Source organism: Xiphophorus hellerii, chromosome 7 (assembly GCF_003331165.1).
Source record: "Xiphophorus hellerii strain 12219 chromosome 7, Xiphophorus_hellerii-4.1, whole genome shotgun sequence".
Classification (NCBI taxonomy): domain Eukaryota; kingdom Metazoa; phylum Chordata; class Actinopteri; order Cyprinodontiformes; family Poeciliidae; genus Xiphophorus; species Xiphophorus hellerii.
The window spans coordinates 17,004,152-17,145,141 of record NC_045678.1 but is presented as its reverse complement, the minus strand read 5'-3'; the positions used below and the strand labels follow the sequence as shown (position 1 = coordinate 17,145,141).

The following is a 140,990-nucleotide window of genomic DNA, read 5'->3' as shown; positions in this document are numbered from 1 at the left end:
ATATATATTTTTAAAGACATTAAATAAACAAAACATCTGTTCATGTTAAATTCAATTTGACCTATTTTTGAATTATATTTCCAGGGCAGTTCAAAGTGCTGCATATCGTAAAGACATAATATAATAACCAAATATGAAACAGCTATAAACATTAAATTTTGTCAAAAAAAATATGCCGGACTCGTAGGGACTGTTCTCAAATGTGTGAATAGTTTATATAATTTATGTGTGTACAACTGTGTTATTATATATGATGTACATAAATTTAGCATTCAGTAATGCACCTGTGGCTTTCAGTCCATTTTATACCTGGTTTTGTTTGCTACTGGGTCAACTGTATTTTGTTAAAAAATACAGTTGACCCAGTTAAAATTTTAATGCAATATTTAATGCATTAAAATTTAAAATATTTATAGTACTTTCAAAGATTTGAAGTCTATTTAAGACTCTGAGATTTAGCGCTTGTGTACTTGCAACTATAGTTTATAGAATGTCCTTGAATGCATCACTATGATGGCGGAATATGAGAGGAAACAGAGTATTTTCTGCTAATCATCTCTCGCTACGGATAAAATGAGCTGAGGGCTAATTGTATTTGCTCAAGTTGCGTTGTAGCACCTTTTATGTTTCTTGTTGTAACCATTTTTAATGCTTTTATACGGTATTTTTCAGCTCTTTGGTCAATTGTGCTGTTTTTAAAATGCTTATACAATACAATAAGCAATACAGTTGGCTTGGTATCTAAATATATTCAACGAGGTGGTTGAAAGTGTTTGTCGACTCCACAGCATTATCGATCCTCACAGTGATCATGAGAATTTTCTACCCATTTATCTTGTGTTTCTTGCCAAAATCTGGTAAACTCAATTTCAGTTAATCTCCCCAAGGAACAAGAATATTTTTTACTCACAATTTAAAGCTTCTCTTGTTATTTCACATGCACCAGGCTAGAGTGCCCACCAGGTGGCATCCTTTTCTAACTCAACGGAAGTGACTTGACTGCCATGGCAGCAGTAACAAGTTGATCAAAATATAGCATAGAAATGTTAGGAACTACTGTCGGCCTTATGCATAAACAGATGTATTTGAATAAATAAAAATGACTGAAAATGAATTAACAATGTTGTATAAATGTTAAAAATAATTTGCAAGCATTACCTAAAGTCTTGAACAAAACGCAGGGTTTCATTCTGCTTTTCTTAGCATTTCTGTTTGATTGTGGGTCTTTCTTTCTGAAGTTTAGTCTTCAGTAAGAAAACCATGTTCTTTATTTGGCAGGGTGACTGACGGAACATGACTGAATCTGAGCTGACAAATGGACCAACACTTTTCTCTCCTCTGTGTAATGTCCTCCATTATAATCGACAGAATTTGTGGATTATGTCCGTGTTCCAAATGCTCTATTGACACACATCATTATCACGTAAATATAATTTCTACAACTGCAGTCTGAATATGTTTCAGTGAACAACAAAGCTTGCTGCTGTATCCAAGTACAAGATGAGCTAACTGTGTGTGTTTCCTGTGTAACCACCATGGTGTGTTTTCCCTGCCAAAGCTCCAGTTGGTGGCACTCTGACTCTGTGATGTTGCCTAACTATGGCAGACGTGATTAGCTGCTGATCACAGAGCAGAGAATCATTAATGGTGCTATGTAGGTCACAACATTGGCCAATAACAGCACGTTTTACTTCATGGATATTTAGAAAGCCTGACATCACGTGATGTCATGGTTAAAAAAAATAATCAGTACCTTTGATGCTGAATCAAAACACTAGACAAAGATTTACTGACTTCATTCCTGTGACATGCAAACTATTAATTCTGATTGTTTGATTAATTAAATCCCCCTGGCAAACAGCTCCTTGGTGTTAATTATTCATTCCATAATGATTTTAATGTAAATTTCATGATGGTTTTCATTAATGGATGCAAAGTGTTTAAACTTAACCCCATTTTCTTGTTGCAACTGCACCGTGAAACCCATCTTTGAGACAGATCTGTTGTCTTTGTTAAAGAGAAACTTGGTTTTGGGAATAAAAAAATGCTAGTATATTTTTACAAAGCTATAGAGAAGTCTGAGCGGTCACCAGAAGGGATTTAGAGTAGACGTATTCAACTGTATTTGGTGGTTTTGCAGTTATGGTCCTTGATAAATAAGCTGGATAATAATGTGGAGCTGATCTGCTGACAGCCGGGCTGTTCCAGCTGTTCCCATAAATCGACAGGTAGTGGAGTCCAGCCCTTAGCATTCCATGGAGGCAGACCGGCACTTAATTAGGCAAGGATTAGGGGCCAAACGGCCTCATTTACGTGAATTGTATCCTAAAGACAAACTGACTGCTCCGTCTCCTTCAGGGAGCATCTGGGGTAAATTTGAAAAACGCAGAGGTTGCTAAAATGAAGCCGCTCCAGGCCTACGAGTCCAGATTTCTCGACAATGAAGAGCCCCTTTCCCCCTGCTGGGGGGGTGCTGTTTTTGAGCGCTCGCTTTAACCCCTCAAATCTGGGGAGAGCCGAGATGAAACAGCTTGATTTACATTTAATTCAGATTATGTAAATACTCTGGTTGTGTCCCAAATCAAACAGGGGACACAATGCAAGCTGCCTGCGGAAGATGGCCTCCATTGTCATTGAAATTAGGGGCATCAAATATATATCTTTTATACATGGGGAGGATATTTAATTGAGCTCTTTGTGAGATATAGTATGTTCCATGTACAAATACTGATAACTTGTCATTATTCTCGGTCTGCAGCCTCCACACACACTACCAGGCAAACTGAGTCTGTTTGCTCTTGTTCTTGGATGAAGGGCAGCAGGGCATCTGCCTCTGCCACCGGGGATGTGCATTTATTTAATAGCATCAAGGTGGTGTATCAGCTCAGCTATCGCTCAGTACCCGAGTGGATGCAAATCCTCAGTGGTTATGCGCACGTGCATGCAGTGATTTGGACTGTGCCAATCCCTCCCCTGGGCATCAGCTCTCCACAGTGTGTTTGGAGACAGTAAGGCGCCTCTGCTGACATTAGTATGCTCTGAAGGTCTTTTCACACTGAAGGGGCTGTTACACTACCGGCAGGTCCTACTCCCCCTCTTAGCCTTGTTTCCCATGTGATTTAGCTTATTTTGTTATCAATATTTAATGTCGGTCCAGTGCACTCTGAATGATGATGATACAAGGCTGCACAGTCTGCTGGAACTAAGAGGTTGTAGTTGTTTAGTCAGCACTTCATTGTTTGCCACAAGAAATATTCAGAGCAACAAAGTAAGCATTGCTTTATGGGTTCCCTCAAATTAGTTCTGTGTTTCAGAGAGGTGCCCGTCATTGTGCACCCAGTTTAGGTATCTCTGTCTTGCAGTCATTTTCATTCGCTACTCTTTATCAGAAGTATATTTCCCTTTAAAAGTAACTTTGATAAAATACCTCACCAGTGCATTTGTCATATATGTTGATTGTCCGATTTCTTTCTGGACTCTTTTCTTCCTGTCACTCTGACTGAGACTTCTCAGGTCTTTCCACAATTCAGATTCATCCGAGCCTCAAGAACTTCTTTTGGATTTGCAATTTATCACAAACATACCAACAGAAATCATGTTAGCCTCTTTCTACCATCCTAACCACAGCCTTTGGCAGGATAACTCGATTTAGGAATGATGGATGACTTCCTGAGCATAACATCTCCAGACCCTTGCAGACATTTCAGAGCTGTTAATGTCTCCTTCATATCAGATCCATGTCTGCAGCTGCCCTGTAATTCCTCTGAGGTTGGTGTTTGGAGAAAATGGGTTTTTTTTTGTTAGTTTTTTTTTGGCATTTATTGAAATACATAAATGGATAATTTTAGGAATGATTATCTTGTCATGGCTTGAAAAAAATTTAGTTGCATAGCAAATAGCCCAAGAAAGTATTAGAAATTTGTCAGAGGGGATATACAGTACAGACCAAAAGTTTGGACACACAGTTGTGTCCAAACTTTTGGTCTGTACTGTATGTAAAGTAGAAGATTTATGTAGAAATGTTTTGGGTTTAATGCTTTTCACAGCTTTAATTGACTCTGCACAAGAAAGACCCCAATAAGAAACAATTATCTTATTGATTTCTGCTGTGATTATTTTCAATCGGTTGTTCTGTTTGCCTGTTTTTGCATCCAGTCAGAATATCAGTGAATCTGATGTTTTCAAAGTTTTCATGCACTCAACTTTGTTGTGAATGTTAAATTTAGTTTTAATTTAATTTTGATTAATTAAATGTTTGTTTGAATTGCACTGATTATGCAATGTACAACATAAACAATAAAAAAAACAAGAATTTAGTTCACAATGTGGAATCACAAACTGGAACCGTTCAACAATGTGACTACTCTAACCACTAGAGCTGTTAGTCAGCTGTAATGGAAAATCACCTAAACTGGTGCCTTGGTGGTTCCTGGATTGTTCTTGAACATCCTAAGCAGTTCCCTTCACATCACAGATGTGCTCCAACAGGATGTAAATCCTTAAGAAACTATGCAAGAACAACCTCCAACCTCAACCCCGAAGAAAAATGTATGTTTTGATTAATAGCCAGGTTTATTGTGCATAAAAATGTTACCAATTCCTGATAGGAGAGTGGTCAAGGATATAACCAAAGTTATGCCTAAAGCTTATTGATTGATTATAAAATGTTCAGACCATTCTCTCCCCAGAGAGAAGCCAACCAAAGTCTCCTTAACCCTCCCTGGCCAGATGTAGTCTTTAGTCATTGAGTAACATTTCTGCACTGAGCTAATGCTACAGATTCAGACAGGACGATGAGGTAGAAAAATGCCAGACCAACATGAATTATCTGTATATTGTCTGTTTCACTTCTTCTTATATTGAACTGAATAATTATGTCTTTTATCTGTTTTTTTTTTTCTTTTTTGTGTCATCTGTATAAGTGTCATCTGTTTGGTATGCCCATGTAATTAACCTGCGAGCTTTAGCAGAGGTCAGCCTGTTTTCTGATGACGACCGATGTTGGCTGGTACCTGGAAGATGTGTTTGAACCGGAGTGTTGTTTGACCTTTGGCTCCACAAAGCTTACGCGGGAGAATCCTCCCCAGGACATGCTGATCAGTGCAAAGTCTCATCGACCCTCAGAAAGGATTGATTGTACCTGCAGGGTGGTTTCAATAGAAGTCCCTATTAACAGATACTGTCGTCATTAAATTATATTCAACTTTTACCACAAAAGCTCAGATTTTCCAATGACATTGCTGTTTTAAAACCAGAAAAAGCATGATTGGTCTGACATTGACTTTCATTACAGAATCAACCCCTTTCCCTCGTCTCCTCTGTCCCCGGTTACCCTCCCCCTCCTCTGCTCCCTGAACACTGACCAGCATTACTGATTGCTCCTGTATCACTTTAGGCACCGTTGTGTTGATTTATTGGCCCTGCAGCAATCTTGATCCCCCTCATTAGCTCCTTCATTACACCGTCGATCATTTTGTGGCGGCCATATTGTACTCCCACTTTTATTCAGCTTCATTGCCTGTGGTTATTGTGCTAGACTTCGTAGAATCTTCCTTTTTGTTAAACCTGTAGCCCAAATGCCTCAAAGCCATATTCCAGTTCTGTAAAGAACCACCAGACTGGAAGGCAAACATAATGTTCAGCTACTAACTATATTGTGACCCAGGTATGCACACCATTTGTTCTTGCTCATCCTGCATCAAAAATCATAAACATTAAAGAAGCCCAAATTGAGCTTAATGTGTTTTATCACAGCATCTCAAATACAAACAAAAGAAAAGTTTCTAAAGAAAGTAAATGTGTTAGTTATATTGGGTAAAAAAGTTCATAAATAGTTTGTATTTCAGGAATATAATGTTTTGTTTCTCATTTAGCTGTTTCTTTAAGCACCTCATGCAGTCATGTGAAATTTTGAGATGCCCTACAACAGCCTGTCTGTTTTTTTTTGTTTGTTTTTTTTCCTCCAGGGTTTTTTTTTGTGGGCTCTAGTGTTCTTTATATGAAAGTAGGCTGACAGGAAAGGGGGAAGGAGAAGGTGGAAGACATGCGATAAATGTCGCCGGGTCCTGGAATCGAACCCGTGACAGCCGCGTCGAGGACTCAAGGCCTCTAAACGCGGGTTGCGCTATCCCCTACGCCACCACAGCACGCCCAGCCTGTCTGTTTTTCTAATATATTTGGAGATAGTTATTGTCATTTGAGCAAAACTGATAAATTTAAATAATATCAAACAATAATGTCCAAAGAAAATACTTAACTTTTCTTTAAAATACTTTTTTTTAAAGAAAATACACAATTTCTGATGAGGCACAAATTATGCTATACACACAGTTATTATTACTTAAAATGGCAAATGGGATTTGAAAAACAGGTACACATTATGAGAACATTGGTACTCAGCATCTTGAAGGATGTTTGCCAGACATATAATTTTCTACTCTTCTGATTGGTAAAATGTGAATGAACATCATACTGAGATTGAAAGAGCTGTCTGAGTCCTTGAGAGAGTTGATTGTTGCAGCTTATGAGTCTCATAAAAGACTCATAGAGGTTTCAAAACAAGTTGAAATGAGCCATTCCTCTGCATGAACAATAGCCTTCAGGTGGAGGATTTTTGAAACAACAACATGTGCTAATCTGGCCGTGCAAGCAAGTTTACCTTAAGGACAGACCGCAACATGCTAAAGCAAATCTCCAAAAACCGTAAAGTGCGTTAGAATAGGATGTACAGCAGACTACTGATTTAATAGTAACATTCTCACCCTGATGATCAGCTGATGTGGTAAAGTGAAGCCCTTTAAGAGTCACATTCCTAGTATTAATAAGATCTTTTCGAGTGAACTCAAGTTTAACTTATTGTTATTTTGAGTTTGTGCTGGAGTTGCTTATACCTCGTACATTGTGCTATGTAATCAGTGTTATAGAAACAGTCATTATTATTAACATTAAATTGTAAATTTTTATTTTTTATATTGTAGACATTAATTCTAGATTATTTTCTATGTACTTTTTTTAACAGTAATAAGGATGTGAAATTCTTCTCTGTGGTAAAAATAAATATTCTACAGTAACAGATTTTCAATACCTTTTAATTATCTTCTGTTTTACATCAAGGGGTATCATCATATTGATATAATTTTAAAGAAGGTTTTAAAGTATCTAAATTAACTTTTAATGACTACTATTCACTAAGCAAGTATTGCTAAAGGATAACTATAACTTTATGCAATCAGCTTCTAAAAATAATAATAGTAGATTTTATACACAGGGAGATGCTAACAATTTCTGTTGACTTTAAAATGTATTATTCAAAAAGACAGGGCGTTTAAATATAGAAAACTTTGAAAAACATTATAGCATTTGGTCATAATGACTCTTGACATTTTGCCATTTAATGAAAAGCGCAGCTCTAATGGAAATGCTTAAACTGTAAGATCCACCAAAATGATTTTTAAGAACTAATAAACCAAATAAATTCATGGTGTTTCATCTGTATACCACAGCGATCTATGTTTTCTTTGCCCTCTCTTCCATCATCTTTATAGTCGTCAAAATCCATAAAAAATCGTCCATCTTTGTCGGTTGTGTCTTCTTGCATCAGCTGCACCAACTCAGTCAGTCACCCTTTAATGGGATTTCCATAAATCTTCTGAATGGTGTTAAAAACAGATTTGCCTTCACATGAATTCCCAAAAACCTCATGTGGACTTTGGAGATATTTTCCAGATGCACATGATTTGATAGAATTAGCTTTCTTTCAGTAAGCTCCTCCATCGTCTCAGCCCCATTTTTTCCAGCCACTAAGTCTGGGCTGAGCTTGATGAAGTTAATGGGATTACAGTCGAGGCTGCTAACCTAGGATCTGACTGTCTCAAATGTTTAAAAGCAGCACTGAGCTAATGAGGATCCTTCTCATTACACACGAGAGGGAGCGTGATTATTTTTGTTCAGCATTTCACCTCAGGGACTGCGGGGTTGCTGCTTTCATTGTCCGTATTTAAAAAATCAGCAATTTTTCATTCTCATCAATACAACTTGAGGCAAAACACCAATTTAGTCGGTCTCAGAAAAAACAAAGGCAACAATACGATGCTGTCCCAGGTGGTGGCAAAAAAGTGAATCCTAAAGCAACTTAATACCTACACTGAACAATCTACATTTATTAAAAAGTAATTTTAAAGGGTACATATGATTGTTCAATAAAATCTCTGCAACCTAAAAAACAAAACATAAAAAATGCAACTTAAGCCAAATTAACATCATTAAGCAGTACTTCTTCAAGTACTGTTATATAAAACTGTTGGGTGACACTGAAGTCATGGTGTTTCTAATTTATTTAATTGCACATGTTGAACAGATTTACAACTAAATAAACTGTTGAAATATTTATTGCTATAATGTACTTCATTGGATTTATCAAAAGAATATTGTTTGATCTGGGTATTAGTAATTTGCCATTTTTCTAACACCGATTTGTGTTTAGTGGTTCATTTGATTGTTCATGACATGTTTCATTGATATCCTGTTACCTTGAATGTACATATAATGATGAGGAATGTGAAACATGTTCAGGTTTATTTATTCAAGAAAGCTCGGTTTCACTTCACAAACAATTTCCACATCAAACATGTTTTATACCCATATCTAGGTCATGTTGCGTGAGTGTTTGCTTTTATTTACATGCCTCCATATTCTACAGAGATATCTGCTAGTATAAAAGCTTAAGAAATACATTTTACCGAAGCTTACCACATGTAAGAGAGCAGATAGGCTGAACACCAAGATCAATCCACAGATGAATTAATAACACATTTATAAATATGGCTGTGAAAAACTATTAGTCTTCTTACTGATTTGTGTTTAATTTTTTTCTTTTTGTCATTTTTACATGTTTCAAATGATCAAAAATAATTTTAATGTTGGACAAAGAAAACTTGTGTGAAATCAGGTTTTCAAAATGATTTAATCCAATGGGAAAAAAGTATACAAACATATGATATGAAGCACAATGAGAAAATCTTATTGAAAAAGTAGGAAAAACTAAAGGTCAAATTTTAATCATGTAATCTGAAATTCAACACAATTTTGTTAAAAATAGCTAAACTAGAGTTTCAGTTTGAATGAAGATTTACTTCAGTTATTACACTTTTTTATTATGAATTTTACAACTGTTATCTGAATTTCAGTTTTTGCTTTTTCAGTTTTAGATTTTATCATGTCATGTATTGTTTGGTTGTTTTTATCTTTGTGCTTTTAGTTTCAGACTTTGTCACTTTCTGATATGGTTTTTTACACATTCAAGTAATATAGTTTCAAATTTTTGACTCTGATCTGGTTAAAGGGTGGGACATCAACTAAGAGGTTGTGGGAATAACAGCCAGCATGTCTGGGTCATACAGATATCACAGTAATCTGACACTGAAATAAATAAATATATGCCAGACACACAGCCCAGGGCTGGGGTCTCAAATGCTTATCTTACACTCAGTAAAGGGACTGATGGATGCTCCTGTAACTGCCAGAGAATGAGGGACTCATGCAGCACTACTGCCTCACAGTGAGAAGGTTCTGTTTCTGTTTAGAGTATGGATGTTCAACTTACTGTCTTAATATTGCATGCAAAATATTTAAAAATATGTTTTAATCTATTAATTGTAGTATAACAGAAAACAAAGTAAACAATAATCATGAACCTTTTTTTTAAATAGGTATGAAGTTACAGAAACCCATCTTTTTAATGACTTTTTTATTCTCTGTGACAATTTTATTAAATGAATAAGAAAATGAGAAAGAATTAATATTATGAAGTTTCTCAATATGTAATGGTTTCATGAAAATTTGAGATATTTGATAATATTTTTTATTGTTTTCAATCAATATCTTTTGATTCATTTTTCTTCAGTCATTTATAGTTTGTATGAGATATCTATTTGTAGCACTAGACTGTTATAATCTATTTATGTGGCGTCTGAAGTGGATACGGACAGGGAGGTGTATTCCTGACAGAAGCGTGACAATTACAAACACAAAAAACAAAGACATTATATTTTACTTTCAGAAAAATCTCCAGGACTGTAAGGGGTTTGAATTTATTCATGTCCTTAAAATCATGATCGATCTCTGTGCGCTCAATATCACTCACTCACTCCAGATGGTGGCAAAGATTGCAGGGTTTTTCCTGATTGCTGCTGCTGATTACAAAACATGTGCAGCTGGTTGCTTTCATGCCAGCAAATGAATTAATCAAGGCAACAAAGAAAAGCTAATCAGTGTTTTAACATTTGCCTATTAAAATAAAGTGATGTCTAATTATTACTTGCGCTTTCAGGAGGCTTAAATCTCATTTCAAGTCATGTTGAATTTTTTTTTTTTAAAGAATCTCTCATCCTGACTAGACACTGATATTAATCCATTTTTCTGTTTATGTAGAAAGACATACAGAAATCATCTGACTTTACTGGATTCACGAAAGTGTGCATGTTTATGTTCATCTTAAAGAGTTACCTTAATCTCAGTGAATCAAGCTGTTTAATTATTATGACAGTAAAGTTTCTTGTCTTTGTTTTTTAATCTACCTCTTTTTAAAGTTTTAAATTAATGAGGGAGAACTGCATCTTTCTAGGACATCAGCACTATGTAATCACTTACTTATTTCACTAAGAAATAAAAACTGCATTGCTTGGTTTACTGTTAGAGTAAAACCACTTCCAATGTATAACTATAACTGAAATGTAGCAATTTCCTCAGCTGACATTGTAGATTGGAAAATGTTTTAACATTGCTAGCAATAGGACTCATTTAAGATATGGCATTGAAAGACACTGAATACTAATCCTATACTTCAATAAAGTTAATAAAATCAGTATAATTTCTATGGTATATTTAAATTGACAGCCAAAACATTCTGTTGAAATCATTGTTTTTGCAAGAAATTCCCATGAACATTGGTTAACTCAGTAAAGAAAGTTGATATAATCTTCTGAAAACCCATCACCAACAGTTGCATAGATATATAATATATATCAACACGTATGCTTGAAACGCACAACTGCAGCCTTCAGTAAACCCACATCCTCCTTCTACTACTGCTGCTGCTGCTGCTGTCTTCATGCTGAGCAGTTGGCTGAGATGCTACACAAAAATTTGCATGTTTACATTGTTTGGGTATGACTTTTTGATAATTAAGGTTATAACTAAATTAAATGCAGTTTTTCTTAACTGACCATTGTTAGAGAAAAAGTGTCATAAAATGCTTTGTCTAGTGCTTTGTTTTTCCACACTAAGACAGGTATTTGTGGGTATCTGAGCACAGAGCACTGCAGGTCACATAAAATCACAGAGAAGGAAGAAAGAAGCAATCAATACTGTCTTGACACTGTATAAATGCTTATACAACATGATACCTGTGATCATACTGGTGAGGTCTATGCGGTTAAAAGATGGTACTTTGACATTTGTCTCATTAAACGCTATTGATTTACTGCAGCTACTGAAGAATATTGACTAAAGCAAAATAGCAACTCAATATAGTTATGACTCGGAGGGAAGTCAGAAATCCAAATTTTGCACCAATTTTTACAACTAAATCCTGTTTAGAATGACAAAACTGTAAACTGAAAAGTGTAACTTTAAAATAAAAACTGATTTTCATGCAGCAGATAAAATTTAAGTCTTTCTATTTGATAAGAATGGACAGTATTATTTTTTGGCTTTTTTATATTTATGCTGCATGGTAACTGTGTCGTGATTTTTATGATTATTCCTCTAGATGTTCATGTTTGACATGAATCCATAATCTTTAATAGTGTTTCAGGCTCCTGTCTCTGTAATCCTGACAAAGCAATGCAAACATGCAGCTCTGGTAAACAGAAGCCTGACATTCATCGATCAGTCCAGACACGGTGATATTTTCATGCTTTTATTACATTTATATCCCACAGCAAACAAACCTGGTGCCTCCTTCTGCTGGGTTAAATCTGAAATTACTCTCCTTCGCAATCCCCGAGTCTGAAAAGTAATAAATGGGCATTATGACGATTTAAGGTAAAATCAGTTTATCCACCTAATAAGACAGCCCTTCAGCAGACTGTCAGAAGCGTCTGCCACAGCTGACCGCACAGTCACGTAAGGTTCATACAAAAGCATAGATTTTTTTCCCCTTCCTAACACAATTGTTTGGCGTCTCCGACATGTCTGCATTTTTCATGTGATGCGGCTATAATCAGTTCAGAGCATCCTGGCAGAGCAGGTTGGTAAATAACCTGAGTGGGACTGGCATCAATTGCCTTTACTGAGATGAGAGGCTCGGAATGAGCAGAAAGAGATAGGCCTGATCATCAAAATGAAAAATGCTTTCCACATCAACGCCTCTGTGTTCTTCACCAGAGTGAGCAGAGTCATTTATATTTCAGTTCATATAATACAAAAAAGCTTTTATATTTGGTTTGTGATGCTATGATTCCACAAGAGGTGGACTTGCTGCATCTGAAACCCTCAATGCACCAATTCTCAGAACAAAGTCATTATGTAGAAAAAAGAAACATTAATATTTAAAACATTTTAATATTTCAAATGGATTGCAGAAACATATTTTGTCTTAATAAGTAAACTGAAACCTGCTTTAGTTATATATATAGTTATATTTATGTCATTTAAAGATCATTTTTCTTTAATTTTGTCTGCTTATTTCAGCTTGTAAACAAATGTACGATTTTATTTCATGTTGTAATACAAACAATTTGATTCATAGACAGGTCTGACCAGTTTTAGACATTTGTAATCATACTCAGGAAGTTAAAGACGAGCTGTCTAATACCACGTTTCTAAATTGTGTATCTTTTTGCTTCAAGGGTTAGATCAGATTTTTTTAAGTAGGATTCTTTTAAGAGGTTATGAACTACCAATATCTTATCTGATATAAATAACACTCCAGGGACTTTTATGCTTTGAAACAGATTAGTTTCACAAACATTTTTCTCATTAAAGAAATATAAAAACAAATTTATGAAAATGCTTAATTTCAGTTACTGTTAAGTTTGGAAATGAGATCTTGCACAAATGTCACATATGGTGATGTCAATTATGGCGTCAGTATTATGATCAGGAAACATTTTACCTAACATATAGCCTATAACATTTGTTTCTGAAGATTTCTGATTCAAACTGTAGAGCTACAGCCTTAAATATTCTCAAATCTTGCTGAGCCACATTGAAATTGGAAATTCAATTTTCCAAGTATCTGCTATGGTGATGTCAACATGATTTTATAAAGCAACGCTTAAAAAAAAAATGGCTCCTTCCCTGTCAGTCTGGGGTGGGGTCTGTCATTACAGCTTTTTGTGAACACATTGAAGAGTATTCACACAAAGTGTGAGTGGCACTCATTAAGCCAGAGCGCTTGTATGGCAGGGTACAAAATGAAAATCAATACGGAAGATTTATTTATTTATATGCAGGTTTAAAAAAAAGGGTTTGAAATTAATGCTCACAAGGGAAAATTGTGTAGTTTGTGTTGAATTTGAAAAATGTGGATGTCTAGAATAGGGATACTTAAGTCCAGTCCTCAAGGCCAACTGTCCTACAAGTTTTGGATCCATCTCTTCTCCAAAACTCCTGAATCAAAGGAACGGTTCTATGCCAGATCTCTGCAGAGGATTATCACAGCTTCATCGTAGACATTTACTTCTATGACCTTTAGGCCATTCAGAAAATTGATGATTCTAAAACTATGGGATGTACTCATTAAATTTGCAATCTTTTTGTTTTTTTTTGATAATGATGGCCTTTTTGAGACATAATTCTATTGTATAAAAATGGTAAGAGATAATCTTCTGTTTCAACTGAAAGAGCCAGTGATAAGTTTACAACTGGGTCAAAGTTGTTCCCATGAAAGAAACTGCAGCGCTGCGTAAGCAGACATCATACCAAAGCCAGCATGTCAGCAATAAACACCACTGTCCCTCCTCAGCACCACTGAATGAGATTAACCACACCGAGTTTTTATAGTTTGGGGCAAGCTTTGCAAATAAACAACCTCCCTAGCAAATATCTTACTTGTGTTTTGTATTGCCAACGTAGAGGGAATTCACTAAGTGTTGAATAACATGGTGCTGGTAGCTCGGGGGCAGGGGCCGCTTCAATGGAGAAAACAAAGAGGAACTCTGTCTGAAAATCTTGGCAGATTACACCCATTACCTCACTGCTTGTGTAATGTCCTCTACTATGTTATGTAAAGAGGAAGTGGATGTTTTGTATACTATATTTTAAGTATTCAAAAAATAAAAAACAAAATCCATCCCCAAAAATATTTTTTTTCCTTTGGTAAAGGGTAATTTTCTCTTTCTGCCTGTAAAAAAACACATTCCTGTCTTTGATATGCTAACAAGCAGGCAGCGCAGCAAAGACAGCAGTCGAGCAGATGTCCACCAGTCACTCCGTTCTGTGTAATTTGGAGGGATTTTTTTTTTTTTATTCATGGCCTGCTGATTTGGAAACTGCCTCCAGCCAAATGCCTTGTTTGCAACAGAAATAAATTCATATGCTTTCATTTTTATCATCTGGCTTGTTTGTGTAGCAATCACTGTCAATCACTTTGCCTTTGCTAGCTGCAATAATATCACAACAATGTAGTACAAGAACCAAAATTGCTGGTTTAGCTTTGGCACTATTGTTTCTATTATGTGCTTATTTCTAAGCTTCTTCTTATACATTTAGGGAATTAGAATAATATTGTTTTTCAAGAGTTGACCCAACATAATTAGGCAGACATGATATCTGCAGATGATCGTCATAAATACATGCGCATGCACTGGTATTAATACTAGCGTCTTACACTGGTAAGATAATAAACAACATAAAAGGAAGAGTTTTACAATTCTTCTCATGAAATGAAAATGATACAATTAGGTAAAATAAAACAAAAATACTAAATGTTAATATAAATATCTACAGGGAAACTCCCTGACAAAAATATGATACATGCTGGTGTAGCCAAATTTTTATAACTACAGCTTATTTTTATGCTCACAAGTTGCAAAACTATATCGAATATAAAAATTTACTTTTTTAAAGGGAATTTTTGCTACATTTTCCAGTCTGCACCCACTCATATAAAAGGTTAAGATGATGATGTTGTTAATCACACATTCTGGATTCAATTTACAAGAAACAATTGGTGTTTGTCATCTGGTGTGTGATTATGCCATTGCTGGCCTGGTGAAAAAACAATCCCTTCCTCTACGCTGTCTGGGCTCTTGACTGTTGAGAAACGATTTCTTCCTGGAGGCTTGGACTCTGTTGAAGTTTTAAATTTGTTTTGTCTCCAACAAAATATTAAGTCATTACTGAGAATACTTGTGTCCTTATTATGTTGACATTTCTTTTATAATTTTTTTCAGTATTAATGTTATCACAGTTAAATTAACACATAACATTAGCTTAAAGTATCTTTGAGGGCTGAACAGCATATCACTGCTAGGAAAAAGTAATTGGACTTACAGAGTTTGACTTTCTGACCAGTGGAAGTGGTACATTCACAGATGCCTTACTACTGTGCTGTAAAACCTTCAGGAATGAAACTAATAATGTGGAGAAAGGTGAGACTTTAAGCTGCTTCCATTCACTCATGATATGTTTTACCCAACTAGTGCATGCCTTATAATGTAAGGTATTCTGATAACATTTGTATTGAGAAATTAGAATTGTAACAGAAATGATCAAATTTGACCTAATGCTGAAATAATTTTAGTTTCTTGAATTGCAGTTTTTGTCTGAGGTTGTAATTTGTTGCTGTGGAGAAATACTGGCAGAGTGGAAAAAGCCAGAGAGCATTTTTAAATCCAAGCTGCTGCTGCTCTCAGGCAACATTTTCCATGGCCCCATTCATCATCATCATTATCATCATCATCATCGTCATCATCATCATCATCATCATCATCATCATAAAAATCCCCATACAAATCTTCACTTTACTATCTTTTCTTTGCCATACCTCCTACAAATTATTATATATTTCCTTCGACCTAAATGAAGTACCATAATCAAGCTAACATCAAATTGTTTCGATGACCTTTAAATGCTATTGTGTTAGTGCACAAACATCCAAACAATTGTTTTATGGGTTGCCCAATCTGTTGCACTGAAAACCGTTTTCCGTGTTCAGAGCACTAATCAAGTTATTCATACACAAGCACCTATGAAATATCAATTACCACTGTCTGCTCAAGGGACTGGTCTTTGAAATTCAGATGGTGAGAAAACCAGTGGTGGGTGAAAGGTATTGTTCTCTTGGGAACATGACACTCAAAACAGATGTTGTTTCTACACAGGAAGTGAAATCCGGTAAGACACAATATGGTCCCCTCACCACAGGTTTGTGTCCTCCAGTCAGAGCAGGCAGGGAGCAGGCTACTGATCAGCGAGTCAAAGCCTGCTGCCAAAATGTTAGTCAGGGCCACCTGGCTCCGAACACTAGAAAACAAGATTTTTTTTTTCTTTATTATTCAGTGTAAGAAGAACATGAACTGCCCTCAGAGTGTTCAGGTATGTTAGCACAAACAGCAGGTGAGAAGCAGGTAAGGATTCATGTTTTTGTCTGCTTCAGAGAGGCGACAATGGACCCTTTCTGTAAAAAACAGTGTAAGATGGGGGTAACAAGAACAACAAAAAGCTTCTGTTTCCTGTCATGATTCTGTCTTCACTTAAACAGTTGCTTATTCTTATTTTTCTGTTTTTATCATTTACCTTTGTGTGACTGCATTCTATGGTTTGTCATTCAATTTTCTGCTCATTCACCTGAATTTCCTCACTGAGGGACAATAAAGGATATTTCTTTTCCATTATATTTTAATGTTGTGGTTATCCCTACACTAGCCTGGTTAAAACCAGCTCTTGTCCTACATTATTTGCTTCGTACAGACTGTCTGGGCTATGAAGAAATCATTTCTTCCTGGAGGAGATTTCAGCAACAAAGCAGTTCAAAATACTTTACATGTTTAAAACAAGCAACATACCTTACCTTTGATCCATCATCAAATGTACAACAAGTATATTAATCAATGTTTCAGTTCTTCTTAATCAAAGGAAACTCTAAACATATGGGTTTGATTTAAAGAAACTCAGCATTTCAGATGTTTTGCAGGTTTTCAATATGTAAAATGGCTACATAGCTTCACTACCTGTTCTTTTGGTAAAGTGTGAATATTGAACAGTGTTATCTCCAGCGTTAGCTAACTACTTAACAGGTAGAAGCTAGTGTTATCAAAAATGGTAAAATAGTAAAAACAACAAAAAAAAAGAACTCATTCTTTAGTATGAACTAAATTAACCAACAGACCTGCATATAACATTGATAAAGTTACAATTTTGTGTCATCCTGTTCAGAAAGTTGAGTGAAATCTGGGTTGTAGATCAATATGGAGGCAATGAGACTCCTTCTGATCTCCTATCTAACCCAACAAATTAGCTCGCAACTTCTCGTCCAATGTTTGATTAAAAACTAGGGATTTCTGTCCAACAGCAGAAACACATTTGGTTAACTCAAGCTATTCTAGTGTTAAAGAATACAAATCCAGCATATTTTCTGTGAGCTTGTGTTGCCCTGTTTTCCGTTCACAGTTATCTTTATGTTCACACAATATGTTGGCACCTTAAAATATTGTCTGTATGATTGACAGAATTGAGGTTGGTGTGTGTGTAGTAACTTTTATTTTAGATCTCTTGTTAACTTACATCTTATTCTTTGGAGAACTGTCTTTAAACTAGTGCAATAAAGGTTTTGCTTTACACTTGTACATTTAGAAGGAATTTTGATTCTTAAAATTGTTTGTGTAATCTTACTGTAATGAAACGCGTTACTAATAGGATCAAAACTGACTGAGCTGATTAAAAAACCTCTTCTTGCAGGAAGCTGCAGGGCCTGTCAGGCTTTGTGTCTTCAACTATGTGGAGGAGTAAAGTATGGTTATGTAAGAGTGAAATATTTAGCCATTCTTTTCATCAGTGGTTATGAGAACACTCTGTGCGCTCAAATGTTCACCAGTGGACATTCATAAAAGTACATTTTCATGCTGACGTTCAACCCATTCAGAGACAACTGAATGAAAAACTGCTCCAAACTCCCATTGTTTTAAAATGATTGTTCTCTGAAGAGCGCAAGCAACTAGCTGTAAAATTATAAAAAGATCAAGCAGAGCTCATGGCTACAAGTCTGCCGGTTTTAATTTGAAAAATATGTATCTACTCTGCACAGGTATAAAATCTTTAAATACAATGTAATATTCAATAATACAAAATGTGCTGTCCTGTGCAGCTTTTGTGGTGCAACAGTATCTCTTTATTTTCCACAAATTGGACTTTTTTTCTGCTCAAGGCTCAGTAAATATTTAAAGGTGCCAACTAACTCTTTTGGCCCTCATATCACTTCTACGCCGCACAGTCACCTTCAGCACACTGAGCCATTTATCTTGCTCTGAAAAGAAATTTGCATTGTTATTCAGGGAACAAGTCCTGTGCAGAGCCACACACTGAGTAAAAAAAATTATTGAGCATTTCAATTATTCTTCGCAGTTATTTGTCATTCCATCTAATCCACAGTCATCCTTCATAAATGTAGGTGATTACCTTTAATAATCTCTTGTGGTTAATGAACTGTTTCGCAGCACAGGATTAATTAAAGCATTTGCACTTTATTGATTGTAAATGTGAGGTTGCTTCTAGATATTAGACCCCAGAAAAAACAAAAGCCAAATTAATTCAACCTTATAATTTTGCAACAAACTGGATTGTTTCTGATTAAATTGTAAATTGAGTGAACCCATCACAATTGTCTTGGCAATACAACAAACTCTTATGATCTCTCTCTTGTGATGCTTCAATTAAAAATACAGCCAAAGCTTTTGTCACTCTTTATAATGCACATGCATTGTGTTGACTGTGGCCTATGCCTAGATTGACCTTGGAGTGTGAATAGCGAAGTGTGATAGCAGCCTACCATAAATCACTGTCAATGCACAGACGGATCCCATCTCAGGTAATCTATTTGTTCGGGTAAAATGTGGTGTAATTTGTTCTGCGTTTTATGCAGGCTCAGCAGAAAAAGGGAGAATTTGTGCAGAATCTTATGCATATGTGGTATTTCCTGGCAGTTACGCTTTAAGAAAGCAGACTCTGTTTCACACTGTAAAGGCTTCTTTAGCTTTGATACACATTGTACGCTATTTGCTTCCCAAACGTGCACATATTTGACTATATTTATGGCATATCAATCCTCATGCTGGAAGGCAATAAAACATTGCATCACCACTCTAAAGTCCTCAAAATCTTCTTAGAGATTGTATTTGCATGCTTGGTTATCTCAAAGGTAGTTCTTTCAAAATGTTGCTCTCTTACACATTAGCCCAAGAACCCCCTAGTCACTGTTTTGCTAGCTACAAGACACAATAACATGACATAGTAACACATATTCTGGATATGCTTAATGTTGCTACATTTAACTGTGGAAATAATTGGTCTCATAATTTTTCAGATTAAATTTGTCTCATGAATTAATTCTTCAAAAATCTTTCAAAAAAATTGGTGAATTGAACTATTCACCAACCAGGGTTTCAAAGACATAGGGATGTTCAAAATGCTTATCCAAACTGAAGTTTGTTTAGTCAGTTAAATAAACTACTTATCATCACAGCTTATATTAATAATCACAATAAGGTCTGATTTACAGTGACTTAATTGGGTAAAGGCAACACAAAACAAACAAGGTACAACAAACCTACTAGCACTAATTCTGCAATCTACTTTTAAAGAGAACGGGTGGCTAAGACATGAATGTTGATGATGTTATCTAAGCTGATTGAAGGTTCGACTTTTTTCAGAGATTACATGAATTCACAGGAGGTTAGAGGGGGTCATGTAGCTTCATGGCCTAGAGCTCCAATATGTTACACAGTTCATGAGAGAAAGATTGGGGAAGAAAAAAAGGAATCAAAAACTTTGGAGCCACCTACTGTAGACAAATAAACCCAATAAACTACAACATCCATAGTACACAAAGAAGAGACAGTTGCTGCTACTGTGGGTAGAAGGTTACCTTCTCTGAATTGTTTGCATTTCTGCGTCAGGTTTCTGCCGCATTAGTGTTTTCACTCTTGATACTAAAAAACACGTATTTGCAAATGAGCTAATGAGTGCTCAAACTACAATCTATGTTATTGAATATTGAATATGATGCATTTAAAAGTTGCAAAGGACAGAATTAGCATCAGTCTTTGTTAACATTCAGGTTTTGCTGAATGATTTTGTCTCGCATTATAACTATTAAACTACAGTTTGCAGAATTATGTAACTGAATTTCCAGCCACTTTCTGCAGCCACTTTACATTGATTTAAAGCTTTTCGTTGGCTTTACTTCATCATTTACTCTGGAAGTGAATTAGAATGGATTAGTTTGGCTGTCCTTCTTTAATCACAAACACTGTTATATGAATGTCTGCACTGGAAATACCACTCATTGATTCCATGAGAATGAATGGGTCTTTGTGGCATTTTGGGTCAGCATTGCAATCACACCAACACTTCCTTATGTAACAGTTCCTGAACCCAGCAGAAATTGCCACAGCTTAATGGATTAGAAAAGATTGGAAGAAAAAAAAAAAGGAAATAAAGTTTTTCAGGTTGTATTTTTGGGTTAAGTCAGAATTAAACTAGATTGTCAGGACTGGATTATTGTGTAAACCCTGAATGCAGAGGAGTCTGTCCAGGCCGGACACAGATGGAAAAATCCCACATCCTGTGCATCTTTCCTCAAGGGTCCCATCTCTGGGCATGTTTGGGAAAACAAGAAAATCAATCAGTGTCAATTAGAGCTGCACTCAAAGTGAGCCACATACTGGGACAGAAGCAGTCAACAGCAGGAAACACAATTACTCTCCAAAACCTGCAGAAACTGCTCCAGGTGTGAGGAGGACGGACCGATGCATATAAAAGGCCCTCACTGTGTTTTATCTTTCGCTCTCAGGTCACCCGCATGAGCGGAGACTTCAGCTGAGAGAGCTGCTCTGGAAGGAATCTGTATTTCAACTTTCATGTTTCAAACCTGTCCCTGTCAGAAAGCCCAGTTTGGGATGCCATTCTACATAATCACTCTGATCTTCAAAGCCTCTTTTCTCCTCCTCTCTGCTGCTCATACCCTCGTGCTGAAATCTCTCCAATGAAATAGGAGCAGCGTGAACTCAAACCATCGACCTCTTGTTCTCCAGTCTGCAGGCAGTCCCTTCCTCAGCTGCTGTAAAAAAAAAAGGTGAGAACTTCAGCAGCCGAGGCTGAATTAACCCTCAAACGTGGGAGTGTAATCACATTTGACTTGAAGTGTGAACAACACAGGCAGGCTGATGTTTCTTTTCTTCCACATTGCAATCACAGTGTTATATTTGAGACTTCATCTGCATGCGGTGAACACAAAGACTTGCGTCAGCATATACCTCAAGGAAATGAACATTCAGACAAAGCCTGCAAAGAAAGAGGACGGCTCAGAGCAAGCAGATTGCACTGCTGGCACAGACAAATGCCGTTTAATTCTTTATTGTATATTTTACCATAATTTAAGGGCTGGAAGGAGATTCTTAAGCTGAATATTTATGTGCAATAAAAACATTTTGGTGTGTTCTTGCAGTGATTTGAGAATACATTGACTCGTTCTGGGTTTCCATTGTTATGGTTTACATAACTAGCATTCAGGCAGATAGTCATTGAATAGAAAAGAGATTTAATTTAGGTGCCTAAATTAAATTAATGTTTATAAATCAATTGGCATCAAAAATCCTGTTACTTAGAACTATTTAGGATATTTCTATATCTCAGATTTAAAAATTTATTCAGAATAAATAAAAAATGAAGCAACTGAAGCCTATAAGAATCATTAACAAGAGCTACAGAATTAAACTGAATCAATAATTTAATTTACAATTAACCTATTTCATTTTCTATTTAAGCAACAAAAAAAAGCACAAACAAAGACAAAAATCACCACTTCTACTCTCCAACTACAGGTTAAATCTGGGTTTTTAAATTCCTGCCCTCAAGAGCCGAGGTCCTTCAACTTTTGCATGTATCTCTGCTTTAGTGCACTTGAATCAAATAATTAGATCATTAGCAGGTCTCTATAGAAGCTGATTGTATTCTGAAGAGCTATTCCAGCCATTTTATTCAGGTATGCAGTACCAGGGTAACGTCTAAAAGCTGCAGGACATTGGTGCTCAAAGACTGCAGCCAGAGACCACTGGATTAAAAAATGTTATGACTAGAGAATGAACACTTAAAATAATAAGTGAACTGGATAATAAGAGTTATCAGGATCTGATGAATTTCCCCTGAAGAAAGCAGTTTTACATCATTATTTTGTTTCTAATTTCCACTTTAACCTGAACCAGATTTTAGGAGTTTTTATCACCAGAACTTCTAAATGGAACAGAAAATAAGAACCTTACTGAGTCAAATGTGGGCTGTGTGACTTTCACAGGACTAATTTTTGCTAAGGCGGTTCCCCTGCAGTTGTTTCTCTTCTGTGCCAACAGCTGCTCTGTCTGCCAAAGGTCATTCTGAAACTGGCTTGCTGTCCATTCTGGCACAGCCTTTGGATGTCTGGAGGATCCTCACTTTGGTTCACCTACTGAACTAGACATTCAAAGACTGTTACTGGAGGGACACTGAGCATACATTGAATTTGTGGAGGAAAAGCAAAACAAAAAATAAAGCAAGAACTTTGCACAAAAATAGATGGATGCTACATCCAGTACGATGCAAATAAAACAATTATCACAGCTGTGACTCAAAAGGTTGATGGATCCTTTCTGACCCTAGAAAAACCTATTCTCATGTTTTACTTCTATTTTTTCAAACACAGCACAGTGCTTCTGGGTGAGGAGGCAGCACAAGGGACTGATCAACCAATCAGAACGCACTTGGACTAATATAAGAGATTGAACTACATACCTGTCCTACGTACCTATAAAGTATTAATTTTACTTCTTTTTTTTTCAAACAAGTTTTGAAGTATCATTACAGTAAAAAAATTACAGGTACCCCATTACAGAAGCTGTTTTACATCACTGTCTTTCTAAAACTTGTCACTCCTTTTACTGAGTGACAGGTTCACATTCAAGGTTTTATACATCAGCAAGAAAAAGAAAAAGAAAAGTGAATTGTTCAATTAACTGAGGATTGTTTCAAAGCTTTTTAAAAATGTTAAAGTAGCAAATAAAGACCAGTCATTTGTAGATGACTTGGAGATGTATCCATAGGAAATTGGACAAAACATTTATATCGTAACAACAAAGCAATCTGCCTCTCATATTTTAAAGACCTTGAAGAGTCACCTGCATGGATGAGTTCCTGAATGTGGACATTAAAATCTGGCAGGCCTTGCTACAAATGATTTCAAAAGTAATGATTGTGTAATTTAAAGAAGTTACTTTATGTGGACATATACATGTGATGGTAAATTTTAATCTGTATTGTTTGAAATGCGAACTTTTGTTGCATCACTCGGCATGATGGCGCGCATCCATGTATTTCCTGTTTCTGTCTGATGCTTTGGGCTTGTGCGTCTTTGCCCTTGAAGGCTCCAGTCGTCACTGGTTTCTGTGGCAACCCGGTTTTGAAAATAGCTTCTCCTCTAACGGCCCACATGCTGTCGCAAGTTCTCCGGGCTGGAGCCCACTCTGGATGCATGACTCATTCATTGCTCATTATCATCCCACTCTCATTTCATGTCATCCTGCTCGAACGGCGTGCGTGGTGGGGGGGTAGGCGGAATAGCGGCTACTACAAAGCTGGTGTAGCCACGCTGCGATTGGCTGGTAGGATCCATTTAATCTTCTGCCACTACTAGAGGGTCCACCTCCATCCTCCTCCCCCTCTCTTCCTTTCAGCCCGCCCCTGTCAGCATCCACACACAACAGTGTGCTGTCTCTGTTCCAGGGGAGAATATCAGCTCTGCGCAGGGAAGAGAGGATTAGCTCAGCCACTCATCTCATCTGCATTTACGTTCCTAGGGAAGCACATGAGCATCCAAGGCTGCACCCCTTTTGTATAAAACCTGGCACTCCAATCATAGAGGCTGCACTTGATCTGCTGTCTTGACTGTGTGAAGATTCAAAGACTACAGTTTTTGTTTTCTTATTTATAGGTGTTTTGTATACTTTTTCGTCATACTCTAAAAGGACATTTATATTGGAGATGCTCTTATTTAACTGGGAAAATGCAAGTCATATTGTTTGACAGTCACTTCTTTTGAAAAAAATCAAGGAGACTATCCTCATTTTTTGGGACTTTTTTACACTTTTATCTTTTTTCCCTTTAGGGGACTGAAGCTTCAGAATGCCATCTCGAGAGGCCTACGATGTACAAAAGAAAGACAAGCCTCTGGTGCAAAAGGCCAAGAGAGAGGCCAATCAGGAGGACATTCTGGCGGCGGCTCTGGGAATGAGGATGGGGCCACAGAAACCTTCAGCCACTTTTTGGCAACCACTTAAACTGTTAGCCTACTCACAGCTCACCTCACTGGTTCGCAGAGCCTCGCTGAAGGAGGTTGTCCAGTTGCCCAGGTCTGAAAAAGTCCACAACTTTAAGGTAAGATGCCTCCGCAAAACTCTGTCTTCATGTCATCTTGTGTGGCCGGAGGGCTGCTGCTTGTGGGGGATGAGGGGGGTTTGGGGGTAGGGGGTGAAAAACAGAGCTGTTTTGGTCTGTCCAGAGAGATTTTATCAAAAGAAAATCTGTTGGTAGGGCTGTAGAGCGCTGTTGTCAGTTAAAACACCAGATGGGGAGATTATGATGCTGGACGAGGGCAAAACAGTGGAGGACAGCATCCCTGTTTGCCTTCAGTTTGGTTTTTAGTGGGACAGAGAGCAGCAGCAGAATTTGACAATGTTATTTTGTGCTGGTCTCTTCCTTCTGCTTTGCCCTTTCAGTTTGCTGATTGCTGCATTTTATCCTTTTGCATGTGTGAAGTTTGTAATTATGCACAGTATTGATGGTGTTTCGCTGCCATAATGGACAAAACATAAAATTGTGAAACAAAGCTGAGTTTTTTTTTTTTTATTTAAACCTAATTAGGCATCTTGACAGTTAATTAAACTAATAGAAAAAAACAATGTGTTGCTGTTAGAAAAATAAAGTAAAATCCTTTTGATTTCATGATTTCTAACACCAACAGTTACATGTAAAACAACAATCATTGCTTAAAGTTCTTATCTTAATTCATTCTTTGTGATTATGATTTCTGCTTGAATTTTATAGGGTATTCACACATTAGTCTGCAGTTAAATCTGGTACAATGCATCTTTAATTCATCAATTAAATCTCTGTTTGTGGAGTGGGTTTCATGCACATCGAGGGAAACACAAAGTCCTTTGCATCAGCTAGAAAAAGGAAGAAATAGTAAAGAAACAGACAATGGCAAAAAAACCAAATAAACAAACAAAGGTAAAGAATAAGTAGAAACATAATATTAACAATGGAAGAAACACATTGTTGTTGATGCAGTTGTAATGATGAGCAAACACAAGAAGCACAAGATTGCAAGAAACATAGAGAGAAAAGAAAACAACAAATCTCCATAAAAGCATGAAATTATTATGTGTTTATGAACGGTATTATTACTTTTTTTTCTCAAAGCCTCTGACAAAAACAAAAACACATTTCCGCCTGTGTCTTTTATTAACTTGCTGCCAGAAAACTGGCAGAGCACTGTTTTTTTCTTGTTTGGTTCAGGGACCTCTCTGATTGGCTGGACTGTTGTTACCCACTGGAGTGTGGGAGCAATCTTTGCTCCGTCTCCACTGAAAAGTCTCCCAGCAACTTATTATACGGCCATTGTGTGAACATCTCACAAAGATGCAAGATTGCTCATCACTTGTCCACAAACGCCTTCACCTTCTTCTTTAAGACATTTACAATCATACTCATTGTTGCAATGGAACTGAAATACTTTTACTAAATGCTGCCCTGGGAAATGCTGGGTATGCAAAAACATTTTTTTTAGCATTATCATTATTAAGGCCAATTCGTGATTTTTGTGCTGGTGACAATAAAAAATGTTCCTGATTCATTGAAAAACATCTTTAAAAAAGTTCTAGTTTAGTCAAGTGAAAGAAAAACGCTTAAATAAAGTATGCTTAAAATAATTTCTTTTATTTTTGAATAATCCAGTTTAGGTTTGCTGTATTTACATTTTTTGAACTACAAATGATCAAATTTTATCCAAATTCCTTAAAAAAATAATAAAATAGCTTTTAAATCTACGACTTTAGCATCATTATGAAGCTATGTAATTGCCTCATTCTCTTACAATTTCCTGTCCCCAATGACTTGAAATCACAAAAGCAACTGAAAACCCATTTGGACCCAAATGATAGATATAGATTTCCCCCCCAAATTCACTCCTTCATAGATTGTCGCTCTGGGTGGTGGGCAATGTAAAAAAAAACAAAAAAAAAACAACCCTGGTTCAGCGATGAGAAGAAGGGGAAGGAGGGGAAATAAGTCAAATGTTTTTTTGTGTAAATAAGATAGATTAAATGGCTGGACTCGTCTGACTGTCCTCCTTCCTGCTGCAGGTCCACACCTTCCGGGGGCCTCACTGGTGCGAACACTGTGCCAGATTTATGTGGGGGCTGATGGCTCAGGGGGTCAAATGTGCAGGTATGTTCAATTCATCACAATAAAGCAACATTATATAAACTGCTATGTCTCTTTACCACACTTCTTTGTTACACTGGTGTTGTTCAAAATGAGCATTACGCTATATAGGTTACTTGGTTTATAGTACATCTGGAGCAGGATTATTGAATTTTAATCCCAAACTCTCAACTCTTGATTGGGGATTATTGATTGTACAACAAAGCTGTGATGCAACATATATGCAATGGGATCTAAAACCTTATTTTTGACCTACTTTGGTTTGCGCTAAGTAGTATGAGGATCAGTCATGTGGAAAATTTACTTTCTGGGATAAGAATTCACAGCTTTCTGGGGCTGAAGATACAAAAAAAGTCAAATGGAATTGATGCATTTTACAGCTCTCCTCATCATCTCCGTTAATGGATTATGCTACCCAGGCTGAGCACATTTGAAGAACATTCACTAGAGAGGCACAGATCCGTGACCAGCCAGTTGGAAACTCAAAAATCCCATATTTTTCCAATCAGTGGAGGCACCATACTGAACACTACCAGGTCATGCTGACAACTACCTTTGGTGTGGAAGTTGTTGCTGAGAAATAAATATGATAAACTATTTAATAATTTGATCTTACTTTAAAAACAATTTACAGTCAAATTTGGTTGCTCCAAATGTAAAATTATGAACTTTCAAGCTACAAAAAAATCTTTAAACAGCCTTTCTTGAGCGCTGCAATCCATATGAGCAAGTCAAAGCTTTAAAAGAAAAAAACGTGAATCAGAAAATGGCCACAAAATTCTGAACAACTCGTTTTGCATACTCACCCACTTTGTGCAGTCATTTTCTGTCTTTCTGAATTTGCTCAGTCCTTTAGTTGCGAGTAAAATTCCTTGAGTGCGTTTCATCTCCAACATGTCAAATACTCCAGGTGAGATTTCTATCTCAGCACTACAACCCAGTCTGGTGTGTGTCTTTGATGTTTTATTGATGCAACAAAGTGTGTCACATAAGTCTGCAAGAGATCTGATATTAATTATTAACAACTTGATGCTGAGTGCTGACAACAATCTATATAAAGCCTCATATGGTGGAAGCTAATCTTTATCAGCCACTCACATACAGACACATCATTCCTTCAGACTCACCCCCAGCTTGCTGAATCTGGGGCAGCAATGTCTCCCATGATTCTCACATTTGCATACCAAAAAAAACCCTCACTGTTCTTCCAGCCCCCCTTTTTTCTTTTTTGTATGTGTGAACTGTTTTTGGCCCAGTGCCAGAGAGCAAGGCTCTGCTTGTGCTTGTTGTGGTACATTTCCTCATCAGAATAAAACCCCCCACCCGCCGACCCACCCAGCCTCATCCCATCATGCCTGTGAAGGAAAACAAAGCTGGCATATCTCTTTAATGAGGTGCAGAGTTGGGACTGTGTGGAAAGGAGTTTTTTTTCCACTCTCTCTCTCACACACACACATTAAAATGCAGCCCCTTTCAATCATAGAGCTGGGTCAAGCCCTATTTAACCTAAACACTTGAAATAATATATATAAAAACGAGGCCTGCCTTAAAAATCTTTCCAGACAGAAAGGCGTCCCATACATTTTCTAGACTGGGATGATAATGTGCTGATAAGAAAATTAACAACCCTTTCTCAAATGGGAGAATAGCAAGAGTCAGCGTCTGGACTCCCTTGGGATCAGCCTCCCCCACCTGAGACCCCGGACCACCACCGTCCTCACACGGACAAGGGTAGCTCAGCAGGCTTGCAGCCGATGACACGCACATCCCTGTTATACGGCCTGTCTCATGTCTTTAAGAGAATCATCTCTTAGGGTAATTACATTTCTGCATCAATGCATATAAAAGCAGGCGGTGCGAATTTCTCCAGGGACCCATATTAATCAAAATATCCTCAAATGCTAAAAGCTTCCGAAGCTTTCACAGCTTTTTTTCTTTACAACACAAAAAATGCAACATTTCTCTCCTGGTTCTTGAATGTATATTTCTTAATAGCTTTTTGTTTAAAGCGGCGTGAAACATACCCCCCATTACAACTTGAAGACACAAGCTCATCTAAGATCTAAAGAGCTGAAGAGGTGGCCCATTTTAATCTGGGAAAGTAGGTCTTCTGTAGCCCGCAGCGCCTCGATCGCTGCTTCCACTGACAATGAGCGCAAGCTTAGATTTGGAAAAGAATAGAGCCCTGCACTGACTGGCCTTCCTCTGGGCACCAGCATTTTCACTGAGCCTCTAACTCCCTACATGTGTCCCTGTTAAAGAGCAGAGCTGCAGCCTGTCTCTCTCCCTGCTGATGCTCTGTTCTTAACACAATGAAAGGAGCTGCGCCTCAAGGCCTCGTATGCTGTGACTGAGAGAAAGACACAATATGTTCTGCTTTTCCTGATATTCTCCTCAAACACTAGTCAAAGAGTGTATTGTGTCTTGTAGATATTTTTGGGCAACCAGAACATTGCACTGCACATTCCCGTCTTGTTTTTTTTCAGCTTATCTTTCTTTAATTGGTTCATCTGAATTCATCTAAGGCCATCTGGAAGGGAATGGATCTGTTCGGTACTCAAGGTTACTCCAATGCTGTGAGGAGATGAAACAAATTCTCCAGAGGTGCTGTGACATTTTAGAAGCTAATATGAAAAAATGAACAGTCACAAATCATCCAGTGAGATTTGGATTATATTTGTTGCCAAGTGCATTCAAGCAAACAAGAACGTCATGTCAAAGCAACTGCTTATTAATGATTCGATTCCTCTTCTTTTCATAGACTGTGGTATGAATGTTCACAAAGAGTGCTCGGCTCAGGTGCCCAACGACTGCAAGCCTGACCTGAGACACGTCCGTAAGGTTTACAGCTGCGACCTCACAACCCTGGTGAAGGCCTACAACACAGCCCGACCCATGGTGGTGGACATGTGCATACGGGAAATCGAGTCCAGAGGTTAGTTTTTATGCATTTTATACACACGCAAAAACTAGAATGACATTTCACCTTGAAGTTTCTCACAGTTCGTCACATTACATCCATAAGTCATTATTGGGATTTTATGTAATGCACCAACACAAAGTGTTGATTTAATCATAAGACTAATCAATTAAATGGCTAAAATGATGCGACAGTTTCAACAAAAATACAATAATTGTGACTCAACATGTTTGTCTTGGAGTATCTTTACAAATAATGCTGCTGGAACAAAACAATTAAAAAGGGGTTACTCAAAGGGGCCACCAAACACATTAGGTCTTCTGGTCCTATTTAACCAGAAGATCTTTGTCCTTGTGTTTGGAGTGTCCGCTACATGGGCTCTGGCCAATTTTAAACATGATATGGCTTTCTTTTTAAAACCAGGTTTAAATGCATATCTAATAACTGTTAATATTTGGTGTTTTTGTACTTAGTTTAAATAATTATAGACTCTAAAGGTTGGATTAGATTTTATTTGATGGTGTCAGAGTAACGGTGGCTACAAATGCAAATCAAACTTGTCAGATTTCTATTTAAAAAAAATGAAAATAATGCTTCTTTTCCTTCTGCTGAAAGAGTGAGCACAATTTTTTGTGTTTCATAAAATCACAACAAAATCCTTTGAGCCTGTGGTTGCAACATGGCAAAATGTGAAAAAAAGTTCAAGTGATATGAATATCTTTGGAAAGCAGTATAAATGCGTAAAAAAATATACAGTAGTAAAAGGTGAAATAAATAGAAACGTTTAAAATTCTTTGAAACTCTGTTGTTATTACATAAAACCTAATTTGGAAACTTGATATTTTAATTTGATGAGATTCTTTGTTTCCGTCAAACATTATTGCAAGACAATAAAAACAATTTCATGTTTGACTTGTATAAATTGATCACTGTACTTGAATACCAACTCTCCTTTTTTGCTCATTTCTTAACAGATACAAGTCTTTGAGTGGCTTCAAGACTTTTGTTTCTTGTATTTTTAAAACAGTTTTCCTTCAAATCATCTTCAATGTGTACCCTTTTGGTTGTAGTGCTTAAAGTCTGATTCAATTACAGACTAATTTAATGTTTTTGTTTGCCAGCGGAGGCTGAGTGGAGTGATGATATTGCTGGTAATTGTAAATGTGTAATGAGGAAAACATTACTCTGTTTCCTGCTGTCTTAGCTGATTGCATTTCAGTTAAATCATTCAGAGATCTCTCATTGTCTCCCCTCTAATGTCTGTCTGTACCTAAGTTTGATTAATGGCTTTATTATTTTGCCCAGTGATGCAGAAAACCGTTTCCACAGACCCATGTTTCCTTTATTGCATGATACTGAGGATGTTTTGACTTTAATTTCCTCTGAATATTTCAGATTTAATCCTAAATTAGACGTTGCTAAATGCAGGTGAAAATGGTCTAAATCTCTCCTAAGAACTCGTTTGATATTTGAAAGTTTGCATGTTTTTTATTAAAGGACTGAAGTCAGAGGGCCTCTACAGAATATCCGGATTCAGCGATTCGGTGGAAGAAGTCAAGTCGGGATTTGATAAAGGTTTGTCTTCTTTGTTTTATAGATTGTTATCAAGTCAAGGATGACACTTGAAGCCTGTTTGCATATGTCCACAAGACATTCAGATCTCTTCAGATTAATGGAAAATTGAGAGGATTAGAGTCCATCTGAGAGTGCAGATTCTGATCTCTGACTCCTGCTGAATTTCACTATGTGGACAGATAAGAAGGGCCCTCTGAGGGGTCACACTGTCTTAAACGTGGCTGTGTTGGGATTCAGTAGTCAACTTAGTGAGAATAAACCTGTCGTGGCCGAGTGCTGTATGAATTTTAACCGTAAGAAAAACCCCACAGCAGCGGACTGAATCCTGAGCCAGATCCGCATGCAGGAGATCATCCATGACAGAGTGTCATTCCAGCTCACAGCGCTGTGATGTTCAGTCTGCCAGCACAAGTAGGCCACGCTCTCCTCTGGAAAGCATGCATAAATGAGCCAAAGTCAGAATTAAACAGGCCAAAGGCATGATAGCTGATACTCCGGGAAAAAAATAAGAGAGAGATCGGAAATTGATTTTTTTTTTCCCCCAACACCATAACGCACTGTCTTTACTCCTCAGTTCACACTGTGATGTGAAAGTGCTGATGTGAGCCATTTTCAGTACAAGCACTCTCATTTTCCCACTATTGTCTCCCTTATCCTGCCACATATCTCTGCAGATGGCGAGAAGACAGACATCTCAGTGAACGCCTATGAAGACATCAATATCATCACGAGCGCACTGAAGCTGTACCTCAGGGATTTGCCAGTTCCTGTAATCTCCTACGATTCTTACCCCAGGTTCATCGAGGCCACAAGTAGGTTTAAGAAGTCATTTAAAGCGCGCAAATATTATTGATGAAGAACGTTGCTTTTCATTTCACATTTATTTTGCACAAGATCTCTAGATGGAGCAATTGTTTCAGATCACATCTTTGACGAGTAAAGAAAAAAATACACCATAGACGTAAACTGTAAACAAAGGAAAACCACCTGCAGACAGTGGTAATGTGGACCTCAGATTTACATAAATTTATGACATCGGATCGCTTTGCTGAAATACTTGCTGAAGTTATTTAAAATAAAATAGAATAGAATAAACATTTATAATGCACAAAATGCAGCTGATGTGCTGTACAGAATTTTTATGGCTTTTGCTAATTTTCAGCACTGAAGCCCTGATTATACAAAAGCCCCATTTTGATTTGTACATAATCAGCACAGATGACCAACTAGTTAAAATTACTTTAAGCTACACAATAAAACTCATATGCATGCAGTCCAATAAGTTTTAAATAACAAGCCAACTGCAAAACCCTCAAATACGTAAAAATAAGCTTATGCCAAATGTGATCTGCATCCAGACACAAGGAAACCCATCTGAAGCACATCATAAAGTTCTACTTTTTCCTAAATTTGTCCAATAATTTACCTATCATAACTGTATCTGTTGTTGGTGCAGAGTGTGCATTTTACTTAATTATGTTTTCCCAAAAAAAACAGTCTTGCCTTGCTTTAAACCACTAATCTCCAACAATATTGTCCATTGCTCTTTGATAAAAATGGCTTTTAGCCAACAACAGGAAGTACTTTTATCCCTCACTGCTTCCTCTGAGGCTAGAGTGATGCCTGACCACTTCTGAAGGGATAAATAATTTAAAATGCCAGATACCTCTGTAGACAGCTTTATCTAGCTTTAGCTTATTTATTCATTCCAAAAGATTTAAACATTTGGAAAACAGTAAGGTATGCTGTTTGTTTTGACAATAACTACTATTATTAGCAAAATAAGCCAGTGACATGATGTTTTTTTGCACAAGACGAATATGACCATTAAATGCATATATTCGCTTTTTTTAAAAATATATATTTTCTAGATTTGTTCTATATACTACCATTAAATGTAAAATGTTTCTGTAGTACGAATATTTTCCTTCTTTACTTTTTTGGACAGGATTTGCTTTTCCCTGTGGTTGTCTTTCTCTGGGTATTTCCTAGACTTTCCAACAAGATATCTCTTAAATAGAAACTCTTTCATGTAGATGTTTTGAGCCACTTTACCCCTCGGGCCCCCGAGCCTGTGCCCCTCTGTCCCTTTCAGTGATCTTTTCATGCTGATCACGTCATCCTCTCTGTTTGGCAGAGCTAACAGATCCTGAGAAGAAGCTGGAAGCTTTCCGGGAGGCTCTCGCTCTGCTGCCGCCATCACACAAGGAAACTCTCAAGTACCTCATGGCCCATTTAAAAAGGTAAGTAATGCAAACAAGCCCTGTAACGGCTAATGGATAGAATGACATTTAAAACAACTTCAGAGAATGGAAGAGGAATGAACACAACACCAATGTTATTTTTCATTCCTCTCACACTGGCAGGGAGTTGTGTGCATGTCTAATTGTAATAAATATTTCAGGGTAACACAGAACGAGAAATTCAATCTGATGAGTGCGGAGAACCTCGGCATTGTATTTGGGCCCACCCTCATGCGTGCGCCCAACCAGGACGCCATGACAGCACTGAACGACATCCGCTACCAGAGGCAGGTGGTGGAGGTGCTCATCAAAAACGAAGATGTGCTCTTTTAAGCTCTGATCAAGACTGTTTTTCTGTTTTCCAGCTGTTCCCTTATGTGGATACTTTTTTGCATTATAATGATGGATACTTTTTTTAATGCCTTCCATATGGACTAACATCTGTTCTCGGTGCACATGATGCACCTTACACCTATTTACTGACTCCCCATTTTTGTCGGGGGGTTTTTAGAAGCTGATAGGCCTGCATGCATGGTGCAAGGCCTCTTTTGATTTGTTGTTGTACCTTAGCTCGTGTTAAGATTGTGATTTTGCGTTAGTCTGTCCTGTAGGTAGTAGTTGTCATCCACATTCCTTTCTGCTGGCTCTGCAGTTACTTCTGTGAAACTTTGTACATCAAGATGGAAATAAGCTACTAAATTTTCTTAGGTGATTTTTATGACGCTGTATTTTTTTACCTCTTTGATCATTTGTAAGTGACCCACAGTTTTTGGTTGAATCGACTTTCTGTATGTAAACGCTGGTGCATTTGCCTGATGGTAACATTTTTATTGTGCTATAAAACGGCATTATTTGTGAAATTAATTTTGTACTGTATTGTTTTTTTCTATACAACCTGTGCATGATCACTTTAATTTATTAAACCCTACTTTGACAAACTCTTTATGAATTATTGCCTTAATAAAAAATCAACATCATATTGGTGATTAAAAAAGCATTTCTTGTTTATGCATTTCTGTCTTGTTAGTCCTTTGACTGGGAAACGACAGAAAAAACTGCAAGCTCAGTATTGTGTATTTGGCTTATGTTCATGCGACGACAAAGACACACTGCTTCCAGTAAATAATACTTGATTATTGTTCATACATCTGATGCTGCAGCATACATGACACCAAACACATTATTTGTATTCTACATAAATGGTACCCAAATGTGGGGGCATATACCGAGGGATAATGTTACTGAATCTCATTCTCCATCAAAGAGATGCTCTGTCTGCACTGATGAAGATTTGTTTATTGTAGCAAACTAAGTAATTTAATTGGCTGACATGGCTAGAGGGTGGGTTCTGTTTTTCAAGCCAGTTAAGTGGATAACTCTTTGACCTCTTGGGGGCACTCATAGGCAGTGTTGAAGACACTAACACTTTCGGCACAGAATGATCTGAAGTATGAGAAATACAAAAAACGAGTGTGGTGTCCAGGAAAATGTTGCTTGTCCTGACATGATGAAGTTGCAGACTGAACTTTACGCCTGTCTAACCAACAGGATATGTGTAAAACATGCAAGGAAGGAGCATCATAAAATAAATACCTACTCCAATCACGTGATGGCACACATAACTGAAATATGCACCCTCCCCCCTTGCTTTCTGCTGCTGTGCTACAGCTCCTCCCCCATAGCAGAGTCTGCTTTGAATCCACAACTTTATGTTGATCCTTCGCCATTTGCACAGCAACAATCTTGAGTTTGTATGCTCAAGATTTCCCATCCCATATTATACCTTGAGGTCATAGTGACAGTTTTAACAAATATGTTAAAAACATATTTTTATAAAAGTTATCTACTGCAGCTTTAATGGTGGTATTTCAAACATGCATCCACACAGTGTAACTATAAACTAACCCACAAATCAATAAAGATTTGGCCTCTTTTTCCCTGACTCTATACTGAATCAAATTCTGCTTAGGGCCTTACACATGAATAAATCATTCAGGTGGAAAGCTACCAGTGGATTGTTAGTCAAATATAATAAGAAAATAATATTCCAAGTCTTTTGTTCTGTATCCCCCATTTGGGAAGAAATTTCTATAAAGATGTGCCCCCAGTGTTGCCATGTTTCAAAGCAGAAAGGCTGAAAGAAGATAAGGCTGCAGTCACCTGGAAAATGAGATAAGATGCATGAAAAAGTTCCTGTATAAGACTAAGACAATAAATGATAAAAAATGTTTAAATTTGTGAAAAAAGTGCATCTAAAACCCCCCACACATCAGATGACTTTCCCAAAAGACACCCTCAAAACATCAGTCGTATAGATTCCCTGTGTGATTAAAACCTGATCCTTGTTACCTGAAGCTACACTCCTGTGCTCCGCAGAGGGCTTTAATTACTGGATAAATATGTAAACACTGTCACACAGAATTAATAATGTCTATCCAAACAGTTTACAAAAACTTGTCGTGTTCATAATCTGGGCGTCATTGTACAATTTCTATTCTTACTATTGAGATTCAGAACACATATGAAAACTGGTAGAGAGTAATGTTTCTAGTTTATTTGGACATGTGGATATTTAATGTAAATTTAATAACACTGTAAAATTCAAGTAATGTGTAATATGACAAAAATGTGTATGCATTTGAATCAAATCTTATAAACAGTTTGGAAGTCAGCTACACAAATATCAATTTGATACTAATTATAAAACGATGCACTCAGATGGAGTTTATTTAAACAAATGGGCAAAATCTGTTCTTTGAGGTAACCAGATGATTGCGTAAAGTCACAAACGCTGCAGCAATCTCTCTCTCCTAAGGAGCTGTCTGAAGCCTTTAGGAAGAAGATTATAGCAGCTAATGAACCTGGAAATTGGTTTGCATTGGTCTTACAAGAGTTTGAAAAAAATAACTTTGACTGTTTGGGAAATGATCTATAAGTGAAGGACATTCAAAATAAATACCCCCGTGCTCTAGCAGTCCAGAGCATGGGACTAAAAACAAATGAAAAGTCCAGGGGGAGAGTAAAAGCAAAATCTTTTAATATGAAGATGCCTGTGTCCATTCACTGGTTAATCAGTATTCCTGGTAACCACTGGAGCATGGAGACAAAAGAACACAAATTAGAGAAGAATTTACTGAAAAGGATAACTCAGGAGATGAATACAAGAAAATCTCAAAATCAGTGAATCTGGAGTTCAGTTAAATCCATCATCAAGGAATAGAAGGAATATGTCACATGTGTAAATCTGTCTGGATCGGATCGTCCTCACAAACTGAATGACCGTTTCCCAAGGAGACCCATGAGCGAAACCATCAGAACATCAGAACTATGCTGAAGAAATCGGGGAGGCTGCAGACAAAAACTGTTTCATCGATTCTTCACCAGTCAAACTTTATGGGAGTGTGTTAATTTGAAAGCCACCTTTGAACAAAACTTAAATTAAGACTTGACTAGAGTTTGTGGGAAACTGGTGACATGGAAAAAAGTTCTTTGATAACAAGAACTTTCTTCAACTATCTTTCTTCCTCCATTTTGATGAGACCAAAATGAAGGTTTTTGGTCAACAAATAAGATTCCTTGTTTGGCAGACATCAAACTCTGCTCATCAACAAAATACGCCACCCCACTGTGAAGCATGGTGGTGTCAGCATCATGCTGCGGGGCGCTTCTTGGTAGCTGACCCTGGAAGACCTGTGAAGGTAGAAGATAAAATGAAAAGTGAATGAAAATCCAGCTAAAGCTACACAGAAATGGTCTTAAGACAGCAAGGTGGATGTTATAGATGTTATAGTCAAAGTCACTTTGACATGAAAGAGGTTTCGTTGTTGTTGGTTTTGATAAAAAATAATATGTTGATCATGACTGATTTGTGAAAACATGCATGTGAATAAATGTATGTATATATCTCTAGATAGACAGACAGACAGACAGACAGACAGACAGACAGACAGACAGACAGACAGACAGACAGACAGACAGACAGACAGACAGATAGATAGATAGATAGATAGATAGATAGATAGATAGATAGATAGATAGATAGATAGATAGATAGATAGATAGATAGATAGATAGATAGATAGATAGATAGATAGATAGATAGATAGATAGATAGATAGATAGATAGATAGATAGATAGATAGATAGATAGATAGATAGATAGATAGAATACACACACAAATATCATATAATATATGCAGTATATAAATATAGAAGGAATATATTCATTAATGTGTACTTTTACACAGGAAATTTGTACTGTTATATATATATATATATATATATATATATATATATATATATATATATATATATATATATATATATATATATATAACAGTATATACAGTATATATATATATATATATATATATATATATATATATATATATATAAAGAGAAAGAGAAAGAGAGAGAGACGATTAATATATGATGAATATATGATCTGTCATGTCAAATTTTCCTTTTGGCAGCTGTTTCTTTAATTTAATTTAATTTTTTTCTTCTTTTTTTTTTACTTCTTTTTGCAGCATTTCAGCAGCAATCAAGACTTGACATTTAATCACTTGGCTGTTGGGACCACATCACATTGAGTTAACATAAGCCAAGCCCAGGCGTGTCTCGATTGTGTGGTAAAATTGGATTTCCATCCAACCGTTTAGCCTGCCCTTTCTATTTTGAATATATCCTACCTTCATCCATGATCTGCACTGACTGCAAAAAGAAGCAAATCGCAGCAATAAAGCTATCAGGGTCTTTATCTCCCAGGCAGATAATGCCATGCAAGAGTGGTGTCTCTTCAATGTACTGTTCATTGGATGTGCATCATTCAAGGCAACATGTCAATGAAAGTACATTTAAAAGGCTGTGATCCATGAGAAAACTGCCCTTTCTCTTCGAACTTGATGTTAATTTCTCCTCCCTGTAAAATCCTGATTTGAAATATGCAAATGTTTTTAATTTTACAGATTGCTTTCTTATTCTGTTAAATTATTTTGCCATCATATTAAAATTATCCATACTTATAAACGAAGCACATTGGAAATGCATGCAGCGTCGCCTTTATGGTCTGGCAGCTGATTCCACTAGAGCCGTCATATTTTTGTCATAAGTTGTCTTATGTCCCCATCTCATCAGTCTTGAGTCAATCCATCTCTTAAAGCCAAAATTCATTTTATTTATTTATTTTTTAAATTTTTGTAGTGGGTTAGTAAAAATCCAGTTTCTTTACAAAATTACTTTTAAGAATGTCATTCGCTTTCATTAAAGGACCAGATGGTAACATATACTGTAAGTGCTCACTATTTTTTTGTGTTAATACAATAAAACAACCATCAAAACACCTATTTGGCATATTCCCTGTACAAAGTTTATTTCTGTTTACGACAATAGAAACGAACTACAGGTCTAAAGGAGCCTTTAGACACATCCTCATTCTGACCCATGGCAGTGTTTTCTGTTTTAAGGAGGTGTGGCTCCAAACATGCTGTTTTTGTCAAAGTAGAACATTTCAAATGATCTATCTGGTTTGAAAAACAATGGAAAGCCCAAGTGTATATTATTTCTCTTTTCTACGTTGGAGATTTTTAGATTTTCTGGCTCTAAAGCACATAGTCAGTCCTCGGAGGCCGAGGTTCTGCATGTTTCAGATTTTACCCTTTTTTCACACATCTGAATTAAATGAATGGTTCATTCGTTGGACTCTTTAGAATTAAGGTAAATGTTGGTGAGGTAATTCAGTCATCTGAATGAGCTGAATGCATCTAAACATGCAATGTGTTGACCATTGAGGGCTGGAGTTGGACACCCCTTGCTAAAATATCTATGACATAAGTAATAAAGATGTTGTTTCTTTATTTCTATAAGAACACTGTGTTCTTTACATTGTTTAACGAACATTATTATCTCTCCAACAAAAGCTCTTTAATCCTCTTAATCTCCATCCAGGCCTAAGACTCTAATGTGTGTAGTTTTCATCAACCCCCTTCAGATTGATGCTTCTATTGAGATTCAGTGAACATTTAATCACTTACAGAGCAGATGTAAACACATGAGGTACAGTCCTCCAGAGGGCGGAAACAGAGAGGGAGCTATAATCAGAGCACCAAGCATGTCAAACATCTGAACACAATAAAACGTGAGACATGAGGCGAGCTTGGATAACTGGAGCTTAAATGCTGTGAATTCAGGTGACCCGAGTGGTTGGATGGAGAGGAGGAGGGGGGACGGTTAAGCCAAGTCTTTCTAATTCAAATGTTGCCAAAATGGTCATTTGTCACTAAGTGAGATGAATGAGGCCTGTGGATGAGTGACTGGCTGATTGAACAGATCGAGGATGTGAGGAAATTGAGTTGCTTGACCCATCACAGGCCTGACGGAGCGGGCGGGGCAAAGCAGAGAAGAGACACACAAGCAAACCTCCTGGTCTCTTGGAGACGGGGAAAATTGATAACTAAATGTATTATATTGTTTATTATACTTATGTATAAATATTTTTAGGTGCTGTAGGAATACTTATAGAAATAAAAGAAGGTAAACCTTCATCTGTAATTAATAGTTGCAACTTGTAGACCATCTGTAGAGATTTTACCCAATATTTGATGTATTTAAAAGTAAAACCCTGCCTATATATTATTCTAGAAGACACATAGATGAACTTGTGCTGATGTAAAGGTAAATCCTCATGTAGATGCAACGGTCGAGCTTGTCAGATAGTTAATGAAAACATGAACACTACCATGTTTGTTTAAACTACTCATGTTCTGAATGCCTATTAATCATTGACTACTGTACATACATTACCATGCAAAAAAAAAAAAAAAAAAGAAATCAAATTTTAAATCTGTATTTTGTTTGACCACTTTTCCATTAAAACTTCATCAGTTCTTCTGGTAACACTCAGATATTTTTTAAAACAATTAGATTTAAGTTGTTTCTACATATATTTGGAAACTAAAGTCTGATTTTCTGCAAATCAGATTTTGCAGAAAAGATTGTAATTTCCTTACAATCTTCTGTCTTTTCTTACAATCTGAGACATGAACAGTGATGCTGGTCATCGTGAGGCTGGGCAGAGGTTCATTACTGGGTATCTGCAGGCAACATCAAACTATGGAGGAGGTTCCTTGTGAATTTCAGAGTGGTTTTCTGTAAACTAAGCTCAAAATTTGGAAGAAAATTGTGTTTTTTCCTCAATCGTGAAAATTACAAGGAGTTTGATTGGTCTGAATATATTCTGCAGCAGGTCAACAACCCAAAACATTTCTGTATTTTGTTTTTTGGGGGGAGTAGGAGGGTTCGATGTCATATTTAAATATTAGATGTCATGTTTTCATTGACTCTAAGTGAAAATGTAACGCTTTATACAGAAATGTCCACTTAAAAACATCAGTCTGTGTGTAATTAATCTACATAATGTGTTTCTCTCAGTGAATTGAGTAGCAGAAATATATTATATTTTCAATAATATTCTAATATATTTAATATGACTGTTCCCTATACATATTTTTTCACATCAGCCTAAAATCTTTGCACAGTGCTGTATCTCCACATGCTAAATAGTCATCTTTTCTCAAAAAGTTTTCACCAGAAAGCAGCTTTCTATGTTGAAGTGTTGAACCAACTACTTCCAAAACTGTGTCCAGCAGAATTCACCTCAAGTCCTTTATTGGAACAATAATAACAAACCTGCAGTGGAGGGAAGAGGATTATGAAGGCATCAGAAGGATCTCAGTCCTATCATTTGACATTTGATGACCAGACCTGGTTCTCCACAAGAAGCATGCTGTCAGGCTACATTTAATCCAGATCATGTCAACTTTTCTCTCAAAGCTTATTGTTTTCATTTTCATCAGCTTCATGTGGCCTGCAGATCGTAACCTTTATAAACAACAAGTATGTATGTGTATATGTATGTAGCTCAGATTGCTAAATTCGTCCTGTCTGTGTTGAAAACCCCCATCGTCACCAGCAACCCGCCATATGCTGCCTCTGACGATTTACTGCTTTGCATCAACAACTTGTACTCTCCCTCTGGTCCTCAGGCACTGATGTCTCTTTGCATTAACATTTAGGTTATCGTTGCTCTTGTTGATGAGTTTCTGCCTGGAGTGCCAAATGTGGCTTCAAAATTGTTCTTGAGACCAAATTACTGCTTAATTGCAACACACCTGTACTTCTGAGGACCTATTAGGAAATAATTGAGATGCTTTTCCTACGCAACTCTAGACTTTTTTTTTGGTCTGGACTATATAATCTCACCAGTCCTACAAAACAACTTAATCCATATATAATCACTTTCTTGCTGTCAGTCTGAGCCATGCATGTTTGTAAACATTATGCTTAATCCAGCTTTTGATAAATAGGTTAAAACAGAAGAGTGAAAATCCAGTGGCGGTGAAGCTCTTTGGTGTAATAATTACATCTCATTTCATCAACATGAAACTTTGTTTTTACTCAGCTGTGGTCTTTTATTGTCTTTGTTGCTTCATATGAAGAGGAACACTGAACAGGTTCACAGCTCCTGCTGAAAGGAGAACTACTGCCTTGATTTGTATGTCTAATAAATCTGTGCAATATGCAGGTCTCACTCATATGTTATATATATTTATAACATGCACGGTGATGTATTTTAAGGATTTATTTTTGTGAATTTTGATGATTGTAGTTTGAAGTTGATGAAAACCCAAACTTTAGTCTGACTGAAATTTATAATCATAAGCTATAAACTGAACAAGTTAAAAGTGGGGTATGCTTATGAAAAATAAAGCTTAAAATGATTTTTGTAAGGTGCTGTAGCCACCTGTGTATATCTGTGCACATCCCTGCTGGTAGTGCTGTAAGTTTTCTGCCAGATGGCAATGACTTAAACAGTGAGTGAAGAGGATGAGAAAAGTCTTTTCAGACCTGAGCAGCTTTCCTCTGCATGATCCGTCATATAATTACTGAAATGAGAGCTGTTTTAACTGATTGAAAATATAGAAAACATGAGCCACTTTAAGTGTTTTTATTTATAATCCAAATCTGTCTTTTAGTGTTTTCTCTCGACTTTTGTCAGTAATCATGAAAATGTTCTCCAATGTTGAATACTGCTAGATACAATGAGAACTTACCCTTATTTTCTAGGTTTTGTTTTAATTACCAACTGTACATTTGGCTGATCCTTGTATTTAATCCTGTTTATCAGACTAACTGCCCCTGCATCTGCTGCTGCAGTAACTTCCCAGCTTATGTGCACATCTGGCAGTGTTCCCATTGTATAAGGCCTGCCTCATTACCCAGTGTCCCTCCGCGCTGTCATGTCTGAAAGCAGGCCTTAGCTTTAATGTATAATACATCACTCGATCCCAGTCTCTGATATGGCTGCTGACAGGAACGTGTGGAGGAGAAACCAGCTCAAGAAGATGATCTCAATGGGATAACAGCAAAACAAAAAACAACATGAACAAAACACTTCTGTGTAATTTGCCAAAATAAGTCAGTCATTTATTATTTTAGAGCTTATAAATTAAAATGGACTATTTACCTTCTAATTATAATTTGCCTATGTGATAAGCAAAGCACTGATTTTGGTGTGTTAATTGTAGAGGGTTTATCTATTTATTTATGATTGGATGCGAGAAAAAGAAACAGCTCCCCCTTTTTGGCAATTCAGAGACATCTCCTGCAATATCCTCAGATCTCCACATTTTCTTAGAAAAAGAAATATGATTTAAAATATTTACAATATTTTTTTACTTTTTAATGTAAATCTGCTATGATCTCCCCATGTGTATTTAATATATAAACATCGGAACCTTCTAAAAATTAGATAATAGTATGTCTACTATCTTTGTTTAAACATATCACAAAACGACAATAAATTACTGATAAAGACCGTTGTCAGCTAAAAGGAGGACTTTGAAATCAGCTTAGCAATTCCTTTCTGCTTCCTCTTTAATATGAACCTTTCGCTTGGAAACAACCATTTATCTCCTGTTGTGTAACTGCATACAAGTGGAGCTTAATATTCTGAACGTCATTATTATTTTTATTTATTTCAATAATTCAATTCAGAAAATGGAATCTGTTTATTATATCCATTTATTACACATTTCAATATATACTTTTAAAAAGTTATTTTATGATCATGTAGTAGCCTTACACAATCATGAAATACTGCTGACATGTATACTTTCCATTTCAATACCAGAAAAAAAAAAACTCGGTCAAATTTTCTATGTTCTGAACCACATGTTCAGTTTGTGACAGAAAAGATTAATGTTAGACGAAAGCAACAAGGAGATAGAAGGAAAGAAGAGGCAAAGGTACAATTTAATGCAATTTTGATTTCTTGAAGCTTTGCAGTCATATTTTCTGTATTATTCTGCCATCTAGTGGCAGCCTACAGAACAGATGCGTTGCTTTGTTCTGTTTTTCTCTTCTATTTGTTCTATAACTTTTGTTATGCTACTCTCGTCACTTGAAAAACAATTGAATAAACAAATAAAATATCTGCGGTTCCTGTCAATTGCCCCTGCCTTGTTTTTTTTTTTTTTCTTGACATTTTGGTTCTTCTTAGATATTGTTGATATTTAATAAGTTGTATTTTTTTTTAAAGAAAGGGTATATACAGGTATATATTCAAAGATTATAGGGAAGATCTACACATAGCTATATGCAGCTTTGGAGTCACAAGTTGCAGGCCCCCATCTACACTATGCATATTGACTGACTCAGCTACACAGCTTTGTAGAAGTCCAAAGAAGTTCTTCATTGCTTACATGTTTCTACATATTGCTTACAAGACAGATTTTTTTTCAATCTTTAAAACAGACCTCAATATTGATTGTACTTTTTTTGTTCCGTTTTTGCATGACTTCATTTTTTTGTTGGTTTGTTTGCTTCTGGGTTAAACCCTTATATTTGACCTAGAGTCATGTAGCAGAAAAATGTTATAAACTCAATGTTGCAAGACAGTGCAGCATATAATAGACAGTTTAGCAAGTAAATAACCAGCTTTTTAAATCTCTTGCCACTTTATTAGTCGAAACCTGTCATAAAAACATTAATTAAGCCAATTATCTATTAATTTATATTTGGCTTGATCAAAGACCATAAATATGTGATAAGATACTTTGACAGACTTCAAATAGTATTTTAGCATCAACAAGATGGTTCCTAAACAGCTCATAACATTTGGCACAGAGGATTAAATGAAGGATGATGTAGCAGTTGCTTTGTCAAGTCGTTGCCACATTTCTTCCCTCTTGTTATGAAATTATTTTCTGACTCTCTTTCAAAATGTTATTTACAGCTTTGACACTTCTTCTTTTGTCTTCCACTTCACCACTTCCTTTTTTAGGCACTGCAGCAGCTGCCGGAGTTTGACTTAGACCAATGTTTTCCAACCCTGGTCTTCAAGGGTCTTCAGGGACCAGGGTTGACAGTCTGCCATCTTATAGTTATTTCAGGATTGAGCACACACAAACAAAATGGAAAAATGTTTTCCATAATTTTCAACTTTATGGAAAATTGTGGAATTTTGTGTTTCTTCTGCATAAATCACTGATAGTAATCATGAAGAAAGTCAAAGAGCTCAATGTGTTTCAGGTTCTCCACATCAGAGTGTCAAAAGTGTTTGATATGCTGAAAAATGTGTGATTGAAAAGATTATTGTTTTAACAAAAGACAGCATCAATTTTGCAAAAGTGTTTCAATGTGAAATGTAACATGTACAAGTCTTAAGGCTAGCCAACTGTTTGAATAATGGTAGCAAATTGTTCCAAATCGGAGGCCCGTTAAATGAGAAAGATTGTTGGCCAAAATATGGCATCTGACTGCAGTCTCTGTTTCCAGCTCTCCCTATCTTCCTGGTGGATACATTTAAACAGTTGAATCAAAGCTTGTGCTTTAACAAGGCAAACATAGAAAGGTTGTAAAGGCTGTAAAGGTTGCAGTACCATATCTTGTACATATGGTACTGCAAGTAATTCTCAACTAACTAACGCAGTGGTTAGTTGAGAACCTCGTTGACTGCAGGGTTGCATATTCTACTCTGTAGACTATTTTATTACTAATAAAGTGTTGGTCTGTAACTCAATGTTGTTTTTTCAGTTCAGGTTATCACTAGTTTTATAACCAAGTATGATAACACTTGAGAGGTTGCGCTCGTTAAGCCCCGCCTCTTCTCTCTCTCTCTGATGAACGTGATTGGTCGGGTTGTGTGACAAATCAGAGATTAAGAAAAGCACAGGCAGTGACGTTAACCAGTGACTCCGAATGTAGCAGGGAACATAAACAAGCAAGATTAATTGTTTCTTAACCACTTTCCCGACTGTTTATTTTCGAAATTTAGCTCTATTTTGTTCTTTTTGTTGCTCCAGTTAAAGATTAACTCTCAACGGCTGCTTCTAGTGAACTAAAACCGACACATGGGGCAAACAGGAGGGGAAATCGGCTGTTACAACGGTAAGAGTAGATAGTTTTAAAGGCATGGCAGCTTAAATTAGGTTATATATTTCATACGTCGCTTTATTTTGTTGATATTACGGTGTACATTTGAGGAATTATTTAAAATATGTTCTTTGGTTACCAAATAGCAATCTTAAAATTAAATCAGAAGTTTAAAGTGCCCTCCTCTCTCTGTCTTCCGCCATCAGTGTCAGGTCGGTGAGCTTCTCCACTTAGCATGAAAACGGGTCACTTTTGACAGAAAACACACGGAGACAGGATGGAGACAGCAGGCGGCTACAACGTGGAGGGGAGCCCCAGCCCCCCTGCTGTGCCCTCCACCATGTCCATAGACAGGCTGCTACCTGCTCTCCTGGAGTGCTTTGGGATCATCCTGTGTGGATACATAGCAGGAAGGACCAACATCATCACCACCACTCAGGCCAAAGGATTGGGCAACTTTGTATCAAAGTTTGCTCTCCCTGCCCTCCTTTTTAAGAACATGGTGTTACTGGACTTTGGAAACGTCATCTGGCCCTTCCTGTGGGGGATCCTCATCGCTAAAGTGGCTGTATTTTGCATCGTTTGCTTCCTCACTCTCATAGTGTCCAGTCCTGACAGCCGCTACAGTAAGGCTGGCATCTTCTCAATATTTGCAACCCAAAGCAATGACTTTGCTTTGGGCTATCCAATAGGTAAGTGTAATTTTGTGTAAACATCTGCATCATATATTATTTTGGGACTTTAGATTCATTTTAAAAAGTACACATTTTGATTCATCAAGCATTTTCAGAATGGTATTAATTTCCAATTGGAACATCTAGCTGAAGATTGCTACTGTCTGGTTGTTGATTTGAGGGGAAGTTGAAAAATATGGAAAAAATACCCTCAGCATAATTTTACCACCATTACCGTGAAACAGTTGTATTATATTTGAAAGCTTCACCATGACTGCTTCTAACATACTTCAGTGTTGCGGCCAAATAGCCCAGTCTTTATATTATATGAGCTTAAATTTCTCTACAGAAGTCCAACTGCTCAGTTGCAAATTCCAGTCGTGCTTTAAAGTGTTAATTTTGGAGGAAGGGATTCAAATTGATGTGGATTTCTTTAAAACAGTGTTTCCCAACCCTGGTCCTCAAGGCACACTTTCCTACATGTTTTAGAGGTTTCCCTGCTGTAATGTGCCTGATTCAACTGATTGCAGTTCAACAAACGCCTGTTAATCAGTCATCAATTGAAATCAGCTGAACTGAAGTAAGGAAATACCTAAAACATGCAGAGCAGTGTGCCTCGAGGACAGGGTTGGGAAACACTGCTCTAAAACACACAAAATTTTACCTATCAGGTACTATTTGTGCATTACCAATATTTTTTCTACCCTATTTAAAATAGAGTTTAGGACTGCATTATGTCAGAGAAACTTTTAATTCTCATAATATTACGGAATATTGCAATAACAATGTTCTCTCTTTTTGTTCCTTCATCACAATCTTTATTGTGTAACTCTAGCAGCATCATGCTGGGTTTGCTTATCTGCCATTACAGGTGCATTTCGCAAAATGGCGGAACTAATGAAGATGAAAAGCTACTTTTAAAGTCTTCCCCTCAAACCATCATCTACACGTTTGCAACTTTTCAACTAGATATTAACTAAAGAGAATCAAATAGACTAGACAAATTCTAGTCTTAACCAACATCTGTAGTTTTTTTTATTATCATGTAATCATTCCACCTAGACAAATGAATAGTTCAAATGCATCTTGAAAGCCCATTTATATGAACCTCTCACCATTTCTACAGATGTAATTTCAACAACAACAATCAAGTACTGGTTATTTTAGTCAGCCCTTGACTGAAATAATCTAAGCAAAGAACAAAGTTGGTAACACTTTATTTGACGGGGTGTGAATAAGACTGTCATGACACTGTTATAAACATGACATAACACCTGTCATGAACATGAGTAAGTCTTTATGAATGTTTATGACTGTTGTTATAAAGTGTCATTCGGTAAATCATGACACTTTTAATACAAAGTTTACATTATTCAAAATGTCTTCGTTATGACAACTTGACATTAACCAATGATCATCATATGTCCTAAATATGTCACAATAGTAGTCATAATAATGTCATTAAGTGTTATTACACTGCCAAAAACATTAACAAAACAGTAATTATTTCTCCCTACCTGAAATAAAGCAGAACAAGTAGCACCAACAATAAAGATTTAATTAAGCTTTAAAAACAGTCATTAAAAATTCCTCTTACATCAAGTGGATCAAGTAGCACCAGTTATGACAATGTCATTAAGTGTTATTACAGTGTCAAATGCTATATTAGCAGAGTTATTAATATTAACTCTTGCCTCAAGTAAAGTGAAACAAGTAGCAACAGTTATGATGATGTCATTAAGTGTCATTAATATTATCTCTTACCTACATAATTTTTAAAGCTTAATCGGTAATATTTTTATAACAAATTTATGACAGATCATGATCAATGTCAGGTTAATGTCAAGTTGTCATAACAAAGGCATTTTGAATAATGTCAACTCTGTGTTTAAAGTGTCATGATTTACCAAATGACACCTTATGACAACAGTCATAAATATTCATAAAGACTCCTTCATGTTCATGACAGGTGTTATGTTATGTTTATGATGGTGTCATGACAGTCTTATTCACAACCCGTCAAATAAAGTGTTACCACAAAGGGTAGTCTAACCTAATAGATGAAACAAGTGAATGCACATGTGATAGAACAACAGAAAATGCCTGGCCCCTTTTCTGTAGGTTGTGACTCAATTTAGCAGTTGGAGCAGGATGAACCTGTTTCAAATTAATTGTCAAAGTAGCAAGATTTTGCATACAGTATCTCTTTGTGTTGCTGCCAGTGAGTGCCACTTCAATTTCATTTGCTCAAGTAATTAAATATTTTTGAAATAACTCTGGAGCTTTTGGTCTGACAAAATATTTCATAAAAAATGTATGGAAGTCATCAAATATTTATTGGGGAGATAATTTTATGCCTTTAATGCATTTGACTGGATTAGGTATCCATATCCTCCACTTTAAGAAATACTGCTTTATATATTTACATGTTATTTGCACAATATGGATTTTTTTAAAGGATTTACAGTTTCTGTAACTAGCTTTTTTTCTACCAGAATAAGTGGGTTTACATTTCTCAACCTGATTTTCATAAAAATATTAATCGTAAATGCTGCTTGCATGTGTCTGGAATGATTTCACTTAAACATTTTAGAGTCAAACTATTGACTAATTAGAACTTAGATTTACCTGTCTTTGTTGTTTTTCTTTGACCCTATTGCCTTCATCTCTGTCCACAGTTGAAGCCCTCTATCAAAGCACATACCCAGAGTACCTCCAGTACATCTACCTGGTTGCACCCGTGTCCCTGATGCTCCTAAATCCCGTCGGCTTTGCACTGTGCGAGATCCAAAAGTGGAAGAATCAGGGAAACCACCAGCAGAGAAAACTGTTGATTGTGGGACATGTACTCCTGCAAGTCTTGAAGAACCCCATTGTATTCATGGTTATTGTAGGCATCATCGCCCACTTTGCCCTGCACCAGAGAATTCCTGCTTTCATGGCTGAGTTCATAGACGGCTTGGGCAACTCTTTTGGTGGAGCAGCTTTGTTCTATTTGGGTCTGACCATGGTGGGCCAGTTGAGGAAACTGACCAGATCCACTGTTGTGACACTGATTTTGCTCATTACAGCTAAACTGTGAGTGGAATTTCATTGCACCTTATGGATATTTTTACTAATAAATGCTTTGGTATTGCCATTATAGTGATACATGGTGTTAGAGGATGAGTAAAGTTAAGTGCTCCCAATGTGTTTTGTGCTAATGGTTTAGATGACTCACACCTTCTCAGACCATAGGTCATTTCAGAATTACATGTCTGCATTTTAACCACAGTTATCTAAGTGTTTCAGTTCCTCCGGTTTGCACTTTTAACTATTTCATATCTTGTCTTTTTTTTTTTGGACTTCCAGGCTGGTATTGCCGCTTCTCTGTAAGGATATGGTGGATGTTTTGGATAACAGCAGCAATACTACGAACCACTCCAGCCTCTCAGATTATGCTTTTCTTTACGGAGTCTTCCCCACTGCACCAAGCGTGGCCATCTATGCTGTTTACTATAACGCAGAACTAGAAGTTGTGAGTGAACTACAGCTCAACTTTCTTATTTGCTTGGAATGTATCTTTTTAAAACTTTCCTGAACATGTTTTTCATTGTGACAGGTGACCGCCGGGATGGTGATCAGCACTTTTCTCTCGGCTCCAATAATGTATGTCTCAGCCTGGCTACTTACCATCCACTTAATGGATCCCCAGTGTCTGATGAATTCACTTGAGAGTGTCAGCTTTAATATAAGCATAGTGAGCTTAGTGGCTCTGGTAAGTGACTGTGTAACATGCACAGACTCGTTCATAACTGACTGTACACCAGATTGTTCCTTAGTTTCTTTGTTTAGTTTTTATTCTCCCAAGAAGTAGATTGGCAACTTCTGGAACTACCAGTCAATCGTGGCTTAATAAATCAACCCAGTTTAGTGTTTGGATTACATTTCTCTCTCTCGCCCACAGTAGCTTCTTTTAAAGGAAGTGATACATACTTATAAAATCTTATTTTTTCATGTTTTAAAATTCTAAACCATCTGTCTTTGGGAGGCTCAGCTGTTCAGAGGATGAGTTGCCTCACTGATTCGTCACTCACTCAGGCCCGCTTCCTCATTCTCACTTTCAGTGCCACTTTAAGAAACATGTAGCCCTGTCAGTAACTAACCGCTTCTGGTTCTGCATTCTCATGCCATAAATGGAAAGCAGAGTGAAACCGCTTCACTCTGAAATAGTGAAGCGGCTTCGGAAAACCGCTTCACTGTTTTCTGAAAGACAATGCATCCTTCTTTCAACCCTGTGAAAGAAGGATTGTGGCTTGAGGTTCAAGATGGATATTTTATTTAGGGGCCCAACATAAAAAAAATCTATACAAGTAAGAAAGGCAGCACAAGAAACAGATGCTAAAGCCAAAGGAGTGATGTATGTAACACTAAACTTGAGCAAACGTGCATAACAAAATGGCCACCCTAGAGGAACATTATAATAATAAAGCTGCCAGTTAGAATGTGACAACCATTATAATGATTTGTCCAGTGAAGAGGGGGAAGTCAGGAGAAACACCAGAAAGCAGTAGATTAGAGATCTAATAGACCAGAACCCTACCAGGAATAAAGTTCTCTTTGATGGATCCTATGTACCTGTAATTTATCACAGTGGTGAATGCCTGCTTGAAATAAAAATAAAATAATATAAAAATCTGACGGATTTCATTTAGGAAAGTTTTACCTCTGAGGATTTAATTGGACTAAAGCAATAGCTGTCAAAATAGTGACACCATCAAGTTATCTTTGGTACAAAAGTATGGTATTTGACCCCATAAAATCATTTCCAACCATTTTTATGCATGTGGAGTGTCAATGTGCATTTGTGCTGATGAAATGAAGTCAAAACACTGCCATGTCCTTTGTTGATTTAGCTCAGGCATTGAGGGGAAAAAAGCTTAATCTAATTTTTGTAGTTAAGCATTGAAGTGCAATGTACCAAGCCAGTTCACTTTTACATATTGCCATAGGTACTTGCGTCACCTCAAGGTACGTCATCTCAAAATACTTTACAAAAAATGTTATTCATCCCAATCATGCATACATTCCAGCTGATCCAAACAGTTCAATTCATGTTTAAAATGTGCTTTAAAGTTTCTATCTAAGGAAGTATTGCAGATTGTCTTAACAGCAATCTATCATAGTGTAGCACATGCATATGTAAAAATAGTGGAAATGAAAAACTCCCTTTTAACATGAATGGTTATTTGTTTCCTTAGAGACAAAATAGAGGTGTTTCAGACAGAAATGCTGTTTATGTTGGGTGAGCAGAAATCTACCGTCTTCACATAGTAACTCACAAATCTCCGCCACCTTCCTGCTTAAAGAATCAGTGGGCAAACGGTTTGTTCTTCATTCTCTGACGTTTACAGCCGACATGACATCATCTATTTATGGCCGTGTCTTTCCATTTTAGAGAGGCATGTCTCTAAAAGATACTGTCGAATCTGTCTTGAAAAACCAATGTCAACTGGGATTCAGCCATGTGTCATATTTTCAGGATTTTTGCTGTAAATTTTAAAATGCTGTCAAATTTTTCCACGTTTTTTTTTATAAAGTGCATTGATGTTTAGTTTCAGCAAACAGAAAAGTTTAATAAGTCAATTTTTTTGTGTAACTAATTTTAAAATGTTTTTATTTCCCAACAGCTGTGGACAGTTGCTGTCATGTTTTTAAGCAAAACGTTTAGGAGACTTCCTCACATGTTTACAGTCAACCTGTTCTTGGCGCAGGTAAGCAGGCAGTCTTAGTTTCAATTGTATTTTCGTCTGAAAAAAAGAACTGTAGCTCCAACTACCTTTTATCTTCAGCAAAACCTTTAATTGTGTGTTTGGTGATGTGGTTTGTTTTCTAGCTGTTCAGCTGCATTGGGATGATTCTGTGGAACTTTGTGGTGAAGGAAGACAACTTTGTTGCGCAAGTCCTCATTTTCACATTGCTGTCTACTTCACTCTACAGTAGTTTTATGTGGCCAGGTAAGCTGACAAACACATTTATCCATATGTAGAGTTGGTGCTACTCCAGAATCTGAATTTGATTGTTATTTTTGTGAATAAAATGTCTTTTGTTTTAGGGTTAATAGCACTCTCGATTGTGCTTATGAAAAAGTATGAGGATCTTAGAGGAGCACCAGGTGCGCTGGTCATCGCAGGCTGGGGGTGAGTCACCTCTGATTCACAGAACATTCACAGGTTATATCTCAAAATATAACCTGGATTGATTTAACAAGCATCTGGTTTCTCTAAGAGTATTGTATTAGTTTGTGTTTTCTCAGCCTCTAATCTATGCTCGTATATTTGTTTTAATGCTAAAATGCATTTATCACTTTTTGGCTGCTTCAGTGATTAACACCATTATCTGTGTATTGTTTTCTCTTCTTTTATTCCTCTGAAACATAGTTTCTTATTTGTATAGGTAACTATACTAAAAACAAATCTAAATACATTTACAGACACACAAAAGACAAAAAAATATGTGGCAAAAATAAAAAAGTTTGAGAAAATTATCCAAGTCATCCAATAAAAAAAAAAAAGAAATGTAAAGAAAATGCAAAAAAGCAAGATAAAGTAATTCATTTCATGGTTTTATGTATCAGTTTAATGGTGTTGCATTTCTGTTTTTAACTGTGTGTTCTGTTGTTTCAGTTTTCTAATCTTCCTGCAGGTTTTTAATCCAGATCAGTGCCACAGCTCCATGTTTTATGGCAGTGTTGCTGAGCTGTTTCTGTTTGTCATTTTAATTACGTGAACAAACTCATGTTTTACAGGATCCCTTCTTTGGTAACTTCTATTCTGCTCATCTTCGGCGAAAAAAGGTCTGACGCTATTGATTCTTTGTTCTTCTATGGCAAACTACAGGTATAAAACACACAAAGCAAGAATAATGCTAATGATTTTTGCTATTCATAGTAAAATGTCAAAGCTCCAAATTTTGACAAATTTTTTATTGTATTTTTTTTTTTTTTTTTTAGATCATTTGCACCACAGTAGTGGTCAGCTTCAGTATACTTCTTGGAGGAGGCTCTTTGGTGTGTCTTAGTAGAGGAAGTTGGGAGCAAGATGAAGAATATGAAGACACACAAAGTTCATTTGAACCTTACCAGGATCAGGTGACCGAGGTTGAACCAGAAATTCAGACTCTCATAGAGCCAGGAAACGGAACAGGAGGAGGTACTTTCCACTCTGAAAATGTTTTAGATTTGATTTCTTTTGTCAAATAGCATTATTTCAATGGTTGAATGAATACGTTTATTGCCATTGCACCTGCAGTAAAATTAATTGCTATGACTGGAAAGGTGTAAACAGTTCTCATGCCATAAATGGAAAGCAAATTATCTAACAACCAGGCTGGTCATTTCACCTCACTTCCATTTTATGGTTCTGCAGTCTAGTTCTCTACTTTCATGGATGTTTGCAGCATGTGTATTCATGTTACTTTCGGGTTGAGCTGCACAAGCTATCAAATTGCAGCCACTATCGACTGCTTTTGATGCAATATTTGTTAGTTTGTAACATTTCAGGAATCATGTAGAAAACCCAAGACCAGAAAGCTAAAGGAAACAGTTGAGTACATTATTATGATAGGAAAAAAAGGAGCAGACAGGAAAACATGTTAATCACAATCAATAACATTTAACAATGATGTCTCATTGTCATGTTTTTCTAATATTATGCAGCCTCGCTTTTATGTATCAAAAACTATCTTGCCAAAATATCCGCAGTTGGTTATTAAAACACTTGAGTACTAGCAATAAGGGCAAGAATTAGTAATACCAATTAAGATTTATCAATGAGCTGCCATTGGCAAACAATTACGGACAGTTTTGCATTTTTTCTTTAATATACACATTCTGTTGCGTGTGTTTGAAACCCTTAAACAGAAAGTAAAATGTGAGTCATTTTTAGCAGAATCATAAGATTATTTCACCACTGAGTGCATGATCATGTTCAACTGTACTTATACTGCCTTGCAAAAATATTTATGTCTTAAATCTGTCACATTTTAGCATAAAACAACCACAACCTTCTATGTATTATATTATTCTTTTCATTATAGATTAGAATACTGATATGGAAGGAATGAAGAGATATTGTGTTCAGCCCTCATTACTCTGAACCTCCTAAATAAAATGTACCAGTATTCTTGTAGTATACTTGTATACGACAAATAGATTTGTCGTATACTTTACGACAAAGATACTTTAGGATACCAACAGACAGTATTCTGTTGGTTGAAACATAGATGAAGTTAAATTAAAGACAATCCTGATAGAAAACCTGCATAAAACATGAGATCAGTTCAGAGGGTCACTTTCCAGAAAGACAGCAAGCATTAACACACAGTTCAGACCTTAAACAAAGAATGTTTGGCGAGTCTTTAAAACTTATGTTCAAATGTAATTTGCAGAAAAATAGGCAGCTACTTCCACTTTATAATTACTTTCTGATATGTTGGTTAATGTAATTAATGTAATTACAAGAAACCCCACTGTAAATAATACAGACACAAAATGTAATTATATATATTAAGAGAATCATTCTTCATTTTGGTTGCTATCAGAGTGTTTCAGATGTGCCTGTGCTCCAGCCACGCCCATGCCCGACATGATCATCAGCACAAACATGACCAACAGCCTAAGCTCCCTCCCAGGTATTTCCACTGACAGCTGACTGTCACACATTCTATCTTGCACAAATATTTTAAGCTCACTAAAGCCCCACTGCGGATGTTCCAGACCCGAATCAACTTCCTTAGTTTTTAACATTTTGCTTTGAGGACTGTAAAGCCACATTTGGTCCGTCAGTCCTTTCGCTCATGAGCCGTTTATTCATTTTCTGTGCGCTGCTGCCCTCTACAGTTCATTGTGAGAATGGCTGCGAGTCGACAGACTGTCTCCTTGCTCAGATGGATGAACACCAGCAGGTGAAAGACAGACAAGTGGTCCGTCATGTGCTCCTGTGTCTGCTTCTGACTGTCTTCCTTCTGGCTGTGAGTAAAAGACCGCAATCATTGGCAAACCATAAAAACTAATGGTTAATTTCCAGCTCATCTCAGTGAAATACTCCTGTTTTAAAACCTCAATAGAACACCTCATTTTTCTGTATGTATTTCAGCTAAATGTTTTATTAGTTCCTATATATCTGATAATAGAATAACTAAAAAAAACATGTTTCAAGAAATTTAATTATGTAATTATTTATACAAGCTTGAGCTAAAGCAGGTCTGACGTATTTTTCAAATATACAGGTGTGGACAAATTTGTTGCCTCTCCTGAAAAATATGTGTAAACTGAGTGAAAATAAATTATTCTTTTAATTCAGTAGCATAATCTGAAACTGTAAATTTTAGAGAAAATCCAGTCTTTAATTCATGTGTTTATATTCAGAAAGGAAAAAAAGAAAATGTTTCAACCTTAACAAATGATTGTTTTTTGCACAATCTGTAGTGGCACAGTTATAGTTTCTCCTCCTGCTAATACTTTTTAAACCCCCGCCTTGCTATTAGGCCAGCACTTGATCTCTTCCTGTAATATTTCACATGGTTGGACTAGAAAGAAAGACTTTTGACCTGTTTACAGGAATGAGATCATCCCAGGTTCTCTCTTACAATCTCTTGCAGGTTTTCCTTAGGATTTAGGCCTGGAGAGTAAAATTCCCATTGAAAATGGTGGATTTTATGTCTTTTGAACCATTTCTTTGTCATAAAATTTGCATCATTTATTCGTTGAAACACCCAGTCATGATCCTATTTTCAGTTCAGTTATTTAAAATCTCCTGATATTTTGAAAAGCTCCCGATGCCACAAACACGCACGTTAACAAGGATTTAAGTGAATTTAGAAGCTAAACGAGCCCACAATATCATAGATTCTCTACCATGACAACGGCGGCCATAAAGTGATTTTTCATGAGTGTTTGTTACTAAGAAGCACAACCTTTGACTAATTTGAGCAAAGCACACGGTTACAGTTCAAGTCCATGAAAAGTTGAGCAATTTCCACGCTAGAACAGAAAAAGTTTTTCTCATACATGCCATGCAAATGACTACATCTGGACATGGAAATATCTGTTTATTTTATTTTTTTTGTTTTTTACCTTAGTTGTTATCCTTATCATTAGTTCTTTGTCCAGCCTTGTAGCCACTGGTCCAAAGACATAGATCTCTGTGTCATGACATATATTTATGAGTGAAAGACAAAGTAGTGGATTATTAGTTTGAAGTTTTTTCATCAGTTTAAAAAAAGTAAAATCTAAATGAAGTCAAATGAAAAAATGTTTTCAAATGTAAGGCTTTTGTTTCTAGCCTTCAGTGATGCCATGCAACTGAAATTACTTTAAGATTTGATACACATCTTTACCAGAGCCACCAATGAATCAGCAGAGTATAACCTAACTCATGTTCTTCTAACCACAGAACCTTTCCAGTGGTCTGTGGTTGCTTTACAACCACCTTCATGGGAGACTCTACTTGGAGCTTCAGTTCTTCTGTGCTATAGCAAACTACGGACAGGTCAGTCTAATGAATAAAGAAGTCCCAAAATCACGTAAATTTACTCCCACACAGAAGCACAGCAATAATACCCCTTCTTCCTGTTGGCAGGGATTTATCTCCTTTGCTCTTTTTGGGTTGGACAAGCATATTATTTTACTGCCATTGAAGAGGTAATGTAATAAATACACAAATAAATGCACATTTTTAAAGAAATTTACCTACACTTCCCTGGGGCGATGGTGGTGGCCAACCTGCCGGTACAGCGCTTCTGCCCTAGAGCAGCTGTGGCTACTATCTAGTAGCTTGCCACCATCAGTGTGTGATTGTGTGCATGAATGAGTGAATGACTGCTTCTTTTAGCCGTCCACAGTGTACTGGAATCAGTCCAGTTGTTGTTTTGTATCAGAAATGCTAGAACTTATTTAAATAGGTTGGTTTAAAATTTTCAGACATCTCTAATGAGGTTCACATCTTGGCCTGTTTTATCTACTCTAAAAGCAGCTCTGATGGATGTTTGAAACCTCAGCATAGCTTAATGTTTGTCTCATTTAACCAAAAACATTTAAGTAATATGACATTCTTCCCAATGATGAATGTATGTAAACTTCTGATCAGAACTGTATTGTACCACATATCTTGTATTAAGAACTTAGATTTATTTATTTTTTTATCCTTTCACCTGTTTTTCAGGTTATACAGTCGCTGTTTTGGAAAGAAGAAAAAAGAAGAACCGGATCTGGATTTACCAGATGACATCAGGATGACCTGCCTTCAGTTTACCAAATACCACAAACAGCAGTGTTGTCATGACATTGTTAAAAAGAGAAGGTGAGCGCTGCCCTGGTCTGAAGTTGATTAGAATCCATCTTGAATAAATGTGCTCCTTGGTTTATGTTTGTAAGACATTCTTGGAGGTTATCTAAAAATACCTGTGAAAATATTCCCTAAATATTGACTCTCACACTGTGCCTCGAATGTGTTTGTGTCGCGCAGCTCCTTTTGTGTCTGTTAAAAGCAGCAGCTAAAAGCTTCATTGCCTTGCAGGTGTGGTGTGAGGACCATGCTGGACTGTTTCCGCGGCTGTGAGCTGGTGGATTGGCTTCAGCAGGTGGGCTTGGCGCAGGACCGCGGCGAGGCGGTCCTCTACGGGACGCGGCTGCAGCAGGGCGGCGTGCTTCAGCACATCAAACAGGAGTACAGCTTCGAAGACAGTCAGCTTCATTACTACTTTACTGCACCAAACTAAGGCATCAAAGTTAACCGTTATTTTCTTCTCAAAGGGACACATTTCAGTTTAGACATGAACGACACAGTCGACACACTGTACAGAGCAGCTCTCTGTGAAGGTTTATGCTACGTGACATTAAAGTCTAGTAGAGTAACAGCAAACTCTTACTCTGCAGTTTATTCCTATTAAAAAAGGGAAAACAATATACATATTGGAGTATTTTTAGAACCACCTGAGGCATTTTATCTAGCATTTATAAAATATGAAATTTTAGCTGCTTTGCTAAACTGTGACTTGGTTCAGATGGATATTCTTTCAGATGATCAGGCATGTTCAGTAAGCCCTTATTAAGCCACACAACCAGAGCCACTTACTTGGAGCTAAAACTGAATGTTTTACACAACCAATTATCCTTGGTTGTGTGGGGAAAAAAATGGCATAAGAGTTTTTACATTACTGAATGGGATTATTGATCCTGTGAGATAAAAAAAAGATTTTTATGCAGTAATTGCTTAAGTTGTATCACTGTATGATTGGTGAAGCACAAAGAGGCCAAGTTGATATTGCAGGGAAAAAATGCTACCCATCTACTGAATGTATTCGTTTTTTAAATCTGTACACACATAATTGTGTGTACAATTATGTACACACAATTGTACACAATTGTGTGTACAATTGTGTACAATTGTACACAATTGTACACACCTACAATTGTAGGTGACCTACACCTACACCTACAATTGTAGGTGTAGGTCATCAGACCCTTTAAAGTGGCTCTTTATGACTTAAAATGCATGAAGTGACATAGAAACAAGCAAAAATGTTGTACATAAATAAAAACCAATAGAAAATGCATTTTTTAGCATTTCAAACATTTCCTTTGACTTTATAAAGAATGACACAATATGTAAGCTTATTTTTTTCTTCTTCTTCTTAGTCCTGTTATGTCATTCAGATGCAAAGTGTGCTTTATTTTATTTTTAAGGGACCTATCATTTCTAAATATAGTAAAAAAAACAAAAACTTTCTTGCAAAAAATCTAATGTTTTTGTTCTAAGACCTAAAATTAGAATTGAATATATGGTGGTTCTTTAGTTTAAAAATATTTTTAACAAAATCAATTATTTAAATGTTTATTTCACTTAGCACACATTTTGTAAAGGTGAGGTAGATTTTAAAGCTGCGGGAACAAAATATTTAGAAGGAAGAAGGTTGAAAATGTCTGGATTGTAAAGGCTAATAAATCCTGTCCTAAAGTGATAAAGGGAAGACAGGATTATATGTCCAGCATTTATTAAATTAAGCATGGGTATTGTTACTTAAAAGTTTGCATTTTCTGAGCATGAGTGGAAGGTTTAAATTTTACAGGTAAGGCTACCAATATCTTAAAAAAGCCACAGCAAATGTTTCTCAGGTTATGTTAGCCGTGTTTATAGATAGTGTTTTAATTAAAATAGTAAACTATTAGATAGAGTTAAAAATGGTCATAAACTGGGTCTGCCTGCTTTACTCAATGCACTGAAAGTCTCTCATGTTGCACAGTTTAGATCAGTGGAACAATATTAAGCTGTTGCTGTGAATTTCACTTTACTCAAATCAATGTTTATAGAGCTGCTGTCCCATATTCTATTAACTAAAATGATTTAATTAATAGAGATATTGCAACATCTTTTTCATTTACACATTCATGTGTACTATTAGGGCCGTCCGAGGAGTATATTTCTGCCAAAAAATCTCAGAAATTTCAAGATTAATTTCACATATTTACAAGAAAAAGAGATATTTTCTGAATAGGTTTAAATTCATAAGAAAAATTTACTGTTTTCTGTAATTAAAGGCATAAAAATTTGTCTTTAATCATGGAATCTTTTTTTTTTGAAAATCTACAACCGTTTGACATCAGAATATCTACTTTTTTTCTTGTAAGTATGCAAAATTAATCTAAAAATTGCTGTTTTTTTGGGTAGAAATATACTCCTCCAAGGAGCATAGCTAGATAGACATAATTAATCTACAATCGCCCTAATGCACCGGTACTACTGTATTTCTTTCAGCACATAATACTGAAATCTTCATATTTGTTCTTGAAGGGAAATGGTCAGCTTCTTGTCCATGTTTGTGGAAGACGCATTTAAAAGACAAATGAAAACCTTGATTGATTTGCAGCTGAAGACCAAGACGATCAATATGTCCAACTAGTCAATCTGATGATTGAATTGTAGAAAATGTTCCGCTGTTGACTTGAAAATGTTCATCTTGACTAACCTCTAACACATAAATCTTGTTAAAGTTTAATGCTGCTATTTTAATTATTTTTAAATAAAGAGATGAATTGTCTGTTTTTTAAGATTGTTTTATTAATTTTGTTGCAAGTTTTTAATAAATCCTTCTTTAATAAACTTCCAATGAAATTTGTAGTGTGTTCTGCCAAATGCTGCACATTTAACTATAATATAAATTAAATATACATAAAGGTTTTTTTCTGTACTTTTACAATCTATGGTTCACTTAATAAAAGTAACAAGTTTATGATGTTTTATGATGGATTCATGTGTAGTTCTGTGCATTGATTTTATTAAGTTCAGTTATGTTTGTTTACTGGTTCATCCAATATGCATGTGGGTAATTAAATCTGGCTCCAAGCAGCACATTAGGAAACACACTGCTGCACTTTTTTAATCTCACACAGCTCTTAACCTTTGCTGTAAACACTCAGCTCCGTCTGGACACACTCAGAGAACAGGTTCACATAGTCATCAGGCTGTTGCACACCCACTGCGAGAATATTCTCCATCTTTTTCATTGTCTCTTTCTCAAGCTGCCTCAGATTTTCTGTGACTTTCTGTCCTTTTTCCTGAAAATAAAATAATATATTAACACTAAACCTCTCTACAGTGAATGATCAGGCAAGAGCATTTTGTGACTTTAGAATGACAAACCTTGTAAGATTCAATGATGGCGGCGATAACCTCATGCTTCACAAACAATGGATGTTTGCGGTCCGGTTTGCTCTGGAAGCGGGGTTTCTTCTTTGCGGGATCATCTGGACCAAAACTGGGGGAGGACGTCTCCTTCCACTCACGTGCGTTTTTCACAAACACGAATGGTTTGAAAACAGACCTGTTGAACAAAGAAAGAACGTTATAAATCTTCGGTAGCTGCATTTGTTGCTCGTGAACTGAAAGGCTTGCAATCGACGAACCTCTCTGGATCTGGAGTTGCCGTGAAGTAGTGAACTCCTGGCAGAGTCGGATTCGTGGGTACCACAGACACCATGCTTCCTGTTGTCATGAACATGCCCTCCATATTGATGCCACTGTCTTTATCTCGCAGAATATCCATCATTGCCTCTGCAGTAATGTGGCCTTGAGAAAAAAAAATATACAACCATGAAGCCTCTGTCAACGTTTCTAAAATTCTTTCTGCAGAGACTCGTTGGAGAAAACCAACCGTTTCTCTTTTCCAACAAGCTCTTCCCCTCGCAGTACCGAGTCCCAGCAGACTCTATTCTGGCTGTCGTCAGAAAGGAGTAGACCGTGGCAAAGTTGAACTCTGACTTTCCGTCCCACCATCCTTTGCTCAGAGCGTATTCCCTCATTCCTGGATGCTCCTTGTCTATCTTTGTTGTTATTCCATACTGGTTGGAGATGTTCCGATATCCCTCTGGAAACAAGGCGTGAAATTATGAGATTCATCAGTAACTGAAGCAACATGTTAAAGCTGGACATAGATAAGGACTCAGACATTTGAAAGGCTGAAAATACATTTAATATATTACTGGCTTTGGTCAAGTAACAACACTGTACTCCTAGAAAAAATAGTGATTTTTCAGATAAATTCAGGTGTTTTTTAAATTTTTTGCAACACTTTTTATTTAGCTTTCATATAACCTTAACATAATGACTAGCAGTTTTTGTGTTTTCCATTAGGGGTGTACCTTTTTAAACAGTTTTCATGTCTCAATCACAAACTTTATTCTAACAAGATTTTATTGAATAAACCAACCCAATAATAAAACATCTTAACAAAACTACATTGGAATTTGTGATTGTAACATAAAAAATTAGAACATTTTTAAGGGGTCTGTTGACCTTTGCCAGATTTTGCAAATGATTATGACTAGAAGTGTGGCACATCCGTTGGGATGCAAATTAAACATTTTCTTTATTTCCAATTGCAGTTTTCTGATTACCTTGCACTCTCTCTGCTGCCCAGTACTTCCCGGATGTTTCCAGTACCCAGGCTTCCTTTCGGTCTGAGATGAGGAAGCTGTTGTGGTAGGTGAACTCGCTCTGATCTTCCATGCATGAGCCTCCTTGACCGTACATCTCCAACAACGCAGCGATAACATCAACAGCTTTCTCAGCCGTGTCAGCTCGCTCAAGACCAAGTCTGTAAAATTGAAGAATCACATTTTCTTATTATTTCACAAACTTGATCAGAAATAATTAGAGAGCCTGGACTAAGATGCAAATGTTATTGTAGTAGTTGTCAATTTTATTTTCCAGATTTGTCAGATAGCTGTAAATGCCACTACAGATCAATTCATAAAATACTTTATTTATAGGCTAGCGCAGTATAAATAGTAGGCTGAATACAAATGGACACCACAGATTTTCTTTTGTAAAAAAAGGAAAAACTAAACTTATAATTCATTTTTCCTTCAACTGCACTATTATGAACAATTATTTCCATAAAATCCATGACAAAAGTGAAAAGGTTCAAGGATTATTAACACGTCTGCGTGGCATATTACCTGACAAGGTCCATTCCAAGCAGAGCCTCCTCTCCATCAGCGCTCTCTCTGCCCCATACTGCCTCATTCCCAATGCACACTTGATGCTCATTTGCACCCATCTCAGCCCCCCACAGCCATGCCGGCTTGCTCAGCACAACTGCATAGGTGTGGGCAGCCTGCTCGATCTGTATGTATGTGCACTTTTTCACAAAAAGAAAGGGAGATTTTAAAAAAGTTATGAGGTTTCATACTTAGCAAGGAGCAGTCATGAGCAACTAAATGAATGTGACACCTACCTCAACCTTCTCCTCTGGACCATAGTCTCTGGCAGGAAAATACACAACCTCTTGGACTTCATCGCAGGGTCTGTCCGAGTTTTTCCCAAAAATGATGCGCTGTCCCTCAGAGGAAGGAGGCAGAGCCACAAAGGTGTCACAGGAGGATGGAAACATTTCAAACACAGACTAGTAGGTGGGAGAAAGTAGTAAAGTTGGTCAACCCCTTACTTTGTGACAATCCCAACAAATGCAGCACGACAAAGCAACGATGTACTTTTAAAAGGGTATATAAGAAAAGCATACTACCTGAGGAGTCGTCTGGCAGCTGTCAGTATCGGTTTCTATTCTTGCTTGCCTGCAGGATTTCAGCAGTCAATCCAGCTCTCAGCACTGATACGGAAGCAGGACTGTCACGTGACAAAAAGATGAAGTTAGGCTTAGATTCGTGGTAAAACGAAACTTATCCCCAATTGAAGTAAAATTAAATATTAGAATAAGAATATATAATGATAATATATTAGAATACAATCATTAATCATGGTTTCATAATCATCCCTAATAATTATTCACTCAAAAATTGACTCAATAACATTTGACTAAAACAAACGAGAAGGAAATGTTCCATTAAATAGTAATTATTTTGTGAATAATATAATATAATATAATATAATATAATATAATATAATATAATATAATATAATATAATATAATATAATATAATATAATATAATATAATATAAAACTTGTAGTGCGTGTTTGATGACGAGTTTTACACGTGACCTTATTTATACCAACATGAAACCAACTTCATCTCTCTCCCTCGATTTTATTTACAAGCGAAGGGAAGCTAAGCTACTAGTGGCTACTTTAGCTCAACGTAACGCAACAACTTACTGTCTTTTGACAGTGCTTAACAGCCGCCATGGGGAAGTCGTTTGCTAATTTTATGTGTAAAAAGGATTTTCATCCTGCTTCGAAATCGAATATTAAAAAGGTAAGAGTTTATTCGCCGTAAACGTTAGCACAGTTGAGGCTAAAGAGCGTTAGCTTAGCTATTTAGCTGTAGACGTGCTACTTACGATCAGAAACAAAAGCCAACATTTCACTAATCACAAAATATCAGGAAATACACATCAGCTTTTCAGGTGTGTTTATTGTGGTCTTGGTTTTAGGACTGGTTTAGCAGATCAAATTGAATGTTTTAACTGACGAGTCAATTTTAAGTGATTTGCATCATAATAGCAGTTTGTTCTATTAAAGTGAAAATTATTCAACCCTAAAATGATATAAAGATGTTATCTATTTAAGTTTAATACCTTCAGTTGAACATTTAGATATTTAAAAAAAAATGTCCAAATGTACACTTTCTGGAATATGAAAAATCTATTCTTTAAAGACTTTACATATTTAATAAATAACAAATATCAGTACCAACAAAACACATTTCATGCTTTAATTGCTTTTCTTAATGCCATGAACTTGTTTATTTTCTTCTTAAAACGTAGTAATTGTAATAACAGATTGTTGATGAGTACATCTTCGATATTTTTAGCACTATTTTGGTCTTGAGAGTAATTTATGTTTTTGAGTTTTTAATGTTATATTTATGGGGAAATAGAAAGAAAATCTGCTATGAATACTCTTGTCTTTTTCTCTCGTAGGTATGGATTGCCGAACAGAAACTGACATTCGAGAAGAGGAAGCAGGAAGACCTTATGCAGGCATATTTGAAAGAACAGGACACATACAATAACAGGTTAGTGTTGGCCTTTTGAAACAAATCTTTCTTAAGGACTGGTCCAACTTCATACATTGTGCACCTTAATTATGAGTTTTAAAAAGAAGTGAAATTATTTTTGTTTTTTCTTTTAACCTGCAGGCTGTTGATGGGAGATGATCGTGTTAAAAATGGACTCAATTTTATGTACGAAGCGCCTCCTGGAGCATCCAAAGGTAAATTATCTCTTGCTCAGAGCAGCTCTTCAAAATATTATCACTGCATTTCAACTTCTTGTTAAGGTAAAAACTTTGAGGGTTTAATATTTGTTTTTCTTTCTTTAATTCTTCAAAACTTGCTTCTGACCTGAAGAGGAGAAGAAAGAGGTAAAATAAATGCAATTTAATTCAAAATTAAGGCTTCAACTTTATATGTTTCTCAAAAAGAAAGTAAATTTTTGAACAGGATGTAGCTTAAAACGAGCCATGTGCTAAAATTGCTTTATCCCATGTCCTCTGGAATTATAATTGTCTTCTTTGCAGTCTTAGAAAATTCAAATGTCTTGCAGATTAAAATGTTATTTTATAGATTAGGTTGTAAAATCATCTGAGTAGTAGCAACTACTGAAGACAAATTAATACTGAAAGAGTTTGCTTCCTAGGAAGGAGAAGAAGAGTGCAAATTTGAATGGCAGAAGCTGGCTCCTCGAGAGAAGTAAGTGGTGGTTTGTAACGTTTGTAGTCAGAATTTCAATCTGTTGTTTTCATCTTGTCTTATTTTTTTCTCGTAGGTATGCGAAAGATGACATGAATATTAGAGATCAGCCATTTGGTATCCAGGTAAGAGATGACTTTTATTTTAAGCAGATTTTCTCATGTCAGAATTAACTAAAAACTTCTGTCATCGGCGAACCGATTATGTCACAACAGAGGTTTGCCAAACACAGCCCACCTAAACATGTGCACACTAAAAGTCCAAGGCCTTGCATCACTGTCTCACTGTGTTTACATCGCTGTCTCCCGACAATGATGTTAGAAATGTTTACACATTAGACTCACGGAGAGCTTAAACTGAAGTCATACCAGCTGCATTTCCATTAGAAATGTGCGCAAAACATATTGGATATTTTGATAATGTTGAAAACGCACAATTTCGCAGTTGTGTTTTTTTCCATTAAATAAGAAATGCCATTAAAATCACACATGAAAAGCCAGATAATAAGTTCTTTCTTTAACTAGCATGGATACACTGACACATGATTTCCACTTGCACAAGCAACATGCAAAACCACTTTATAGTATTCAGCAGTTAAAAGTAACAAACCTTGACTTTAAAAGAAAAAAATGTGCCTCGGGTTCCTTGATAGAGAGAAAAGTTTTGTTTATACAAGTAAAAACTGCCTAGTAGGAAATGAAAGGATTACACCATTAGCAGACAACAAAAACCTACATGTACATGTATATCTAATTTCTACTAAACTCAACTGAATATTGTGTTTTGTTATCAATGTGCAGATAAAAAAGTAGAAGTTTTCAGTTTGGATATTTTATTTTTGAGTATTTTCTTTTACATCGATAGTTCAAGGCAACCATGGAGAACTCTGGAGCTTTAAAATGTTGCCAGATTGATTTGATCGTCACTGAAATAAACGTAACAGCACAAAGACGCAACGGTTCTAAAGTTGAGAAACTATATATAAATATATCTATAGAGGAGGAGAAAATTCCTGTCAGAACTAAAGCCAAGAAAGACCTGAACGTAATGAAGTCTAGAAGTTCAGTAGAATTAGAGAGTGCAGAATAAATATTCAAGCTAAGAGGAATGAAGTTCCAAGAATGTTGAAACTGCAATTTATTTTTTACAGCCTTTTAGTATAACTAGATATCAGCTAATCCAGTTTTATTTATACATGTAAAACAAAGCTTTTCACCACAGCACTTTGCTTCATTACCATGTGTGCTTAACTTATATTTTTCCAGGAAAAAAAAAAATCATTAAGTTTAGTACCAACACTGGACAGGTTATGACACATACACATAATCAGTGTTTTCCTCAAAGTCATGGAAACATCCTTAGAATGTATTCTGAGGAAACCACTGTAAACATTGAATTTGGTCTTTCTTTTCCTTTGTCCATTTACATTTGAGTTTGATTGAGCATTTAAATGCAACATTTCCTTTCATAAGGTTACCCTGGTGACACAGAGTGTTGGAAAAACGCTGAGAGCAAATTAGTTTTTTTGGTGATGCACCGGTTAACAGGGCAGAGATTGGATTTAGCCAGTTTTCCATTGATTGCTTCTGATCCATGGTGAACATGTCTAATACACAAAAACAAAACATTAAATGCCTCAGAACTCTCCCCAGTTGAAAAACAATGCTTAGTTTCATGCATTTTCTGACTTTAGTAAATATCATGGACTTGTGCTTCAATGTATAAGTTCACGAATTCTTTCATTGTGAGTTGGATTAAAAGGTACTACGCTTCATTAGGGAACCTGCAGCATGTTTTTCTTGTTCAATATTTTATAGTCCCACAAAAAAAATAGAATCAGTTAAAGCTGAAATCTGGGAATCAGTATTGGACTGGGAAAGCCTGGTTGTGCATCTCTGCTTGTATTATTGGAGAGAGTTAAGTAATTTCAACAAACCCTCTGGTTTTAAGAGCATGGTTTGAAACAACTGTTGAGCTTGTTCTTGTTTTTAGAGTACATTACCTAAATCTTCAGTATTCAGATAGCTATATTAAACTTCAACGATTTATTTTTGTGCTAAAATTAGAAACTAATTGTATGTACATAATTCTGGCTGTAAGATTTGTCTGTATTTTGATTCAAATTTAGACATTTTTCATATAAGTTGCAAATGTTTGTCTTGTAAAGGGTATTGAAATGATGTTTGTTGCTATGTAAATAAACTAAATAGGATTGCTCTGTTTCTCAAGGTGCGCAACGTGAGATGCATCAAGTGTCACAAGTGGGGCCATGTGAACACGGACAGAGAGTGCCCGCTGTTCGGACTGTCAGGGATCAACGCTAGCTCAGTGGCCACAGATGAAACAGCAGGTAATGCAGTTTTAAATGTCCTCCTACAATATTGTTGTCATTTTTGTCTGCCCAATGCAAGCTTTATTTGGACATCAAACAAGTATAGGTTAGTAGGTTTGAGTTTATGTTGTCGTACAGGTGAGTTATGAATGATGAAACATGATTTCTGCTGACATATTTCTGCAGCATGCCTTGTGTTGGTGAGATTGAGACGCCTGCACATGGCCCTAGCTCTTTCATTCTGCAGGAGCTTTTATCTGTCTGGCTTCTTGCTGCACTTTCCTCCTCAGCTTCTGCTCCAGCTTCCCTGCCTTGAGCTGATTCTGAGTTCTGCAATCAGCGAATTGAGTTGTAAAGTAATAATGTTTACCCTGGGAGAGTCCAGTCAGTGGGGCTGATGGTGGAGTGCCGTAATGGTCCCCCTCCTGTGCCAGGAGAAAAAAATGTAATTATTGTGTATTCTGATTCCCTTAACTGCTGCTTTGGCAGAGAATGATATTGTATGATTTGCTCAGCCGGAAGTGGAGTGAGTTGATTTGATGTCCCATTTTGTTAACAAAGCCGCCTCTGAAATTCCCACTGTGGAGATAGCGGACTGTATGCGTTCCCACATCAATGGGACTCTGAGGCTGTGATTTGTGCCAACAGGCCCGTCGATGCACCCCTCCGAGTTAATGGCTGAGATGCGGAACAGTGGCTTTGCCCTGAAGAAATGTGTCCTTGATAGGAGTTCTACTGTTTGTGATCCAGCACAGGTAATTGTCTCACTGTCATCTTGGTGTGCACAAGACAATATACAAACACACACATATATACAGCTCTGGAAAAAGAAATTAAGAGACCCATGCAAAATTATCAGTTTCTCTGATTTTACTTTTTATAGGTATATGTTTGAGCAAAATGAACATTGTTCTTTTATTCTATGAACTACCGACAGCATGTCTCTAAAATTCCAAGCAAAAATCCTGTATTTATTTGCAGAAAATGAGAAATAGTCAAAATAACAAAAAAAGATGTAGTGCTTTCAGACCTCAAATAATGCAGAAAAAAACAATTTTGTATTCATTTAGAAACAACAATACTAATGTTTTAACTCAGGAAGAGTTTGGAAATCAATATTTGGAGAAATAACCATGAGATTTTCAATGGGGTTCAGTACAGTGGTCTCTTAATTTTTTTTCCAGAGCTGTATCGCACACCCTAAAGATAGACGGCCTGCTCAGCTGTTCTGTGAAGCCCTGAGGTGTGTTAGAGAACATTAGTGAACAAACAGCATTATGAAAACCAAGGAACACAGCAGACGGGTCAGGGAGGAAGATGTGAAGAAGTTCAAAGCGTAGTTTTGGTCTAAAACAATTACAGAGTACTGCTCAGTTGTCATTTGAAACCGTAAAGCCTGGTTGTCAACCTGAACTGATTGGCCGAGTGAAAAGAGTATTAATCAAAGAGGCAGCCTAGAAGTTGATGCTAACACTGGAGGAGCTGCGTGGATCCGCAGCTCAGGTGGGGAACTGAGTGCCTCTTAGTGACCAGAAAACATTCATTATTAAAATAAAACCATAAGTGATACTGTCTCTGCATTGCCACAAGCCATGTGGAAAGCAGTCTTTCTATATATACACCCAGTAGGAAGATATCTGGACATTTTTTCTCAACTTAACAATTGTTCACTTAGCGTGTATTGCTCTAACATTTAAAATACCATCATAAAGTGAAAGATCTGATGATGCCTTCACTTGTTGGTTATTAGTCTCAAGCAAAACTGCTAAAATACCTATTTTAAAAAAATTGATTTAGTCCCTACAGAAAATTTCATATACATCTGAATGTGCAAACTAATATTCTCACTGTGGCAATAATTTCAATGTTTATGCTTCATGAGGAATATGTTGCCAGTGACGAAGAAGATGATCCAGAGGTGGAGTTTCTGAAATCATTAACGACCAAGCAGAAACAGAAACTGCTCAGGTAACAACCAATTCAACATTTTCTTTTTTTTGTTAACCTCTTCATTTTAAAGATATTTGAGAAAGTATATCAGAAACTCTCATATTGATAAAATACACAATCATGATTTTGCATCACAAAAAATCCAATCAATAATAAGTTTGTGTAATAAAATCTTATTGTTTTTTTTTTGTAAATAGATTCTGACTTTATTGTGTTTTTCATCTACTGTAAACATTTAGCAAAATTTTGCTGTCATTCATTAAAAGTAGAAAATTTAAAATGAGTGTTCTTTGGGGTTTTCCCCCCCCCCGCATTTTACAGAAAACTTGACCGGTTGGAAAAAAAGAAGGCCAAGAAGAAGAAGAGCAAAAAACAAAAGAAGAAAAGCAAAAGAAAGCACAAGAAAAAGCAGGATAGCAGCGACAGCTCAAGCGACTCCTCCGACAGCAGCAGCAGCAGTAGCAGTGACAGCGACTCCGATTCAGACGACCACGGCAAGTCCAAGGGCCAAAAGAAGAAGAAGAATAAGAGAGAAGATTCCCGTCGGGATAACAGCTCAGAGAGCGAGCGAAGAGTCAAGAGTCAGAGAAAGGCCTCCTCTCACAGAAGCAGGTCACAGAGCCCCCACGCTGGACAGAGGAGGGCTAAAGAGGACTCTGGAGATTATAGACAAAGAAGGACAGAAAGGGGAAGGAGCAGGAGTCGCAATCGCAGCCCAGAGAACAAGATCAAGCTGGAGGGAGGTCAAGAGAGAAGGAGGCACAACAGCAGGGCCAGGCAGGAAGTCAGCAGCTCTACGGCTGGATTGGACAGAAGTAGAAGCCGCGAGAGAGGCAGGGAGGACCGGGATAAAGACAGACGTCACAGTGGAGACGGTGAGAGGAGCAAAAGATGCACAGACGGAAACAAAGGCAGAGCAGCTGATAGGAGGAGCAGAAGCAGAGAGAGGAGAGAAGAAAGAGAAGTTCGAGGAAGAACTAGGAGCAGGAGTAGGGATAGGAGGGAGAGAAGCAGGGAGAGGATAAAAAGAAAATATTAACTTTTTTTTTTTTAATCTAAAATTTTCTCTTCATACTTTTAATGCAAGAAAGTGCAGGCATGTTTTTGTTTTACATGATTGATAAGATTTGGAAATCCTGTAGGATCTTGGTTGGAATTTGTTGTGCACAAACTGCGCGTTAGTCTAGTTTATCTCCACTAGGGGGAAGCAGTGAACAGAAAATGTCAACAAGCGCCTCGGTGCGCTCTCAGCCGTGATTTTATTAGAGATGTATAAACTATTTATCATTGGAAACAATTTTGTTCGTAGAATTGAATTTAATATTTATCAACAGTCTTCATGAAAACAACTTTCTGTGATTTATTCTCCATCTGTGATAGTTGTTTTTTCTTTTACTCCACAATGCAGTATAGAAGCCTATTAATTCCTTTCAAATAAATACTATACATTTAATGTGGAATGATTCTTATTGTTCTCTTATTTGTGTACAAAGATGTGTGTGTATGTATCTATATACACGGAAAAGATTAATAAAACAAATTGATAAAAATAGCAAAACAATGTAATATTATTTAATGTAAAACCATTTTTTTTATATAAATTAAAAAGTCTTTCTTTAGCTGCTGAATAGAGGTGAAATTAATCCATGTGACGCTTCTTTGTTTGTTTAAAATTATATGGACCAATTATTTTTCCTCTCATACCAAAAGTAAAATTTAGCATAAAAAATACATTAAGAAAACCGCTGGTTTTATATATTTTCTGCAGGTCACAAAGTAATGTTATACAGACACTGTGTGCAATTTTTTTTGCTCCATTTTGTTTGTCCATATGTTAAATAATCGAGCTATTAACAAAAAAATGTTTTTGTGCCAATTGTAAAATAATTTTGATATTTTGCTAAGTCGGCCAATTGAATCAACAAAATCATACAGTTTTCTTTTGTGTTTTTTCTTTTGTTTTTTAATGTATTTTTTGCTAAGAACAAATTGAATGCCTAATGTCATAGTTTTACAATCTGGCCGCTTCCTTTTAAAAAACGCAGTTGCACAAAAGGAAATGAAAATAATTTCCCTCCCTATTGCCTTCTGCTCAATTTAACATCCTACTTATGGGGGGTAAAAATGGAGGCTTGTCTGGGTGAGATGCTCTTCCATGATGTATTCCCAGTCCTGGATTCATGCTGTAATTATTCCCCGTCTCTCTCCCTCTCTCTCTTTTTCTTTGGGAGTCGGACGCTGCACTGGGTAAGCACAAAGAAGTCAGAGAGCATCCTTGAACCTTTTCAGTGCGGGGCCACTGATATTCAAATAACACACAGGGGCCATTTGACTGCGGCGCGCAGAAAGCATTTAAAATTCAACATTTGCATTTGACTTTTTGCCCCCTTCTTTTCCTCGCCAGTAAAAGAAGTAACGCTCTTCCCGTTATATCCATGTTCTCCTTCGAAAAAAAAAAAAGATGTCCATAATTTTTTTAGTAATATTTGCTATGCAAATTAAAGCAGTTAATTTGGACAATTAGAATAAAAATCCGGGGACTTTTGTCAGCGGAGCCCCCGATAAAGTGAATGTGAACAATAGATGTCTCGGAGATTAATTAGATATTTGATAAGACACGAATCCCCTAACCGCAAATACAAGACACATGGGGCTGCGACGTGCTCCAAGTCATAATTAATACCATTTAACAAGATTTTCATTTGGGCATGAAATGTCTTTTCCGGGGGATTAAACATTAATTTATTCCATAGGGGAAACCATGGAAGCAAAAAGTATTTTAGGGGTTAAATTTAAAATATATATATATAACATTTTTTTTTCTACATTAAATCCTGACAAATAAATATAAACTCTACATCACACGGCATGTTTTAAACATGTTTTAATTACGATAAATGAAGGTTTTATACGTGTGACTTTATACAGGTAAACATTTATATATAGATAATTATTTTTTTAGCAAAGAAATAATAAAAAAAAATGATAAACAGAAGTTTTGAAAAGCTGTGTTACATACATATCCACAAAAGTGCGTCGAAAAGCAAAACTCCCTGATTTTCAGGATACCAACACGAAGAAAACAATCAGAGTCTATAACATTTACATTAAAAAATAACACACTTGATTTTTTTTTTGTTTGTTTTCTTTTTTTTTTTTTTAAGTCGTCAATATACAACACTGTCCAAGCAAAGTTCAACAGGGTTTGGCGCAGCATTTTCTCAACATCCTTTTCATTTTTTTCCCCCTCCCAAATATTCCTACAGTAAATTAAAGTTTTCTTTAGGATGAATTTACGAATGACATACTCATCACGCCAGAGAAGAATATATATATTTTTAAAATTTTGCAGTTGCTTTTGGAAATGTTTTTTCCCCCTTTTTTTTAAAGTCTGTAAAATTGGACCCGTTTTCATTGTGCAGTTTATTTAATAAGCTGCTGTCTGTTGTTTGTTTTGGAGAATTAAACCTCACGGTTCGTCATGAGGAGACGGATCCTTAACTGTAATTCTGGGGTTCACCCCCTCTAAAATAAGTTCTGGGGATTCGGACCTCGGGGTCTCCAGGTTACTGGTGTCGGTGTCACTGTCGCTGCCCTTTTTGCCCCCTCCGCCCGCCGTGTGCGTTTTGATGTGCTTGCTCAAATGGTCACTGCGCATGAAGCGCTTGTTGCACACCGGACAGGCGAACCTTTTTTCGCCGGTGTGGGTGCGCAGGTGTCTCTGAAGCTCGTCGGACCGAGTGAACCTTTTGCCGCAGAAAAGCCAGTTGCACACAAAAGGCCGCTCGCCGGTGTGCCACCTCAAGTGCGCCTTCAGGTGGGATGTTTTCCCATAGACTTTACCGCAGCCCGGGATGTGGCAGCTGTGCAGTCCCTTCCTCCGTAGGCTGGCCCCCGCGGGCCCCAGCCGCTCGGCCTCCTGGCAGTTCGGACAGTCACACGTCGCTCTGCCGGAGTACCGCCTGGAGGACCGGGATGAGCTACTTATTCCTGAAGTGCCGCCTGAAATCATGGCGTTGGCGGCGGAAGCGTCCGTGTAAGTGGGAATGACTGTCTTGAAGCCGTCCTGCGTTAACAGGTGCTGACTGGTGGACAGCAGGTGAGACGCGGACGGGCTGATCCCGGTGGAGCTGAACGCCGAGTGCGTCAGCGAGGAGAAGTCCGGGTTGTAGCCGCTGAGCTGTGAGTGGATGGCCTGGGGCGTCCCGGAGTGCAGCGAGGTCTGGAGTGTGCCGGCGGGGTTCTGCACGTCCAGCCACGACCCGGGGTTGCTATGGACGTCCCACCACGAGGATGCGCCGTTGGCGACGTCGCCGGAGATGGTGGAGTGGAAGCCGGACTTGTACCACGACTCGTATGGGTGCGCCATCCCCACCCGCGGGTACAGAGTCTCCGCCGACGTGTGCACTTTGGAGATGAAGGCGGACTGGCCGGAGTCCTGCGTCGTGACGCCGGCAGAGTTGGAGAACAGACCGCTGTATTCGGTGGAAAACGCGGAGGAAGTCGGCGAGGTGGAGGCTAAGCAGAAGGCGCTGTTGCCCGCGCCGCTGGTCGGCGTCAGTCCAGTTGAGGCTCGGCTCGTCGCCACCGTGAAACCGGGAAGGCTGGAGCCCAGGTTGCAGCTGGAGGAGGATCTTTTCCAAGGGTGAAATCCGCCTTTGGAAAAAGCACTGGAGTCTGGCAAAGTTGTCAGAGGACTGGTGTTGCCGATTTTGTTGCAGGTTGCAGCCAGCATTGCGAGGGGTGTAGTTCCAAACCGTGGCTCTTCCTGAGGGCACACAGAACAAAGTTTCTCTTCAAAAACAAGCAGCAGCAAATACTGTGAGAAGTTAAATATGGAGTATTTATGAAGTAATTATATTTATAAGACATGCCACCGATAATTTATTGACACAGAAATATATGTTCCAGTCATCTGAGCACAGAGCAGTTTTAATACGTTTTCTAAACATAAGTAAAATATCAAAACCACCGCACACTTTTCACACTGATGGTTGCGAAACTTTCATTATAAGAACCTGCAGAAAATGGTCAAATAAAAGGTTGATATATCTGCAATCTGTCCAAGTGTGCTTTAAAGTTCTACAATGTGAACACTTTTCTTCTTTTACAAACTTTTAATTTGTGATTCTCTACAAAAAAAACTGAAACCAAGCAAAAAAATATTTACAAATGACAACAAACGCAAACATGCACAAAAAAAAGAAGAAGAAGAAACCAACAACAACAAAGTTTCTCAGCTTTTGCGAAGGAAAATAACTTTTTTAGGCGACTGAAGTCAGACTCACCCCCAGTATAGACGTAGCCATATCCGGGATCTGTGCAGCGCCGAGAATGTCCGCGGTGTCGAGGCTGTATGACTCCAATGTGATTGAGATTTCACCGCGTTGTGACTCGGGTCACACGGGTTTGTTTCTCTCTCTTGGCTCGCTGCTACCCCGACACTACCTAGTTGTAGCGAACGTGTTCTTTGAAGTACAGCTGGAGGGGACGCGCAGCCAATCTCGTGGCCGCATCCTTGGTCGGGGGTTCGTTGTCAGCCAATGAGAAGCACGACCGCAGAGAGAAACACCAAAAACCCCGCCGTCAATCATGTGCCGTGCAGCCTCTTGCCTCCGACTGTCACCCAAAGGCGCGATTTGATCTAATTTTTTTTTAAATGCACGCAGTTTATTTTTACGCATTCTCACGCGAAGGGCGCAATGTTCCCTCTCTTTTTGATGGCAGAATAGAGTTCGCGCCTCAGATCTCCAGGAGGTAAGCGTTTCGCTCATTTTATTTAAAGCATTTGGCGGCGCTGCTCTGAGCTTCCATCCTTATTTTCGATATTCAGATCATGAGCAATACAGCATTTAAAATTTGTTTTGGTTTAACTTGGAGATTACTTTATGCAAACAGGCTGGTTGCTGCCAGTGATATGTGTCATGCATGCAATGCTGCTGGTTGGGGGGAAAATCAGCTGCTCTCAGAGGATATTATTTATTCTATTAATTTGATAAGTCGTAGTTGAAGAATTTATAAGTGGGGGGGATGGATGAAGTTTGGAGTGGGCCTGAAGCTGAGCGCTCCCGTGAGAGCGGAAGGCGTAAAACCGCATGTCAATCCAAATCAGATTTGGAGACACACATCTTAATGGATTAACTTTACATATTTTTTTTTTATTACCTTCCAGGTTGCATACGTGTTGATCTTTTTTTCTTTTTTTTTTTTGCTTTGGTGCTCGCGTTTTCTCCTGCGCACTTGTCGGGGAGTGCAGGTGAGAGGTTAATTAACAACGACAGCTTGTCTTATCAGCGCCTGTTGCAGAATTCTTCAAAAGCAGGAATTTAAATTCTGCATCCTGCAAAAGGGCCACGCACTGCATGCACTTAACATGCATTTCCAGCCTAATTGCACATCCAATTAAACGAGCACAACGAAGAGGACGCCGTGTTTTTATTATTTTTTTTATATTTTTTTCAAACTATAGATGCTTGCAATTGACTCGTCAACAAGCACGCATTTAGAAGCTTGTTAAAGCGCTCGGAGATAATGACACAATGTAAAAGTGACCTGCTCTGATGCGATTCGTCTTTTTTTTTTTTTTTTTTTTTTTAAGTTATAGCAATTTTCCAGCGAAGAAAAAAAAACCCAGCTTGACCAAAGGATGTGAATCACCGTATTCAAAAACGGGCAGATAATGCTCTATTATGTGGTGTGAATGCTGCCAGCAAACACAGGCGCAATTTGTTCAAATGCTCTTCCTTCTCTCCTGCTCCAGAGCCTCCCATGCACCTTTGGAGGGGGTGAATAAAAATCGTCCTCATCAGGAAGTGAACGCTGCCAAGAAAGAAATTAAATCGTTTTATTTTGCAACCGTGACAAATTATTGTTTGGATGCTGGCAACTTTTGCAACATGCAGAGCTGATGGTCGATTTTGATGTATTTTAGAAATAAAGTTAGATTCATTTGGATTCAGGAAACACATAATTAAATCAAATACAACAATAGTAATAATAATAAAAAAAACTTTTAAAATAATTTACAACAATAATTGTTATTTTAAGGATATCTGTGATCAGATTAATTTGGTTTATATGCAATGATTAAATTAATTAATTAATAAATAAGCAACTTAATTAATTATTAATTCAAAAATAAATCCATTTGTTTGGAGAATAGAAACATTTTTTTTTTCCTTAATGGAACTAGAAGACTGAACACACTCTTTCCTCGTCACTCGAGTGAAAACTCAGAGTTGAATCTGTAATACCGCGCTGCATTCGTGAGCACTTCTCTGTGGCAATTAGGAGCCCATTACAAGCCATTAGATTGATCAATGTACCTTAAACAATGGGAATGATTTATTTGGTCGAACAAAACGCTCTGCATCTATTGTGACGAGTCTAAGTGGGGGTGCATCCATCAACAAAAGATAAATGATTAATTCAGATCTATTCATTTCTGAGTTTTTTCCCCGCAAAATGCACTTTGCCTCAAATCCAGATTATTAGAAGCTCATTTTCTGCATGCTAAACCCAGGCAAGCTTTCCTGGATTGGGCCAGGGCTCGCTGGTTGCGCACGCCTCAATTTATACGTCTGTGGAAGGAAGTTTATTTGAGGATGTTTAACTAATTGTTGTAATTTCGTGCGCCCATGTGGCTACACCTGTTCCTCTCTAAGGGGGTCCGGGTAAACTGTGTGTGAAGGGATGTTGCGCTGTGAATCTGTGCTGCTTCCTGTCTGACAGCTCCATCTACTCCAATGAAAAATGTATGTTGTTGATTTTCCCTTGAAATTTGTTCTTTTTTGTTGTTGTTGTCTAGAAACGGTTTCTACACTTTAATTTTGTTTTGTCTACAATCAGGCAATGTTTTTCTTCATTTTCTATTTTCCTTAGGATTTTCACAGAACTTGCAGAAAGTTTTCCAGCATATTCACTCTGTAATTTGGAAGAATACACAAGGCCCACAATAAGAAAACAATAAGAAATGCCAGTATCTCTTCCTAGGCACCACTGAAGATTGATTAATAAATCTGTGTTTTTTTCAGCTCAGGCAAACAGTATGGGCCTGGTTGCCTGCAGGGGCAGATCTGCAAATTTGTCTCCATTGAATGAAAGCAGGATATATTTCATCTGACTGAGGCAAAGCCCATTACAAAAAGACAAAGACGACAAGGCAGAAAGTTGATCCATAACTGTGTTACATAAATGTGTTGCCTTTAATGCTGCCAAGCATCTAACCAGGCCTAAATGGCCTTTTCCAAATACATTGCACAGGGTGGGTTTTATGGCTGCTCATTAACCCACAGTGATACTATCGACAGCTAAATATGGAGGTGCAGGTCAGCTCGCCAGCTTACAGTGTCAACTTACATTTCCACATGCTGCATGTTTCTATTTTGAGTGCATGCAGACAGCGTTGGAGCAGAAGCGCGTGCAGTCAGGCTGGTTATGTTTAAGGACTGAGCTCGCCCCCTCCACCCTGTGAATGAATGTGCTTTTCTGAGTGTGTCATCTGCTGTGGAAGTCAATTCAGAGTTTAAGAGTGAGAGACATGGCTCCGAAAAAGGTGTGTTTTGTGAAAGAAGAAAGGTTTCATTCAAAGAACGTTTATGTATAATGGCAAGTGCTGACTTTGACTGCAGACATGTCCACTCTGTCTTCGTTAGGCCAAAGGAGATGATGCACCAAAGCCACCGCCACTGATTGGAAGGTTTGGGACTTCTCTGAAGATAGGGATTGTTGGATTGCCCAATGTTGGGTAAGTATGGCTATAATGGCCTTCTTTGTACATCGCTGTTACATTCTTTCTTTTCTTTAATCATACAAAAAGTAATATGTGCAGAGCAGAACATTGTTGCAAGTCGTGTGTCACTGTAAAAGCAGAACTTTAAAAGTATGAAGAGGTTTTGTAAAAAGTCTTTTCTCCAAAACGAATGCATGCCCCAATGCAAACAAAACTTTGAAAAAATGATCTTCATTTCAGTGGGGAAGATGTACCAGTCGTCTTACACTGCAACGGCTGGTAAATGTCTGAAGCCATGTGCTCTCCTTTCTCTTATCTTTCCTGTAATTCCTATCAGAATCCTTAAACTGCTCCAAGCTACTTGTCCTGTCTTTTTTTATGTTTTTTTTTTTAGGTAAGAAAGATAGCAGAGAGTTGACGTTTACAAGAATTCATTATTTATGAGTTAGGATTATTGCCGCCATTTGTCTTGATTACAAAAGATTACGCAAATGCCATGAGACATTTTCCAGAGGTCCTACAGTTGTTCTACAAAATGCAAATCTTTTTCTATAAAAAATCTATGATTAGACAATAGCAAGCAAACGTTTCATACTTTCTCTTTGTTTCAAAAGTGCACCAGTCAACTGACCAGAAACATAAACTTTCCTTGGATCTGAAAAGAAAACTTTATAGATTTTTTTTCCTAATCCATGCATGTATCAGAACTGAGAACTCTCACCATTTCTATTCAATGAACACATCAACATTAAAGGCCCATCCCAAGTTTAATATAAAAAGATAAAGAGCAGTGTATGTTTTGTTGCATGAACGGGATATATCTTGGAATTTCTTAATTTTCTGTTAGCTTCAAAACTGCTAACTTTATCACATGTCCTGGGTCTAAATGAGAGGAAAGGGAGGGAATAGTGTTCCATGCGCAATCCAGTCATCTCTTTTTAAGGTATTTTTCTTTGAAGAGTGCATGTGTATTGGGATCAGGGGTGTGGAATTCACTGAGTTCTGTTGCATCTGGAGGGATACGTTACTTTTATCATGCTGTCAGTGTCTAATTTTGATTATTACTAATCAGAAAGAAGGGTAATTCTAGCCTGATCACTCCCTCATTTCGCAATTCTGCTTGATTCTCATTTCCCTTCAGTGCTCCTTCTGGGATTTCTCTCATTGAGTTAAATTTTTCCCGTTGAATTTCAACCAGGGAAACCAATAAACATGGGGACTAGTTTCTAATGACTGATGTTAATTTTCTGTATTGTTTTAGAATTGTAGTCTGCCTATATAAGGTTGTAGATTGACAATGGTAGAGGAGAAAGAGAATGAAGCCATTCAGTCCATGTAGGCGACGCTTCCAAATATTGAGCAATTAAAATCGGATCAAGAGGAATGTATAAGTTGTTTTACTGCCGGCAAAGATGTTGTGACCCTACACCCTGCGAGGTTGTTCACATCACATGCAATTTCCGGTATGCTTCATTGAGGAGGCATATATGACACAGCTAAACATTAGCAATTGGGTAAAATCAGACCCAATCGTTTAAAGCTTCAACAGAGCCCATGCCTCTAGTCAGCAATCATTTCTCAATAGTTGATGGTCCAGACCCTTTGTATGAAGCAAAGCGTAGAACAAGAGGCTGGATTTTACCAGGCTTTTAGTTTCAGTCTGAAGTGAGTGAATCTGGATCAGTGCAGATGGAGCATCTGCACAGTGTAGCATGGCATTAGTTTGTGAAGCTCATATGATAGAATTATGTTATGTGACAAATATTAAACAGCTTGTCTGACCTGGTGATCAGAATGTGTGTGCTACAGTGCATGCATACTACCTCCCTATAACTTGGAAAATCAGACATGCAATAGTGTGATGGGGCAGAAGGTCAGAGGTGGAGCTATAACTTTGTTTTTAAATGGTTGTGCAGGGGTCATCTACACAAAACTCTAACAAATTAAAACAACTCAGTATGAAATGATCTCATCTTTAAAGGCCTTTAAAATGAAATGGGGTTTTTTATGTAAAACATTTGTTTATTTAAAAAAAAATCCTCCAATATTTGGGGGCCCATGCTACTGTGTCAGGGTTTACCCTCTGTGAGATCGTGTTTGCAGGTCAGGACATATTAAACCAAGACACATTCCCTGTTGCTTTATTTTTCAGGTACAACTTTGGGCTTATATCATCATCTAATCAGCTGATGGGTTAAAACATTTTAATATACTTAAAGAAAACAAAAGGTTCTAATGTAAAGCTGTTGTCTAATTAATTTATTATAGTTTTTTTTTTACTAATGAAGTCATGAGGATTGTTTTAATTAAAGTTTTGACAGGTCAAGGGTTTGTTTCAGGAGTTATTTAACTCCAGTTTGGATAGTGGTTTCCAGTGGTGGAAAGTATTACATACAGCTCCAGTTTCCTGCAGATGTCTGTTCATATGCAGGAAAAAGTTGGTAGCATGCACGGTTCTGAAGGCTTCTGCAACCAGATCCCTTTGCACTGTCCAGTGTTTTCATTTCTCATTCTGGCAAAACCACAGTTCTTCCTCATGTAGAAGTAGAAGTTGTGAGGTTGTGGTCTGCCACTACATATTTATGTCAAAGTAGAAACCGTCCACCCTCCAACTTTCTCTTCGTGAATGAACTGAACTGTGTTCAGATCCAAACCATCTGTTATTTGGGTGTAATTTAAAATGATTTGCACTTGGGAAACTGTCTGACTTTATCTGTCATGAACTGGAAAAATTTCATTCCCGTCTATTTAGCTCTTATAAAACCAACTTCCTCAAGCCACTCCACTGGATGAGTTCAGATAGATTATGATAAGATAGACAAAATAAGAAAAACTGACAAATTCACAGATAACACACTTTACCATATAGTTTGACTTCAATCTTCACTTCAAATTCAATTTAATGTTTAGTTTAATTAAATTAAATGAATCAGAGTGTGTAGAAAAGTTTAGATCTGAGTAATTAGGGATATATCTGCATTAGCATCATTATCAACCAGTAATTTTTTTAAGCATATCAGTATTGGTCCAATAAGACAAATAGGTTGATATTAGTAACCAATATCTATTTCCATCTTGTTGCTGTTTATCTATGTTGTTCCAGAGGGTTGAGGGAGGTTGCCTGGTCATGTGATGTTTGATGCAGTTCAGGACTCTGAGGTGTTTAACTGAACCAGAGAAACAATGTCACCTGTGTGGTCATTTTTTCATGGGGATAACAGCAATATCGATATTGGATATTGTCGATATCAGCCTAAATTTTCACATCACTGAATCTGTAATCGTAATTAAATACTGATTAAATCTTTTTGACATTTCACGTGTACCCTTATGTGAAGGTAGGTAAATGAATGGACACCAAAGAGAATAATAACTAATGTAAATATTAATAATTATTTCACTTTAAGTATTTGGCCCAGTTATGTTTTTTTAAGTGACTATTTTAAGTAATTATGAACACATTACTCACAGATTACCTTAATTCTATCACTAAAAATAAGTTATGTCCTATCTCCTGCTTTTCTTTTTTATCAACAGAGGCATGTGCATCAATTATACTTGAGTTGAATGGAGTTTTAAGTCTTGCGCTCTAAATGTGAGATTTTTGTGTAATTTAAAACAGCTTGTACAAAGTAAAGAAGTACCCATGTGATCACAGCATGACATTTCATGTTCACTCGATCTACCTGAGGATTATCTGGAATGTTTAATTAGCTTTAGAAGTAAAATCACTGGATTATTTTGAGTTGCCTTCTGTTTTGTGTCCCGAAGAAGAAATCAGTTTACCTCAGCATTTACCTCAGTGTTTCAGGTTCATCCTATCAAACCATCCAGGATCTACACAGCAGCATTTTCAGCTGTCCTGACCTCAGTGCTGTTGTTGTTTTCAGGAAGTCAACCTTTTTCAACGTGCTGACAAAGAGTCAGGCTCCAGCAGAAAATTTCCCCTTCTGCACCATTGACCCAAATGAAAGCAGAGTGCCCATTCCAGATGAACGCTATGATTTCCTCTGCCAATTCCACAAACCTGCCAGGTATGGGGTCTCATCCTTCACGCATTATTCACACCTCGCATCTGTAGCCTCTGATGGCCCCCGTGCTATAGGTGTGAGAAATCACACAACAATGTTGTTGATATGTGGCTATAAGATGTGTGCTGTGGTGTTCAATTGGTGCACTATTCTCCTTCTTTCAAAGAAAGGAAAAAAATCAAACAGCCGGTGATAATGCACATCTATTGAGGCTGTTTAAGCAGACAGAATTCAGTTGTTCAGGCTACAATATGATCTAAAGTATTCATCAAATGCATGAAAAATGAGCCCCACTTCTTTTTTTTCATCTGCAGCAATACAAATAATCCCACAAGCTTCTTTCAAGAGAATATTTTACATGTTTTATATACAACACATATATTAACTATTTATTACATCTCACATGACTTTATTTGTTTATTTAAAGATAACCCACTAGTCTCTACTGAATCCTTTACAAACATTACAAAAAAGACATAGTGGTACTACCTAAAACATAAACAAAATTAAATTAAGCACAAAATTCAAATCAACCGCTTCAGCACCTTACAAACATTATGGAAAGACACAAAATACCACACAAAGTATTTTTACTTAGTTTAAACATATCTGACCTGCAAACTTCACTTTTAGTAAGGTATTTTTGGTGTGATCTGCAGAACTGTTCTTACTCCAAACTACTGTGGACAATAATATCCAGAGAGTTTAACTTTGGACTCATCTAACACAAATATATTCACCCAGTATTTCACTGGTGGGCCAAAATCTTATGAATTTAACTTTAAACTTTTCAACATGCTTTCTCTTCAGCAGTGGAGTCTTATGCAGTGAGTGTGCACAGACACATTTGCAGCTGAGTTAATTGTTTTTTATTATTATTACTATTATTATTACTATTATTATTATTATTATTATTATTATTATTATTATTGGAAAAACAGTACTTCCTATACTCAGGTCATTCTGAAATGTTTCATGGCTCTTGATTACGTTTTTGACTAGGCACCTGGCTATGACTGTTTCATGGTGAAATGACGTTCTTTCCACTTCTGGATTATTGTTCCAACAATGTTAGCTGTAATATTTGAAATCTAGACAAGCAGCTGTTAACATTAGTGTCAGTATGTTTTGCAAGGGTAAGATTTTTTTGTAAAGATGTCTTTATTTGCACCCATTGGATCATCCTGAGCAATATTTTGGCAATGAAAATCCTCTTTTTAGGCCATCAGATGTCATTCCAGTTTTTTACCTGTCTCATCCCTGATTTTCATGGATTTTATATATTTGTGGGTTACTTGATTTGTTGCCAATATTTTTTGAGAAATTTAGAACAGTGCTAACATATGCTGAAAGATCTCAACCTGTAAGAAATCTGCTTTCAAGTGATCTTGAAACTATGTAAAGAAAATAAGACAGAGCTGAAGAGGTTTCTGTTTCATCCATTTTTTCCCCTTGTAGTAAAATCCCAGCATTCCTTAATGTTGTGGACATTGCTGGCCTGGTGAAAGGTGCTCATGTCGGCCAAGGCCTGGGAAACGCCTTCCTCTCCCACATCAACGCGTGCGACGGCATCTTCCACCTGACACGTGAGTCGTAACTAACTTCCTTATATGGAACTACATATAATCAGGAATGACATATATTAATATTGTCTCAACAGGACATCAAACAGTGTTTTTTGAAAACAGAGTTGTAGTTTCTCTTAGTTTTGCTCTAAGAACATCTGAAACTTAGATCAACTTTATAGTTAGAATAAATGAAGGTAAATCAACCATTAGGTTCCTACAGGAAAGCCTCTTGGACAAAAATCAGTCTTTTATCATTTCTTTAAAACTGCTTGATTTAAATGGGAGCAAAGGAGGTAAGTGTCTTGTTTCTTATCAGATTGTTTTTTTATTATTATTTCCATTTATCTTCATAACCTTTTTAACATTGTTCTTTATTTACCTTGTTTGCAAATATTGCTTTCTGCTGTGACAGACTTTAAATCATTTTCACTGTTTGTTCTACACCCCTGGTTCTTTTTCATTCTCGTGGTCTTTGTCTTGGCCAATTAAAGTGTTACGCGCTAGAATAATTCACATCACAGTGAGTAAAATGAAGAAGAAGAAGAAGGTTCTTTTAGAAAGAAATTGCAGACTTTGTTTGCTGATTGTATTGACTTTCCTCCTGTGTGAAAAGAGCTCTGATTGGAGCAGGTGAGAGAGCGAACAGATGGAAAAACGTTTAAAATGCAGTCATTCTTTTATCTTGTTCTTAAGTTATCACAGACACATTACGTCTGTGGCAGGGAAATTTTCTCCTTTGTTTGGTTCATCTTCACATTTTAAGACATTTAAATTAGAAAAACCCCGCACTGCAAAATGTAATAATGATTTAAAGGACCTGTCAGGTGAGATTAACTGTTTCCACTTGAGTTGGCAATGAGTTTTCGTGTAATAAAAGTCACATAACAAGATTTATGTTATTCCATTATTTTTAATCATAAGCAGATACCAAAAATATGATTAACTTAGAAACTTTATAACTTAGTTATTATGTCTGTGGCTTTTCAGTCAATTTTAGGTCCCTTTGTTCCCCCATAAAAGGCAGTAACCAACAATGAATGGGCACTTTTAAACAGTACAGCCAGTGTTTCTGAAACAAGATTTATTGTACTGTTCTGCCACAAAACGGAAGAGTTATTATCTAATTTAAAAAGAGGAAAAAATCAGAGATGCCAAAGACGTTTAGGTTATGCACAGCCACGAGGCAAAGAGAGTACACAGTTTTATGGTTTTATATGCAGTTGCATCCCAAAATCATCCAACACCCCCACCAACACTCTGCCCTCCACCCACTGCAAATCAGGATTATTGACATAATTCAGAATGTTTTTAATTGGCAAAATTGGATTACACAAGAACAGGTTAAATAGTTAAATAAAACTGAAACAAGTTTATTCAAATTCAATGTAAATACATATATTATTGACTTACATTAATGACTGCCTCAAAGTTAATCAATCCTCTGAACCACCCAGTAGTCTGAGGCACACCTGTTGCGTCATGTTAGGGATGGCTTTGCACAAGCAAGGAAAATGTTTTTTAAAAAAGATACCAAAGGCTGTGAATCTCTCTAGAAATACAATTGGTGGCATAATTTGCCAGGTTAAAGTTAAAGGAACAGCAGCCACACACCTTAGTGGCAGAAACATTAAGTTATCAACGACTGCCAGCAGATTACTGAGGGGACAGGAGGTCCAAAAACCTTGACTGACAGAGGAAGACCTGCAGCTGAAGAAAGGCTGCTTTCTCTAAGAAATATAAAGCCACACACTGTAGTTTTAAAACCAATGTTCTGTGGAAATTGAACAAAGACAGAATAACATTTTAGTTGAGATTATTTCAACACAACTGTAAATTAAGTGGATATTATTCTGAAATCACGTAGCTTTGTTTTTTGAGGTTGGTGAACTGATTAACCATGTCTACTGTGCAGGTTGGTGTACTCATGATTGCACAATGTTTTTGCTAAAACTCTTTATTAATGTAAAAGTCTTATGGTAAGCTCAGTGTCTCACTTTTTATGGTCTGACTCCCAACAAGAAACAAAGGCAATTTACTGATTCAAGTTTAATCGCAAAACAAATTGTTTGCAATGGTAGAGTCTATTAGTGGTCTGTTTCAGGCAGCCCAGTGAAAACCAGGAGAGTTTGACAGTCCTGAGGTACTGAAGGAAAGAGTTTTATTAGAACCTTTTGGGGCCAAGATTGGGAGGAATCTGGGTTTGTGGAGTACAAAGATAAAGGACATAAAAAGAATGGAGTTCTGAGTCGCATTGTTGTAAAAAAGGCCATTGGATGGCAAAAAGCTACATTAGTGTCAGGCATTGCTAGCAAGAAGAAATAGAATTTCACTGGCGAATATCAGTAACAGAGAAAAAGAATAGAAATGCACGAACAACTTACTAAATAAAGAAGGAAATATAAAAATAAATTAAAAACTGTTCAAATTTTAACATCTTGGATGGAGTAGCTTGTCAGCTAATTATCAATTTCTTCTTGGGATCAATAAAAGCTGATTTTTACCAAATATAAAATTATAGTTTCCTTTATTAGGAGCTACCTACTGTTGTTACACATTTGTCACATTTCTCCAAGTATGTTTTTTTTTAGTAGGAAATGTTCCTCTTTGTAATGGTTGCCAGATATTTTCTTGTTTGCATTCAAGTTTGTCATCCTTGCATTGTGATGGGTATAATGGTGTTTAGAGCAGTATATGCAGCAGCATTACTCATGTTGAGTTATGGATATTTCATATACTCTATTGTAAATGTGGTCAAAAGAACCCACTGTTCCTTTTGTTTTTGACTGAGGACCAAATGTATATATGCCAGATCCTCACCCCAAAACCAACTCTTTTGTTTCCTCTCAGTCAGACATGGCAAACATGGCGATCGGAAATAGAAATCGAAAGCTTCTTCTGTGCAGCTATCTGCTCTGGCATGCTATTGTTTCCACACTTGTCAAGTCTTTAGAAACAATGTGGTTTGTTTCACAAGTTAAACATTCAACATAGCAGCTTTGGTTTTGTAATTATATCTATCTGAGCAGAGTGCAGCGCAGAAGCCTCTTCTTTTATATAGCTTGATTATATGCTTGAGAAAATCTCACTTCTGTTCAGAGTGGGATTTTTTTGTTGGTTTTTTTTGTTGTTGTTTGATTTTTGCAGAAGCATTCATAGCTCAAACTTTCATTCAAAGCTCACAGTTATTTTATTGTTGCTATTGAAATTCAACTTTATTCGCCTGAGTCTGATGTGATTAAAACATGAATCAAATCAAATTATTTCATTTTACATATGTTTTTTACTGAAATATAAGCAAAAAGTCTAAAAATGACAGTACAGTATATAGATGGCCCCCAAAAGGTATAAATGCTTAGATTTTTTGCGTTGCACATACATGTTATCTTTGTGTTCAAATTAAAAAATGACAAAAAATGTACCTTTATGTTTTAGTACCTAAATGTAACAATTCATAGAAGAATAGAGACAAAAAAATCAATGTGCAAACTTTACTTTGAAGGAAAGGCCAGCAAAGGTTCAATCAAAGTGCAAATTACTAGAGCATTATGTCTTTCAGGAGTTTCGACAGTCTTTTAGCCTAAACCACAAAGTTATTATTTGCACAATTATGTATCCTTACTTGTCCAAAATAGGTTTTTATTGTTAATCAAAAATCCACATTGACTTTATGGACCATTTTTGTAGTTTTATGTAACAACTTTTCTTATAGTTTAGTGTTTTCCAACCCTGGTCCTCAAGGCACACTGCCCTGCATGTTTTAAGTATTTCCTTGCTTCAGTCCAGCTGATTTCAATTGATGACTGATTAGTTTGTCGAACTGTAATCAGTTGAATCAAGCACATTAAAGCAGGGAAACCTCTAAAACATGTAGGACAGTGTGCCTTGAGGACCAGGGTTGTTCTGATCCTTAGGTAAAAAATAAATAAGTAACTTTGATACTCTTGCATCTTATTATTCTTGTAGAAATGAAGATGGATTTCTTACCTTCTCCTATTGTATGTAGACTAGCTCTCACTTTCCTCCACCTTTTGACAGGAGCTGTCAGTCAGCTGCGTAAGAAGGTTTAATTGAGAGGATATATCCAAAAGTTTTTTCTTACTCTCAGATAGATGGGAAAGATTTTTAGCAAAAGTTTGATTGGTGAAAGTCACAGAAAGTTGTGGCTAGGCTAATACCTAGCATGCTTTGAGGTAACGCTAATGTTGTGGCCATTTATGCTAAATTTTTGTAGTTTGTAATTTCTACCAATTTCGTTTTGTTCTTCGGGCAGTTAAAATATATTTAAGTTAATTTAGAACCAAAATTTGTAATTAATTTTTATCTTTGGAATTGTTTAGATTACGTTGTTAATTGTTAGACCCTCCCATTAATTTGAGTAATTAAGAACACACTGGGTGCTTGGTGGAGGTGGATTGTTTGGTAAATGTCTGGTGTGGACGGGAGGTTTTGTAAAATGATTTTTTGAACACTTGTTTACACTTTTATACACTTTTTTATACCTTCAAACATTAAATTGAGATTATTTTTCGTTGCGACTAAGTTGCAAGACGTTTTTAGTAATTATTTTGTCTCTACTTTTACAATAAATAAATCAATTCGGAAGTGCGTACAAATCCAAAACCACCTGTTACCACCCACAGCCTTTATTGGAATTTTTGGCTTTTTTGGAATGGAAGGCTGCCACATTTAAGTCAAAAAATCTTTTTTTTTTTTTTTTGCATATGGTTAAAATAAAGACCCTGATACTGCAGGTACCCCAACTTGTCATGGTCTCAATGTAACCTTAGAAAGAGTAGAACAATAAAGACATGAAAATCAACATATAATGATTTAAAACCACAACAAATTTGAAGTTCAGTCTTTTATGTCAGGTTATTCACTTTGTAGTGTTTTAGCTGATTCCTTTTTAAGTTTAATCTATCTCAGGAATTGGGATTCAATTGAGAATTTGAACCTGATCCCTAAACTATCTATGAAATATTATAAATCCCATGAAATCACTATTATATTATATTTTATGATTATATAATAATCAGAGTGACTGTCTGCAATTCAGCTTTGATAATAGCATAGCTGTTATGAAAACTGTGGTAATAATCAGTCATATAACAATGTGGAATGTTATTTTAGTGACAGTAAATGCCTTTAAAGAAAATTATAATATATATTTATTTTACCATTTTATCATTTTACTATTACTATAGTTCACTGAAAACATGGTGTTTTTCCTTAAGCAGCCCATGTCGACTGCTTTCTTTGTGGGAGCTATGAAACACTTAAGCCTTAGTGGGAAGTAAGTTAAAATGAATTTTCTCTTGAAGTTTGCCCTCTTCAAAATACATATTTAAAAAAAAAAAATCTCCAATAGCTTTGAAAAGGCTGTATGAACTCTCCTTTGAGATGACAGCTTTATAGCTTATTCTACTAAACTCACAAGGCTTCTGTTCCCATCGTAAAATAGTTAGCGGGATAGATGTTACTAGTCTCTCTGCAGTGACTGGAAAGCAATTGGAACCCAACAGTCTGAGACAAGACACAGACATGTTCTACTTCATCTCCTCTTCTGTTTCAAACTCATGACTCTGCCAGTTTACCTGGCCTTATTCCCAGATGTTTGCTTTCCAGCAATTAGATGTTTGAACGCTCACTCAGGGCTCTACCCCTCCTCCCTACCATCACTGCTGGAAGCATTGAGTTCAGCGCTAACGAGGACTTATTTATAGCTGCATGATACTCAGTAAGTATCTAGCCTTAAGATACCAATGGTAAAGCAGGGACCTTCTCTTAATCTTAAGGGACCTTCTGTGGCTTTGGGGCGGCCAAGTAGAAAATAGCTGTTACATTTGGCAAAGACGTTTCTGTTACTGTGATCTTCATGCTGTCGGCGCCCAAAATGCCCGGCTAAGTTAAAGCTTACCAAATGTTGTACAATGTCCCTCAGAGTTGTTGTAGATGCTGATTACTGTCAGTATTACAGCAAATCTGAGCATGCCTCTGATTGAAGACACTCATCTGTTGTATAACAACCTAATGAAGAAGATATTATGGGTTGTCCATAATTTTATTGACTTTATGAAGAATCCTTCTTTGCACTGTCATCTCCAGTGTTTCCACAGCAGCCTCTAGAACAGAACCAGGCTTCTTTATCAGCTCATTATTATTAAACTTTAGCTTTAATAACATAAATCTACATAATTTTTAAAGCTTAATCGGTAATACTTTTATAACAAATTTACGTCAGATCATGATTTCTTGGTTAATGTCAAGTTGTCATAACGAAGACAATTTTGAATAATGTCAACTTTGTATTAAAAGTGTCCTGATTTACCGAATGATACTTTATGACAACAGTCATAAATATTCATGGAGGCTTACTCATGTTCATGACAGGTGTTATGTCATGTTTATGACGGTGTCATGATAGTCTTATTCACAACCCGTCAAATAAAGTGTTACCATAATTTCAATTTCTATTAAAATTTCTATGTTGAGCAGATGGTTGAGAAACTTTTGTTTAGTGATCCCATTATCTTTTGTCTATGTGCTGGCTGAATATCATGTGACACAGAGGTCGTTTTCCCTTACACTCTCTTCAAAATAAGAAAGACAAGAGAAAATATCATTCAATCAAGGAAGGTATGTGCTGAGCAGGGATCGTGTTAACCAGATATTTTCTGTATTTTTTAAATTTTTATAATAATAAAATGTATTTTCTCTTTCGCTGAGTTTAGTTATCTTAGAGGTATATTAGAGGTGTATTAATTTTCTGTGACTTTATGTTGTATGAGTAACTCACTGGAAAAAAAAAGTACCTGATTATCTCAGCCACAGGCGTTACAAGCAAACTAGACTGACTATTCAGGCTGAGGTGATTTATAGCTGGCCTTCCTCCCGTCTGACGCCAGTAATGGCTGCTCTCCGGGCATTCAGCCCTATCACTCATCAACTCACGGATTCTCAAACTTGACAAACGTCCAGGATGCCTCCGTCAGCCCAGTGGGCTTAGCAGTGAGTAAATATGTCATCTGCTTCCACAGCTTAAACAGTCAATATTGGCCTTTGCTGTTGTTTTGTTTCTTAGTGCTTCATTAGACCTTTGTAATATTAACTTAGGTAAGTCAATAAAAGCTAACTGTGATTGCACATAGAACATTTTTTCAGTCTCATGCTCATTGCTGTTGTAATGATTAGATTTGACAAATTAGACTTGAGTTTAAGATCACAAAGCTTAGGTTTTCCTTGAGGATTTTCAGGTAGAAAGGAGAATTCATGATTTGGTACAAATACAGCATCAAAGCAACCTAAGATCGTCACTATTTTTTTCTCCCCATGTACTAAAGTGTTATATTTCTTTCATATGTGACCAGGTTAACCGAATAGCAAGGACTTCTCAGGCTATAAATACCTTACAATGGTGATAATCTCAGTTGCCTTCTTATTCTTTATCTTGTGGAAATTCTTGAGCAAAAACAGCAACACTGTATTATAAACAGGTCAGAAAAAAATATCCTCCTCTCTGAGCGTCATGTGGTTCTTTGTTTATGTTGGTTCCTGTTTTAAGCAATATTCTGACTGTAAAGTCTCAATCATGTGTCTGTGGTGGGATCGTCCTCCCTTTGTGTGTGTGTTTCCAGGCTGTGTTGAGGTGCTGTCACAGCATTTAAATGAGCATTTTGCTTCGGCGAGAATGAAGAGTTTTTGTCAGCCTCCACTCATTGAGGATGATTAGAGAAAAATGTCTACCCATCTTGACTGGAGATCGCCACAGCTCCAGATAACATGCCCAGTGATTGAAGGTCGCAATATTTTGAATTCTAATGGGCCCGCAAGATGAATTGCCTGAAATAGACTGTAGAATCTTCCTGCTTCCTCTTCACACCCCCCTCCGCCTGTCCGCTGTGAAAAGAACCACTGGGAATGGCGAGGCCCGATGATCATAGAATTATTGGACGGTGATTCTACACCCTTCAAAAGGGAGTTGCTATGGAGATCTCGTTCCAAACTGTGAAATGATTCACCTTTGAAAGACTGGAGGACCTGAAAGCCGAACACATCATTGTTCAGGTGGCAGTTGGTTAGGAAATTGCTGGTGTCTGTGCAATCAGCAGCCCTGTAGTAGTTAGGGATCTGAAAAGGTTTGTTCTCTGGATGATGTGGGACAACAGTTCCCTGCATATGACTGATCCTTTCAATCAAGACGCCCTCATGTTTAGAGGTTTAACAAAATAAATGGGATGACAGAGGTTAAGCTGATGGAAAGGGAATTAATACAGCTGCTTTCCTTGTTTTTAGTTGAAAATCACAGACTTCCTTGGACTTTCAGCTGCACTCAGGTCAGACATGTCTGTACAAGTTACCACAAGCAACACTTTTTCTCTTTGCCTTTCTAGGGTTAACATCATGATGGCCATACACACGTTTAAAATTCAACTTTTATGGTAAACCTTCCATGCACAATTAAAGACAGCCAAACACACAAACCACACTAGAAAAGATCAGATCATTAAGAAATTACACATTTATAGCGGACGAGGAACTGAGAAACAACAATTATGTAGTGAATACACACCAGAAATTATATTAAAAAACATCATTAAAAGCTAAACAGAAATGTATCGATACATAAATATTTGTAGAAAAAGCTAAAGTTTGTTGTGTCTAAGCTTTAGAAAATTCACTGTCATCAATGCTTTTACCATTAATTAGTACATCGGTACAAATGTCAATGTAGAGTTGCGTGTCATCAGCATGGCTACGTAAATTAATTAAATGTGTTCTGATGTAATCCTCATAAGCTAATGCATAAAAGGGGCCTGATATTGAACCTTGAGGTTCTCTATGGTCATAGTAAAATAGTGAGATATAAGCTGAGCCTCTTAGGGGGTTTGTAAAGAGTGATTTAAGTTTGTCTCCCTAACTGTGAAAGTTATTGTGAAACCATGAATGAGTTTAAAAACTGTGGTATGTAAATTTGAGCTTTGAGGTATTCCAAAGTTTAACCTCTTACATCCCTTTGAATAATTTTCTTAGATTAGAAATCATTTGCTATGTGTGAGACATTAGCTGGAGCACTTAAGACAGATCCAGAGATTTTTCTGAGATGTGTAGTGAATGATATGGTCAACAGTATGAGAAGTCTTGATCATTCATAATCTTCGGAAATGCAGTTTCTGTACCAAAATTAGATCTTAAACCTGACTGGTATTTTTCTGTTATATTTTGATTGTTTCTGAAATGTTTAGGTGCTCTACAATTTTACAATAAAAAGGAAAATTAGAAGTAGACATTCATATTTTTTTAGGAAAACATCTGAAGATAATAGTTTACAATATTAATAGCATAATTTCCAAAAAAGTGAAGACATGTTTATAAAAGGAATTAGGCATTGGGTCTAATATCCCACTTTTTTTGCCTGAAATATGAAATAAGATTACATTTCCAAGTATATTATCCTTACAGAAGGAAGAATCTATATTCTGGTAATGTTTCACAGTGATCAGTTTTGATAAATGGGGTGCTTAAAACATCAGTAATCTTTGATGGATTAACACCATCTTTTGGTGTCAAACAGTTTTTTAGTACGTAGTTGCCATAATTAACATTCGCTGTAACACAAGACTAAATCTTCCATGAATTTAGTTCTGGAAGCCAAATTTCTATCAAATTCATGGATCTAAATAAAACTGACTGAGTACAGGAGGTTTCCTGAATGAACGTAAATACCCTCATGTATATTGCTTGTGTTTTCTATGCTTGGAAGTCGTCCATAATGTGCTTTCCCCCGACAGACTCATAAAATAGCTTTTACTGCCCTGAATGCCAGGAGGATTGCGGCGCTGAGTTTGCATGAACATTTTTAAAAGGAGCGTCAGGAATGCAAGTTCTTTAGATGTGCTCTCACCCATGCTGCATGTGAAAACACGCACAGGAAGTAAGAAGTCAATGAATACTGTAATTTACCTGAATTATGTTGACCACATATCCTCCCAATCCAAGTAGGAGCTTCAGAGGAGGCACCTCAATCAGTATTGATCTTCCCTTTGCACGGATAACTGCCTGGTCTGTGTGCCTTGCAGAAGAGCAATGATTTAGGATAACTTAAGATTACTTGATGTTTTTTGTTGTTAAACTCACACACACTCTAAATGAGGAGACGTTTTCCAGAAGCCGGGTTGCAGAAAACATAATGGAGTTAATGTAAAATCATGAGCCTTCTTTGTTGTTTTGTTTTTCCTTTTAAAATCACTCTCATTTGTAAATGTCAGAATAAGTTATTTCTTCTCGGGCTACATCTGCCTGGGGTGCTGCTGTAATTTTGAGCAGCTTAGCCTGATCCCTAATCAGGCCATTGAACGCAACTCGCTCTCCAGAGAATAATCCCATTGTTCCGTCAGCAGAGGAGCACCTGTTAATAGTGTCTTTATGCATGTCTACATACACTGCTTGAACCGAGGCAGTAGGAATTGAATCACGGGACGGCGATGACTCCTGAAAAAGGCCCCCTTTCAACGTCTTCCCTTGTTCTCTCGTGTTTTTATTGTCTTACATGCGGCTTTGTGTGGCGGCACCGTTTCATAAAGCCTGTCTTCACTGCCCTGACCCAGTTGTTGAAAGGACTAATTGTGGAGATTGGCCCATCAGATTTTTCTTCTCCTTCATGCATTTGTTGTCCAGCTCTAAGCCCTGAATGGGAAGGTGGTTAAAGTGGATGTGAATGTTAAATTAGGCGAAATGAATTGAGGAAAATTACTCTGGAATGAGAGGACTAAATATTGAGTGGTCAGCTGCGCTTGCTCTTTCAAAGCTTGTTTGAATTTTTGATTTGGAAATTTTCTTTATCAAAATGTTCATGAATTGTTGATTATCTTGGGATTTGCTGCAAATAATAATTTTGTTATTGAACTTAAAAAGCTGTATTTTTAAAAGCTTCATATTTTCATGAAGCTTTTTAACACTGATTAAGAATCAGTGAACATATACCTTTACTGTCTGAAAGACAGTGCCTCAAAACTGTACATCCTAATTCTTCATAATGTATGCATATTCTTGCAGCTAACAAAATGATTACTTTGCATTATATTCCCAGAGTTCATGCAGACACAATGGCAAATTTTTATTCCAATCAGTGCTAAACAGCGAGCTGCTAAATTGGAGCGGCAAAACAATAATTCCACTGATTAGCCCCTTTCTGTGTGGCGTAAGTGAACTGTTTATACTGTGGAGTACCTCTGCAAGAGGAGAGGAACCAAAACAGCCTGATTAGGCAAAGAGTAATTGAATAAGTTCATTTCACCATGAGGACAAGGCACAGGATGACAGCTTGCACCAAAGTCTGCAGCTTCTGTTGACTCGCATGAGTAATAAGGTGTTGGATGTTGGGATGTGTCGGGTTTTGACGTTGATTGTAAAAGCTGTCTGGAGGGCTTTTATGAAAAAATCAGGTGTTTATCACTGCTTCAACCAGTAAAAGGGATCATTTTGGTATCTGCATATTTGAAAAAGATATAAAGATTCAATGTTGCCGAGCCCTTGTTATCAAATAAGGCAAATTAAGCCAAAGTGCAGCAATTCGCTAATTATTTTAACTGTATGTGTCCTTGAAAGACAAATCCAACTTGTGACTTTTGAAACTATTTTTTTGATATGCAAACATTGGAGTCAGCATTGCTGGTTGCCTTTTTTGTGAAATACTTTCACTCCTCCCTCTAAAGCGCCCTTTTACTTTACTTTTTACTAACTGCAAATGTTGAACATAAAATAACCAATGACCTTGTTATTATATTTTTAAACAATCATTGAGATCCAGCTATGGCTCAACATAAAATAAAGGAAATGGTGAAAGTATAACTTATTCAGAAATGATTCAAATTCATTCTTAACATCTGAATATTATTAATCAACATAAAAAGAAACTACAGTAAAAGAGAAACATAAAACTCTGATTTATGTTGTCCATGTAGTGTTGACAGATGCTGTTTTGATCATGAATAATAATGCTGAAACTGAATAGCTGTAAATGATTTTGTCAACAAAAGTTTTAGCTAAAGTATTTTTATTTCTTCTATGCTTAACTTATGTTTTGTATGCAAGCAAAGAACTAAAATTGTGTTAACAATATTTATCTAGTTTTATGTTTCCTTATTCTGAGTCATTAACATTCAAAGTGGCAATTTTCCAGACGGATTTGTCATACAAACATCATAGTTGTAATAATTTTTTATTTGTGCATTAAGAAACTGAGTACGTATCTTAGATTGATATTTACGTCATGCCACAATGTATGCCAAAGTTAGCAAAGAGAAAAGTTAATACCTCATAATTTATAGTCTTCAATATGTACATGGCTCAATCGTTTGCGTCATATTTAATGGCAGACGCATATAAGTTTTTGCTAGAAGCCACATATGAAATTGTGTTGATAACCTGTAGCGTGCTGCTACATGCCTGGCCATGAACGTCACTAATAACTCCATGACACAATCTTCTGTTCTTTACAATTAGCTTTTAGCTCATTTTTTCCAGCTTCCACGTAACCATGCAGTACTCTTTACTACATGCTTACGTGCCACTCGTGCGTCAATAAGCATAAAACCTTCAATGCTGAGGTCACACCTAGTCAATGAGTTAGACCTGAGTCAATGCTAATTCTAGGTGTTGCTATGATTTAGGCCAATGAATTTTGTTTAGGTTTAGACTAATCAATAACCACCTGGTCTAAAAAGTGGTTTAAACTTAGAATTTAAAATGTATAAGGTCGGCAAAAGACTTTTAAGTGAAAAATAAAATAGCACAATAAATCTTTAATGGTTCCTATAAATTTCCACAGAATGTAATTTTTTTTTAGAAAAGTGGCACTGTCAATAAAAATGTAAATAAATATAAAAACTTGCAGAAGAACTCAGTCTAGTTAATGCTTTCATTTGGACTCTCTTGTATTTGAAATTATACTGATTATTTTATTTAAACTGAAGAACTGACACGGTTTTTTTGAAGCTAGGAAACGTCGTTTCCCGTCACTTCTTTACTATTTCCTGCATGTGTCACTGCTAAATCTTGCTTAGATGCAATCTCACAGGGCCTCACCTGTCAACACCTTTGCACAAACTCAGGTGTCAACACATGAATATGGATTCAGTGACTCCTCCATACGCATTCCAAACATCATGTCTCTCAATGCTGCAGCAGCTAAAGGCAAGCCATCATTCAACCTGACATCCACTCCTTTGTCTGAGACAGCAGACACATTACGCTGCACTGTAAAACTTAACAAGCTGCTGTTGTTTTCTGTTTTACACAAGTATGTGCATTTCAAATCCAGCTCCACTGTAGGCCTTACCAGCCAGCATCAACTGTTAGAGAAGAAAATAGTTTGTTTTTGTCATATTATTTAATTATATCAAGACGCTTCCATCAATTATTTACTTGTACGGTCATTTCTTACTTCTCAAACAATGTTGGTTTTTGAGACAGGCATTATGGAAGGCAGCTTGCAACTAGGAGTGGAAAGAAAAAAGTTACTGATCAGTGTCAAATAGGCTTTGCATATACTGTTCATATATTCGTTCATTGGGGAGTTATTACGCTAATGCCGCTAATGCCGCTAATGCCGCGTAATAAAACAATGTGACTGTCCACGACAACGCTGGAAATAAGTTTCAGTAGGGAAGTGTGAGCTATTTACAGATTCTGAACGTGCTGATCCCAGGATTTCTAATGATGTGAAACACATGCAATTTAGAAATAAAATTAATAAAATATGGCCATTTGAATGTTGGCACTCTGGAAACCAGATCAGCAAGATCTGGTTTCCAGAGAAGAACAGAAAAGAACGGCCCTCAAACGTTCAGGAGAATTGTCCCCAAACCTGATCCGTAGCCCGGGGGTGGGACTCAGGGTTCTTTGAAGGCAGCCAAATCTTCAGAATCCGTTTGAAGAGCCATTCAAAAGATCCATTTCTGAAAACAAACATTTAAGCCATTTTGTTCCTAATATAGTTTTTGTGTAGAATAATACGTATTAAGTAAGATTAATACTTATTCAAAGTTGCAAAACAAGACCACGGTATGTTCTTGCAGAAGAAAAATGGTTATGTATTTTCAGAAAATGTAATGTTTTAAAATGTAAATGTCTTATGCTTTAGTTTAAAACTGTGTTTTAATGAGTCATTAGCTGAAGATGATCACATGTTGCTCAGAAGCATTAAAAATAAAAATAAAAGAAATAAAAACAGTTGATTCAGAGCCACAGCAGCAGATGCTAACTTCAGCATCATTAGTATCTAATCTAGTTGCTCTAGTTTGCAAACACTTTCTACTTTGTGTGCAACTCTGTCACCGTTTTTCTCTACTAAGTTCCAAAAAACGCTGCTGAAGGATTAAAATGTGATGACAACTTTTTCCAGGTAAATGAGCGTTGTCAGGCAGCCCGATGAAGGGATTTTATTAGAAACAGAGGAACAACTCAAGAACCTTTCATAATTTAAAACATAGATACGGCAGAGTGGAAAATATGACACATTCAGCTTCATATTTTCATAGGAAAAAAAAGGTATTTTTTAAAACAGGCTGCAGTTGAGATGATGGTGGGTTCTGACCTGTTGCTTTCTATTTTATGAAGTAAATAAAATCATGTTTTTGAATTAAATGTATCACAATCCTCAGGTTTAACAAATGAATTAGACTTTTGTACTGCCTGACGCACAGTTAATGGTAAAGGCTGGCGCTCTGATGTGGCAGATGCTCTCGCTAACCCCTCTGATCACCTGCTCCCACCCTGCCACAGAATCAGAAGGAGTCCTGAGAGCCCGCTGCCGTCTAAATGGCCTGCTTCAGAGCCTCATTACCAAATCACCAGCAACGCCACCATTAAGATGCACATGATCAGGAGATTAGGACTCTTTTTCTTTATTTATGAATGATGACATGGTTTTTCCTAAAGTAAGCTAAATTTTGTAATTTCAGACTGCATTTTCTGTTTCTTATAATAACTTTCTTGTTTTGCTCCACTTAAAGCCAGTTTTAGATGAGCTTTCTATACTGTAGCATTTGAAGTTGGTTTCTAACATTTCTGGCTGAAAAAAAAAGCATCGGCTGTATTTCTAAACTCCTGATTGTGTTTGTTATGACTTCCCTAAAGCTCCCACAGGGCTTTATATGTGGATATCTATTTTTCCCACATTCTCTGCATCAACTAATGATTTTCTTCTTTCTTTCTGAGCTGAATCACATCACTGTTTCACATTTGATCCCAGAAAGTCAATGTCATTGATTTTGCTGTTCTGATTTGCTGCTCTGTATTACACGTTATTCACATAAATCAGAACAATTGTTGTTGAGATAAAGGAATTCTTTTTCCCCATTTGTGTGTGTGTGTGTGTGTGTCCTGTCCCTGCAGGTGCTTTTGAGGATGAGGATATCATCCATGTCGAGGGGACGGTGGACCCTGTTCGAGACATCGAGATCATCCACGAGGAGCTGAGGCTGAAAGATGTGGAGATGATCGTCCCCATTATCGACAAGCTGGAGAAGACGGCCGTTAGAGGCGGTGACAAGAAACTCAAACCAGAATATGTGAGTCAATGTCCCAGCAGGCCCTTTGCTCCCCCTCACAGCAAGGCACAAATAATAACCCTCCCACACACATGGCCGTGGAGAAAAAAGTATGTTTTTTTTTTTTTAATCTCCTTCCAATAGGCCTTACCCCTCCCCCTGGCCCATTTTTTCCCTCTCTGAGATTGAAAGTGATCAGGGGTCAGGGGTTTTCTGCTGTAGAAATCATTAATAGAGTGTTACTTATTCAGCTGCCGACCCCAGGTCACAGCACTGGGCTAATGAAAGTGTTTCCACACAGCTCTTTTCATCTAAAGTAATACTCAAATCATGGCACAGCTCTTGCTCGTGCTTATCCTCCTACAGCAGCTTGGGAAATTGTTTAAGGCCATACAGTGGCTGACACATATGCCTATACCGGGTTACGGATACTGTAAATGTTTAGAATAATCCATGACAGTTTGTCGAAGGTGTGAGGTTAAAAAAAGAAGAAAAAAAAAACGCAGGTTAGGACGAGAAAATAAAATCCGCATCCTGGATGTCGGATCGAGCTGAATGAGGATTGTTATATTGTTGCAGTAATGAGGGCGGGAGGGCAAACTCAGTGATGATTTGATGCTGACCTATCATTGGACCAGGAAGGAACAGACTGGTACGCAAGGAATATATTTGGCCTTTCACTCGGAGTGGAGCAGCCCAATTCCAGATCTGACCACTCATTACACTAACGAGGGGGGCTATTTCACCTGCTGCAGGCACCCCCGTCACTGGTTGGTTTGCATCAGACATCCTACCCTCATCCCCCCACCCCTCTTGCCCACAGCCACCATCCTTTCCCTTTCAGCCTGCAGCCCTCCCCAACGCCCCACAGACAGGAGCCATTCAGGCTAGGCAGGTGGCCGCTTACTGCCATAATTGCTAACAATTTTAGGCAATGAATAAAAATAATCTACATTACTTGTCAAAGGTTGCGCACACGTCGGCAAGTGAGAATCTATAGAAGAACCTCTCTAGACGTTCTGAAGAATGGCGACCATCAAAAGGCTGCAGCGAGCTCTCAGGCGGGAGGGGGATTGTGTGATTGCCTCGCAGGCTGAGCCCGGGGTTCGACGTGCTCAGCTGCTTGCAGGCGTACATGCGTGTCTTTATATCGCCGTCCAAGCAGAGCGTCAAGACACAAGAGGAAAGAGGAAAACGAGGACTGTACAGTTACTTCAATCCTGCTCGTTGCACTGTAATTTTCAAAACATTTGAAATAGAGTTTAATTATTGTGCCATGAGATTTTACAAGAAAAAAAATCATTTATTTTATCAAAGTACGTTTGGTAAAATGTACTTTGGTGCCAAGCAAGGCTACTTGTGTTCCTTGAACTTTTATTTATTGGGATTGTGGTTAGCAGACCAACAAAAAGTAGAAGATAAATGTGAAGTGAAAGAAAAAAGGTTTTTCACCATTTTTAACATTAAAAACCCAAACAATATGTTACACCATATAAATATAAATGATTCTAATAAAGCTCTGGCTGTGTTTTTTTTTTTTTGTTTCTTTGTTTTTATTTTTTGCCGTTGCACTACTTGATCCTCTGTCACAGTATCACATCTTCTGCAGCCTTCACCAGGTTTTCTTGCAGGATTGTCCTGCATTTAGCTCCAATCATCATCCCACAGCATCATGGCACCACCACCACGTTTCACTTTTTTAAATGGTCTGTTCAGGGTAAATTGTAGTGCTAGTTTTTTTAAAAACACATGCTGCTTTGGATGTAGGTCAAGAAATACAACTTGTAGTACTATCCCCCTCCCGCCTGAGTAGAGCACCTTCTTCCACACGATTCTTCTTCCAGTGATGTTCACAACTATTAAGTGTATCAACAGATTTTTCCACTGGCTGTGAATCTCTGTGTCTCCTCCAGAGTTACAGTGAACTGCTTAGCTCACGCTCTTATTAATTCTCTCCTTGCCCAGCCTCTCAGTTTTGGCAGACTGCCATGTCTTGGTAGGTTTGTAGTAATGCCAAATTGTTTTTTTAAAAATTATTATTATTTTAGGACAAGAGGCTGAAAAATACTCTTTGAGATTTCCAGCACTTGATATTGGAACCCAACTCTGCTTTTAACCTCCCCTAAACAGCCTCCCTGACCTGCCTGCTGCCTTTCTTGGTCTTGATGATGCTGTTGGTTCATTGATGTTCTCTAACAAACCTCAGAAGCCTTCATAGCAGCATTTGTACACAAAGATTAACAGACAGAAACAAATCACTGATTTCTAGAGGCACATGATTTTTTAGGAGTATGCATGTAAATCAAGTACACGTTTATACCACATGTATTTTCTTCCACTTCACATTTATGTGTTACTTTGCATTGATCTATCCCATGAAATACAAATAAAATGATCTAAAGTTTGCCGTTGTAACCTGATGAAATGTGAAAAAGCCCAGTGGGTTTGAAGAATTTTGTAACTGTATTTTACTACTTGTGCGTGTATTTTCCAAGACGGTGGCATAAAACAATAAAATATTTCATTATTTGACACTATAAATATTTACAGAACTAAAAGATGCTTTGTGAGAACACATCTCATCTCTTCCTGTTTATTGTTTAAAAACAGGCAAAGTAGTATAGTGGAGAAAAGACAATTTACGGTATAAAACCATGAAAAGCGGTGTAAAATTGGACACCAACACATATGATGCGCAAGAAAATGCTAACTTAAATTAAAAGCATTTTAATGAACAAAACAGATTTCAAGGATTTCAAGTCTAAAAGTCAGAAAAGCATGATTGAAAAAAACCTGTAGATATTCTTTAATAGTCTTCATACATTTATTTCTGGACTAGAAAAGGAAAAATATTTGCTATCATGATAAAAAAAAAGTACATTAAATATTCTGCTGAGAATCCATGATGAATGTGCGTGCACGCAGAAGCACAGGGCTCATATGTATGCATCGTTGTAAATCCATTCTTGCCGGCGCTGTGTTTACAAAAACAACGTTCCATCATTTTCAGTCCGCACGGATCCTCAAAAATCCCTCTCCTCTGCAAAACAATAATAAGAAACCGGCCCACCAGCGGCGCTCCATGGTGGCAAGCGTATGTGTTTGACCCCTGTGGGACCTATATGCCTTTTATTAACACCTGCCTGTTAGAGGAGCGCTGCAAGGCGGCTGCGAGCTGATGAGGGAAACCTGGAGCGGGTTCAGCCCGTGTCACCGGCCGTTTGCTGTTTCCATTTCACAGATGATTAATCTCTCTGTGAAGACTTGGGCCGGCGCGGGCGGAGTGTATGCAGCTCTTCCTGCGCTCTCTCCCGCTGGCTGCACTCTGGCTGCCTGACTAAAAGGCCTTTAGAATTCCTGCAGAGAGAGATGTGCAGAGAGTGAATGCAGCTGGCTGGGGGTCAGTGTGTGGAGCTTTTTCTGCCATTGTGTAATTGAGGCTCTGGCAGGATTTTTTTCCTCAGTTCTTTCAAAAGAGAGTATGATTGTGAAGTGCTGCAAGGGTTCGGGGAGGGAAGGAGGAGGCAGGGAGAGTGGTGCAGGGGGTGGGGGAGTTTTTATATGAAGGGGGAGGTCAAGTTGACAGGAACAAAAAGAGTGTGTTCCGCTAATTTCTGCGGGGCTGGATCAACAATAATAGGCTCAATTTCTTTATTACAAATTTTATAACTACCCCCCTCCCATTTTCCCACCCTTTTCCGCTTCCAGATCCTGTCAAGACACAGTCTCGCCTGTGGTCTCAGCCCACAAGTGCGTCAGTAATGAATGCGGCGTACGTCGCGGTAAATGCTCAATATTTTCAGAAACAGTGAATAATTAGCGCCGCACCTCACAAGTGCTTATTCAGTATGACTGCGCTCCGTAAAGTGCCTGAGGAAGGACCAATAATTTACACCTTTACTAACCAACTTCCAATTAGTTCCCCTGCTCTTTCCAATTTTGTCTATCCTTTTCATTAAACAGTCCTGGTGGAGCTGAGAGACACCCCAGAAGGCATTTTGTCGGGGCTTAAAGGAAGGGGTCTTGTTCTTGCCTTCCCCTGTCGAAGCAGGGCCACTCCTGCCTGAAAGCGAGCTCAAGCCATTGTTCCCTTTGGCATCAGGATGCCATGCATTTAGGAAATAATTACCCCATACCCTGCTGGGTTTATTCTGTTTCATCTCCTTTAATGGCTTCTTGTTCATTCTGTTTCAACCCCAAACAGGACGTTATGTGCAAAATAAAGAGCTGGGTCATGGATGAAAAGAAGCACGTCCGCTACTATCATGACTGGAATGACAAGGAGGTAAGACTTTGATGTGAATGAAATTTATTAAAGTGATTTATCTTGGCAATCTTTTTATGTGACCTGAAAGTAAATCTTCCACATTCATGTTCATATTCTTTTTTGGTTAAATCTAACTTTTGTGCAAGTTAATGACATCTGGCCAGTCTGATCTTGATTTAGGCTCTTCCTCGCTGACCCCCTGCAGAGCTTATAATTTCATTTGGCTTCATTTGTCGCTGTCTGTGCTCTCCTCAAAGGCCACTTTTGGAAAGTTTCAGATTCTCAGAACTCGTCTCTCTTTCCTCCACAGATCGATGTGCTGAACAAATACTTGTTTCTGACATCTAAACCAATGATCTACCTCGTTAATCTTTCTGAGAAAGACTACATAAGGAGGAAGAACAAATGGTAAGTGCTCAGAAGAAGGGCGGGGGCAGACTCGCCGCATTCACTAATCACCACCAAAGAGCTTTTGTGCTTTCCTATAGAAGGAGTTGCGTTCATTTCAACTAACTTTTCACTGATGCTGCAATCAGCTACAGAACATTCATGTGCCTCCCTCTGTGTGCATCCGTTTGCCGGCACATGAGGCCAACTGTAGTCTCCTGCTGGTGCAAGCGGTCACATCTTTGAGATAGATTCTGCCTGGAGGTGGCAATGAGTAAAACTCCCAACACAACATCCAGATCTGCAAACCGTAACCGCAGCCCCCAGACTGTGCAATTCATTAAGCGCACACAAGCACATGGTCCTCATTTTGCATCAAAATTTCTCATTTCCATGCAATATCAAAGCAAGAGGAGGTGCTTCCAGTGACAAAAACAAGCATGTGTACATTTAAAGCCAAAACAAGTGATTAATATCATCTGGAGGCGAGGCAATGAATCATAGTGACACAAGCTAACTGAAGGCTTTTTTTTGGTGCTCCAAATAGTTGGGTTTGTCTTCACATGTTGTCGCTCTTGCTTTACAAGCATTTTGTTTTTACTGCTTGGAAACTCCCACGCCTCAACACAATGACCTAGGCGGCTGTGATGATCCGATGCACACGTGTTTTATTCCTAATAAATTATTATGAAACTTTTGGGAAACAGAACTTTGTTCAAATAGCTTTCCAGGAGCCTCGTATTGTTGATGGATTGAAGATAAGGTTTAACACTGTGAGCTACTTATCGGACAAAAACACATTTTTTTCACCTGTGGCTGGAGAACAGGTGAGAAGAAGTTCTCAATTGGGGATACGTCTTGTTGTGTATCGTTGCACATAAGCGTGGATTGGTTAAAAGTTTGTTTTAAGACCGACAGGATTTTTTATCACCCAGTTTCTTTGGCCTCAAGTCTTTTCATTGAGGAGCAGAGAAACATGAGATTCATTTCCCCAGCTTTGTGGAGCATAACGGTGTTTCTACCCCACAGGTTGCTGCTCGCTGCCAGTGAGATGACTGAATAAAGACTCCTATATTTTTCCCTTTCTTTCGAAAAAGAATAATTACACAGATATTTGCAACTCTGCTCAGCCCCAGTTCACTCGGCCGAGCTCTACTCTACTCCAAAGTTGTTTCCACAGACCCAGGAATACCTGTAGGACGGGAACTCCTCCTGGAGGTGGAGACTTTAGGCCACACCTACAGATGTCCTACACCTTGTGTTGTTCCTCATAACTGTATAATAGCAATGCATGTCATCATTTTTTCGAGACAACTGAAGAAGAGTGAGCTATGAAGGTCATGGAGTCTGTGCTGTTGCTATTTTTTTAACATGATTTGCGGTTATTTCCCTGGATTGCCGTTCTTTCTGCTACTTCGACAAACATCTTGTCATTTGTCCAGAAAGGTGGATGCAAATGATGCAGACTTTTCTCATCATTGCACCAATGGTTACATTTGCTGGTAGCTCCAGACAATTTTGTTCTGCTGTTGCAATTTCTGAAAAAATGGCGGCGGCTGTGTTTCTGCTTGCTCTACTCACACGTCTGACCATGCCCATGGGCCATTAATGAACTGCAGTCTGTTCATGTAACATGGAGCACCTACTTAGCTCTGACTGTACAAAATAAGCCAGTACAAGTACAGAAAAAAAACAGTAATGGAAATGCTTGCAAAGCACACTGAGTAAGGGAGCCGCCCTAAGAAGAGCCTGAGAAAATTGGCATAATTTGTTTATTTGGAAATATATTTAGTCAATTAAACATGCACAGTCACGTAGTGGTTACTAAAGGAGCATCAGCCATCACTTTTTATAGGGTAATTGTTTTAAAACTTAAGTTGGAAAGCTTTGAGAGAGAAGCCCAACAAATACCCAGCTTGATTAATCAGCTGCTATCAATTTATTTTACCTCTAATAGTACTTTAGATAGCAAAAATCCTAAACATTTTTTGCAACCAGCACTTAAAACTAGAACCAAGTTTAGCTGGTGTTTATTCCATATTAGTGACATATTTGTGACATCATTACTTGACAATCTAAAATCAGCCCATGTATTGGTGATTTGTTTCATTTTAATTCAAAATAGAACCAAGTTTACAAAATAGAGCTTTGGTTGTATCCAGGTTTGCTGTAGTTGCTACAATCATGAGCGAAGTGTTAGTGTTTAAGAAAAAAAAAAGCAAACAAACTGAAGTAGAAATAAAAATGGGACGTCTTTAAATAATTCACAACAGTACACTACAATAAACTGAACAATTATGTGGTTTTTGTTTCACTTATATTAATCTGTAGTGTGCAACTCACTCTTAGATGTAAAACTATTTTTATCACTGTGCTTTTTATGCAGAAGAAATAACGAACACAGATTGCATACGTTGGGAAAAATGCACAGTATTCTTTTGTATTTAATCACTTGTTCATGTTTTAGTTATTTACACACCCTTTAAATAACAATAGCTGTTGAAACTAAAAAGAAATGATGACAATTGCTCTTTCTTTGTTTTTTGGTAGAGTTTCTTGAGTATGTTTGAGAATCTTGCAAAGATTTTGTTTAATATCACACAATTAATGTTTATGAGCTCTCAAAAAGTAATTTGGACTCTTGTAAAACTTTTGTGGTATGCTACAAAAGCAATAATCTTCAGTTTGTGTCTTCTTATAGTTCAGAGAGGGTTACCTTTCAAGCGTCTATAGTATTGACATGTGGATCGTTATCACGCTTTTCCAACTGGAACAAAACAAGCTTGTGTTGTTTAAAGATTTGAGAGTTTGGTGGAGATTCTCCTCATGCAGGAACTCTCAAAAGCATTAAGGAGTTTTGAAACCATATCTACAGATCTATAGGAAGCCTTTCTTGATATTGACAAAAGTAGAATGGAATCTTGAAAAAACTTTCATCCGATTTCTCCAAAGGGTTTTGAAGCATTTTGGATATGCAAAGAGCAATCCTGTAAAACTTCTGCAATGTCACAAAAACAAACTCAAGAACTTGTACATTATTTCACCAAATGTGATCTGTCATCTTGCTAGACTTATATAGGACATTGCAAAAGTAATAATCCTACATGTTTAGTGTGAGTTTGGATGGCTACCTTCCTACACAACAGCTGTTTTGTCCACAGAACCAACCATGTGGATTGTTATTACACCTTTTCAACAGGCCTCCAGGCTTGTTGTGTCAGGTTTACAAATGGATGAAAAATGTATTTTGCGAGTTTTGCTTGACAGCATTGTAAAACGAGAGAAGTTGTTTATCTATGACTGTTTGTTAAAATGTTCCTGTCACAAACGTAAAACTGTCAGAAAGAGGGAGGAGGAAGAGCTCATAAATCAAATGATTCATGACAAGACGAACATCCATCGTCAGAGCGAAAATAGTTTTTTTTTTAATATTATTTTGCATGTGTGTGTGTGTTGTTTGTTTTTTTTTTCTAAGGTGTGAAATGCCATAAATCTTTCACCGCTTTAAACAGGCAAACAGTAGCACTTCCCCGAGGGCTATGCGATGAACAATGCTGACATCAAAGTGTTGATGTTTGACAAGTGATGAGTCACTTCCCTTGTCCAGAGAGGAGCTCACACCTGTATGGAGATGATTACAGGTAGATCTCGCTGGCCCTAATTGTACAATAAATGCTGCTCTCAGCCCTAATGGCAGCTAGTCTGCTGCACAGACGCCAGACTGCCATTTGGCTGTCGCCATGCTCCCGTGTTTTTCCACCGCCGCAGTTGAGATGATGATACGGTTAAGGACTATTCAAAGCAAACAGCAAGACAAATTGCAATCTCAGCTTCAATGTGCCGAGGAAAAGACGGTAGATCGTAGAATTAGGCAAATTTTATCGGTGACTTTTTGGGACGCCCATACAGGCCATTCCACAGGTTCCCGTCTTTCTCCAAGAGCTGTTTTCATTTGAAGTGTGTCTTTGAGTGTATTCTTCCCAGAGAGATTTGGGTCAATTTTAACAGCATACCCTAGAAAACATCGGTTTTGCCCATGTTGTCACGTCCACTGACCATTTAACCATGTTTTAGTGCACACATTTGCCTATTTAACAACTTGCGCCGCAAGAACCAAGTTAGATCATCTCGTTTGGAGTATGGGAACCACAGACCAAGCTGCCCTTGTTTAGACAAGAATACACAGTATTAGCTTTAGCAAGCCATCATTAATGGAGGGATCAGACGAGGAGCAAGGCCTCCTTTCATCCTCAGGTTCTCTGCTGGAGACAGAACATCATTTACTGTCGAGAGGAGCACATGGCTCCAATCCTATACAGTTCATGTGTATGAGAATGCGTACATGCGCATGTTTGAAGTCTGTTTCAGAGGCGACTCCACGCTCATTTGGATGCTGGTGTAATTGCGGTGCGGAGATCAAAGGCGCGCTGGCCGAGTGATGTTCCAGAGGAGACTTTACCACACAGCCCTCTCCTCTGTGCAGAGGGGGCCGCCTGCTGATCACCGCTCCCTTCTCCCCTCCAGCCTTGGCTGCCCCCTGCACATCCCCGCTCGTAAAAAATGATTAAGGCTGTATTTGTCATGTGTTTATGACTGAGAGGCATTGCGTGATAGGGAATGGCATCTACAAGAGACTCTGTCAAGAGGCCTTCTCCTCTTTCCCCCACTGTTGGTAAGCTGTCTAGAAGACTATTTCTCTGCTGCGCTTAGTGAAGTTTGTTTTGTAGAGAAGGTCATTAGAGCACTGCTGATGATGTGGTGGCTGCACTCTGGCCCATCATCTAAGACATTGTTTATTTTACAACCATACGAACATTTTTATCAGTCCTCATTTCTTTTGAAATCAGATATTTATCCAATCATCCTCTGAGAACAAAGAGCAGCCGTAGTTGGGAGAGAAAAGGACACGCTTGAGAATATTCCAGCTATATGCTGTGATGTTTTTCTTTCTTGTCATTTCCTTTTCTTTCTGCTTTTATTTTTTTCGTCTTTTGGACAATGTGCATTAAAGTAAATTGGAGCCTCTTAAGTAGATGAGTTGACCTTTAAGGAAACCAGCAAGCGTGACCTGTCTGTGAGTGCCTCTGCCGAGTGGTTTCTCCCGGTGAGTGGAAGAACTGCAGGGTACCATCACAAGGAGCTTTTATTAACTCTGTTAGTCCAGCTCTGTTTTTTTCCCTCAATGTCTATATGCCACTCTTTATGTGTGTAGCAGAAAAAAGCATACGTAATTCTTTCTTTAGTTTACCACTTCTTACTTTGCTCCAAACTTATGTGTTAATGTATTTTGTGAATAGTATTTGCCACTCAGTCTGTGTTGAATTAAATATGAATCTTATTGTGCCACAAAGCCACAAGAGTCACATACCACAGCTTCTCATCCGCTCTGTCATTCTTTAATCAAACACAAATATTTTTATGTTTATTTCCCCATGATTATTCAGTCATGGTGTAACTCATCTTGTGACTGAATTATATGCATCTTTAAATCAAGATGTTTAAAAAGATGGAAAATGAGTAGACAGAGGTGTGGACTCCAGTCTCATGACTTGGACTTGACTCATTATTTTAATTTAATTTTAATTTTAATTAGATTTAACTTGGTGAAAGACTCAGAAGCACACTTTCACACCAATCACTCATGACTTCTCTTGTACTCAAACTTTTTGACCTGGAAATGCTTGATGATGTACTCCAAACAGAAAGTTTATTTAAAAAAATGTGTGGTTTAAGCATTTCCTGACTTAACCATATTAATACAGCCAGAGTTAAACACAGCATGCTGTCAAGTTACAGAAGAGAAGGATGAAGAAGCATGGTGACACTAATCGCCACTCAAGGAAAAATAATAGGCAGGTATTTTATTTCTTTACAGAAATGTGCAAATGTCCAACAACAAACAAACTGCAGCATGTGAACTATGTGGATCAAACTCTACAGACTGAGAGGAACTGATTATTGTTTAGACACACTGTTGTAGAAAAGCATTAACCCTCCAAATGATTGTATCCTTTTTAGTCACATTAACTGTTATTGATAAAAAAAAAACTGACATCTATGACCTCAGTAAATACATGAATTTAAAATTATTCATAAGAGGGGAAATCTAACATATAGCAACATTTTCTTATGTGTAAGTATAATTAACCTCTAAGCCTACTAACTGGTTGAACTCAGTGTGGAGGGATTTTGGTAGAATTGCTTTAATTCAGCAACAATTGAGAGCTTTGAGCATGAACATCCTGTTTGAGATCACGCTACACTGTCTCTACCAATTTATCCAGCCTTTGACTAGGCCACTCAAGAACCTAACTTGCTGCAGCTCCCAAGTTCACTTGAACTTAAGGTCAAGAACTGATGGCTGGATATCTTCCTTTTCACAACAGCAGAATTTATGGTTCCATCGCTGCAGACAATTTTTCAGGTTCTCAAAAAGTGAAGTAGCTCCAGTCATCACACCACCACCATGTTATTTTTCTGAACTGCTGTTAGTTTTACTCCAGATGAAATGAAATCTCACATAACTTTTTGTCTCGCAGTTCAAAGAACATTTTCACTAAAAGGCTTGAGGATCATCAGTGTGTTTTTCTATAACTGAGTCAGATGTTCATGTTATTTTTGGTCGACAGGGTTTTTTCCACGGGAACTTTCTCATGGATGCCATTTTTTTCCAGTACTTTCATATTGTTGAATCCTGAATAATGACCTAAACTGAAGCCTTTTGTAACTTTTGGATTAGTGTTTGATTCACTTTTGGAGTATTTTTCATAGATTGGACACTCCAAGATTCCCTGCTGTTCCATATTTTACTGTTTTTGAATAACTCGTCTCCATGTGGTTCACTGGAGTCACAAAGCCTTAAAAACTTTAAGACATGTCAGTGTCTTAATTTCTCATCTTGATTTTTTTGGATTGAAACATGATGTTTTGGTTTTTTAATTTATTATGTGCCGCTAGAAAAGTTCTGTTTAAGTACTTTTTGGCTGGTTAAGTATGTCAGCAAACAGGCTGGTCCGTGGCAAGTGAAACTGAGTGTAAAGAAACGTGATTCATCACAGTCATTTCATGATTTAACAAGGAGGGACAAGCATAATTTTTTCCACATAAAGCCAGGTTGGCTTGGATAGATTGTTTTTTATTTTCATTAAATTCAATCACGATTAGGAGACTGTATTGCTCCGGGTTATCTTTGTCTGGTATTAAAGTTAGTTTAATAATCTGAAACATTTAAGTGTGACAAAAAACAAACAAAGAAAAAAATAACAGAAGAAATACATGAGGTCAAACTGTTTTTCTAAAAAGCAGTTGTCAAGCAATTACGGGATACTGTTCATACACTGATGCAGACTCACTATTTGGTGAGGGAGTTGCTCGTTTGAACCTCTCTCACTCACTAAATAATGCATTATAACTTTCTATTAATTATTATAATGTGTTTACAGCTTCATTAATAGGTACTTATTAGTCATTTGAAAGGTAAAATCTTTCCACACATAAAAATGCAATTTACCTAACAGCGCTCTTTGCCATCCTGCTGGTGAAAATACTCTTTGGACACTATTGCATAGTTGAAAATAATTCACAAAAATGCCCTTTTATACACCACTGAATAGCTTGTAAATACAATATAACTAATTTCTTACAAAGCCTCTTTCTAATCTTTAAATATAAAATGTTTTCAAAAAATGACATTAGAAACAATTTGACTTTGATTTAAAGTCGCAGTAGAGACAAAGGATGGAAGCACTTTCTTTTTTTAAATGACTGGATTACGTTTGCTAGCAGTTAGCATAATATAATTAACCTTAAACACCAGTACAGTGAAAATATGTAGTAATAACTCTGCCTTGCTTGGATCTGATACTCAGGTCGGCCTGTAGGAGGAGCTTGAACAATTAAAGTGAAGGAAGCACTGACTGCAGCAGCAGCCTGCCAGAAGAGATGTTCTGTTTAAAACAACAGATTTAAGTCTGTATTTTGTTGCTTTCACATTTAATTAAAGAAATATTTTTCATAAGATAAATCATTTTCACATTTATTTTATGATTTGTTCTTTGAAGCGCTGAAGAAATAAAATAAGATGTGCAATTTTGGAATAGGAAGTATAAAGAGAACCCCCTAAACCTTCTTAAAGCTTAATTAAATGCTGTAGAATTAGCTAAATCTGAGTCATTTGACATTCACTCTGTAAGTAAATTGTCTCATAATGTACTGTGCAAAGGTCTCGACTCATAAATGTATTCTTTTGTTTCCAAAGAGCCTGACTTAGTGGTCTTAATCAAATCTTCTAAATGCTTTCTAAAGGTCTGTCAATGTTTTTCTCTAAACTTTTACTCCTTTTTTATTATTGTTCAGTGCACTACTTCACTATTTTTAAAAGACATTTATTATTTGCTGTGCTAATTAATACTGACTTATAAATCATTCAAACATGAAACAGCTCCAGGGATAAACTATTGTTGTGTCAATGCATAACAGACAACTTGACAGGGAACTAATTTTTCAGCCCTTCACCAATATATTCCCCATTCATTTTATTCTTAACTTCTTATATCAGTGTTGGTAATTTGGTTAAGGCCCTTAGATAGAATAAAAACTGAAATCACATTTCAAACCACATTTCCTGCATTTACAGCTGCAAGTCTTTTAAAGTATGTTTCTTCAGACGTTCTTATTTTTGCAAATTCTACATTTTATTTAACCTTCTGTAAAATATGACATATTACAATCAAAAATAATTTTAAAAAACTAAGCAGAGATTTTAGTACTCCTCAATCTCATGATTAATATAAACTGATGCATGAGTTTTAGGAGCAGCAGCAAAAATGACATAGATAAACTTGAAAGGACCAGAAAGCAAATCTTTGTTTGAGTGGTTTTTAAGGAAAAGCTTGGCCTTTGGAAGTAAAGACGACATACATGAGGGGAGGCTGAACATTTTCATGCACACTGTAAATGATCTATCCTTTTCAATGGACAGTTTTGTGGCTTGCCACCCTGGGTGGCAGATCCTAAGGGGCAACACTATATGGCTCATAAAGAGTGTAGAGAACATGACGATGAGGTTAATCTGTTGTCATGAGGTATGAGTGTGTTTTTCCATGGTTGGGGTGTCTCTGTGATACAATGGCAAATTCTCCAGGGTGTAAACAACCTCAGTACTTCATCTTTGAAGCAGCTGGCAAATCAGCGGTAGATGGATCAGCACCAACTACTGCACTGGAGTGTGTGCATCAGAGGTACAACTGTGTCAGAAATATGAAACTGATAAAGCTTGAATTTTTCAACAGACAGTTTAATCTGTAAATTATTAATTAATCACCTGAACATTTAATATATCCGTAAGTTCTTTAGTTCTTACAGCTTTTGAGAGGTTACATGATGAAACATTTATGATATTTTTTTTTTTTAAATAAGCAGCTCTGTGTTAGTAAGAGCTTAAATGTGACATTCAGATTTCTGTATTTGCTTTTTCTGACTGTGAAAGAAATCAGTTTGTTAAAAAAATTTTAAAAAGTCAACAGACAATGTGACTCCTTCCCATTTAATCAGACCCAAACGTTAAGGGAGACGGAGCGGGTCCCCTGCAGTTCATAATGCATTTAGACACCTGTGCAGCAGGATGGCATCCTGAAACTCTTTTGAAGGCACCCTGGGAATCGCTCACCTGTAAAGCCTAAGCTTTGACATTTTACAGACAAAAGAAATGTCTGCGAGAGTCAACTTTGCCTAATGATAGATTCCCATTGCTCCTGCTTTGTTGCACGGTGCTTCACATTTGATTTTTTTCTGATAAAGTTAAGAGCAAACAGGCCTGCCACAGAGAGTCTCCTGCAGCCTCGGTCGCCTTAATGAGACAAATAAATGAATTTAGTGTTGCCACATAGAGCTCCTGAAAGCTTATTATCAGGATTATTATTGAACTGTTATGAATGGTGGAGGGGAAAAAAATAAGATGTTGGACTGTAAGGAGGGGGGCATGATGGGCTGATGCTACATATGTCCTTGATTACCTTCCTTCGGCTTTTATTCTAATAAGTGGCATTCTTTGTACTCCCTGGGACAGCTAGACAGTCTGACACACGATGAGAATAAATATTGCATGTGGTAGACATTAAGCTGTCATCCTGAAGAAGAAAAAAAAGGAGACGAGATGGAGAAATCTGTGTGGTGTTCGTCGGCGCTACACTTTGCCTGCTCTTGTCACAATTGTCACATCTTGATGACTCCCCCCTCTCTACCCCCAGCCCCCTTATTTTCTCTCGCCCAGTCAACCGCCATAAATGACAGCATGGATACCCCATATAGAGAAAAATTTTGGTGATGCAGATTGTACTCTTTCGGGTCTGAATTCATAATGTTTGCCTTCTCCTTATCCTTGCTCACTCGTAAATACCCCTAAACACTGATCCGGCTCTAAAACCGTCGCCTCGACAACCATTTTGAGGACCGAAAACTGAGACCGGTTGGTTTGTTAAGCGTTCACAGTGTGTGTAGATTTCTAAAGTTGGGAGATTTAATGGGTGCAAATATCAAAGAAAATAAAGTTACTTTAAAAAGCTTGTTACCAGCACACCCTCATGGTTTGTTAGCGATACGATGCTCTTAATTAAAGCTGCTCCCATTGTGCGTCCACTGCGTTCTGTTTCCTCCTGTCGGCGATTGCTTTGAAGGCCATAAGAAGTTGATAATATTGGGAATAAAGTGTGTGTGTGGGGGGGCGTGTGGGCGTGTGTGTGTGTGTGCGTGTGTGTGTGTGTGTGTGTGTGTGTGTGTGGCTCAGAGGCTGATGTGTAATTTTTTTTTCTGTGCAGCTATGGCCACAGGGAGTAGAGAGCGTCTGCACTCTTGTCGCTCAGGAGCTCACCACTGGGAGGATGAAAAGCATCCCACAGAGATTCTGACTTCCTAGCCTCAAAAGCCACCATGAGCTCATACCTCTCATTTCTGTCTTCCTAAACAGAAGAAGAAGAGGAGGGGATCGTGTGCTGCAGCATCCTAACATCATAAATGACTCATCTTTGCCAAACTGTGACCAGCAGAACGTAGAGGACTTTTGGTTTATGTGTGAAACAGCTCAGTTTCAGGTGCTGGAGCCTTTACCTGTAGGCGTGGAGCAGATTAATCTTTCAGCTTTTCACCATTCAGTTGCATCTGAAAGGAGAACCCAAACTGGAGGAGATGACCCACCTCCGACTAGCTTAAGCGGTGCGTCTCATTAATAAAGTCTACCTGGGTCCAGACTCAGGTCATTGTCTCAGGTAGAGCTGTCCCTGTGCTTTAAAAAGAGGAGGCCATTGTTTTCCCCCTCCCACGCCGTTTAAGCAGATCAAAGCTGGGACAAAGCCTAGGAAAGCCCCAGGCATACAGAAAGACAGGAATTATCCCCCCTCAGGATTCTCACACAAAAAAGGACAAATAAGCTCCAGAGGGTGGCCCCCTGTGGGACATCACTATTCAGAGGCAATCTGTTGTGGATGGTTCAATTGTTTTGGTTTTTTTTTCCCTCATTATTTGCAATGTGATGTTTTAAAACGGGAGAACTGTAAATGAAACAGGCATTGAATCAAAAGCCGTTTGTGTTGATGGACAAAGCCTCACAAAAATATTAGTTTCCCTTGAACTTTTACATGTTGTGGTTGTAACCTTTTCCCACATTACAACCACACATTTATGTTTGTTTTGGGGGGATTTTATGTGACAAACTGCCAAAAGTTTAAAGAAAATTGCAACTAGTTTTCTTACAGATGAAAATCTCAAAAGTGTGGCGGGCATTTGTATTCAGCTTCCTCAGGACTTTTGTGGGTTATGTCAGTCATATTACATGCACAGTCTATCAGATACACTGTATCTGAACACAGTAGTCCAGACTTTGACTGGACCATTCGATTTTACCACTGTAGCTCTGACTTTGTTTTTGTCCTACATGAAAAGTCTCAAGTTCTTCGCAGGTTGCAACAGGTTTACTTCCAGTGTCATCCTGTTCTTAGCTCTCTTCATTTTACTATTAACTCTGAGAATCATTTCTGTCCCACCTGAAGGAAAACCTCCCCTCAGCATGATGCTGCCACCACCACGCTTCACAGTGGAGATGTGCAGAGTTAGCTCTTCACATAGTGGTTTTCATGTTTGACAAGTACTATTTCTTCCACGTTTGCAGTTCCAGCTACATGACTTGGGCATGCATATGGGACTTCTTGTATATTTTCTTTCAACAACAGCGTTCTTCTTGCCACTCTATTTCTTAAACAATGAATTGCACAACTAATACTTCTCCTTCCACCTGAGCTGTGAATGTCTGCAGCTCCTCCAGAGTTACATCAGTCCTCCATGACGTTTGCTGTGTGAATCAATCTTCATGATGCTCTTTGTTCCCAATAAACCTTTAAGATCTTCACAGAACAGCTCCATTTATTATTAAGATTACTAGATTATATTTAGGGGTATCAGACTATTGGGAGATGAAAACAAATAGTTCTTTTCTTCTCCTTTGTAATAATATGCTGTAGTTTGTTGGTCTTTCAGAAAAAGTATGTGCGAAAACGTTTAGGTGTATGAGTGTTTGTGCAAGGCACTGCAAGATAAACACAATGTTTTCATGTTGACCTGTTTTATTTATTTAAAGAAAAACTATGCATTCTGGAAAAGTTTGATCAAACTGTAAGTGATAGCAATTTCTCTGTGATCTGTGAGTAAAAAGCAGCAAACATGGCCCGCGCCTTTGCCTTGTTTGAAGCGTTCATGCTGCTGAATGATTAGCAGAAATAATGTCCCTGTCACCCTTAATCACATTAAAACGTGGTTAACATTTAATTTTTCCCACTTGATATGCAAAAATTTCCACTTGATTTGCAGCCAAGGCCATTGAAGTTCCATTATAAAGAGAATAAAAATTTCAGGCATCATTTGTTCAGAGGGGGATATCAGGACCAGAAAGTGCTGAATCTGTCTATTAGCAGAGCAGTGAGAGATGGCACTCTGCATTGGGACATAATGGGAGACTGACAAGAGACACTTACACTCAAACAGTCTTTCTTCAGAGTTGTAAAAGCTTTCAAAAGTGAATCTTACTAAGGGAACGAGTTATTCAAATCTATTTTTTTGTTGGGTTTGATCAAATCTAACTAAAAGGGATGAAATTGGATTGTAAATCTGCTCAAAAAACACATGAAAGATGAACTGAAGCAAAGTTTACATAAATATTTCATCACATTTGAACATCCACATAAGTAATTGGAAGCCACATAAATACATGGAGGAAAGTAAGACCAGGGCATAGTGGAGATGCTGACAGAATTGGTTTCGGGCTCCGTGTTGACGGTGCATCAAAGCTCTTAATTGACAGCGCTTTGTTTCTGGAGTTGAGGCAAGGGGGTGTTTCATGTTCCCTCATGGCGAGGTGTTTGTCTGCTCCTATGTCAGTCAGTGCAAGGACCCAGAGACCCCCGGTGCTCATTTGCGGCTCACATTCTCCGTCTCGGCTTCACATTATTAAAATCATCCCTCAGCCCTCCACCAATAGCCTCTTTGTTACCCGGCCGGCTCGGCTCGGCTCTGTCAAAGTCTTCACCAATTACAGTCCCAGGTACAATGGTCTATTCAAAGGATCACAGCCCTTGACTGGTGTGGAGAGAGTGATTTGTGAATCATTATTCAAGCCGCCTGTAGAGAACGCAATACCTGAGGAATGCAAATAACGTGCCACCAAATAGACAGCTGTGTCGCTAAAAGTGACAAACTACAGCTGTTATTATCTCAGATTGGATTTTTCCCCCCTCATGGAGCGCCCCTCCGTCTCCTATTTATTGAGGCTTTTTGGCTTTTTCTTATTTTCCTGCGAGACTCTGGTTGCCACCTTTATTCAAAATGCAGAAAGAAAAGGGAAATATTAGGTTATGGCTCTTAATAGCTGTGCATGTAAACTGAGAAACAAACTGACACTTAAACAGCATTCAGTCAAAGCAAACGGCGCCGTTCTGGTGTGTTACCCTGTCATATGTTGTATATTGATAATCATTAGGTAGAAGCAGTGATCTGGTGCTGCGGCCGATAACGCCGGGGACATTGTTATTGGTACAGATCTGATATTGAGGCGCTCCGAGTTCCTCCCAGTCTTTGATTCCTTATGGGGCCTTTAAACAGGAAACCAGGATTACACATAATGACAGGGCCCCCCTCAGAATCAATCCGGGGCCGACGTGTGAAAATGGATTTGTGCGATGCTGCTCTTTGCCATCCGTCCAATCCCAGCCTCGGAGCTTGTGGAGCTAATCTCATAATTGCCCTAACCCCCTTGTATTGTTCTGACTGAGGGTTGCCATTAAGTGTGAGGATATCTTTGTCCTGCAATGTCAGGTGTCCCGCTGGAAGAGGGAGACAAAAAGAAAAGAAAAGAAGTGACAAAGACATTTAAAAGTAAGGAAATACTTAGTGGTTATTTGTTCTTTTCTCTCCAGGCTCTAGGCAAAATGTTTATTTAACACTCAGCAGGTAAATTAAATGTCCCCCATAATAAAACATTGGCAAAACAACTGAAGGTTTGGGTTTTATGTTATCTGTGGAAATGTTCTTCTTTTAAACTCCTTTTTGGCTGAATTTCAAGTTTTTTTTACCTGCCATTTGTTTGGTTACATTGGCTTTTCTGATAGGCATACAGCACCCTCAACCATTAAATTGCACCCCTTATGTATGCTTGCCAATTTTGTTTTCTCCCCTCCCATCATCTTCTCTGTGCATATCAGGAAGATCAACTTTTTTTTCTTGCCAAGTCTTGCTTGTCACAGTTCCAGCTGTTTTAAGCTGTTTAGTTATTGCTCTGACTGTGTTTTAAGAGCAGGTTTAGGTCAGTAACTGTTTTCTTGTAGCACTTTCCAGACTTATTAAGATCAACATACATTTATCTACTAGAACAACATGTGGCTAAGACCACATCCACACTGCATGTCCAGTCAAAGCTGAGATTTTGCACAGTTGTTGCATTAATTAAATGTGAATCAAATTCCAGTGTGAACCTCTGATATTCCTGAAGTAATGAAAAAGTTTTGACATCATACATGGCAAAGAAATGACGATGCAACAAGGTCCAGAGTGTAGCAGACACAATTCTGACAACCTCCATCTACATGGTGTCTGCCATGCTTGTTCGGTTCATTATTTGTACTCAATGGGAACGCTCCCCACTTCTACCAGCACAAAATTGTGATGTGTGTCTCATTTCAGCAATGAAATGGGACACACGTCACAGAGAACTGATGTAAGACAACATGAATGCACAGACTGAGATCCTTTGTGTCTGTGAATGTAGATTGTCTCTTTATTAGGTCACATTTATGGTGCTTTCAGTTTTGACTCCAAATTTGGAGATGGGACCTGGGAACGATGTGACACTTGAGCGTCTTCTCTTGGCAACTCGGACAACATTACCATTAGTGTACAAGATGATAAAACTGTAATTATCCCTATTTTAAGAAACATGTTTACAAGCTGTGCCAGTAGTTTAAGGAGCTTTAAAACTTTCAAAGAGCAAATAAATAGTTTAGGTTTGCTACATTCCCTATGCACAAAATCCATAGTCACAATACTGAGCAAGAATTCCCACTTAGGCAATTTATTTTATTATTTCAACTCAGAGTGAAATTCAGATAGATTTGTTAAATGGCAAAATAATTCAATATTTTTTTTCTCTTGCTTATTTTTTGCTTACAATTATTTCTAAGAAAAACCCCAAATTCAGTTATTTAGAAAATTATAATATACCAAACTAATTTCTTTTTAAAAATTAGTCCTCGGTATGGCCTACATAATCATCAGGAAGACAGAGTTGTGTCCAAGTATTGCATTAGAAAACGCAATCTAAGGAGAACATTAAGTTCCCTGTGATTTTATAGATCATGAAATGGGCAAAACAGCATTTTTCAGCGTCTTTCTATTGATCTTATGGACAGTTTTAATTTTGTATGAGACCAATGTTTGAGTTGTACTGTAAGCATAACATGAACACAAATATTACATAAATATGTATGAGTTTCACCTTTTTTTAAATCGAATTACTAAAATAAATTCACTTTTTTATGGTTTTCTAATTTATTGTGATGCACCTGTATTTCCAGCCAAGATTGACTAAAGCCCAGCCCATATTTGCATATATGCACCATTATGGTACAGGTCAGCTAGTCATAGAAAACTAATTAACTATTTTCTTTTTTAGGAAAAAAAATTACAAAACACCTTATTTACATTTGTAAGTGCCAGCTGGGCACTTACAAAGAAAGGCAGAAAAAGGATAATGGAAAAAATCTAATACTAAATTTATTAAAATTAAAGGTTAAGTTTTTTTTTTTTTCATTGTGAGTTGTTTCCAATGTTATTAAAACTAATTTATTGTTTCAGAGTCAATATGTTTTAAAACCAAATGAAGACATTTTTTAGTTCTCTGTATGAATCAGAAATATTTAGAAGTGAATAGTGAATATTTTTCACTTCCCCATAAGATAAACTTTGAGCTTAACTATAAATTACAACCTTGTAGCAATGATTCAGTAATGCTGACAAAAAATCCAGGTGTAGATCTAAGAAATAGGGGCATGTAACAAAGCCAATATTACATGCTATTTTATATGTACAGGTACAGAAAATTTATCAAATAAATTTTAAAGCATTTTTTTTGTACAAAATGTATTAGTTAATATGAACACTAATAATAAGTTTATTCACTTCTGGTATGCTAACCATAGGCCTTTTTAAAAAATTCTTACTGCTTTGTTTAAGTCACTGTCTCCATTCAAACGAATCCATTTTAAACTCTCCTAAAAAGATATTCATATTCTCTGCTGCTCTCATGAATATGGATTTCCAAGGCCACAACAAATGCCCCCTTCTCAATCAAATCTTCTTTGGTTTGCCGTTTCTCCATCAGGTTGGTGAAAATCAAGGAGTGGGTGGACAGTCACGACCCCGGAGCCTTGGTCATCCCCTTCAGCGGCAACCTGGAGAGTCGACTGCAGGACATGAGCGAAGAGGAGAGACAGAAGTGCTGCAAAGAGCACAAGACGCAGAGGTTAATTAGCATTCAGTCTCCTCACACTTTATTATCAGCTGTGTCCTCCATGCACTCCTTTAATTGCATGTGCTGATAGAATAATAAATGGCAGAGTAATTACCATTATAAAGCAAAGGATCCCTCTTCTTACTGAACAACTCAGTCAAAGGGTTTTCCTCCAAATTAAGTTTTTAACTGTCATCTGTCATCTGTAGGTATAATTATAACTTGGTGCATTTTGGGTTTATTGTTCTCATCTGAAAACCTCTATGGAGAGAAAAATTGTGACAGCAGAGACATTTTTTTTTTCTTTTTTTTTTTTCTCAGCAAAGACCGAGGCGTCGAGTTGAATTCTTAAAAATGTTAAATGGGACTACAAGCATTCTAATTAATCATGCAAACCATTGGAGAGTTGAACGTCTCATGTGAAATGAAGTGACCCATCTTGCTCACTTAATGAGTTTGTATTGGAATAAACGGCGCCTTGCTGCTGAAGGGAACTTTTCCCAGGCGTCAGCGAAGTATAACAAAACGATTCAGACCCTTTGATTCATGCTGAAATTTCTCCCCACCAGTGCCCTGAGCAAGATCATCAAGGCGGGCTATGCAGCCCTGCAGCTGGAGTACTTCTTCACCACTGGCCCAGACGAGGTCCGTGCCTGGACCATCCGGGTGAGAGCCGGCCGCAGCGTCGCGTGAACACACACCGCATCCTACGTTCCACCCTGCTGGCACCTTCGCTGATATCACACACTTCCAACTTTGTCATGGTCGTGCTTTAGCTAGTCATTACAGGCTGAGGATAACTTCAATTACTGGTGAGCTGCTGAACGGTGAAAGTGGGGGCCTACATTGATTGAGGAGGACAACAATTGATTTTGCCCATTACGTCCGTGAGAATGTTTCCATCCTGTGCAGATCTGCCTGCCCTCCTCCTGCCGCTGGAGATAAGGAGGCCGTCCATTGTGCCTGCCTAATCTGTGTGACGGAGGGTGTCTGTGCCAAAATTGATGTCGCTTTTCATCCGACTGTTTGTGGGCCTTGCTGGGGGCTCCTCCTCCATGTGTGTCTCAGTTTACAGAGCCCTGCCCGCCAAGAGCTCCGTGCAATGGGATCATAGGATTTACATCAATACAGATGTCGGCTTTGCATGTTGGTATTGTGCGTTTTCTTTCTCTTTTTTTTCTTTAAGTGGATGGAAGTGCAGATTTAAAAAGGTCGTATTTTAAAATTTAAATAGAAAACAAAATGGATTATGCGTCATATATTATTCAAGCTGTTTTGAATCACGATTTTGCAGTGCAGAATGAATTTAATCCATTTAGGAAGAATGCACACTGAAAAATTTCTTGCATTATTCCACAAAGAAATTGTCACAAGAAGATCAGAAGAGGTTTGTTTTCTGAATTTCAGTTTTTCTTATGCTGCCATTTTTACTATCTCCAAATGGCTCACAGCAAATTCCTTGTTTTAGTATTTGTAGATTACAAAGTCCTTATTGAATTTTAATTTTAAACTTGAGCAATGTTTGTGTTGTTCATTCACATTTTCAACTACAAGTTTAAAGAAACTGTTTCATACATTTGCACTTTTTCCCTGTCTCAGGCCACTAATAACCTCTCATCACTATAGTAACCATGAAGCAAAGTGCCACTTAAAATCCCTGTGAAAACAGACTAAAGAACAAGAAAAAACTGTTTTATGAAATATAAAAGAAAAACATCTCTTGAAATTTTACAATAAAAATGTTGAGCTACAACCACAAACCTCAATGAATCAATGAATTTAATTTTATTGAGATTTCATAGACAGACAGAAGCAACATAGTGCATAATTGATGCATGAGGTGAACCTTGGGACCGATCTCAAGTCTTTTGCTGCCTCTAACATTATTTCTTCAGGGTTCCCCAATATTTTTCTTCATCCACCTTCCAATCAGCCCTGTCCTGCTTTCCTGTCCCTGCTGAAGATAAGCATCTCCTCAGAATAAAGCTGCCACCACCGCGTTTCACTGGAGAGATTGTGTGTTCACGTTGATGCACTGTTAATTTTTCTCAACTGAGTACCAGAGAACCTTCTTTTATGCTCTCTACATCCCCCAAAACTGGCTTTAAAGATAAGCTCTTGTTATTTATAAAGGCATTTAGTTATGCAGTATTTTACTTAGTGGTATTAAGGTAAGGCAAAATACTTGACTTAATCAGATTTTTACTATTTCATTTTTCTTTCAATGTCAAAATCCCAACAGAATACTTGGAAGTTTCTGGTTGCAACACGACAAAATGTGAAAGATGAAGTTCTTTGAATATTTTGGCAGTGCATTTGTCAGTAATTTTCTCCAAAATAAGGAAAAATGTGGGACTTTCAAGTCTTAAAAAGTGAATAGTGATTCTTCAGATTTCAACAAAGCAGATCCAGAACAGTGACTCATTCTCATCATTTAAAATTTACAAACAGTCAATTTACTAAGATGCTACAAACCCCATGAATCCATAAATATTGTTCAGTTCAGTTTATGTTAAGGTTTTGATTTTGAAAATAAGATTTAGAGTAAATCAAATTAAATCCCTCTGAACAGCTTGGAATACAAAATCCTTTAAAATAACTTACTACGGGATCCTTTTAATAGTTTGTGTTTCATTAGATTTTGAATTTGAACAGTCTGCTTATAAAAACACAGCAAACTGTTTTCCGTGTTTCATTAAATTCCTCTGGTTGAACAGGTCAGTCTTTCCGTCTCGTCTCAGGATGCTTTCTCTCTTATGGATGTTATTTACTGAAGAATCTAAAACTGTGCACAGGCCTGGGGTGAAAGTGAGCTCACTTCCTGTTTTCTCACGAAGAACTTGTTATGTCTCAGTCGGATGACATCACCGGATTTATATCATGATGACTGATGTCCTTGCTATTTACAATAAAAGCACCTGAATGCTTCAAAGGTATCCTTAAAAAACAGGCTTGTGTCTCCTCTGTGTAAGTGATTACAGCCAGCCTCGATTTGTGTGTGAGGGGCAGTTAGTCAGGTAAGCATCAGTGAGTAACTATATTAAGCCAATACATCTTGCATTGTAAAAACTACGCTCAGTAATGTCATGTTCCTAAGTTCTTTAACATGCTTTATTAGGCAGCCTCGAGGTGACCATTATCTATCAGCCTGCTCTGCATAGCTCTTAACTAGGACAATGTGGCTCTCCTGTAAAGCACCAGATGAAAAAAAAAAAATTCAAACCCTTAATCTATTTTTTTTCTCCACATAGACAAACCTTGATGCTGATTAATGGTAGTTAAACACACAAGTACTCTGTCAGTGAGATTGCAAATAGATGGTAATGTATTAGAGTCATTAAATACGCATCAGTCTTGTGGCATGAAATATGTTGACCCCAACCTGATTATATACATAATTAAAACAGCTCAACAGCCCCTGAGCACGGTGCTGCGGCGCGGCTCGACAGACAGGAGTCACAATGATGCACGGTGGCCACGTCACTTATTTGCCTCATTTGTCATTTCCGCACATCATTTCTGTGCATACAAATTGCGCATTTCATCATTCAGCACTTTTATCTTAAAGTGGTTCAGAGAATTTTTACAAAACAATTCAACCTATACAAAAAATGTCTCGAAATGGGCTCTGACGCATGAAGCGACCTTTTGTTTCTTAGTTTTTAGCTTAAGAGAGTTTCTGCTCTTTTACTCTCTCAGCCAACTAGCTGAAGTTATTTAGTCAGAATTACCCTGTCAAAATAATATTCTGGTTTCTCAAAAATAATTTGCCTTAATGACCATCAAATTGTTATGCTACTATTTCTGAAGTTAGCAATTTAATTTATTTTTTATTAAAATAATCTATAATTAATTATCATAAAATAAAATACGAAATGTCCGAAATTGAGAAATATGTGACTGTGTTATCCTGAGAACTGAATAAATGAATATGAAAAACACCTTGAAGGTGCAGAACAGCGCTAAGTAAACAGTTTGCTTTTGCTACAAACAAAAAAGTATTTGCATAAAGTTGCACATCTGTGAAATTGTCTGGTGCCACAGAGGAATTTTAATTGAGTAACTTTAAGGCTCCCTTTTACTCATAGGTTGTATGATGTGATAAAACCCACATTTTCTAAAGATTATGTCCTGATAGTTAAGACTGTGGTTGTAGCTAGACAATAAAACACGGGTATCAATTCTAAAAAATAAAAAAAAATCCCTTATTTTCTCTGTCTATTTATCTTTGATAATGGGCTCTAAGTCTTGACCCTAATCTGGATCTTCATCCACATATCCTCTATCAAATCTGAGACAGATACCTGCCTGGTCATTTCAAAATGTTTGTTCAATTTACATCATTCAAAAATACTTTATTTATCCCAAAGGAAAACAACATTTTATTGTAACTCTTATCCTCCAAGTATTTTAAATCATTGTAGATGGTGATGAGTCAGTCAGTCTTGCAACAAATCTGAAGACACCTCTGACAGAAGAAACTGTTGTCATGTTATGGCCATCTCATGGCTGTCATAACATGCTGACAGCTCTATATTTGGGCAGCAGAGACAATATTTCCCAGTAACTTGTCCTGGCTGACATCAGTTGTTGAAAAGCACTTTCTAATCCACCTCATTTGCTTTTGCCTTTCCTCTTTAAATTTCCATGAAGCTTCCTTTTCAACTCCTCTGGGATATGGGGTTGTGGTTCAGGTATTATTTGAGCTTTTGAGGTGCTTGTTGCCACAGTTACACATCATAACAACTACCAGAAAGTAAAACATAGCATCTTGCTACATGGCATCCAAAATCTTGGGAAATAATTATCATAACCTTCACTGCCTCAACCAAGAAAATTATGAATAATATGGAATAATTGTGAACCAAATCATAAATTTGTTTTTATGTATGAGAACCTCAGAACCAAGCTTCCATCCAAGCAAGAAACTGGACCAGATTGTTTCGAGTCGTACCCCACATGAAGTCCTCCTACAGTTTGTGTGAACTTCCCAGAAAGACGTTTGACCAGAGCTTCACTCTGTGATTTTCCTCCAAGTGCTTCACTTGGTTCTGAGTCTAAAATGTGGAGCCATTGGACACCAGAGCAGGAACACACATAAACAGTCTCTTCTGAACATATAGTAGGTTTTAGGTTACATTTATGTTAATGATGATGAATATTGCCCATCATACCCATACCCACTACAAAAGAGAACATCCCACATCTTGACTTTTTAAAACTGTAACTAAAGCAACAGTTTTACCTTAACTTAGTTTGCAGCAGATTTGTGGTAAACTAATCTGCAGAACCACACAGCAAGGCAAGGCAACTTTATTTATATAGCACCTTTCAGCCAAAGACAATTCAAAGTGCTTGTACAAGAAAGTTAAAAACAACATACAAGAAGAAGATAATAATAATAATAATAATAATAATAATAATAATAATAATAATAATAATAATAATAATAATAATAATAAAATCAAGCAAGCCCACTGACAATACTAATACAGGTATGCACTCAAAGAGACACTGACACTTTAATCCATCCATGTGGTCCCAAAAGCTTCCCTGTGAATATTGTTATTTTCAGCCCTGAAACCTCTGGCTTGTTTGCCTAGAAAGTTTAGTTTGTTTGGGGAGGTAGAAATGTACAATCAAACTCTGATTCAGAGCAAAGAAATCAAGGTCTGGAAAACCTTAAACCTAGGCCTTGATTTTATTGAAGTGAATTCTGAAGTGCTTTGAAGGTTTATGTGAATGCCAAGCAGACCAGAGAGCTCTCCAAAAGCAGGACGCAGACTATAGTGTAGGGCATTCTGGGTAAATACGACCAAAATAAATACAAGAGTATAGCACTAGTTGGAGAAATGGCTTTTGTCTTTTAACAAAATCAAAAGAGAAATCCTGCAATCACTAAAATTTGACGCCACTCCGTTTTTGTTTATATTTTGTGGAAAAGGAAGCTGTGCTCATTTATTCTTCTGAGATCTTTCTGTCATTTCCTTTAGTGGTTCTTGGTGCACCGCCACCACAGGCGAGGCGGTGGATAGGTTTCTCAATGTGTCTGGTTCACTTGACACAGGGCAGTGTGAAAGCAAACTCCACCAGCTGAAAATGTAACATATGTCGCCATTTTGGTCCCCAATCAAACCGAGTCTACCAGACACCCTCAAGTACAGGATATTTGAAGATTTCTGAAGTCAAACAGCAGTTTGTAGAAACCTATCTAACATGCTGTGATATCTTTCAAGGCTAAACGTGAATTTGAATTTCCAAACTCTGGTGTGTCACAATAGTCTGACCTGATAGAGTAAGGTCTACACCACCTTAGCCTCTCACTGCAACACTGGGTCCCATTGCTGTCATGACCAGAGAGCTGAGCAGCGACCCACAATGAGGCAAGATTGCTTGGAGAGAAATCAATACAGCTAAGGAATGAGAGTCAGAAGGCATTGATAGCAGCGCCAGGTCCTTATCGGTGTCCAGGCTGCCCTAGCAGGCCACAGTCGAGTGGAAAGCTATCCAGAAATCTGGACAGAGGCAAGAATACCCAGCGACTGAAAAACACCCCTGGAGTCATTACGCTGCTATCACCCTATCAAACACCATGTCGCTCGCATGCTGTAATCCATCTTCTCCAAAACAATTCATTTGTCCTCTCCTCTTCTTCTTCTGTGACAGAAAGGAACTAAGGCTCCACAGGCTGCGGGGAAGATCCACACGGACTTCGAGAGGGGCTTCATTATGGCAGAAGTAATGAAATTCCAGGATTTTAAAGAAGAAGGCAGTGAGAGCGCTGTCAAGGTGAGCAGTTAGTGTGCCGGAGGAGATGAGGGGAAAGTCTCCTGTGATCAGTGGAGCTGACAGTCGCCACGCAGCTCCGACTGAAAACTCCTCTTCACCTTTACTCGGGGGAAGAAATTACTGCACACACTCAGGCACCACCAGTGACAAGCCAGCTGATTCTGGGTCTAAACACTGCCATTGTGCTCCAGCTGTGCATATCTTTATCACAATGTGTTCTAACTGGCTGATGGCGGCTCTTGCTTTTGACTTGGCACAGATGCTCAGAGGAAGCACTTCTTCAGCTCGCCAGGCGTTTATCAGATCTGTACGGTGTGCCGTTAGAGCTCTCCCGCGCCAAGCCCCCAACTGTAGGCATGTGACAGTGATATAAAGTGGCAAGTTAAATAAAGTGTAAAATTCCTCAAATAAGGACTGCTTCATGGATGGGTAGCGCAGAATATGACTTGCATGTCTTAGTTATGTCTATCTGCCTTTGTTTTGACCTTTTAGCTGTTTGTGTGCAGCCTCATGTTAAATGCAATAAGATACAGTGCATTACTAAATTTTCACACCTACTGAATTATTTAATTTTTTTTGTCACATTTCAACCACAATAACCAATCAAAATAAACTGGGATTTCATTTGATAGACCAGTACTTGTGGTGTGGAAGGACGTTGCATCTGGTAATTGTTTTTTATTAAAATCTGGTGTCTCTCACAGCACTAAGCAAAATTCAATGCGACCACCTGAAAATCAGCTTTTAAGTCTCAAACTCTCAATTGGATTTAGGTCTGGGCTTTAACTAGACCATTCTAACGCTTGAATTTGCTTTGAGCTGAATCATTCTACCATGTTTCACCATGAGAATAATGTGTACAGAGTCGAGGTGTAGGGTTAGTTTTCAAATGTAAAAGCATTAAGCAGTTCAGTTTTAGTTTCATCTGGCCAGATTTCTGTAATGTTTTCTATGGTTTGGGCCAAACTACAGACGTTTAGACAGGTTTGCAGTGATGCCAAGCTGGGAATTATAAACTAACCCTGCTTTAACTTGTCCACAACTTTATTCTTGACCTGTCTGCTGTGACCTTTTTGATTTATTTATTTCAAACATGTTTTTAAAAACAAGAAAACAAGCAATCAGAGGACAGAGAAAACATGTGCATACATAACCAAGAATAAAATTATGTTTGATCTGTATTCTTCTCTAACAAACTGCTGAGGCCATCGTAGATAATCAGGATTTAAATGTAGCTTAAATGTCTTTATTTATTAATCCGGTGAAGGCAGTTGGTTGCCCTGGATTTTCTTAAGGAGTAAAGAAAATCGAGATTAAATACAAAAACAGGGAATTAAATACACTTTTTATTCCTTTATTGGGTATAAACATTAAAAATCCTCTTTTCTTCCACTGATACATAAAATCCTGGTTAAATACAATGAAGATCCTGGTTGTGATGTAATTAAGTCTCAAAAGGGTTAGTAATCATTTAACAAGACATGGGATGTTTTAAATTCAATTCAATTTCTTCAAAACAAAATTACAAATGTTTCTAATGTTTAGGTTGAGCATGAATTTCTAATCTGCAAGCTGAAAGTATAGAATATGAAATCAACACATTAATGCAGCAGAATGTTTTTTTTTCTTTTTTTTCTGATTAAACAAACCTCCGTTAAATTGTGGCTTCATTAAATGAAAGCAGAAGTGACTAACTTTGCTCAGCATAAACCTCGTCATCCGCAGCCGTAAGCCATGCTGGCGTGATCTCTTTATCAGCAGCATCGAATCCTTGCGCCCACTTACAGACTCAGCTAATGTAATTATAGTGGCACAAAAGGCCCGTGGAGACCAGTGAGGAAGGGAGCACTAAAAAACATTTTAAACCTCTTTAGTATTCAAGCCCTCTTTTTTTAAATATTTTTTTTTGTATTTAATGCAGTGGCAGTGTATTGTCCACACCCCCAATAAGCTGCTAACTGAGAGTGAATCGTGTTGGTCTCTGGGGGGGTTTCACCATTGTTATCCGGGGTTGAGATCTGAGTGTCAGGTCCTCACTGCTTGCTCTCACTTTAATCCCTTTTTGAGCCTCAGAAGAACATGGAGCGTCTCTGACTGCGGCATTAAGGTCCATGCTATTTAATGCCAGTTGTGGGAATAGGCTGCATGAATGGCGCCAGAGTACGGGGATATCACATTATTAGTAATCATATCTGCTTAAGCCAAGCTTGCCGCTCCAGATGGCTGCTTTCAAGTGCAAATGAACCAGTTAGATGTGTCGGGTTTAATACATACTCAGGAATCACAAATAGCCATTGATTTTTTTTTTTCCTGTCTGCCTCTCCATCCTGTGTTTCTGGTGGTATTGAGCTTGGATTAAATGGTCTCCTGAGCCTTTTAAAGGGACATTGATTCCTCTAATTAATTGTGCACCGTGCAGAACCAGAATGGATAAACCTGTCTGTGTTAGCACTTCAAGTCAATTATTTTTGAGTTTGCAGGGAAGGAGAACAAACACTTACAGTACACAAAAGAAATGTTAGAACTTATTTAGTTTCCTTGAGAAGTTTCACATCGCTGTAATCAAAGACTTATTAACATTTTGTGCCTGTGCACATGAAGCTCAAATGGGCAGACGAGAGGATTACTCGCTCAGTGGGAATTCAGGCACCCCCACGCGCAAAACATGCATGCATTTCTGTGTGTGTGATTCAGTGGGGGTGTGTGTTTGCGTGTTTGATATACATGAATGACAGTGGCGCTACCCAGGGGTGTGCTTGGGGGCAATGGCCACCCCTACAAATTTTTCCTGCCCACCCAACTGTCCTCTCCCTGGCCAGACAGTCATTTATTTATTTGTTTGATCCTTTTTTTTAATGCCCATGTACTTTTTTGTTTTCCACTGTGTGTTGATTGTGATTTTTTAAAATGTTTTTTGGTGTGCCTCTTCACCGCTTTAAAAGCTTTCTGGAAGCGCCTCTGGCAAACACAGTTTAATACCACAATGCATCATGTATTAGGCTAAATAGTTAATGTAGTTAGTGTAATAGACTTACAGTAGCTGTGCTTGTTGTTACCTTATTTAATCTTTCTTTGAATTTCTTTCAGGCAGCTGGGAAATACAGACAGCAGGGAAGAAACTACACGGTTGAGGATGGAGACATCATCTTTTTCAAATTCAACGCACCGAATGCACCAAAGAAAAAGTGACTTAGGAAGAATATTATTATTGTTTACACAACTGATTTTATGCTTCATTTCCTTTTGGGCCCCGTACATGCAGTGCCACCAGAAAGTATTCACACCCCTTCACTTTTTCCACATGTCCTTAAACTTATTCTGAAAACGGTGTGTGTAAAGTTTTCTTTTTAAATAAATCTACTCAGAATGTCCATAAATAAAATACATTGTCAGACATTTTCTAAAAATTGTAATATTTAAGCTTAATAGGAAAGTAAGGATTCACACCCTTTGAAGTCACAGTCAAAATGGAGATCTGCATCTAATTTCCACTGATTTTGTTTGAGATGTTTCTTCAACTTGACAAGCCTGTGGTAAAATTCAGTCGACTGAACAGAATTTGAAAAGTAACCCATTTGTCTGTAAGAGCTCTCATAGATGACAGTGGATATTGGAGCAGAAACCAAGCAAGGCACAAATCTGGAGAAGGAAATGAAGACATTTCATCACCACTGTACATAAAGAAAAATGCTGTTTGAAGATCTGGCTGGCTGAAGAAACTGATAAATGAGGGAACTTTTTTCGGCAGCAGTAACTGGGAGACAAATACACAGAGGTTCTTCAAGAAAGCCTTCTCCAGAGAGTCCTGAAGCTCAGACTTTGTCAACGATTCATCTGCCAACACAAGAATCCACCAACGGACACTGCCAAGAAAACAAAGGAATGGTTTCAGACCATACTGTGAATGTCCTTGAGTGGCCCAGTCAGAGCTGGACTTAAATCTAAGTGAACGTCTTAGATAAATGATCTAAAAATGGTTTTAAAAATTGATCCAAACGTGTCTGAGCTTAAAAGGATCTGCCAATAATAATGATAGATACTCAAAGCAGGTGTGCCAAGCTTATAGAGACAGTCCAGCGAAGACTTGAGTCTCACTAAAGATGCTTTGAACAAATACTCAGCAATGGGCAAGAAACAATTGATTAATTTTTACATCTATCTTAATGGCTGATTTTTCCAATATTCATTGGGTAATGTGTGTAGATATGTGGGGAAAATTAAAAACTCTAATCTATTTTAGAACCAAAGCGAAGGGGTGTCAAAACTGTCTGTTGGCACTAAAGTGCCTCTTCTTAAGTTTTGGTTCCCCACGTTGAGAGCCAAAACAGAGGTTCTGTAAACTGTGACAGATTCTCTATTTAAGATCAGCATCAGGGATCCCCCCAGCCCCCTCCAAATTGTAGCAGCATTTTAAGGAGCATATTACTCTCCAGATACTTCATTAATCTCCATCACGGGTGCCAGCTCTGACACAGCTGACAGTGGAGACAATACCACCTGCTCTGCTCCCCCTCCTGCAGATAATGCATGTTTTACAGTAGGCCAGATGTCTACACTCAATAAAACATTTGACAAAAACCAGCCTGTGTGTGTTTAGGGATGTCTGTATTGAGCGGAGAGCTGCATGGGGATGGCGATAGCGGTCCTGCCGACCACTGATTAGAGAATTAAAAGACACAGCTGACATTGACTGTAGTGTAGAGGGGACAATTATAATTAAGTCTGTTAAGTGATGCTGATTTTAGAAGGGCACATGGAGGATGCAGGTGCTTTTTGCCAAAAGGAAGTGGTCATTTTGAATTAGTATTTCCAAACAGATTGAACTAACCTTTCACTGAATGTGTGCGCTCTATCTTTTCCCTGAAACCAGAGCTGGCCCAAAGGATAAGAAAACTAAGTCACTCATAGTTTGAGCTCCAAGGCCAGCAGGGCATAATTTTTTGGGCGGAGTTTTGTGGCAGCTTTCCAAAAAACCATTTAAGGCTGTTTTGAAACTTCAAGGGGATCACATATCTTACAATACAAAAAAAATGCATCCTGCACATAATTGTTTGTAAGTGAGGTAGAACCCAGTTGTAATGCTATTCCCAATAAAGTAAAACCAAAAAACACATTGTGAAATGTGCCTTAAGAATATTTTAAGAGGTTTTTTATCCTCAAGACTTTACACATATAGCATCAAATTTAGAAAACTAAAAATGGAAAACATAAAATTTGAAGAAAAATTAAAATAAAATCATATATCTTTAAAGGTTCATGCAGCTAACTTGAACTAGCTAACTGACTAACTAACTCTATTGTTGTGTGGTATCTGAATATCTGTGAGTTTTACAGGATCAACTTTTTATTACCAAGCATGCTTCCACATGGTAGAGATTTTTCTTTCCCACTGAAACTTCCAGTCTGTGTACTACACCACAAATAATGGCAACAACAACCATAAAAACACTTGAAGAAATATGTTGCACTATTTTTCTTCAACTGGCTGTACTGTAAAATTGATTGTATATGTATTGCTCAATATTTAAAATTAAAACACAAAGTATTCATACCCCTGCCAGATTAAGGCTTTCAAATAATCTTAATGCAAATGTAATATTAGCCTTTTGGCGTGACAAACAGTCTTTACTTGAATGTGATGGGAAATCTTTAAGGGGAGCTAAAGACTACAGTGACGGCTCAGAGGCCTTTCTCCCTCAAAGATTTGAATTTAATCACCCAAGAAGAATCACCAAAACATCAGTGAAAACGTTCCAAAAATCTGGTCAGCTACAGGGATCTGATTGGTGTAATGACAATCAATCTTTTTTTTTTTTTTGCTATTTTTTTGTCATTTAATTTCAATTTTCATTTTTTTTATTGAAATAAAAAAAAAAGCTTTCTTTTTTTTTTTTTTTGGTTTTATCTTTTGGGAAAAGCCTTTGTTGAATTGCAATAAATCTATATTAATATCTCCCCGGAATTTAAATGAATATTCAGGAATCAACATGTTTTATAAAACGATTTAAACTGGATATTAGATGCTTGTGGAAATTCATAAAGTATACACAACACAGTAGAAGCTTTGATGTTGCTGTTTCTTTTTGACTTGAAGTTCAGTTTATTTATTTGATCTATTCTCTGTGTGGAAAAATACCACAACTTCGCTGGACTTCGCCTTGTAGACTTGTTTGGACTGTGATTGGCTGGTCTGCCTGTCAATCATGATCAACGACAACCTATCAGAGCCTTAATGTTTTGGAACTTTCTGGAGTGTGGCAGAACAGGTGTTTTTTAAAGAGCAATTAAGTAAAATCAAGGTTCAGAAAATTTCTTACAAAACTAAACTGTTCAAAACACTTTACTAGAACCGCTAAGAGTCACAAACAAACCCTTGCATGCATAAATTGTCATTTCTTTTAGCTGTGGCTTCATAAAAAGAATTCATCAGTGATTCTTGTTTTTGAATTTGTAATTGTTCTTCGTTAATGTTGTTGTGCTTTGCATCCCAGGGCTACCGTATTCTTGACCTTTGACCTAACCTAAGAATTCATCAGTGATTCTTCTTGACCTTTGACCTAACCTGGGAAGCAGATCTGAACCATTGAACACAACACTTGAGTCCCTCTTCATTCCGGGATGAGGTTTTTCATGGGTTTACAGTTCTTCTCCTGAACCATGTGGTTATGCAGCGGCTTATGCAGCAATTTCCCCTCCCTTCTGTTGTACCACCATGATACAGCGAACTGCTTTGATTTATTGTGAACCATGTGGTTCTGGAAGAGAATGCATATTAACAAAACAAAACGAAGCACTAATTCACAGAGCATTTTCTTGCAAAAAAAAATTCACATTTCAGAACACTCGATATAGCATGAAAATAGATGTCTGCACAATCCGGTAGTGCAGCCAGAAAACGATTCCTGTTGTCTGAAGTAGTGTTTTTCTCGCCCCTATACTTTGTGTGTAAGTGTTTGTGAAGCATTTATGCTGATGGAATTGCGCCGCTGCAGCCCGAGCTACTTCGGAGTAAGATTGTGTTCTCGGCGGGAGTCCGGACAAAAGAGCTGTAGATCAGCAGTGCTTTGCTGAATATCTCGTAAGCATTAAGAGTGCAGCAAAAGAAAATGGCCATTTGATGGGGACGAAAAGATTGAATAAAAATGGTCATTTTGCAGGAAATGTGTTGCATATCCAACTTTTGGATGGGATGTTTTGCGGAGGCAGCAGAAAGCATGGTGTTTGTCATGGAAATAAGGTGGATTACAGTCTTTGAGGTCTGAGATCAGTGGCAAAATATAGGAGGGTGTTCATTGGGCTTATTTAAAAAGCAATGCGGAGGAACATATGTGTATCATAAACCACTGGCCTTATTTTGCTTTGTGTTAACCACCGATTTTAATCACTCAAACTCCACGCAGCACACAAAGGAGGGACCCAACACTTAGAGCCCTCATATATACTCCCTCAACGAGCTTCAGTGGACAGTTTTCTAAGTGAAACCATTCAAATCCTCTGGAGATCACAATGGGGGCTTGAGACAAAAACTGCTCTTGCATTCTTCTTGGGATGGCAGTGGTGTTGGCCAACCTAAACCCCACACAGAAGATTATTCATCTGCTGCAATTTTGAGGCTCAGAAATTGATGAGTTCTTCCCAGTGGTCTGGTTCGAGGAGAATTTTGTTTTTCATAAAGTGCCTATAAATCTCTTCAGTGCGAGTAATAAAGCCATTTAGAATCAAAACATCATGCAAAAAAATCCCTTGTTCAATCCCCAACATGATGTTTCAAGCTTTGATAGCAGCAATTTTCCTGTCACATGAAAGGGAAGATTTAAGGATTCAGAAAAGGATTTTGTGTCCCGTCTGTTGTTGTGACATCATTGTTCTTATATCAAATGAACATTTGAACGCGACACCATTAAGAAAAGAGGCGTGCACGTTGCCATTCGTGGTCATTATCAGGTGGATTTAAAAGATCCGCGCTGCAGGACTCACAAACCAGGAAACGTGACAGAATCTCTGCAAGAAATCTTCTGTCAGTGCCATCAATCAAGTGGTGCCACTCTGGCCCGAAGCAAACCACAGTGGCATCAAACCAAAAAGAGCAAAGAGTGGAAAGCTTGCTTTTAAAACACACACCCAACAAAATAGACCGCGGCCTGCTGTCGTAAATCACGCTGCACTCTCACCAACAGCCTTTGAAGAATAAAAAAAAAAAGGATGTATGAGTTTTAACGAATAAACATGCGGCATTTTTCAGAGCTGTAACTATGCACAGGGGATTGTGTTGGGAAATCTGATGGTTGTAGCAAACACACTGCAGTGTATCATTACAAAGAAGAAATTATCTCTATTTTGGATGACAATAAAAGCCATGCTGTAATTGTTGTTATTGTGTGATTTCCTGCCTGACACTATATGCTGCGCATAGTCAAAATGGCACCATGATGTGACAAAAATAACAGTAAAATGTTCATATAGGACAGCTTATGCAGAAATTTCCCCTCCCTTATGTTGTACCACCATGATACAGCGAACTGCTTTGATTTATTGTTCACGCTGTCAAGAGGATGACACTTTGTTGATGCAGTGCTGAGTGAAAGGAATGACATAAACAGCTGAGCTTCGCAAGGCATCATTAGATTTTACACTGAAGTTTGGTTTCTACTTTTTGCCATTTATTTTCTATGTTTTGTTATCAGTGTTTAACTAAAATCTATTTATTATTAATATTATTAACTGAGTATTTCTCCAAGTTTTAGTCAATTAATCTGAAATGTTTTTAAGCTATAATTAGATTGTAATATTTATATTAATTATGAAAAATAGCCTAATTAATTACTTAGTTCATAACCTAAGCAGGTGACATCTAACTTACATGGGTGGGGTATTTTTAACTGTTGATTGTGACTCAAGTCATTTTACACCACAGTTATACAATGTCAACACATTTAAAGAAATCGTGTCTGTTTGCTAAATACCAAAAAATGAGTGAGAGATTTTTTTATTTATTTTAACATACCCTTATAAACTTATTATATTGCATAAAATATACATATTAAGCATAATATGGCCTTTCTAGAGTTCTAACTTCCCATTATTATTTCAGATAAGCCATCTCTGCTATTGTGCTTAAACACAAAATACAGCAGCAACTTCAATATCTGTAACTGTACAACCAAGTGCATATTAATCCAGCCGTTGCGATCTGAGAGGACAAAATCTTTTTCAGCAGTAAAGATTCTTATTTAAATTATACTTTAAAAAATTATATATTTAAAAGTCGAGATCAGGGTACCTGAAGCGGAAAGCAGGGAACAGCTACAGTATGCTGAAGGCCCTAAGGGACTGTTAAAGATGACTGGATAAACTAATATACTAAATTTTGAAAAAATACATAATTATATTTGTATTACATAAATATAATATATAATACATATTTATATATATTTGTTCCTTAATTTGTTTAAAACTATTAGAACCATTAATTTTTTATACTTTAAACCTCTGCACAGCATATTTTAATTGTCAGATAATTGCCAATTGTTCATTTAACGACAATGTTTATCTTTTTTATCTCATTCTAAAGCTGTGGTTCAGCAGCAAGAATCATCACCTGCCAACTGAGAGAATATCTGTCTTTTCCAGCCCTTCCTGCCACATGAGGCCTTGAGCATGCATGGAAAAACTCTTTAGGATTGTCAGCACTATTAGAAGCGCTTTACGGATAACAATAATAACAAATATTTACTGTCTAACATGACAAGGCCAAAGTACTTAGTTATGTAACTGGATGATATATAGTGAATATTTGTCTTAAAGAAAGATGATTTTTCAGCCTGTTTTTCCACCATGCATCACTTATCCTCAAAGAAACTCTTTATATCTTTGGGAAAGTTAGATCAATTAATTGAAAATAGTAACACAACATAATACATTATTAATTTTTATTCAAAAAAATATTAAAGATGAAAAATGTTAATAACTTCGAGAAAAACATAATGTAATTTATTAGTTGTATTCAAACATATTTTCTGTGCTTCATCACATCTATGAATAAAATTTTAAAACTATTTTGGATCTCATAGTCCTGACTGATTAACAATTAGGGCCCATTTTTTGTTCTTTGCTGGGTTTTGTAGGATTTTGCTTTCTTCGGATCACAGGTTTAAGCAGCTGACAGGGCCATTTTTATGACTGTTATTGTTTTGTAATTCATGCAAAAGATTTTGCATAAATGATGCAACGAAGATACTACAATAAATAGTGCTCTAATGGAAGTGTAATTTACTCATGACTTTCAACCCAATTATACAGAGCATGTTGCTGAAAACAAACTATGCAATCTCTGACATCCCTAAAAGTCACTGTGTTGTTCTTGAAATTTTAACCCTTCTATTTGTGGAAACAGCTATTAACAGCCAACTGTAGTTGGATTTTCAGACCACAAACAAAAAGTGTTGTATGTTTTGTGTGTTGCCCTTTTGCATGAAACATTATTATACATTTAATTTATTCTTCTGGGTATTTATGGTTACATTTTGTGATTATATTTTCTCAAGATGATAGCCAGTTGAAACTTGACTTCCTTATATGTGTCAACAGTTTTTGTGTGATAGTTTTGTGTAATACAAAATCCTTAATGCTGTGCTCTTTAACCAGCTATCTCTGAATGTCCTGTTTGTTTCAGTACATTCAGTCATGTCTGTAGCAAACATTTTATATTCTGTCTCTCTTGGTGTTGTACTAGGTTCAATTTTGCAAAAAGGAAAAAAAGAACATCAAAAAGATTTAGGTCAGACGTTGACTGGGTCAATTAAACTATTTTTCTTTCTTTCTTATTTTTAAGGTTGTTGCCCTGCTGAAAGGTGAATCTCACCAGACGCAAGTTTTTGTCTTTTTTCTTGAAGAAAGCGGCTTGTAACTTTTTTTCTCATCACGCTGCCACCCTTATGTTTCCATAAACATCATATTTGGAAAGTTCAAGCATACAGTTACTCTGTTGACAGGTCCTAATACCTGACCTGTGGATCTATGCAGTGGCTTCAGCAGGCCTCCTGACATACTTCCCTAATTAATGCTCACTTTGCCCAATCTGTCAATTTAGGTGGATTGCCTTGTCTTGGCACAGAATCTCCAGCACAGAAATAACTCTGTTGACTTCAGATTCCTCTCATGAGGTGAATACAAGATCTTTCAATGCATTCTCATTTCTTTTGTTTGCAGCTCCAGCTGGAGACAACACTTATCCAGCTCTGAAGGCAAACATGGTCAAAGTTACACGTCTGTGAAGACCACTGCGTCCATCACCGAGTTGCATTTGTATTGCTTTTAGGATATTTGACTTTTCCCTTTAACTTGGAGGTCTTTGCAGAAATTGTTGATATATTTCCAAGGACTTCTAGAGCAAGGCAGACGTAGCTGCAAGGTTTTCTAAAGCTGTTTCCATTGGCCTGTGTTTACCTGACACTTGGATTGACAGCAGAGTGATTGGAAATATCCACCATTCACCACTGTGAGCTCCTGAGTGCACGGAAAGTGCTTTTGTAGTCTGGCTGTAATGGGCCAAGTTTGAATTGAAGGTTGGAAAGAAATAGCCTCACTGTGGTCGCGCACTGTGAGGAACTGACACACCACAAATAATACTCAGAAGTGGGGTCCTGATAGCATCACAGCCATGGAGCAGATACAATAGCATGCAGGCCCTCATTTCAATGCACTTTCACAATGTCGTAATCTGCACAGTCAGATGGAGGGGAAGAAATCAAGTTAAATACAAACTCTAGTTCTGTCTTGTCTGCGTATTTTTCTAAAGATATTGAGAAAAATAACTCCTATATGTAAAAAAAAACAAACAAAAACATCTAATAAGTTATTATGGAAGAATACACAACATCATAAGTAAATCTTTTTTTTTAAAACATGGCAATTTCAATCACTGGGGTTATATTGACGGTTTCTTGAGCAAACTTTATTAGGTAACTTTATCTGTGAACAATATTCTCTTTTTTCAGCTAAACGAAACAAACACTTCATCAAAATAAATGGGCACAGAAACATTGCATTACCACATTAAAGTCCAGTATACAGATTTTAGACTTTGACCAATGAGTAGCTGAGTCATTTTGGTGAATCTATTAGTTATTCGCCACATCATACGCTGAGTAAGTCATTTCAGGTGCATAAAAACATGACATTTGAAACCATATTTTCAATTAGAGAACCTAAAAAAGAAGCGAGAACACCCACCTAGGAATTGCTAATCAAAGATGGTCAAAGTATAGAAGAAATGTAGAAACTTTTCTGAACTAGAGCATGCAGGTTTGTGTTCACACAATGTTGAGGAGAAAAAACATCAACACCGATCATAGAGAAGCAATTTCTGCTGCACATCAATCTGGCAGGGGTTATAAGGCAATTTGCAAACAATTCCCAGACAATCTTTTTGCAGTGAGACAGATTATTCACAAGTGGGAAAACATTCAAGACAGTGGCCAGTCTTTCCGGAAACAGATATCCATCCAGGTTTGCTCAGAGGTTGCAGCTATAACAGAGCAATCTCTGGCATGTTTTCGGCTATAACAAGTCAGCAAAAGTCTTAGAGCAAAATGAAAAAGAGTTCAAGGGTTTAAAAATACTT

At 37.4% G+C, this 140,990-nt stretch overlaps 6 protein-coding genes across 7 annotated transcripts; 4 read left to right on the top strand and 2 right to left on the bottom strand.

Moving 5' to 3' along the window:
- The first annotated feature begins 24,369 nt into the window (after positions 1-24,369).
- chn1 (chimerin 1) lies at positions 24,370-34,374 on the top strand. The gene is made up of 7 exons (XM_032568621.1): positions 24,370-24,621; positions 26,610-26,694; positions 29,453-29,626; positions 31,109-31,186; positions 31,861-31,998; positions 33,324-33,429; positions 33,591-34,374. Exons 1-7 carry the CDS (start codon positions 24,370-24,372, stop codon positions 33,760-33,762), a joined length of 1,005 nt encoding a protein of 334 aa, XP_032424512.1. The 3' UTR covers positions 33,763-34,374.
- Positions 34,375-45,657: 11,283 nt separating this feature from the next.
- Positions 45,658-60,673, top strand: gpr155a (G protein-coupled receptor 155a). Its single transcript, XM_032568802.1, has 16 exons — positions 45,658-45,876; positions 46,068-46,553; positions 49,214-49,613; positions 49,887-50,052; positions 50,137-50,292; positions 52,205-52,288; positions 52,411-52,531; positions 52,630-52,714; positions 53,323-53,413; positions 53,527-53,725; positions 55,116-55,205; positions 55,414-55,544; positions 56,969-57,064; positions 57,155-57,216; positions 57,737-57,874; positions 58,091-60,673. The coding sequence occupies exons 2-16, from the start codon at positions 46,139-46,141 to the stop codon at positions 58,290-58,292; spliced, it is 2,436 nt and encodes an 811-aa protein (XP_032424693.1). The 5' UTR covers positions 45,658-45,876; positions 46,068-46,138; the 3' UTR covers positions 58,293-60,673.
- A 158-nt stretch (positions 60,674-60,831) lies between these two features.
- scrn3 (secernin 3) lies at positions 60,832-63,693 on the bottom strand. Its single transcript, XM_032568807.1, has 8 exons — positions 63,597-63,693; positions 63,309-63,476; positions 63,031-63,212; positions 62,467-62,666; positions 61,725-61,937; positions 61,477-61,639; positions 61,214-61,394; positions 60,832-61,128 (listed from the first exon to the last, which is right to left on the bottom strand). Exons 2-8 carry the CDS (start codon positions 63,462-63,464, stop codon positions 60,967-60,969), a joined length of 1,257 nt encoding a protein of 418 aa, XP_032424698.1. The 5' UTR covers positions 63,465-63,476; positions 63,597-63,693; the 3' UTR covers positions 60,832-60,966.
- Positions 63,694-64,084: 391 nt separating this feature from the next.
- cirsr (corepressor of RBPJ and splicing regulator) lies at positions 64,085-71,463 on the top strand. The gene is made up of 10 exons (XM_032568803.1): positions 64,085-64,284; positions 64,952-65,046; positions 65,170-65,243; positions 65,380-65,393; positions 65,669-65,721; positions 65,798-65,846; positions 67,951-68,071; positions 68,702-68,808; positions 69,936-70,021; positions 70,325-71,463. Exons 1-10 carry the CDS (start codon positions 64,213-64,215, stop codon positions 71,040-71,042), a joined length of 1,389 nt encoding a protein of 462 aa, XP_032424694.1. The 5' UTR covers positions 64,085-64,212; the 3' UTR covers positions 71,043-71,463.
- Positions 71,464-72,872: 1,409 nt separating this feature from the next.
- sp9 (sp9 transcription factor) lies at positions 72,873-75,722 on the bottom strand. Its single transcript, XM_032568806.1, has 2 exons — positions 75,292-75,722; positions 72,873-74,771 (listed from the first exon to the last, which is right to left on the bottom strand). The coding sequence occupies exons 1-2, from the start codon at positions 75,310-75,312 to the stop codon at positions 73,473-73,475; spliced, it is 1,320 nt and encodes a 439-aa protein (XP_032424697.1). The 5' UTR covers positions 75,313-75,722; the 3' UTR covers positions 72,873-73,472.
- Positions 75,723-77,978: 2,256 nt separating this feature from the next.
- On the top strand, positions 77,979-132,950 carry LOC116723712 (obg-like ATPase 1). Of its 2 annotated transcripts, none has more exons than XM_032568804.1 (11): positions 77,979-78,557; positions 78,658-78,749; positions 82,625-82,768; positions 84,224-84,351; positions 99,727-99,902; positions 104,086-104,166; positions 104,459-104,556; positions 121,451-121,591; positions 122,149-122,245; positions 128,246-128,368; positions 131,460-132,950. In XM_032568804.1, the coding sequence occupies exons 1-11, from the start codon at positions 78,543-78,545 to the stop codon at positions 131,688-131,690; spliced, it is 1,326 nt and encodes a 441-aa protein (XP_032424695.1). In that variant the 5' UTR covers positions 77,979-78,542; the 3' UTR covers positions 131,691-132,950. The 2 variants fall into 2 exon arrangements, with proteins under 2 accessions (XP_032424695.1, XP_032424696.1); XM_032568805.1 differs by having other exon boundaries at positions 77,986-78,557; positions 131,456-131,691.
- The last annotated feature ends 8,040 nt before the right edge of the window (positions 132,951-140,990 follow it).

Bases quoted from the DNA above. Each gene is read 5' to 3' on its own strand.
- chn1 (XM_032568621.1), top strand. From the start codon at position 24,370: ATGCCATCTCGAGAGGCCTACGATGTACAAAAGAAAGACAAGCCTCTG. The intron at 29,627-31,108 runs GTTAGTTTTTAT...TTTTTATTAAAG, and splicing joins ACGGGAAATCGAGTCCAGAG to GACTGAAGTCAGAGGGCCTC. The intron at 31,999-33,323 runs GTAGGTTTAAGA...TCTGTTTGGCAG, and splicing joins CAGGTTCATCGAGGCCACAA to AGCTAACAGATCCTGAGAAG.
- gpr155a (XM_032568802.1), top strand. From the start codon at position 46,139: ATGGAGACAGCAGGCGGCTACAACGTGGAGGGGAGCCCCAGCCCCCCT. The intron at 52,289-52,410 runs GTAAGCAGGCAG...TTTGTTTTCTAG, and splicing joins TCAACCTGTTCTTGGCGCAG to CTGTTCAGCTGCATTGGGAT. The intron at 57,065-57,154 runs GTCAGTCTAATG...TCCTGTTGGCAG, and splicing joins CTATAGCAAACTACGGACAG to GGATTTATCTCCTTTGCTCT.
- scrn3 (XM_032568807.1), bottom strand. From the start codon at position 63,464: ATGTTTCCATCCTCCTGTGACACCTTTGTGGCTCTGCCTCCTTCCTCT. The intron at 61,640-61,724 runs GTTGGTTTTCTC...TTTTTTCTCAAG, and splicing joins CTTGTTGGAAAAGAGAAACG to GCCACATTACTGCAGAGGCA. The intron at 61,129-61,213 runs GTTTGTCATTCT...TTTTATTTTCAG, and splicing joins CCATCATTGAATCTTACAAG to GAAAAAGGACAGAAAGTCAC.
- cirsr (XM_032568803.1), top strand. From the start codon at position 64,213: ATGGGGAAGTCGTTTGCTAATTTTATGTGTAAAAAGGATTTTCATCCT. The intron at 68,072-68,701 runs GTAATGCAGTTT...TTGTGCCAACAG, and splicing joins GGCCACAGATGAAACAGCAG to GCCCGTCGATGCACCCCTCC. The intron at 70,022-70,324 runs GTAACAACCAAT...CGCATTTTACAG, and splicing joins CAGAAACAGAAACTGCTCAG to AAAACTTGACCGGTTGGAAA.
- sp9 (XM_032568806.1), bottom strand. From the start codon at position 75,312: ATGGCTACGTCTATACTGGGG. The intron at 74,772-75,291 runs GTGAGTCTGACT...GTGTGCCCTCAG, and splicing joins TGGCTACGTCTATACTGGGG to GAAGAGCCACGGTTTGGAAC.
- LOC116723712 (XM_032568804.1), top strand. The intron at 78,750-82,624 runs GTAAGTATGGCT...TGTTGTTTTCAG, and splicing joins GTTGGATTGCCCAATGTTGG to GAAGTCAACCTTTTTCAACG. The intron at 104,557-121,450 runs GTAAGTGCTCAG...TTTCTCCATCAG, and splicing joins ATAAGGAGGAAGAACAAATG to GTTGGTGAAAATCAAGGAGT.